The sequence below is a fragment of the Loxodonta africana genome, chromosome 7 (assembly GCF_030014295.1).
Source record: "Loxodonta africana isolate mLoxAfr1 chromosome 7, mLoxAfr1.hap2, whole genome shotgun sequence".
NCBI classification, from domain to species: domain Eukaryota; kingdom Metazoa; phylum Chordata; class Mammalia; order Proboscidea; family Elephantidae; genus Loxodonta; species Loxodonta africana.
The window spans coordinates 109074874-109219052 of NC_087348.1; the positions used below are offsets into that span (position 1 = coordinate 109074874).

General features: G+C 40.3%; 4 protein-coding genes and 2 pseudogenes across 4 annotated transcripts; 3 read left to right on the forward strand and 3 right to left on the reverse strand.

The window, feature by feature from the left end:
- Positions 1-13245: 13245 nt before the first annotated feature.
- On the reverse strand, positions 13246-21876 carry LOC135231751 (tripartite motif-containing protein 43-like). The gene is made up of 6 exons (XM_064288820.1): positions 21204-21876; positions 19932-20027; positions 19223-19453; positions 18345-18367; positions 15277-15374; positions 13246-13966 (listed from the first exon to the last, which is right to left on the reverse strand). The coding sequence occupies exons 1-6, from the start codon at positions 21600-21602 to the stop codon at positions 13473-13475; spliced, it is 1341 nt and encodes a 446-aa protein (XP_064144890.1). The 5' UTR covers positions 21603-21876; the 3' UTR covers positions 13246-13472.
- Positions 21877-33119: 11243 nt separating this feature from the next.
- LOC135232202 (upstream-binding factor 1-like protein 1) lies at positions 33120-34352 on the forward strand (the record flags this gene model as incomplete). Its single annotated transcript, XM_064289540.1, has 1 exon — positions 33120-34352. A coding segment is annotated over one exon (1233 nt), but the record flags the coding sequence as incomplete, so codon positions are not given.
- Positions 34353-40835: 6483 nt separating this feature from the next.
- On the reverse strand, positions 40836-74634 carry LOC135231753 (G-patch domain and KOW motifs-containing protein-like; annotated as a pseudogene).
- Positions 44631-54479, forward strand: LOC135231752 (tripartite motif-containing protein 43-like; annotated as a pseudogene).
- A 10136-nt stretch (positions 74635-84770) lies between the features above and the next one.
- Positions 84771-94170, forward strand: LOC135232203 (tripartite motif-containing protein 43-like). Its single transcript, XM_064289541.1, has 7 exons — positions 84771-84847; positions 86605-87010; positions 90213-90443; positions 90921-90943; positions 91526-91623; positions 92067-92483; positions 93881-94170. The coding sequence occupies exons 1-7, from the start codon at positions 84771-84773 to the stop codon at positions 94168-94170; spliced, it is 1542 nt and encodes a 513-aa protein (XP_064145611.1).
- Positions 94171-106696: 12526 nt separating this feature from the next.
- Positions 106697-115775, reverse strand: LOC135231754 (tripartite motif-containing protein 43-like). Its single transcript, XM_064288821.1, has 6 exons — positions 115154-115775; positions 111390-111485; positions 110478-110708; positions 109526-109548; positions 108893-108990; positions 106697-107549 (listed from the first exon to the last, which is right to left on the reverse strand). The coding sequence occupies exons 1-6, from the start codon at positions 115550-115552 to the stop codon at positions 107056-107058; spliced, it is 1341 nt and encodes a 446-aa protein (XP_064144891.1). The 5' UTR covers positions 115553-115775; the 3' UTR covers positions 106697-107055.
- Between the last annotated feature and the right edge of the window lie 28404 nt (positions 115776-144179).

Sequence of the window (144179 nt, forward strand, 5' to 3'; positions counted from 1 at the left end):
CTTTGTTAATGTGAATAATGGTATCCTCATTTGTAGTTTGCTTTCATGTTCCTTCTCTTCCCCTCTCAGGCCTTTCCTTTGCTGTGGACCCCAAGGATCAGGGACAGTTCAGAAACTTGTCCATGTCTGAGAATGCTAATACCTGAGACCCTTTCCTAGTGCCAACTTGCTTATCTTTAACCTCATTTACATTTATTATTAGACTACTGGTTGTATTATTCTTAAAAGTGTGATAATGTTAAGTGCAGGAATTTGATTTGATTTTCTTTAAATAAAAACAACTCTCCTGGAATACTGTGCAATCTTTATGCTGTGTCTATCATTGGATTTCTAAGCCAGCTGAACGTAAAAGAATACCTGGCTCCTTGATCCATTTTTTTAATGGGTTAATGCAAGAGCACAGAGCTTTCTTACTACTGACATTGTCACAGTTATCTTAAACCATATAATTACTAGAATAAACAGTAAAATTCACTCTTTGCTTTGAAAAATACAGAATATTCAACAGCCAAGGTCCTTTTTAATTAGGTGCAAAAATCCCAACCCAATTGCAGTTTTGACTCTTTCTCATCCGGTAAAAAAGTGACTACCTGACACCCTCTCTCCCCCCACTTCTCTCAATGAGAAAGCTTCATTTCCTACAGGTAGGAATCCCTCTCTTCATTCTAGGGCCTCTCATAGCTGCCTCCAAGTCAGTGCTAACTCACTGAACTGAAATGTTTTGGTCTCTTGGCCTTCAGTAAACTGTAAGCTCCTCCAGGCCAGATATAATATTCTCTACTATTTATCTTTGAATCTCCAGCCTCCTTTGCCCTGCTGCCCATGAGACAATAGTTTATAAAATGGTGTATTGGTTCATTAAATATAAAATATTTGTCACCTGAAGTATACTGTGAACACTGGTATGTAATGAATCTGGCAATATGGAACTGTACTATTGTAAAGCAGACCGATTGATTAACAACATCGTAAAGCCAGTGTCTATCCCCAGCACTGAGACACACCAGGAGAAATTCTGAGTGCCACAATTTCCACCCAAAGGGATTCTCATTCCCACCTTTCCTGGCCCAGCTGCTCTTTCATCTAAGCGCTGAGGGCAGCCCAGGCTTGGGTCCCTGGGAATGCTAGCACTGGGGCTGAAGGGTGCAGACTCAAGAGTCTCAGGCTGAAGTGGAGCAGTTTGGGGGCCACGCCACCGCCCTTTGCCTTCAGCACTCATCAAGCAACACCCACCGTGTGGGCCTGGTCTCCCTCCGCGCGTTCCCCGCGGGAGGCGCTGGGTGAAGCAGCCCGCCTGGGCCTCAGGGTCCTAGGAGCGAGCTCTGGAGGTGGGCACGGGGGACTGTTAAGGTTTAGGCTCCAGGGCAGCCACGGGCCTGAGCAGGGAACGCCTGGATCTCGGCCACAAAACTCCGCCGGGTCCCCATCTGACCCAGGGTCTCCGCAGGTTTCTCGCATCTGAGTCCCGACACAGACGCCGCCGGCAGGTCACGTACCTGTGCGAACACCCGAACTACCACCTTCCAGCACCACCATTTCCTTCAAGAACCTCCAGGACCCCTTGGCACCGCCAGTCGCTCCGGACAGGACTGTAAATTCCTAGAGAACCGCTCATTTCACGCCCTAAAGTCTTCCCGGGAAACCTTCCTGGCCGAGGGACGCGAAGGCCTTTCCTTGGACCCTCCTGAGATTAAGTCCTTGAGAGTGAGAAGCCCGCAGCGAACCCCACGTTCCTGAGAGCCTGAGTCTGAAGCATTGCCGTCCTGGAGAACCCCTTCATTGTCCCCGGGCTGGGACCACAAATAATGCCTTCCCGCTGCTGCCCCGCCGCCTGGATGAAAACGCGCGATTTCTCCAGGGGCGGAGCTTGCTCCAAGCTGGGGAGAAGGTCTTCTGTACCTACCGAGCCTGGGAGCTGGGTTTGTTGGTGCAGGAGCCATCTAGGGTAGCTGGATGCTGGGGCCAGGGGCTGAACCTAACCTCCTTGAACTTGGCTGCCCTCTGCCCTGGACAAGGAAGGCGGGATCTCTGAGTCAGAGTCCAGCGGTGCGTGTTCACTGCCTGATCTGAGGACCAGCTTTACCCTTTCATACTCTCTTTTTCCATAGCTCAACTTATACTTTTACTAATTTGTTTAATTTTTGGTAAAATAACCTCATAAAGCTAAACGATAATCAATATGATTTACATTTTCAAAAGATAACAAAAATAGTTTAAAAGTGCAATTTATCTATATTTAAAAAAATCAAAGCATATAAATTGCAAACAATAAATAAATTTTTGACATTGATTACAGGACTAAAAATTCCTGAAAGAGGAGACTAGAATTGTTTTCAGACAGAAGAACTTGATTTCTGTTCTTTTCCTTCTCTTTTTGAGAAAACATGATATGCAGAAATAAGCTTGTGTACGTCCAACGTCAGTGCTCTCAGTGGTAAAGTCGAATTCCTTTTTCTGGTCAAGGTTTTGATGCCTAAGAAAAACTACCTAAAGTATTTTCAGGTTCATTGCTTTTATTATTGTGTGCCCTTGAGTCCATTATGACCCTGATTAAATATCCACAAAAAAAGAGGTAACTTCGTGCACAAGACCTAAATACTATTGCTAAAAACTGAATCGAGGCAAATCCATGTCATTTTTAACTGAGAGATGATTTATATACTATCTGCAAACAGTACACATAGCCTTCAAAACTCTCACCATCAATGGACACCTAAAACTTACAGCCTTTCCGTAACCTCAAGTGTTCTATCTTAGGCGAGAGTGGCAAAACCAAAAAACCAAACCCACTGCTGTCAAGTCAATTCCGACTCATAGTGACCCTATAGGACAGAGTAGAACTGCCGGCTAGAGCTTCCAAGGAGCGCCTGGCAGATTCCAGCTGCCGACCTCTTGGTTGGCAGCCATAACGCTTAACCACTAGCCACCAGGGTTTCCAGGAGAGAGTGGCAGGAGCCCTGAATACTGCACTGTAGCAGGTGACCCTATTGATACTGGGCCATAGACCCCTGTCAGTCCTCTGGGGATTTGATGTGGCTGCTTTGGGGCTGGAGCCCTGGTGGAGAAGTGGTTAAGAGCTAAAGCTACTAACCAAAAGGTGGGCAGTTGGAATCTACCAGCCTTTCCTTGGGAACTCTATGCGGCAGTTCTACTCTGCCCTATAGGATTGCTATGAGTAGGAATCCACTCGACAGCAATGGGGTTTGTTTTTTGTCCTTGTTTTTTTTTTTTTTTTTTTGCTTTGGGCCAAAATAAAAGTTCTAATTTTTTTTTCTGGTAACACAATCTGTGGGCGGCGAGCTAAGGTGCCAGGTCTCTCACTCTTGGCTCTTGCCTTCTGCAGCAATCAGGAAAGGAACATGAACTGCCAGCTACAGAGAGCTGCCCTGTGTATGTGTGCAGAGGGGCACACTGGGAAACACTTGGATGGGGGTTGCTTCCTGCTGCCAACACACGCACATGCAGGGATCTGGTTTCTTTTCTAAGGGCTTCTCCACTCTTCCCTATTCAGTCCTGCTTCCTGTCTCCTCAGGCATTGCTGAATGAGGCCATGCTGTATCCTCCTGCTGGACGCTAGTGGATATAGCAACATTCTCCAGGTCCCCATTTTGTAAGGACATTGTTCTCATAATTTTCCAGGAACATAAGAGATGCAGATACCCTGTAGGTGGTGCCACACTGGTTCCCGGTGGTGGGGGCTGCAGGAGTCCTGGAACCCTGCATTGCCCCTGAGTCTGAGTCGTATTCATCCCACTAGGCTCCTCATCCAGGGGATGATTTAGGACCCAGGGTTAGGTGAGTCATCAACCACTCCAGCTAGCGCAAGACTACACTGTATCACCACAGTCCAGAGGAACCCATCAAAATTTTATACCCACATACCCTTTAATGCAGCGTATCATCTAGTCCAGTGTCCATTAAAGATGAGACTTGTAGGTTATAGAAGGATGGATGATTAAAAAAGAAAAATAAAATCTTTTTAGAAAGCACAAGGATGGAAGCCCAGGCTGTGGACTTGTCACTGTAGCTTCTTGTAGTCTGTGGTGGGCAGAAGGGAGTGGCGGGAATTGCAGCCCCTTTTGCCCATCCAGGCAGGGGCCTATTTATAGAAAATAGCACCCATGGCAGTTTTAAATTGCTGAGTGATCTTTCACAGCTGGGGCTGGAAACAGCAATGGCCGATAGGAGCTGCTCATTAGTGCCCCTCCTCAAGCAGCACCCAGGTCATGTGCTCTTCCTGTCATACCTTAGTTACCCCTCAGCATCCAGGTGTAGTGCTCGGTTGCAGGATGAGGTGGTGGCTATTGTGTACCCAACCTCACACCCCCATGGTTTTCAGGACCCAAGCACTAAAGGAATGTTTGGGGGCCCAGGGAGCCTCACCTTGTGCCATCCCCTTCACCACCCCTGAGTAGATCAGGGAATGAGTCTTCATGATAGGCATTCTCAAAGTGAGGTCCTAAGACCCCTGGAAGTACATACAATCAGAATTATTTTTATCCTAACACTTGGGCATTATTTGCCTTTTTGACTTTTATTCCCTCGTGAAAGTAGGGTAAACATATACAGGGTTACATGACATAAGATGTCATAAAAGACTGGATAGACAAACAGATATGAGAATCTGGAGGTATTGTATTAAGCCTGACATTAAAGAGATTTGTTAAAAAGTTAAAAAATAAAAAAAGCTGCTCATCTGATTAATATATTTATTGTTATGGTTTTAAAATATATGCTTTTTTTTTTAAATATTATGTTACATATTGTAGTTTTACAAACATTATTCTCAATGATTTAATAAAAAGTGTTTCATTTTTTCAGTTTTTGTTTCTAATACGGCAAACATTGACATTAAAAACCCTTTGGCTTAAAAGTTCCTTGGGTTCTCAATAATTTTTTATCAGCTTAATTGAGGTAAAATGTACATACCATGAAATTCACCAACTCAGTTTCTACAGTTTGATTATTTTTAATAAGTTCCTATTAAATGTATTTGTGCAGCCATCACAACATCTATTTTTATAACACTTCCTTCCCTCCCTTCCTGCCCTTCTGCAGTCTATCCCTACTCTTACCCCCAGGAAACCACTGATCTTTTTCAGTAGTTTTGTCCTTTTTTAGAAACATCATAAACGTGTAATTATAGAATATATAACCCTTTTGTGTCTGGTTACTTTCATTTACCATAATATTTTTGAGGCTCATCCATTTTTTTCGTGCATATCAGTAGTTTGCTCCTTTGTATTGTTAACTGGTATTTCACAGTATGAATGTATCCCATTTTGTTATCCATTCACTAACTGATTGATACTGGATTGTTTCCAGTTTGGGGCCTTTATGAATAATGATATTATGAACATTTACATGCAAGTTTTTGTGCGGACATATGTTTTCATTTCTCTTGGGTGGATACTTAAGGGTAAAAGTTCTGGGTTATTTGGTATATACATTTTTAATTTCTTAGGAACCTACCAAACTGCTTTTTTCTAAGTGGCTATACCACTTTGTTTTGTTACTAGGAATCTATGAGTGTTCCAGTTCCTCCACATTCTCGTGAAAGCTTGGTATGGTCGGCCATTTTTATGTAAGCCGTCCCATTCTTTAACGTGTAGTGGTATCTCACTGTGGTTTTAATTTGTATATATGTTACTAATGAAGAATGATGTTGAGCATCTTTTACTCCTTGGTTCTTCTCCCTCTAACTACATTTACTTTCAATATTCTAGGGAAGAGGATAAGGGATGTCCTTTGATTTAATTTAATATTCAGTATGTGTCCTGATTTTTGATCTTGGATCTTAGTACTCTGAAAAAAAAAAAATTGAAATCTAGATCATCAAAAATGATAAAAGGGAATGAATTTAATAAAATACCCAGAAGTTTTGTGAAAATGTGATATTCCTGGCATAGGAAAGCCAGAGAGTTTGCCTAAACTCCAGTCATACTGACAGTACAGCATAACTTAGTTGGTTTATTTCTGGATTATGATGAGGTTTTGATATTAGGTAATTCACTAAAACAATTCCCAACGTTAATATGTTGTTGTTGTTATAGGGTACCACTGAACCGGTTCTGACTCACAGCAATCCTATGTACAACAGAATGAAACACTGCCCGCACCCGTGCCATCCTCACCATCGTTGTTATGCCTGAGGTCATGGTTGCAGCCACTGTGTCAATTCATTCGTTGAGGGTCTTCCTCTTTTTCACTGACCCTCTACTTTACCAAGCATGATGTCCTTCTTCAGGGACTGGTCTCTCCTGATAACATGTCCACAGTATGCCTGGCTGTACTTCTTCCAAGACAAATTTCTTCATTCTTCTAGTAGTACATGGCATATTCAATATTCTTCACCAGCACCATAATTCAAAGGTGTCAATTCTTCTTTGGTCTTCCTTATTCATTTTCCACATTTCACATGCATATGAGGTGATTCAAAATACCATGGCTTAAGTCAGCTGTACCTTAGTCCTCAAAATGATATCTTTGCTTTTTAAACTTCAAAGAGGCCTTTTGCAGCAGATTTGGCCAATGCAATAAATATTTGATTCCTTGATTGCTGCTTCCGTGGGTGTTGATTGTAGATCCAAGTAGATTGAAGTCCTTGACAGCTTCAATATTTTCTCCATTTATCATGATGTTGCTTATTAGTCCAGTTGTCAGGATTTTTGTTTTCTTTATGTTGAGATCCAATTCTTACTGAAGACAGAAAGAAGTCTTTGATCTGCATCAGCAAATGCTTCAAGTCCAATTCACCCTCAGAAAGCAAGGTGGTGTCATCTGCATATTGTAGATTGTTAATGAGTCTTCCTCCAATTCTGATCCTGCATTCTTCTTCATATAGTCCAATTTCTCAGATTATATTCTCAGAATACAGACTGAATAAGTATGGTGAAAGGATACAACCCTGACACACAACTTTCCTAACTTTAAACCACGCAGTATCCCCTTGTTCTGTGAGAAAGACTATCTCTTGATCTATGTACAGGTTCCGTATGAGCACAATTAAGTGTTCTGGAATTCCTGTTCTTCACAATGTTATCCATAATTTGTTATGATCCACAGAGTCAAATGCCTTTGTATGGTCAATAAAACACAGTTAAACATCTTTCTGGTGTTCTACCTCTGGTTTATTTAATATTCTCATTTCTCATCTGCATTTCTATAATGGGAGGCTAAATGGCCTTTCTTACCTTCAGAACAGACTCTTTCCAATATGATTTCTAGTTGAATATGTTTGAAATACAAAGCTGAACATTATTACCCAGTTACTGTGACTTTTCTCCATCACCGTAGAAATAAAACTCAAATTATTCAATGTGACGTAGAAGTCCCTTTAAGGAGGCATTGATTCTCATTCTAAATGGTGTTCAGTACACTCATTCCCTGTGATCCACTATTACCCAATTGCTTGTAGTTTACCACTTCATGTTTTCTCCGGCCTCATTATTGTACTTGTGAGCCTCTGGTAAGTCTACCCCTTCTGGGATAAATGTAGGTGTGCTTTAAAGCTCAGGAACAGCACTATCTCCACTGGGGCCCAAGGACGTGTCAACAGCCCTTTCTATCTTGGTTTCCTAGTCCCTGTGAGTTAGCTTTGGATGACATTATTACAGTGTGAACTAGATGCTCCCTTAAATGGCTGTTATTGATACTACAGCAGTCATTTCAAAGAACCTATCTTGGTTATCTGTTGTCACTAGGTGTGCCTATCCAGGCTGGGAAATGACAAGCGCAGAGCTCTAGATGACAGTGATACCCAAACTTGTCTACACTTTGCAATCATATGGAGAATTTCAAAATGTGCAGATGTCTATGCCCCATCCCTAGGGATCATACATTAATTGATTTAAGGCGTGGCACTGGCTCTGTAGTGTTTAAAACATTTCAGGGTAATTGCAACACGCAGACGTGGTTCCTGGAATCCTGGGCATTTGCTAGGGAGCCATGATTTTTAAGCTAGTTCTGAAAAAGTTCATTTGACACATAGTCATGATACTAAACTGTGGCCCTCTTTTTAGTTGATGAGTGAAAAATAAGGGTCTGAGAGTTGCAGATAAGAAGTAGGGAATTTGTGAAAGAACATTCAGCAGCATGGAAAAACAGGCAGCTGAACATCCATAACCCAGGAGCATCCCTGAGTTGTTTAACTCTATCTGCATATGATAGAATGATTGTCATCCTTCATGTAACAGAGCAGAGAGGCTTCCCCAGGATCACCTGTCTTACCATTTCTCCTTGTCTGGACTTACTAACAAACTACAACAACCCAATGCCAACAGTCTCACATATGCTCTTCCCATGATGTCTGCTACTGCAGTTAAGACCTGAGCTCCCCAGCAATATAATCACAGAATCCCGGGGAACTGATATGACACATGGTTTTATGCCTCTTATAAACCTCGTATTTCTCAAAACCTCAGGTAATATTATGTAAATAAAGCCTCACTATTCACAGATTTGGTGTTGTGAATTTGCTTACTTGCTAAAATTTTCTTTTAACCCCCAAACTCACTGCTCCTTCTAGGTCATTCCCGGACAAGCTGTAAGAGCAAATACAAATTAGAAGTAGGAAAGAGAGAGAGGCTTAACTCACCCTGTTGAGAAAGGGAAAAGACTCCCCCCTCCCTTTTCTTAGAGCATTTACTTTAGAGAGCTTGTAATCAATCAGGATTTTTTTATTTGGAAACTCTGTGGGGCAGTTCTACTCTGTCCTATTGGGTTGCTACGAGTCAGAATCGACTAGACTACACTGGGTTTGGTTTTGGTTTATTTGAAAAATAGGTAAAATCTTTTAAAGTCTAAGTAAGCCTCTTTCCAGTTTTACAATCCATGAAGTTCCTAGAGGACCTGGTAGCCATCTCTTGACTCTAGATGTAAAAGAACTTTTCCATATATTTCCAAAATCCATAGGAAAAAAAGTGTTAGCTCAGTCCAGACTGGAAATCTTGGTTCTGTAGGACCCCAAGCGTTGCCATCACTTTAAAAACAAATGAAATCTGTAGCTTTCAAAACTCTGAGGCAGTAGCAGCCACTTTACACTTCAGCTGCCACCATTAGATGTTCCTTTCCTGTCTGTGATGGACAGTGAGTCTCAGGGGCCGTGGTCCTGTGTGTGTCTCGGAGGAGATGCTGTATTTGGAGCCTCTAAACCAGGACAGGAAGAGCTTTTTTTTTTTTAATAGGAAATGAGAAGGTGAAAAGTGGGAAGCTAAATCCTCCAGTCTCCCCACCACAGGTTCAGAGGTGGTGGTTAAGGGGCAGTAGAGCTGCCAGGAGCCAGAGCCCAAGTGCTGCTGGGCTACAGCACCCTTATATTGACTCAGCTCAAACTCCCAGCCTCCACTTCTGCTCAGCCAAGGAGGGAGACCGCTCTCCTCATGTCAATAGAGCCCAGGAGCAGAGAGGGAATATCAGAGTGCCTGGGCCTCTGCTACGGGTCTGCTTGGTTTATTATGGTTATATTCATTTACAATGTTGCTGAACATTATTAAATCATTAATATATAAAAAAATCTATGGGATGTGTAAATATGTAAACAATGACAACTGTTCTGAAGTTTTTGTATCACACTATTGCTTACCTTTTAAATTTACCACCTATGTTTATAACCCTCAATAATACACAGTTTTGTAGATTTTGAACTTTTTAGAAATAACTCTTGTGTGTATTCTGCAATTTTCTTTTTTACCTTAACATTGTGTTCCTGAGATGTATCCAGATTGTTCCATGTAGCTGTAGTTTATACATTTTCAGTACACTTGATACTCTTTCAGAGACCTTGGGTGCTGAGGAGGGTTAAGTACTCAAATACTAGCCGAAAGGTTGTCACTTCAAACCCACACGGAGGTGCCTTGGAAGACAAACTTGGGGATCTGCTTCTAAAATGTCACAGCCTTGAAAACCCTACGGAGTAGTTACACTCTGCACACATGTGGCCACCATGCGTCGAAATCAACTTCATAGCAGCTAACAATGACACGTACTCTTTCATAGCTATATACTTGAATATATTTATCTGTTCCACTACTTATGGAGTTGAGATTGATTTCAGGTGTTTCTTTATCATAATTATTTTCGTGATTGTAAACAGGGGGGTTAAAGCCACTTTCGAACCTGACACACACAAGACTTGCTTTAATCTAGACTATTTACCCAGGAATTGCACACAACTTCAGCTTCACTACAGATTGGTTTCCAAGAGTTGTACCACTTTATACTCCCGTAGCACGAGATAATACTTCAGGTTGCTCTATATCATCACCGAAACTTCATATTTTTTAAAAGTATCCATCTGATGGTAGTGATTATAACTTTCATTTTTATTTCTCTAATTACTAAATATTTTTTACATGTGTTTCTGTTCTTCTCTCCTATGAAGCAATTGTCCTGACTTTTCGTTCTTTGGATGGGTGGGAGGTTCAACAAATTTTTCTTGTATATTTGAAAACATTTGTTATATATTCTGGATGCTTATTCTTTGGTGGTTACATGTGTTACAGTATTTTACTCCCAGCTTTTCACTTCCATTATTTTGTCTTTTGATGACTGAAATCCTTAATTTTTGTAGTTAAATTGATCATTATTTCACGTATTTTTGCTTTTTTGTTTCCTCTTTAAGAAATCACACCCTAACATGTGTCTAAAAGTATTCATATATTCAACTTCTTTTAAACGATGAATTTGCCTGTCACATGGAATTTAAACCTTAATGTACTTGAAATTGATTTTTTTTAATATGAGGGAAATATCCCAGCATATGCATAGGGAAGTATATCTCTTTTACATCCATTTGAAATGCCTTTCTGCTCAGTCATAAAGCAGGTATCCACACAGCAAGTGAGTCTTAGAATTTCTCTTTGAATTTTGTGGTTTTATTCTCCATCCCTGCACCACTGGCTCATAGCTTAATGGCTACACTGTCTCTAGACCATTGGCTCTTCCACTAATTTCTGGAATATATATTTGATATTTTGACCCACAAAGGAAGCTCTATGGGGCAGTTCTACTCTGTCCTATAGGGTCGCTATGAGTCGGAATCGACTCGATGGCAGTGGGTTTGGTTTTGGTATTTGGGTGCTCTAATATTGCTTACATTACATTCCTATCGAGTAGAAAAATTTATATGTATAAAGCCACACCGTGGGATCTTCTCCTCATACAATGGTATTTCCAGAGTTTTAAATACATCCAACAATAATATACCTGCAAAACTGATAGCAGTGTCCTTTCCTACTAATTCTCAAGAAAGCATGCTCATTAATTGTTTGAGCTATGTACCTGTCGAAAGTTGTCTTGACTATTGTCTGTTCCCTGTATTTTGCAAGCTAAAGAAAAGATTTTTCTCTCTTGATGTAATTGAATGGTTCCAGAGTTATGAGTTGATGTAGCTTTCATAACAATAACCTATAATACAAAATTTTTTATTTGTTTTCTGAGTCCCTAATAGTCTGCTTAAGATCTTACTTTCCCTGTTATTCTTTGTTCACTAAAAGCAACATACTTAAACAACCATATTGAACAAATTGCTTCTAGCTCTTGTTTGGTTCCGAGATGTAGGAAATTTACTGAGCCTTTGTATCTATAAATCAGATTAATTCCATGTTTCTTATTTACAGCTTCCATCAGAATTGTTAATGCACAGATTACAGGCCCTTCCCCAGTGCATAATTTTCTTTATAAGTAGGAATGGATTCGATGGCAATAAGTTTGGTAAGTTTTGGTTCTGACCCAAGAACTTGCCTTGCTAACAATGTTCAGCGATATTAATGTTGCTGGAAACTGCACCAGACAGAATCACTGGTCTGTGTCACTGTTTTATGCCATGTTGATCTCGGCGCTCCCTATCCCATTGGTTTAACCTATATTTTATGTTTTTTTTTAATGGTCTATGGCATTTACTTTCATGAATACTCTTAATTATTAATCAGAAAACTTTGAAACCGTGTGTCGTAGAATAACCTTTCTATCAGAAATGAAATTCGGTGAAAATACTGCATAGTGTGAATCACGAGAGCAAAGATATGGAGCAGCACCCACTGTCAACCCTATTGCAGACAAGGCAAGTATCTCATTCACTTATTGTTCATTCAGATATTTGTTAAGAGCTTGTTATGTCTTAGGCATTGTGTTACCTGTAGGAAATAGCAGTGAATACAAGAGACCCTTCCTTTATCTCATAATGCATACGGTTAAAAGGGAAAGGACAAAATAAAGGACTTATATAAAGACAGGCCTGTCCTGGTCCTGAGGATCCAGGAATATTTCCCTGTAAAGAGTTTTTCCCTAAGGATGAATTGAGAAGGATTTTAAGAGATCAAGATGAGGGAGAAGAATATTTCAGACTGACACATATATTGTAGATAACCGGGTTTCTTTCTGATGCAAACACTCTGTGTTCCTCCATTACACCATTAAGATGGAATCACACTCATACAGTAAAATCTGTGAAAGCTGGAACCCATATAAGTGTAAAACCTGTCAGGAGGAAAAATCAAATATTTTTGCTGTGTGATTAATTATTTTTGTGTATGGCCTTTCTAGCCATGATCTGGGAACTCACACTCAGTTGATTGTGTGATAGGCTAATTGTGGCCTACCAAGGGGATTGGTCAGTTATGCCTTAAGAGGGAGCCAGAGCAGAGAGGAACCCACCACCACCAAGGAAGGAGAGACAAACAGGGGAGACCCAGCAGCAGAGACCTAGCAGCAGGAGAGGGTACAGTAGCTTCCCAATCCACAGAAGACAAAGTTGAGTGCCTTTGGGCAGAGACTGAGGGCCAAGGAGAATCAAACTTGTGAGCACGGCTGGGAAGAGGCTATCCTGATGGAAGACTCTTATCTTGAATGTTCCAGGGCCTGAATTGTAATTGTTACTTCCCTTATAAGAAACCCTATAATCCTGAGTATAGCCTGAGTTCTGTGTGGCCATTGCAAAGAATTATTGCATTCAGCAGAGAAGTAGAGAGTGCTGTGTGAGGGGTGGTTTGTTTCAGAATTAGTAAAGATGGTAGAGAGAGGAGACTTGTCTGGCCTCTGCCTCCTGGGAGTCAACTTTGCGCTGTTGATCTTGGTTCCCCTATCCTCTTGTGGGGCTGGAGGAGGTCAGACACCACCCCCAAGAAGTTTTTAACAATTTTCCATCCACTTAACAAAGATCGAAATACAAGGCAGTCCCCTCAAGTTCCAGCTTTCAAAGTTTTTGTTATATATGCTTCTAACTCCAGCAAGCTCATAAAACAAGTGAATAATCACAGTATATATGCAATGTAATGTTCCAAAAGAGATGATTTTAATTAAAAAAAAATTGAACTAGCGAAAGTTTTCATTTCCAACTTTTTTTCATAGTTAATAACAACAAAATGTTACTTTAAAGAAGAACAAAATAAAAGACAATAAAATATTATTGATCAGCTTCAACTGAGAAGGACTCCCTCAGATATGGAGTTTCCAGGTTCCTGAATTCACCACTATCATGTGTGGCCAGTACAAAAGAAAGGCCTGAGAGGGTAATTAAAGGAGCAGGCTGGGTATCTCCATATGAGGGAACTTTTGGCAACATTAACAAAACTCATACTTCTACTGTCAAAATCTATATACACACCAACTCGCCCCAGAGGTTTCTCTATATACTGAGGAAACACTGGGGAAGTGGTCAAGAGATTGTAACGATTAACATCCTTCACACATAAAAGAAGAAATACGTTCTCAGATTCAACCAGTGAGCCATTCTTCCTTAACCAGGTATCCTTACAGACTCCTACAGCCCAGTCCCAAGAGTCGTCCACATCTATCTCCCAGTAGTGTTTTCCAGAGGTGAAGGCCTGGTCCCCCCATGCAGCAAAGTACTGAGATCTTCTAGAAGGAAAAGGCACCTCTTGAAGGTCACGTCTTAGCCTCAGACTTCTCACGTCATCAAACACCATGATATTCTGACTGCTTATTTCATAACGGAAGGAAATTTCCACTGTGGAAAAAGAGAATATTTCAGTTCAAATCAGTTTTTCAATTTCTATGGGATGAGGGGGTCACTGGGTCTAGAGTATCACTGGAAAGACAGGCCACCACTACAAGGGAAGTTATGGATAGAAAATATCAGATTGAGGGCTATCAGCAGATGTGCAGAAGAAACGGATACCTAAATACACTGGAAAAAAACTCCTCAAATCCCAGGGAATGTAGAGGAGGAAGGTCATGTAAACTTCTGGTTCATTGCTTTTCACAGCACATTAAAAATCAGAAACCTGCACTGATACCATGTCCACAGCAACATGACTTATCTCCATTGTCTCTTCTCAGGGCAAAAAATTCCAACCTGAATAAATGGTGATCGCATTGCCAAGTATAAGATAAGCAAGTAGGCTTAAATTCAAGAATAAATCCAGGTATGCCTTCTTAGAAGAGGACCTGGTGGGGCAGTGGTTAAAGCACTCAGCTGCTAACTTAAAGGTCAGTGGTGGGAAACCACCAGCTGCTCCTAGGGAGAAGGACGTGGCAGTCTGCTTCCCTAAAGATCGAAAGCCTTGGAAACCTTATGAGGCCGTTCTACTCTGTCCTATAGGATAGCTGTGAGTTGAAATCCACTTGGCGGTAATGTCTTCAGTTTTGGGGCTTGACTTACATCTTCTTAGAAGGGGTCTCCTACTCAGAATGTCCTGCCCTTTAACCTGGTTCCATCTCAGGCTTAGTCATTCTCTGCCTGCCAGGCTAACCCCGCTTGATTAGGTCGACCATGGAGCTCTGCGTACTGCCTCAACCACCCACTTGTTTTATTGTTGCTCATAAATTCTGCTTTTCTGTATATCACCTTTTTATGTTTATTTATGTATTTCTCAGAATGTATTAATTAAAATGCACATTATTACAAATTCAATTACTATGAGACTTTAAATGAAAAATATTTAAAAATAAAATACCAGGGACCCTGTCACCATAAGCAACTGCACTTAATTTGAAATTGAAATGTTCTGAAATAATATGTCCTTCTGTATGACTCACTGAATGACTGACATTGTATCTGGGAATGGCTCTAGGTCTCAAGGAGCCCTTTTTCAGATCATTTCCTTTTTCTCATTAACTATTTAATACTGGCCAGAATAACATATCTCTTTTCCCACCATTTATGTAGATATTTTTTATATTATCATAGGGCAAATATGATTATTCACAGGCTGCTCTCCTCCCAAAATCAAGAATCAATAAAGAGGGAATGATTGCCCATAGAAAACCATTATTGGAAGACATTGTATGCGTTCCCACCACTGGGCTGACACTCACCTCGGAACTGCCGGAACCTGTCTATCAGGCCAGTGATGGGCCTAGCACTGAGCGCTGGGTTCACAGGCTGGGGCATGTCCAGCTGCACGGACTCACTCCTGTAAGTCGGAGAATCAGTTAATCTTTCAGGTGCCAAAGGGGCCATCACAGTATGTAAAAAAGACGTCAGCCAACTCATCAGACATGGAAGGGACTGGACAATGGGTTGGAGAGAGATGTTGACGAAGAGTGAGCTACTTGTATCAGGGGGACACTTGAGACTGTGTTGGCATCTCTGGTCTGGAGGGGAGGTAGGAGGGTAGAGAGGGTTAGAAACTGGCAAAATTGTCCTGAAAGGAGAGACTAAAGGAGGGAGGGGGTGACTCATTAGGGGGAGAGTAAGTGGGAGTATGGAGTAAGATGTATACAAGCTTATATGTGACAGAGTAACTTGATGTGTAAACTTTCACTTAAAGCACAACAAAAATTATTTAAAAAAAAAAAAAAGACGTCAGCATTAACTGAAAATGTTTCATCAGAACCCGTTACCAATATTGTGGTATATCTCCAGTATCCTGGGATGGAATTATGCAACTCTTAGGGAATCATTCTTTCTTCTCTGCTTGCTTCCTTCTCCTGCCTCTCAGAGGTACATGCCTCTCTCACCTACCACCTGGCACAAACTAGGCCATTCACTTCACTAAGTTTACGTGTTTGAAACCTAAAATCAAAGATAGCTATCTTCTAGACACTTATGCCCTGAGCCCTGCAAAACATACCTTCCTGATTCACAAGAAAGAAACAACGCTAATTTGTGAGTTGTGGAATGACATCAAGGACATCATACGTGAAGAAAGCAAGAGGTCATTAAAAGACAGGAGAGAAAGTAAACACCTAAATGGGTGTCAGAAGAGACTCTGAAACTTGCTCTTGAATGTTGAGTAGCTAAAGCAAAAGGAAAAAATGATGAAGTAAAAAAGAAGAACAGAAGATTTCAAAGGGTAGAAGACAAAGTAAAGTATTATGATGACATGTGCAAAGGCCTGCAGATAGAAAACAAAAAGGGAAGAACACTCTCAGCATTTCATAAGCTGAAAGAACTGAAGAAAAAAATTCAAGCCTTGAGTTGCAATACTGAAGGATTCTATGGGGAAAATACTAAGCGACGCAGGAAGCATCAAAAGAAGATGGAAGGAATACACAGAGTCATTGTACCAAGAACTGGTTGATCTTCATCCATTTCAGGAGGTAGAATATGATTAGGAACCCATGGTATTGAAGGAAGAGTTCCAGGCTGCGCTGAAGGCATTAGTGAAAAACAAGGCCACAGGAATTGATGGAATATCAATTGAGATGTTTCAACAATCGGAAGCAGCACTAGAATTGCTCACTCTTATGCCAAGAAATCTGGAAGACAGCTTCCTGTCTACCTGACTGGAAGAGATCCATATTTATGCCTACTCCCAAGAAAGGTGATCCAAGTGAATGCAGAACTTAGCCAACAATATCCTTAATATCACGTGCAAGTAAAATTTTGCTGAAGATCATTCAAAAGCAGCCACAGCAGTACATTGACAGGGACCTGCCAGAAAGTCTGTCCAGGTTCAGAAGAAGATGTGGAACCAGGGATATTATAGCTGATGTCAAATGGATCCTGGCTGAAAGCAGAGAATACCAGAAAGTTGTTTACCTGTGTTTTCATTCACTATACTAAGGCATTCGACTATGTGGGTCACAACAAATTATGGACAGCACTGCAAAGAATGGGAATTCTGAAACACTTAATTGTGCTCATGAGGAACCTGTACATAGATCAAGAGACAGTCATTTGAACAGAACAAGGGGATACTGCATAGTTTAAAATCAGGAAAAGTGTGCATAAAGATTTTATCTTTTCACCATACCTATTGGATCTGTATGTTGAGCAAATAATCCGAGAAGCTGGACTATATGAACAAGAATGGGGCAACAGCATTGGAGGAAGACTCACTAACAATCTGTGTTATGCAGATGACACAACCTTGCTTGCTGAAAGTGAAGAGGACTTGAAGCACTTACTAATGAAGACCAAAGACCACAGCCTTCAGTATGGATTGCATCTTAACATAAAGAAAACAAAAATCCTCACAACTGGAAGACTCATTAACACCATGCATTATGCAGCTGACACAACCTTGCTTGCTGAAAGTGCAGAGAACTTGAAGCATTTACTGATGAAGATCAAAGCCCACAGCCTTCAGTATGGATTATAATATACCTCAGCATAAAAACCTCAGCATAAAGAAAGCAAAAATCCTCACAACTGGGCCAATAAGCAACATCACGACAAATGGAAAAAAGATTGAATTTTTCAAGGATTTCATTTGGCTTGCATCCACAATCAACACCCATGGAAGCAGCAGTCAAGAAATCAAAGGATGCACTGGGCTGGGCAAAAAAACAAAGCTGTCACCTTGAGGACTAAGGTGAGCCTGACCCAAGCCATGGTGTTTTTAATCACCTCATATGCATGTGAAAGCTGGAGGATGAGTAGGGAAGACCAAAGAAGAATTTACATCTTTTGAATTGTGGTGTTCACGAAGAATATCGAATGAACTGCCAAAAGAATGAGCAAATCTGTCTTGGAAGAAGTACAACCAGAATGCTCCTCAGAAGCAAAGATGGTGAGACTACGCCTCACATACTTTGGACATGTTATCTGGAGGAACCAGTCCCTGGACAAGGACAGCATACTTGGTAAAGTAGAGGTTCAGTGAAAAAGAGGAAGACCCTCAATGGGATGGAGTGACACAGTGGCTTTGACAATGAGCTCAAGCATAGCAACAATTGTGAGGATGGCACAGGACCGGGCAGTGTTTTGTTTGGATGTGCATAGGGTCGCTGTGAGTCAGAACTGACTTGACAGCACCTAACAACAACAAAATTTGTGATTGAGGGAACAGGAAAACATATTCAGCAAAACATACACAGCATGCATACACAGAAAATATCTAGTATCTCCATAAGTTACGTTCGCACTTTGTTAGAAACACTGTGGTCTCTTTCACAGGCCGCATGGTGCTCTACTTTGCAGGGAAGGCCAAACTTACCTGGTCAATATGTCTCCCAAATCCTGTGAAGAGAGGAAAAAGTTTAGAATTCCAACAAATTGGTGAGTCTGCCCATTCAATCTTTAGGTTTGGGCATATTTGGAAAAGTACCAACCAACCAGCACCACACTTTTCAGGTAAATTCATTTTTTTTTTTTAAGTAGGATCCCACTACAACATGTGAATAGAACCTGAATTCTCAGTGAATTCAGAAACCTGAGGGTGAATGAATGAATAAAGAGAAGGATGTGAGTATAGATGGTAGCCATGCAACCGTCAGCTGTCTGCAAAGTGGTCTTTCCCATGGCTTGTCTCCAAAGGGTAGCGTGCCCCAGAACAGAGGCAACTCAAATCGGGGACTTTAAAACAGAAGGAGGAAGTAAAAGTTATCTCTTCCCAAATTTCTCCATATTGCCTGCCTGGAGACAAAAGTGGAATGCTCATGGGTAAGATGTTTCTTTCTTGATTTTAGAGAAGCAAGGTAGAGAAGAAGACTTTTAGGAGGGAGTACTGTATTTTCCACAAATAATTTGTGCCTTCTATGTTGGTTTGTCATGTTGCTGTAAAAAAAATTAACTTTGCACACTTATGAAAATATCTGGGGTGGGGGGAGGGCAGGACATGGTTGGCAAACAAAAGTAGAAGGCATTCATTTGTCGAAAAATACAGTATTCCCTGGGAAATCTACTCTCATAATTACATAAAGCTTTGTTGTTCATGGCTAAGATAGGAGTCACAGTTTATGTCTATTATTCTCAGTTGGGAAATGACCACCAAAGGAAAAAAATTTGTACCTTTGGTACCAAATATCTAATGGAGGTCCAGGATGTGAACTTTAGCTAATACAAATGATTTCCAGGTGCGTCCTTGGTTCTTACCTGGAGCAACTCCACATCTGATTTATGGCACATATTCCTCAGCTCCTCATACATTTCTCTCAGGTGCCTCCCCTTTTGAACCATTGAGGCTTCACTTTTCTTCAGTTGCTGAAATATCTTCTTGCCTTCATTTTTCAGTCCCTCTAAATGTTGTTTTTCTTCCTCAAGGAGATTCGGATGCAATTTCTGATACTCAGATCTGATAATCTCTGACAGTAGAAACACATAATACTGCAAAGACATGGATTTCTTAGATCATATATGCAATGCAAGTTAACCCCCTTCCCCTTAAACCTCACCTGTTTCTCTCCGACTCACATCCTCTACCAATCAACTACACTCAACCTAAATCCATGTCTTCCTACTTGTCAGGAACCATAGAATGACCCTTCAGTTTCATTCCTTCATTTGTTTTCCATTCAAAAGTCAAAACCATGCTCCCTTCGAAATACCTTCATTCACTTCAAAAGCTCCTGAAATGTCTGGAGAAGTGCCACATGCTTATTTTCTGAGTTGCTGATATACCGGGGTTTACAAATCTGAACTAAATGTCATACAACCTTACACTGAAAAGGCAGGTTATCCTTCCTTTTGATAAACCACTCACAGAAGCTCACGGCCCACCATGATTTCAGCTCAAATTCTTCATGGACAAATCTCCAGCAAGTCTGTCACAAGCTGGTTCCAAAGAAAACAGCCTCATACTTACTACCCACAGCTTGATAATTAGGCTCTCCTCATTCAGATTTCTCCAATTGTTTTGAATATTTTCCCATAAAGATCTCATTTGCTTTAGGAGCTTCTCCTACAAAGGAATCATGAATATGAGTACCAGAGAAACAAATCCTAGGCATTTCATACCAGAATAAATGGATATAGTCAAGGGATACTAGATCGATGTACTTTAGGGCGAGTGGAAGGATGATAATATTCCCTTGTTTACCTTCCATAATTACCAATTCTGGGAAATTTCAGGCAGTAGAAACACAAAATTTAGTGGAATCTTTTGCCTAAAGAAACTGAGGAATGAGGATTTTATGTAACATTGCTACTTTTCAGATAAACAACTTGTTCCAGAATTCGGATGTACTGATGCTGTTGTTATTGAGTTGATTTCAACTCATAGGGGCCCTACAAGACAGGGTCGAACTGCCCCATAGGGTTTCCTAGGCTGTAATCTTAGCAGAGCAGATTGCCAGGTCTTGTCTCCTGTGGAGCCATTGGAGGGCTTGAACCACCTACCTTTTCGTTAGCAGTCTGGAGGTTAATCTTTAAGTTACCAGGGCTCCTCTACTGATGTTAGGCCCTGCTATTTTCCAGCATGCTTGAAACTCTGCTGGCATAGTGGTTAAGAGTTCGGCTGCTAAGCAAAAGGTTGGCAGTTCAAATCCACCAGGCCTCCTAGGATACCATATTAAAAAAAAAAACAAACAAAAAAAACACAAACCCATTACCATCTTGTCAATCCGAGTCATAGTGACCCTATAGGACAGAGTAAAGTTGCTCCATACCGTTTTCAAGGAGCATCTGGTGGATTTAAACTACCAACCTTTTGCTTAGCAGCTGAACTCTTAACCACTATGCTATGAGTCGGAATCTACTCAGCAGCAACGGGCTTGGTTTTTGGTTATTCGATCTGTATTACTAAACATGCTTCCAATAGGAGAACCTCTTCGCTCATATATTTTTGCTATCTGAAAATGAGGACTTCACAGCACCTTGAGCATTATATTGCATATTCAAAAGAATAATCCTTAACTTAATCATATCTCATCTCCTTGCTGGAATACAAACTCTGTGAAGGCAGATACGTTTATGTATTTTATTCACACTGTTCTCCCTGCTGCCTAGGACACAAGCTAGCACATACTAGACTCTCAGCGATGAGTGGATTACTCATCATCATGGTGCTCATCTTCCTTGTACTCTCTCAGCTCTACTAACCTGCAGTTTTCAAGGTGCTTTCAGATGTATCACTCACCCGGTATTCCTCAACAGCGCATTCTATGGAACAGTGTCTGTGAGCCTCGTGCTCCTGAGAGTTAGAGCAGAGAAAACAGAGCAGATTCTTGCCCTCTTCACAGAACATCTTCTTTGTCTCTTTGTGAGTCCCACACATCTGTTCCTCAGAGCTCAGGAATTGCCAGAGGCTGGCTTGTCTGGCAAGGGACACCAGATTCTTCACAAGAATATTGGTTTTGAATGCTGTCTGCTCTGATGTTTCCCTGCACAGTGGGCAACAGGCAGGCGTTTCAGCTTTTTCCCAGGAAAGGCAGAGACAGGGCCTACAGAAGTTGTGCCCACAGCCTATGGTGACAGGGTCTGTAAGGTAGTTCAAGCAGATGAAGCAGGTGAGTTCTTTCTGGAAGGCTGGATCCATTTTCCTGAAGGAAGAAAATCAGAAAAGTTTATTATTCTGCCCTGGAGAGACAAAGGCCTAAGTAAAATTTTACCCTGATTGTGACCTAAAAATACACTTGTGTGAAATTCAAATTCCTAAAAAACGCAAGACTTACTAGACCAATAGAGACTAGAGAAACCCCCAAACTACTGCCCTAAGATACCCTTGGAACTTGGAAATGAAGCCACTCTTGGAGGCCTTCTTTTAGCCCCATAATAGATTGACTTATAAAATAAACAATGTAACTCTTAATTAATGTACTCCCTTAAACAATCCACTATATGTGAGCAAAAGGTCAATATTTACCCAAAAGCAAAGATGAAAGGGTGGGCAGGAAATTTAGATCAATGTAAACAGAACAAACAGAATGGAAATAATGAGAATGCTGACACATTGTGAATATCGTAACCCATGTCTTGGAACAATTTGTATAAAAATTGTTAAATGGAAACTTAATGTGCTATGTAAGCTTTCACCTAAAACATAATAAAAAATTTAAAAAACAACATAGAGAAGAATATTAATAATATAGAAAGATGTTTAATGTTCATTGTTAATATGGAGAATGTGAGGAAAAAAAAAAAAAAAACCCGTTGCCATCAAGTTGATTTCAACTCATAGCGATCCTAAAGGACAGAGTAGAACTGCCCTATAGGGTTTCTAAGGAGTGCCTGGTGGATTTGAACCGCTGAAGTTTTGGCTAGCAGACGTAGCTCTTAACCACTATGCCTCATGTGAAGAAGTTATCAGATGGCATGTACTTCGACCCCACTTTTTACCAAAAACAAAGACAGTATTTTACTAAAAAAAAAAATGAGGTGTTTGAAACCTTAGTGAGCAACTGATCAGTTTTGTCTTCCTAACCAAAAAAACCAAACCTGTTGCCATAGAGTTGATTATGACTCATAGGAACTCTATAGGACAAAGTAGAACTGCTCGATAGAGTTTCCAAGGAGTGCCTGGGAGATTCCAACTGCCAAACTTTTGGTTAGCAGACGTAACTCTTAACCTCTATACCACCAGGATTTCCCTTGTATTCCTACTGGGCTTAAAATGAGCCATTCCAGAGGCACCAAGAAAAAAGAGCTGGGAGGTGGAGCACATCCCGTGGATCCAGGGTCCTTGTGCTGTGAACCTCCTAGACCAGGAGACAGACAGAGAGAGATAGAGCTGTAACAGAGAAAAAATCATCAGAACCAGGAGACCGATACAAGATGGTGCAGTGGGATTCACAGCCTGTGAAGCAACACAGCTACAGTTGGTTTGGTACAGTGGGTGTGCCACCCACAGTGCAAGAGAAATGAGAGCCTTGAGGCAGGAGGCTTCTCAAGGGACTGGGTTGCCACCAGGCCCTCGTCAAAGAAGCTAAGCTTGTGAACCGATGGAGCAAGAGAGCTGAGTACCCTCAGGCCGAGGCTTCTGGTGGAGTGGGGTGCCTTTGGGCACTTACTTGAGGAGCTAAAGAACTTTGTGACACTTGCCTGAGCAGGGCAGAGGCTGGGTGGAGGGGCCAAGAGAGAGAGGCCTGCCTGCAGGACAGCCAAGAAGCTTTTGTGACTTAAGAACTATATCCTGAGTCGTTCCTGATCCTGAATTATAACCTATTACATCCCTAATAAACTCCATAACTGTAAGTAAGGTCTATGAGTTCTGTGTGGCGATTGCAATGAATTACTGAACACAGCAGAAAAGTAGAGAGTCCCATGGGAGGGATGGCTGGTGTCAGAATTGGCAAAACGATTTAAAAGAGGAGGTATTTCTGACTACTACCTCACAGGGATCAGCTTTGGGCTGATGGTGATTCTCCCCTCTGGTGTAGTTAGATGAGAAGGTCAGACCATGGAATGCTGCCATCTCACAAAAGGTTAATATAACAATATCTTTATAAGGGAGGTAATAAAGATTAAGAAAAATAAGTCATTGATTTAAGATGCAGAAATGTACAGAATGCCATCAGTCTGTACTTGTCTTCTATCCCTCACCCATGATCCAGAAAATGCCTCTCTGAACAGCCATGGATAAAAAAGTATGAGAAACACTTATGTACAAGATATACCCACACAACCAAATTTTCTATTTTATCTATTTTCTTTTATCTTAAACAAAATACACTACTCTAAAGAGCTTCTAGGAGCCCTGATGGCACAGGGTTTTAAGTGCTTGGTTGCTAATCAAAAGATTGGTGGTTTGAAACTACCACAGGATCAAGATGTGACAGTCTTGGAAGCCCTATGGGGCAACTCTGCTCTGTCCTTGTCCTATAGGGTTGCTATGAGTAGGAATCGACTCGATGGCAATGTGTTCAGTTTTTGGTTAAAACAACTTCTAGATACATAAGGATTAACAAGGATTAATTTAATAATAAAATTGCATCAGACTTCATCCAGAATCTTCTTATGTGAATATACTTGCTGCTGAATTTGCCCTATCTTTATAATTTATACCACGGTGTTCAAACAAGTTTAAAAGCAAAGATGTCACTTTGAGTACTAAAGTGAGCCTGGTCCAAGCCATGCTTTTTTCAGTTGCGTCATATGCATGCGAAGGCTAGACAATGAGTAAGGAAGAACAAAGAATTGATGCCTTTGAATGATGGTTTTGACAATGAATATTCAATATACCAGGGATTGCCCAAAGAACAAATATGTCTTGGAAGAAGTACAGCCAGAATGCTCCTTAGATGCAAGGATGACGAGACTTTGTACATGTTATCAGGAGGGACTAGTCCCTAGAGAAGGACATCATGCTTAGTCAATTAGAGGGTCAGCTAAAAAGAGGAAGATCCTCACGAGATGAATTGACACAGTGGCTGCAACAAGGGGCTCAAAATGCAATTGTGAGGATGGTGCATAACCAAGCAATGTTTCATTCTGTTGTACGTAGGGTCACTATGACTCAGAACCCACTCCAAGGCATCTAACCACAACATTCAAACAAACAAGAAATAAAGAGAGGAGAATAGCAATATTTTCCAAATTCATTCACACTATTATAAAGTACCTCTTTACATTGTGAAAAAATATAATTCTCATGCAAGAATGATCAGCACCGGAAAACAAATAATGCTTATAAAAATTGACTTTGCTAGCTCACAAGGTAATTATGAGCCCAAGAGACAGAAAGGGCTACATGAACTACAGGTTACATCATCCTGAGACCAGAAGAACTAGATGGTGCTGGGCCACAACCAATGACTGCCCTGACAGGGAACACAACAGAGAACCCCTGAGGGAGCAGGAGAACCATGGGATGCAGACCCCAAATTCTCATAAAAAGACCAGACTTAACGGTCTGACTGAGACTAGAAGGACCCCAGTGGTCTGGGTCCCCAAACCTTCTGTTGGCCCAGGACAGGAACCATTCCCAAAACCAACTCATCAGACATGGATTGGACTGGACAATGGGTTGGAGAGAGATGCTGATGAGGAATGAGCTACTTGGTTCAGGTGGACACTTGAGACACGGTCTGGAGGGGAGATGGGAGAGTAGAGGGGGTTAGAAACTGGCAAAATGGTCATGAAAGTTGAGACTGGAAGGAGGGAGCGGGCTGACTCATTAGAGGAAGAGTAAATAGGAATATGTAGTAAGGTATATATAAGTTTACATGTGACAGGCTGACTTGATTTGTAAACGTTCACTTAAAGCACAATAAAAACTATTTTAAAAAATTGACTTTGCTAAATAGTTCTCACTTCTGTACTCTCTGAGTGCAGATGACACTCTCATTTCTGTTATTTCGGCATGGTCATCAGTGTTACTTTTCTAAAGGCTCGATCATTTCCTGGCTTCTTTAAAATTTAAGTCAAAGTATTGTTATTTCTGAACAGACAACATTCACCACAGTCAAAAACAATATTTTCCCTAAATCATACAATGTATTACTTATATTTTATAGAACATTCTGTCTCTTATGTATACATTTATATACCACTTGTAGAGTAATACACTTAGGTATGACATAAAAAAAATAACCAAACCCATTTTTAGCATCTACACCTGGGTTGGACACCAAGTACAAAATTACAAGATATCTGGCAGCTACATTCTAATTCCTTATAACACATAAGAACCAAGAATCACTTAAATTAATAAAAATAACATTAATCATCAAATTAACCCCCAAAATATAAAGAAAAGATGACGTCAGTTTCCTAAGTAGGCAAACAATATAATTTCCAAGAAACCACCTCAGTTTGCCAATGAATCAAATAAAATTATGATTTTTTGTTTGTTTATGGTTTGGGGAAAGTAGCAGGAATTCCTCTTCTGTAAATTGTGTACTCACCTAAGAAATATGTGAAGGGTGTTTCCCCAATGCTTGCTGTACAAGTAGTGTTATGGAAATTAGTTCAGGGATCAAGTCCCCACGGTGTGGTTACAGTAGCTTTCAGAAGACTCCGCAGGCAGGAGAGTTGCAAAGGCAGTCTCTCCAGAAGCCTCTTCTGGAGAAGAGGGAGTGAGCCTGGTTCGCTGGGTCCCTTTTATTGGACCACACCCATTTCTTCCCAGTGATTGCATTTCACAGGTCTTCAAATAGGAATGATTAGCCTATGTCAATGAGAAGATGGGGTTAAGTAACACCTTTGCTAATCTTCATAAACTAATCTCTGCAAACATCAACTCATCAAAATGGTTCTTGTGAAAACGAACCTACAAGGCTGACTTTCGCTGTAAATTAGTATTGAAGCGAGACTTTTATTTTCTAACTTATAAAAACTTAGAAAAGACAGGGAGCACTATAGGGAACCCCTGAGGGACCGGGAGATCAGTGGGATGCAGACCCCAAATTCTCATAAAAATACCATACTTAATGGTCTGACTGTGACTAGAGGAATCCCAGCGGGCATGGTCCCCAAACCTTCTGTTGGCACAGGACAGGAACCATTCCCGAAGACAACTCATCAGACATGAAAGGGACTGCACAGTGGGTAGGAGAGAGATGCTGAAGAAGAGTGAGCTAATTATATCAGGTGGACACTTGAGACTGTGTTGGTATCTCCTGTCTGGAGGGGGCATGGGAGGATAGAGAGAGTTGGAAGTGGGCAAAATTGTCATGAAAGGAGAGACGGGAAGGGCTGACTCATTAGGGGGAGAGCAAGTGGGAGTAAGGAGTAAGATGTATATAAACTTATATGTGACAGACTGACTTGATTTGTAAACGTTCACTTGAAGCTCAATAAAAGTTAATTAAAAAAAAAAAACTTAGAAAAGAAAATGTCATTAGTTAATGATTTTAATGTAGCTCTGGTGAGATTGGGTAGAAGGCCCGCTGGGACAAGAGGATAAGTGCGGATGTAGCATCTGAAAACTAAATGTAAATTTCAGTTAAGAGGTTGGGCAAGTTTTTATTTATACTGCTAAGGTTAAACTAAATCACACAATGAATATATCTCAAGTAAGATGTTTTTCTCATTCATTCCAGGAAGAGAGTAATTTTTCTTTTCTTTCTCTTCAGAATCATAGTATCACACACACTGTAGGACCTCAAGAAATAATTCACTCCCTGAATCGAGAGTGAAGAAGTTTGAGCTCCTGTTGAGGTTTCTGGACGGCTAGGGCCATAAATGTAGCCCAAAGACCTAAAAATGTCATTGCCTAAGGCCAAGACCACTGTGTAACCAGACTTCCAGGTTTGCTCAGCCAGGCTAGGAAGGCACACAGAGCAGATAAAAGCAAAAGAAGCAGCTTTATTTAGTTGGCCAAGTAAAGGAGCACATCAGGACCCCGGTTGCCAAGGTATCTCCCAGAACAATAGCCCAAGGAGTTTTTATGGGTAAAGTAAGTAGGGTCTGGGGTCCCCAGGAACACCCCAGGGTGGGGCAAGCTTACTGATTGATTTGACTGAGAGGGAGATCTTGGGGCGGTCCGGTCTTCAGCGCCCGTTTGTCTAGAGTTAGGATTATTTCTTGATGAGATTATGTTTGTTGAGTCAGTTTGTGGAGATTACCAAGGTGTTAAATCAATCATTTCTTTTGAAGAAACCTAATCATTCTATTAACTCTAATTGGAAGCCACATGAAATATAATCAAAGGGAAAAATCAGGTGTGGTCTTCAGGGTTCAATAAAAGGCATCCAAGGAAACAAGCTCACTCTTCTCCAGAAGGGACAAGAGTGCCTGTGGAACTCTCCTGCCTGCGGAGTCTTCTGAAAACACCGGGAGGATCTGGATCCCCGAACTGACTCCGGTAACACTACTTCGACGGCAAGCATTGGCGAAACGCTTGGCACATTCCTTAGGTGAGTTACGTGAGTACACAACTTACAGAAGAAGACTTCCTGCTACTTTCTGAAACCAAAACAAACTAAAAATAATTTTAGTTTATCAATCAGGAATTGCGGTATTTTTCTATGAAATGATATCATTTGTTTATAAAAATTAGTCCTTTCCTTAACCTGTGTAGGAATTTGAAACCCTGGTGGCGTAGTGGTTAAGAGCTGCGGCTGCTAACGAAAAGGTCGGCAGCTCCAAACCACCAGGCCCTCCTTGGAAACTCTTTGGGGCAGTTCTACTCTGTCCTATATGAATTAATCTATTATGTCAATATTGCTATATATTGGAATTAATAGGGTGGTTAAATTTTGTCTTATTTTTATGTATGCCTTGGATTTTTTTTTTTTTGGATTGGTATATGGATTATACGGACTCAGAAAGTAGTTGCCAGATATCTTGTAATTTTGTACTTGGTATGGTTCCTAAAAAAATGAACAGAATTTTATGGTTCCTAAAAAATGAACAGAATTATCTTACTTTATACGAAGTTCATAAATGTACGACTCTAAAAGTAGTGCATGCTTGTATATGTAAGAGGAATATTCTACTATAAATATGTAATACAATGGTTTTGGAGAAGAAAAAAGGTTTTAATCCTGGTAAATGTCTCTTTAAAAAATTCTGTTTACTGACTTTAAGAAGCCAGGAAATTCTCGGGCACAGAATTTTACTGCTGACCATGCAGGGATATTAGAAATGAGAAGGCTGTCTGTATTCATTTAATGTAAAAGTGAGGACCCAATTTTTTATCAAAATTCATTTTAAAAAGCACAGTTTGTTGTTTGGTGCTGATTTTCACTGTTACATGATACTTTCATCTTTCACAGTGAGAAAGGGTGCTTGCTAATAGAAAGGGCGTGGAGAGTTTAGTCTCTAATTTTTGGTATGTTTTAATGCCCAGTGTCGATAATAACATATTTTAAAAGCTTGTTGTGGGAGCTGTTGAATTGATTCTGATTCATAGTAACTCAGCATAACAGTGTAGAAGTGTCCCATTGGGTTTACTTGGCAAATTTCGTGGTCTTCCTCCTGAGGAGGGTCTGGGTGGATTGGAACCACCAACCTTTCTGTTACAGCTGGGTGCTTAACCCTTTGCACCACCGGGGCTCCTTCATATATGTTCATATATAAAAGTTCTGATTGAAATCTGATTCAGTTTTACAAAGCTTAGTTTAATTCTTATTAACACTTTTCTATTCAGAAATTGAATTTTTTGTTGCATTCTGTCTGAATTAACAAAATTTCAAAAGGGAAAGTTTGGTATTGCGAACATGTTTTGCATGTGCATATTTCTAATGCATTTTTTATGATAAGTTTCAAGAAGGACATTTTCTATATTATAGGAGAGTGACAGAAGACAAATGTGCACAATTATTATTATACCAATTATTTTCCCTACGTAAATTGAAAATTATAGATGAGACGGGGGCTATACTGTGATTATATTTCTTTTTCTTAGAATATCTTTGTTTTCCCTGCAGTTTATAAGTTTCAGTTCTCTGACTTTTTTTCGTCAGTTTGGCCAATGATTTATTGATTTCGTTGATCTTTTCTAGGAACCAGCTTTTGGTCTTCTTAACTCTTTCAGTTGTTTTTCTACTCTCTTTCATTTATTTCTGCTCGAATTTTTATTATTTCCTTTCTTCTGGTGCCCTTGGGCTTCTTTTGCTACCTGCTTTCTATTTGTTCGAATTGTAGGGTTATTGTTTTGATTTTGGCCCTTTCTTCTTTTTGGATGTGTGCGTTTATTATTATAAACTGACCTTTGAACACTGTTTTTGCTGTGTCCCAAAAGTTCTGGTAGGATATGCTCCCAGTCTCTCTTTTTTTTTTTAATTTTTTATTGTGCTTTAAGTGAAAGTTTACAAATCAAGTCAGGTTCTCATACAAAAATTTAAATACACCTTGCTATATACTTCTAGTTACTCTCCCCCTCGTTAGACAACACACTTCACTCTCTATTTTCCCTTCAATTGGGCCAGCTTCTGACCCCCTCTGCCCTCTCATCTCCCCTCCAGACAGGAGCTACCCATATAGCCTTATGTGTTACTTGATCAAAGCAGCTCAGTCTTCACCAGTATCATTTTCTATCCCATAGTCCAGTCCAATCCCTGTCTGAAGAGTTGGCTTTGGGAATGGTTACTGTCTTGGGCTAATCCATTCTCTTTTGATTCTGTGAATTTTTTATTCCATCCTTAATTTCTTCTACAACAGAGTAGTTTTTGAGCATGGTGTTGTTCAGTTTCCATGTATTTGATTTTTTCCCCTTGCTTTTTCTATTATTGATTTCTACTTCTATGGCTTTATGGTCAGAAAAGAGGTGTTGTAATAGTTCAATGTTTTGGATTCTTTTAAGGTTTGCTTTGTGGCCTAATATTTGGTCTATTCCGAAGAATGTTCCATGTGTGTTGGAAAAGAAAATATACTTGGCTGCTGTTGGGTGGAGTGTTCTGTGTACGTCTATGAGATCAAGTTAGTTGATTGTAGCATTTAGATCTGTTCCTTTATTGAGCTTTCTGGATGTTCTGTCATTCAGAGAAAGTGGTGTGTTGAAGTTTCCTACTACTATTGTGGAGCTGTCTATTTCTCTTTTCAATCCTGTTCGAGTTTGTTTTACATATTTTGGAGTCCTGTCATTGGGTGCACAAATATTTATTATGGTTATGTCCTCCTGGTGTACTGATACTTTTATCATTATATAGTGTCCTCCCTTTTCCTTTGTGGTAGATTTTGCTTTAAAGTCTATTTTGTCAGAGATTAATGTTGCCACTCCTACTCTTTTTTGATTGTTGTTTGCTTGATATATTTTTTCCATCCTTTGAGTTTTAGTTTGTGTCTTTGAGTCTAACATGTGACTCTTGTAGGCAGCCTATAGACAGCTCTTGTTTTTTAATCCCTTCTGCCACCCTGTATCTCTTTATTGCTGCATTTAGTTCATTAACATTCAGCGTAATTATGGATAGGTATGAGTTTAGTGCTGTCATTTTGATGGATTTTTTTTTTGTATGTGTTGTTGACAGTTTCTTTGTCCCACTTAATTTTCTGTGCTGAGTCATATTTCTTTATGTATTTTCTTTCATCTTTTTTCGTTGTTGATGATTTTGTATTTGCTAAGTCCTTATGTTTTTCTTGTTTTTTATCTTGATGTGTAGGACAGTTAGTTTGCTTTGTGGTTACCTTAATATTTGCCACTATTTTTCTAAGTTTAAACCAATCTTTTATTTCTTGATACCACCTCGACTTCTTCTCCATATGAAAGTTCTATGAGTCCATTATTTAGTCCCTCTTTTTTGTTTTAACGTTGTCAGCATTTATATTTTAACTTCTCTGTTTCTCTATTTTCAGTGTTTAGCTTTGATTTCTTTTTGTGACTTCCCTATCTGGGTTGATATCTGGTTGTTCTGACCTGTGTTCCAGTCTTGAGTTGTTATCTGATGTTATTGATTTTCTAACACTAGGACCCCCTTTAGTATTTCTTATAATTTTGATTTGGTTTTACAAATTGCCTAAACTTCTATTTATCTGGAAATGCACTAATTTTGCCCTCATATTTTATACGAGAGACAATTTTGCTGAAAATATAATTTTCAGCAGGCAATTTTTTTCCTTCAAGGCTTTATATATGACATCCCATTTCCTTATTGCCTGCATAGTTTCTGCTGAGTAGTCAGAGTTTAGTCTTATTGACTTTCCTTCATAGATCACTTTTCACTTTTCCCTAGCTGCTCTTAAAATTCTCTTTATTTTTGGTTTTGGCAACTTTGATTATAGTCTGGCTTGGAGACTTTCTTTTGGCATCTACCCTGTGTGCGGTTTCATGACCTTCTTGGATCTTATCATCTTTTACAATATCAGGGAAGTTTTCTGCCAACAAATCTTCAACAATTCTCTCTGTATTTTGTTATCCTCCCTGTTCTGGCACTCCAGTCACTCGTAGGCTCCTCCTCTTGATAGAGTCCCACATAATTCTTTGGGTTCTTTCATTTTTTTTTTTAATTCTTTTATCTGATTTTTCCTCAAATAAGTTCGTGTCAAGTGCTTTCTCTTCAATCTCAGTGATTCTGAGTAGTTCTCTGCCTTTCACTAAACCCTCACAAACTCATTCTCAAGCTCTGACCTGAAAGCCTTTTCTCAGGATTTAAAAGCACACTGGCTAATCCCTCAATTTCACCTAGAGTTGTTTTGCCACCTTCAGGTTTAAGGGTGGCATAGCTTCCTACTATTGCTAGATTTTGGGGGCTTCATCCCCTTATTGGTTCCCTTCACCTTTCATGCAACATTGTGAGGAGCCCCTTCATGAAATCCCCTGAAACCCTCTGTATTAGAGTGTGTTTCCTACTTTCCTGACTGATAACATCTACCTTTACAACCTTTTAATTGTTTTTCTACTATGTCAATTTTATTGTGGTAATTGGTTGGATGGATTGAAATGAGGAAAAATCAGATCTGATGTTTGTTTACTTTCCAGTAAGTGTCAGGTATTTTGAAGGGATTTTCTAAAGGTTGTAAAACTTTGAGGCTTAAAGATGAGTAACAACCAAATATTTTTAATGTTATATAATTCTCATTAAATCCTTTCCGTTTGAAAGAAAAATCAGTATGGTTCATCCGAAAGCATTCATTCTCAAGCAAGAGTGCAAAAGAACCCACAGATTAGTCATTTAATTCATGTTCAAGTTTTGATATGGAACTCTTGTAAAAAATTCCACAAGTACGCATTTTTTGTGAGAAGTCAGAGGGCTACCTGACTCCGTGGAGAAAGTGGCCACTCTCAGGCACTATGGAGTGAAAGTCATTTCTGTTTTAGTCATTTCTCTTTTTATTTTAACCCTTTTCCCTGGAACTTTCCCTCATCCCAAGCCTCTTGAGTTAGTGGCCGATCATTCTCCTTGACTTCTATTTAATCTAGGTCTGGTGAGAATGGGCAGAAGACAAGCTGGGGCAAGAGAATATGTGCAAATGTATCATCTGAAAACGTAAGTGTAATTTAAACTCAGAATTTGATGGAGTTTTTGTTTATATTATTAAATCACGGAAGGAATATATCTCAAGTATTGTATGTTTTTCTGATTCATTCCAGGAAGAGAGTAATTTTTCTTCTCCTTCTCTTTAGATCCGTCGTGTCACAAACACTACAGGATCTCAAGAAAGACCTTATTTGCTGAATCTTGAGAGTGAAAAACTTTGAGCTCCTGTTGAAGTTTCTGGACAGCTAGGGCCATAAAAGTGGCTCAAAGACCTAAAAATGTCATTGCCTAAAGCTCAAGACCACTGGTCTGAAGAGGACATACTGATGTTACTGGAAAGCATGGAGAATAACCTCTCACCTAATGACAAGCGAAAGTTCAAAACAACCCAGTCACGTATGAACTGGGAAAAGGTAGCTTTTAGAGGTTTTACTGGAGAAATGTGCAAAAACAAATGGTTAGAGATTTCCTATACTTTGAGGAAATCTCGCACTTTGAAAGAATTAGTCCTGGAAGCTCAGGAACGTGTTAAAAAACTCTCCAAAAACAAAAAATTCAAGACACATCCAGACTTCCCCAAGAAGCCCTTGACTACTTATTTCCACTTCTTCAAGGAGAAGTGTTCCCAGTACTCCCAAATGCACCCTGAGCTGAGCAACCAGGAGCTGACCAGGGTTCTATCCAAGAAATATAAAGAGCTCCCAGAGAAGATGAAACTAAAATATATTCATGATTTCCAGAAGGAGAGACAGGAATTTGAAGAAAAACTAGCTCAATTCAAGAAAGACCACCCTGATCTCATCCAGAGCAGCAAGAGATCTGTTGTCCCCAAGAGGCACCGAACTGAAACCCAAAAGAGTTCTCTGGGAAATAGGAACAAAATGGGGTCTTCTCTGGGGAATGGTGACTTTTCCAAGCAGATGAAATTCCATGGAGAGCCCGAGAAGCCCCCCATGAATGGATACCACAAGTTCCACCAGGATATGTGGTTAATTAGGGAGCTGCAATATGTGCCCATGAGAGAGCGCAGGGTGGAGATTAGCAGATGCTGGCAGCACATCCCACAGAGCCTGAAGGACCATTATAAGAACCTGGCTGAGGAGCTGCAGAAACAGTACAAGGTGGACCTGGATCACTGGCTCAGGAGCCTGTCTCCTGAAGAATATGCAGCATACAGAAATGCAACCTATTCTATGGGCAAGAATATGAGCAAACTCAGAGAGATGTCTCTGCAGTGCCCATCAGTGAAGTGTTTGCAAGAAGGGCCTGGAGAGGAATGGGAGCTACAGGTTCCAGGCACAGATTCACCAGAAACTATTCAAGTCAGTCATCATCCTCCATGGGGGTCAGCACAAAATAAGAAGGAAGATGGGCAAGTGGTGGAAGGCAGTGACTCCTCAGACTCTAGCAGTGAGGATGAGGATAGAGATGAGGGGTCTGAAGACAGCGACTCCAGCTCATCTTCCTCAGAAGATTCAGACTTCAACTGAGCCAGATCCTAATGAAAATGAATCTCTCATATTTCCCTCCTATTTTTCTTCTTTCCTTTCCCTTCCTCCACCTCAGTACAAAGTAGGAAAAGTTGGCAGAAAGGGAACTTGAAGTTGGGGGTCGGGGGTATCCTTTTGGGAAAATGACTATAAGACTTAGCCAGTATTAGGCTCCATACATCTCGATATCATCCCTCTCCCAAGAAATTCCATGTCATTGGGGCTCTTGGAATACACAATGAGATGGCTAGGCAGTGGGAACTCTCTAGATTAGACAGTATTTCTGAAATGTGAAGCTTTGTTCTCATCTTCTGCCTGCTAGAGTTGGTAAGAGGACACTCATAAATCTGTGCCCTCTACCTTCCCTGTTGATCTCTGAATTCCTGCACTGGAATTGGGTTGAGAAATATTTGATGGGAGGTAGGATAGGTGCCTTTAAGAAAATTGTCGAACTCCTGGGATCTCTCTCATCCACTGCCTGCGGGAAGGAGTTGGGCATTTCCAATACTACAGTTGGCAGAGTAATGTGGGCAGTAGTGATTATGTCTATTTATTTAACTGGTAGCTGTCAATGTATTTTTATTTCTGAATTAAAAAAATAACATTAAAAATAAGAACTTAACTGTTTCATTTGAATGAGCGTCTCCATACAATCAGTGCCCTTTAATTTTCGGCACTAGTTTCCAGGAAATGTCTGTGTTTACCCTGGGCAGAAATCACATGTTTTCTGCTGCTACAGGTAGAAATGAATCTCAACGTTAGCATTACATATATATATATATATGAATTTCCCCTGCTAGTCTCCTGTCAGGCTCCTGGTTCTGCTGCCTCTACTGCTAACGTTTCCCTGCTGCTGCTTGCCATCTTGCCGCCTTCAGAGTTAGAGCTCTCTCTCTGTCTCCTGAGTCTGGGAGGTTCTCAGCACAGGGATCCCAGTTCCAAAGGACTTGCTCAATCCTGGCTATTCTTTCGTGGTTGTTTTGAGATCTATCTTCCACTTCTGGGATGACTCACTTTAAGCCTAGCCGGATATCAAAATTGACCAATCCCCTTGGTGGACGCAGTTACCTTATTTACACAGTCCAACCCAATTACCTAGGTGGCAGTTACAGGACCATGGCAAGAAAGGCCATACAAAAGCAATCCACTGCACAGCAAACAACAACAAATAAATTGAGATTGACTAATTCTTGACAGTGAGTCTCAGAGAGGTATGGTAGGGTAGGATCAAGCCTCCTTGGCCCCCCCAGTCTGAGGCTTAAGTTGCTCCAATGGGTCTTTTGAAGAAAGGACTCCTAATCTGGTGAAAACCCTTTAATATAAATATAAAAGAAAATAAGGTAAATAATGTGGACATTGATAATGTTTAAAATAAGAAAAATACTGTCTTAAAAAAGTTGTCAGAAATTGGGTGGATCCCCATCATAAAAGAACCATAAACAAGTTTTCTGTATTTTATAAGAATTTGAAAAAGTCTAAAGATAAGCACCCTCAATGAGACACTTGGCACAGCGGCTACAACAGTGGGTGCAAACATATCAATGATTGTGAGGATGGTGCAGGAACACACACTGTTTCATTCAGTTGTATATCCTGTCGCTATGAGTTGGAACCAACTCTATGGCACCTAACAGCAACAACGAAAGATGCGGATCACAATGAGACATACCTGGTCACCCAAGAGCTCTGATAGAGATGTACAGGAAGATTAATATTGTTTTCATGCCTGCTAATACAACATCCATTCTTCAGTCCATGGATCAAGGTATAATTTCAATTTTCAAGTCTTATTAAGAAACACATTTTGTAAGGTTGTAGCTGCCATAGACGGTGATTCTTCTGATGAATCTGGGCAAAGTAATTTGAAAACATTCTGAAAATGATTCACCATTCTAGATGCCATTATGAACATTTGTGATTTCTGGGAGGAGGTCAAAATATCAACATTAACAGGAATTTGGAAGAAGTTGATTCCAGCTCTTATGCATGACTTTGAGGGGTCCAGAGTTTTAGTGGAGAAAGCAACTGCAGTTGCGGAAATAGCACGACAACTAGAATCAGAAGCGGGGCCTGAAGATGTGACTGGATTGCTGCAATCTCATGACAAAGTTTGAACGGACAAGGAGTTGCTTCTTACGGATGAGCAAAGAATGTGGCTTTTTGAGATGGAGTCTGCTCCTGGTGAAGATGCTGTGAACACTGTTGAAAGAGCAACAAAGGATTTAGAATATTACATAAACTTATTTGATAAAGCAGCTACAGGTTCGAGAGGATTGGATACAATTTTGAAAGAAGTTCTCCTGTGGGTAAAATGCTATTAAACAGCATCACATGCTACAGAGAAATCTTTCGTGAGGGGAAGAGTCAACCGCTGCAGCAAACTTCCTTGTTATTTTACCTTAAGAAATTGCCACAGGCACCCAAACCTTCAGCAGCCGCCGCTTGGATCAATCAGCAGCCATCAACATAGAGGCAAGACCCTCCACCAGCAAGAAGATTAAGACTCGCTGAAGGCTCAGATGATGGTTAACATTTGTTAGCAATAAACTATTTTTTAGTTAAGGTATGTACTTTTTTTTTTAGACATAATTTTATTGCATACTTAATAGACTATAGTATAGGGTAGGCACAACTTTTATATGCACTGGGAAACAAAAATTCATGTGCCTCTATTGTGATATTCACTTCATGGCAATGGTCTGGAACTGAAACCTCAGTATCTCTGAGGTATGCCTGTGTATTCCTGGTGGAAATGCCTACACATACTCAGTCAAAGTTATGCAAAATGTTATCTTTTCATCACTCCTCAGAATAGCCCCAAATTGGAAACCAGTATCAATCAACAGTAGTATGCTTGAGCCCTGCAACAATGGGCTCAAACAGCAGCAATTGGGAGGATGGCACAGGACGGAGCAGTGTTTCATTCTGTTGTGAATGGAGTCACTATGAGTCACAACAATTCAAAAGCACCTAACATCAACAATACTTAAAAGCAGTTTCTTTTGGGAGACCAGAAAAAGTATGGAAGGAAGACTTAAGTGGGGAGCAGTCATTGAGGAAAACCTGGCTGGAGAACCATCCAACCCTAGGAGAATATAAAACATTTGGTGCACCTGAAGTGACTATCCCAAACCTATTGCCTACAGACTCCGACTCATAGTGACCCTATAGGACATAATAGAACTGGCCCATAGGGTTTCCAAGGCTGTAAATCGTTATGGAAGCAGACTGCCACATCTTTCTCGAGGCTTTGAACTGTCCAACTTTTGGTCATCAGCTGAGTGCTTTAACCACTGCACCAACAGGGATCCTTGAAAGTAACTATAGGATCAACAAATCCATAAACAAACTCATTGCTGGCTAGATTAAGTCATACCCCTCCCATTCCACATACACAAGGCCTACTTAAGTGAAAACAAGCCTGCTTTCGGGCATAAAACACCATCTCAATCTCTCATGTTTTACCCAAGATTACTGGCCTTCTGAATCAGTTACAAGATGTTCAAGAAACAAAAATAAGAAAGAAAGAGAGAAAGGAGAGAAAGGAAAGAAAGGAGAGAAAGAAAGAGAGAGAGAAAGAAAGAGAGAGAGAAAGAAAGAGAGAGAGAAAGAGAGAGAGAGAGAAAGAGAGAGAGAGAGAAAGAGAGAGAGAGAGAAAGAGAGAAAGAGAGAAAGAGAGAAAGAAAGAAAGAAAGAAAGAAAGAAAGAAAGAAAGAAAGAAAGAAAGAAAGAAAGAAAGAAAGAAAGAAAGAAAGAAAGAAAGAAAGAAAGAAAGAAAGAAAGAAAGAAAGAAAGAAAGAAAGAAAGAAAGAAAGAAAGAAAGAAAGAAAGAAAGAAAGAAAGAAAGAGGAAGGAAGAAAGAAAAAGGAAGGAAGGGAGGAAGGGAGGAGAAAGAAAGACAGACAGAAAGAAAGAATGAATGAATGAATGAATCTGTTAACAGACAAAGCATTCAACAGATTTCTGTGACCCTTTGTCTTCATACATCCCTCTCTCCACAACTCAGCTCTACCAGTTCTGGTCACCTAGGCTTTTCTGAGCTCTGAGCTGTGTATCCTTACCTCAGCAAGGTGGCCAGAATGAGGATCAGCCATTGCCTTTTCCTTCAAACAAAGGGTACACCCAATACATTTACATTTTATATTCTGCATGCATAAGTATCACATGCTACTCACCAACATTTTATAAAATACAGAAAAAAATGAAATCAATTTAATCTTATCATTCCTAGAGAATATCAATATTTTGGAATAAAATATATTTTATTAATAATTTTATAATTAGTATATATACAGAAATGATTCTATAATAACAATAAATATTAATGTATACAATTATACATTAATATTTATTGTTATGTAATGGTGAGTAGCATGTATATAATTATACATTAATTTTTATTGTTATTATAGAATCATTTCTGTAGGTTTGTCCAGTTATTGAAAATGTCTAACTCTTGTTAACAAACTGTCAATAAATATCTCATCCTTCCATTGTGAGAAATATTATATACTTTCATAATGACATGGAAGGCTGAGTTGGAATTTAGACCTTGGTCTGGAGTGCTGTTGGCATGGTCTGACCTGGGGAAAACAGATCTGAGAGAAAAGCCAGTATAGCCCTTGATTTAGGCAGGAAATTCTGGGGTATGGATACCAGGAAGGATTATAAAACCAAAAACCCCGTTGCCATTGAGTCAGTTTAGTAGAACTGCTCCACAGAGTTTCCAAGGAGCAGCTGGTGGATTCAAACTGCCAGCCGTTTAGTTAGCAACCATAGCTCAATGTAACTCTTAACCACTGTGTCACCAGGACTCCAATAAAGCAGGAAATCCAGCAGACCTCTCTCTGCCTGTGGTGTTGGGCTGGGAGCCACCAGAGGAGGACAGAGAGATGAGTTCTACTGCCTTGGCCTCAGAGCAAGGCCAACCTCCCCTCCTGCTGGAGCCATTGCTTGTTCCTGGAACAAAGAGGCAAGTTTCTTCCAACCAGCAGTCTTGAGAAAATAGCCTCCCCCCTCCCCTTGTAATTTTTACTCTGTCATTTCCCTCCATCCAGACTTCCCTCAGATCAACCCTCCCCCATCTGGCTTGGCTCCATCCACTGGTGCTGGAGAATCAGGAGGTCACTGGGGTTGCTAGTTGTTATGGATTGAATTGTGTCCCCCCCAAAATGTGTGCAATATGCCTAAGCCATGGTTCCCAGTATTGTGTGATGGTCCATCCTTTTGTCATCTGATGAGATTTTCCTATGTGTTGTACATCCTACGTCCATGATATTAATCAGGCAGGATTACAGGCAGTTATGTTAATGAGGAATGACTCACTCTACAAGATTAGGTTTTGTCTTAAGTCAATCACTTTTGAGACACAAAGGAAATAAGCCAGCAGAGAGACAGGGGGACCACATGCCACCAAAAAGTTGTGACCCAGGTTCCTGTGAGAGAAGCTTCTAGAACAGGGGAATATTGATGACAAGGACCTTCCTCCACAGCAGACAGAGGGAGAAGGTCTGCCCCTTGAGCCGGCACCCTGAAATTGGACTTCTAGCCTCCCAGACTGTGAGAGAATAAACTTGTTTGTTAGAGCCATCCACTATTATTTCTGGTGTAGTAGCTCTAGACAACTAAGACACAGGACCCAACATGTCACTTCCCTCTCTACTCCCTCTACCCCCTATGCAGCCAGACATGTGCTTAGCTGGTCCCATTAATGCAGATACACTGTCGCTGCTGAACCTCTGGTCTCTTCTCCCAGACCTGGACCTCACCTCTTGCCCTATCCCTGGAAGGCTCAATTCGGGGAAACCCAAGATTTCAGAAGGCTCAAGCAAAACTTTGGTGGCCTTTTGGGTGCTCACTGAGCTTCCTGCACACACAATGGGGGCATCCTGGAAACTGGGGCTCCCACGTCCCCTCTCTCTTCCTGACAGTGACCCCTGCTCCTCAGAGCCTTTCTCCATGTCTCAGCTGGCTCACGCTGTTGTGGGCCCCAGGATCTCTGTGCCCACAAGGAGGTGCTTTAAACACTCTTGTGCAGAGATCTGAGCTGCTTCTCCAGATCCACAGCTTGGCTTTCGCAGACCCCAGGAAGGATATCTGGTGACAATTATAATAGAAGGAGGGTTTCTCAAGGGTCCAAGGTAGCATCTCAATTTATCCCATCAGTAGTGGGCTAAATGAATTGGGGACATAAACCTGTCATTATTACTTTCCCAAGTAGAAATAAAATCCAGTTTACCTGAACCCGATTCCTCTTTCTCATCCCTGTTCATGGGTCCCTGAGCTGGGGCTTCCTAGCCGTTCTTTCCTGTTTTCCCTGAGTTGGGATGGGAAGTGCCAGACAGAGAATCCTGGTCCTCCTGCTGTTCTTGAGCCTTTAGAGGCTTGATCTGGAGTGTGCAGGGTGGGGGAAACCTCCATTCTGGAGTGGAGGCCAAAGCTGGCCTTACATTAAATTCTTGCATTAAAATACAAAAATAAATCAGTAAATAAAATACGAACTGTTCCTACCTGAAGGGTATAATTAAAGCAACCTCAGGCAAACCATTTCCAAATTTTCCAAAACATTTGCTAAAATCATAAACTGATGACATCCTCTTTCCTACTTTTTTATACAATACAAAATAAAAGTTAAGAAAAATTATATATAAATTTAGGATGTGGGGTTTCACAGCTGAAAAAATATTTCATTTTTATTTGAAATGATTTTTTTTATACACTAAATTCTGGTGAATATTGGGTTTGTCTCTAGCATCGCTTCCGGTCGATTCATCTTTGTCCTTGTTCCTGTACCAGTACTGCACTTGTAAGTGTGGATGCAAAAAATTATATTCCAATCTTACTAAAAGCAAGATTTTTATACTGTACAGAACTGGGAAGAGTCTAGGGGACTGGAGTGGGTCACATGGGTCAGTCTCCATCTGAATCACTGGGGCCCATGTACCAGCAGACAGCATCAGAGAGAAGCTCGACCAACTGATTTCTCTGTCCACGGCTGTTACTAAAGCCCGGCTCTGCTGTGTGTCCTGGCCGAGCAGACGTCCCACCCTTCCAGCCTATGGTCCCAGCACCACCATCACACAGTTTCCCTTGACCTTGGAAATCAGGGTCTGACACAAACAAGTATCTGGGCTCAGGACGTCTTCAGTTGTCATCTTGATGTTGTAACATTTGCTGCCCTTGTGCAGCTTGTCCACAACCCACACACCCAGGTCTCTGCAAAAACAGTATGGCTCCCGGGGGCTGCTTTCTCCTTCTTGTCAGTCCAGAGGGTGTTTCTGCTTTCTTTCGGAGTCCTCCTGCTGAACATGTAGGTCTTTATCCCTGAAGGCCTTCCATAACAAGGCAGTTCCTTTCAGTTGTTCTGAGGAAGCTTTGCTCACTTGGCTGAGATCCAAGAAGTTCTTGTCAAACCTATGCAAGGAGACAGGCCACAGGCAGTACTAACAAACAGTCACCACTTGGCTCTCCACTGCCAGAACCATGGCCCAAACATTGTCAGGATTGAGGCATTTCACCTTCCAATGGAAGCCTCAGTGGAGGCCAAACAGGACCAGTACAGTTCCTCAAGGTGCCGGTTCATGAGGTTGTTCTTCCTTCTTCTCTTGCACCTCATCTGCCTTTGGCAGTCGGCGGGGGGGGGGGGGGGGGGCTGGTGGGGGCCTTGGCATGGGTCAGGCTAGCACCTATCCCTGACCCCTTGGGCCTCTGTGAATTGACATGGGGCTTCACCGCTTGATTGAAAGTACGGCTGATGTTCTTGCCAGGTTTCCAGCCCATGACCTGCAGTATGGACAGCTCATAGGCCTCCACAGGGATGGCCTCATAATCTGCCTCTCCTGGCACTTAGCCTGGAGTTCGGTGTCTGCCCCTTCACCTTTGGGGATGCATTCTTTCTGGATCATGGGGATAGCGATCCTGGAATCGACACCCTCATTGTCTCTGTGTTCCAGAGACTACTTGAATTCCTCAATGAGCTCCTTCACAGCCTAGTATATCAGCACCCCATCCACCAAGGCCTCAGCATCTCTGGATGTTCAGGGGCCTGGGTCAGTAGCTGCCTGCAGTATTCATTCCAGATCAAAGGGATGACAAACTCCTTGGGAGTTTCTGAGGGCTTCACACCCTGCAGGTCTCTCCCTTCCACAGTTTTTAAGAAATCCTTCTCCTTCAGGGCAGCCCTCACACTGTCTCACAGGTCCACCACCTGCCTCTGGGTGGACATGCAAATGAAGGGGAAAAAAACTGGGGTGGTAGGCACTGCTGCACGCCGGGAATTTTTTCAGCATCCGCCATCTTGTCCCTCTTTGCAGGCGTGTGCTGTGTTTGCCAAAAGTTAATACATATTTCTTGATGAGATGATGTTTGTGGAGGTTTGTTTACTTATGGAGGGTATTAAGGTGTTAAATCAATCATTTCTTTTGTTTTGAAGAAACCTAATCATTCTCAGTAACAACTATTAGAAGACCCACTGAACACAATCACTGGGAAGAGCTGGGCGTGGTCTTCTGGGCTCAATAAAAAGCACCCAAGAAACCACGCTCACTCTTCTCCAGAAGAGACAGAGTGCCTTTGGATCTCTCCTGCCTGCGGAGTCTTCTGAAAGCTCCTGTGACCACATCGGAAGGAGTTGAACCCAGAACTGACTTCCATAACACTACTGCTACAACAAGCGTTGGTGAAATCCTTCACATATTCCTTAGGCGACTTAGGTGAGTGTACAATATACAGAAGTGGAGTTCCCGCTACTTTCCCAAACCAAAAAAAAAAAAACCAAAAATAATTTTAGTTTATCAATCAGGAAATTGAGGTGTTTTTCTATGAAATGATTTCATTTGTCTACAAAAATTAGTCCTTTCCTTAACCTACATATGAATAAATGCATTTTTTCAATATTATTATTAGATTTAATAGGGTGATAGCATTTTGTCTTATTTTTATGTATGCCTTGAATGTTCATATGGATTATAAGCACTAAGAAAGTAGTTGCCAGATATCTTGTAATTTTGTACTTTGTGTGGCTCCTGAAAAAGGAATAAAAAACGAAACCCACTGCTGATGAGTCAATTCTGATTCATAGCAACCCTATAGGACAGACTAGAACTGCCCCATAGGGTTTCCAAGGAGTGCCTGGTGGATTTGGACTGCTTACCTTTTGATTACCAGCCACACTCTACCACTACACCACCAGAGTTTCAGAAAAAGGAATAGAAGTACTTTATTCTATAAGAAGTTGATAAATGTAGTAGTCTAAAAGTAGTGCATAAGTCAGTGCGTAAGAAGACTATTCTACTATATGATGCAATGAATGGTTTGGACAAAAAAAAAAAAAAAACTTTTTGATACTGGTGTCTGTTTAGAAAATTCTGTTTACTGATGTAAATTTTTAAGAAGCCAGGAAATGTTTGGGCACAAAATTGTCACTGGTTACCATGCAGGAATATCAGAAATGTGACGCCCGTCTATATTCATTGAGTGTAAAGATGAGAACCCAATGTTTTAGCTAAATCAATTTCAAAAAGCACAGTTTGTTATTTTGTGCTGATTTTCACTATTACATGATACTTTCATCTTTTCACAGTGTGAAGGGGCGCTTGCTAATAGTTTGAAAGGGTGCGGAAGATAATGCTTCTCTCTTTAATTTTTGATTTCTTTAGATGCCCAGTGTAGATAAAAAGATGTTTTTAAAAGCTTGTTGTTGGGAGCTGATGAGTAGATTCTCTCTTGTAGTAACTCCACGTGACTCAGTAGAACTGCGCCATAGGATTTTCCTGGCAGATCACTGGGTCTTTCTCCTAAGGAGCCACTGGATGCGTTGGAACCACCAACATTGCTTAACTGTTTGCACCACCAGGGCTTCTTCATATATATTCATATATAAAGATTCTGACTGAAATCTGATCCAATTTTACGACCAAAGAAAACAAAACAAAAGGCCTCTTGCCGTTGAGTTGATTTCGACTCATAGGGAACCTACAGGACAGGGGAGAACTGCCCAACAGAGTTTCCAAGGAGTGTCTGGTGGACTTGAACTGCGGACCTTTTGGTTAGCAGTGAAAGCTATTAACCACTATACCAGCAGACTTTCCCAATTTTACAAAGCTTTGTTAAATTCTTATTAACACTTTTGTATTCCGAAATTGAATTTTTGTTACATTCTGTTTGAATTAACAGAGTTTCAAAGAAGAAATTTTTATTTTGTGAATGTGTTTTTCATGTACATATTTCTAATGCATTTTTTACAGTGAGTTTCAAGAAAGACACTTTCTGTATTATAGGTGAGGGGCAGGAGACAAATGTGCATTCTGCCCATTACTGTGTTTTATTATTTTCAACTTTTATTCTCTCTTTAAGGATTTTGTATTAGAATTATAACCCTACTTCACAGACAGTCTTGGCGAGGAAAAATACCAGAACTGTTCGCTTAAATTAAAATAGTTGATAAGAAACTGGATGATTGATTCTGTCTGTATGGTATCTTGGAGAGTAACGGTTAGCAGATTTTAATTTTAGTCAAAGGTATGAGTTTTGGCTCCAACATTAACTGTCGGTATGATTTTGGATTAGTCATCCTTATAGGATGGTTTTGTCAATTAAATGAAATAGTAAAGGTAAAAAGTTTAGTCGCATGAGCTTTGCTAAGCCAATCAGTCTCTAGGAACATTATGATTGGCTTTTCCACCAATCAGAATACTATAGATTGAGTCAAACTATTGAAGCACAAGCCCAAGAAGGAAAGGACAGGAACAGGTTCTTTATGGAGGAGAGATGGAGTTGATGGTGTAGATCATGTTAATCAGGAAGCCAACCAAGTTTTCAACAGAGCTCCAGAGCTGCCTTTGTGTCAGTTTCCAGTTTTTCTCATTTGTAAAAGAAACTATATCAGGCCTAGACATAAGTATATTATTGAATCACAATTGGAGTAAAAGTTTGCTTAGTCTTTTGTCTCTCTGGGGCAAATGACAAACTCTCCTGATTTTCTTCCCTCAGGAAAATGGACTCCAACATCTCCCAAGCCTTCCGAAAGGAACTCACTTGCTGCATCTGCTTGAACTACCTTACAGACCCTGTCACCATAGGCTGTGGGCACAGCTTCTGTAGGCCCTGTCTATACGTTTCCTGGGAAGAAGCCAAAACTACCCGTTGTCCTCTATGTGGGGAAACATCAAAGAAGACAGACATTAAATCCAATATTCTTGTGAAGAATCTGGTGTCCCTTGCTAGACAAGCCAGTCTCTGCCAGTTCCTGAGCTCTGAGGATCAGAAGTGTGGGACACACAAGGAGACAAAGAAGATGTTCTGTGAAGAGAGCAAGAACCTGTTTGCTCTCTTCTTCCTCTCAGGAGCACGAGGCTCACAGACACTGTTCCATTGAATACGCTGTTGAGAAGTACCGAGTAAGTGATGCTTCTGAAAGCCTTTGAAAGCTGGAGAATAATAGAGCTAAGAGAGTATAAGGAAGATGAGTGCCATGATTATGATTAATTCTCTCATCACTGGGAGTCTTATATGTGCTGGCTACTGTTCTAGGTGGGAAGGGTAAAGCTGTGAATAAAATAGGTAAGGAAATCTGCTTTCACAGAGGCTGTATTCAAGTGGCAGGGCAATTCGCTTAATGATTATTAATTTGATTATGCAAAGTGAAGCACAGGACACCATAACACTCACATTTTTAGAAATAGCTCCTGGCCACAAAAATTACATGTTTAACAAGTGGTTTTTTTTTTTACTGGAAGCATATTTAGTAATACTGGACAAACATGTAGGATAATAGTATAGAGAATTAGCAAGATATTCATAGGAAATTTAATTACATTACATAAAGCCTTTATTTGTCAGTTTTCTCAGGAAAATTGTTTCATTACTTTATGTGGCTCTATAGCCTGAAACTCCCAGAATTGATGACTGTCGGGTAGCCAGTGAAACATGACCCTTCCACTTTCCTGAAAGTATGTTCATCTAACATCCCTGGTCTTTAGCTGTCAGTAAGGGTCTGAAATCTATAATATTTGTTCTGTTGGTGCTTAATTCAGTATTTTTGTTTTTACAGGAGAAGCTTTTAAAACAAATGAGGTCTTTATGGGAAAAGATCCAAGAAAATCAGAGAAATCTAAACGAGGAGTGCAGAATAATCAACCTGTGGATGGTAAGCATGAGACCACGTTTTCCTCATAACCAGCTTGGTAAAGACATGCTGGGACCTTACCTATTGAGAACTTGAGCTTTAATCAAGGGAGAAAAAGGCCATCAGAACAAAGTGCAAAAAGTGCTGAAATGGAGGCACATGCAGGGATTTGGAGAAGTTCAAAAACCGTTGGTCAGGAGTTGAGAAAAAGTTTTGGAGAGAGGTTCACAATCGATTTGAGTTTTAAAAGACAAGTGTAAAAAATCCATGGACATTTCAAGCAGAGATTTCTGACAGAGGTGAAATCTAGAAATGAAACAGTACATAATGGGGAACTACAGGTATGTCATACGGATTAGTATAAAGACGGCCATGGGGAGAAAAAGGTTTAAATAGCAATTTAGGAAGTGTACCTGTGATAGTGAAAAGTGATAATGTAGTAGCTAGAGAATGATATAGGATCAATTGGGAGAAATTTCAACATGTTGAAAAACTGGGGGAAAAGAGAAAGAAAAGGACTTGGTGAAGAGAGAATGAATACATGGGTATTGGCAGGGGTCATAGAATGGGGGAAGGGTTAATGTTCCTATAATGTTAGGTCAAAATGAGACCCTGAAGTCTTAAGTACTCATTACTAGGAAGGAATCCCATCCATGGCAACAAGGGATAGTGATGGGAGAAATCAGATTGAGGGTATGGCATTAGGAATTTTAGGGAGGTTTTGTCTGATGATTTCTAATCCTCAGACTAGTAGGCAACATTTCTGCTAAGAGTGAATGATCAGGCTAGGATTCAGGAAATTTATGATCAGAGGCTAAATTAGTAACAGATGAGAATATTAAATAATCAAGCATAAATTTATCTTTTTACATGTAATCTTTCATATTTTAGAGAACATATATTGGTAAAGCAGAGGGTCAGGAAAAAGAAGAAGACCCTCAATGAGATGGACTTACACAGTGACTGCAACAATAAGTTTAAACATAAAAAAGATCATTAGGGTAGGATGGCTCGGGACCAGGCGGTTTTTCATTCTGTTGTACATAGTGTCCTTGTGAGTTGGAACCGACTCAGTAGCACCTAGCAACAACAAGGTTTTTTAAAAATTAACTCTGAAAAAAATTTCTACAGGAATTTCGGGAACTTAAGAAGTGAATTATAGTGTTTTGAGGAAAGGATGGGTTTCTGTAGTTAACAAAGAATGAAAAATAAAGTAAGGAAAGAGGGATGAGCATGGTTTCTGGTGAGTGGAAAGACATGAATTTAACATGTTTGTAGGTTGTTGGATTACATGATCATGAATCAAAGAAAAATGAGTGAGGTTTAAGTGGTGAAGGATAAAGGCAGCCTGGGTGTGTGATCTAGGAAATCCGTGTCCCTGCAGGATTATATATGCCTACGGAGAGACATGATCAGAGATCAGTATCGGAAGTTGCATCCAGTTCTCCACAGGGAAGAAAAACAACATTTAGAGGGACTGAAAAGTGAACGCAAAAGGATTTTACAGCAACTCAAGAAAAGTCAAACCACAATGGTTCAAAAACAAAAACACCTAAGAGAAATGTTTGAGGAGCTGCTGAATTTGTGCCATAAACCAGACGTGGACCTGCTCCAGGTAAGAAATGAGGATATTAGTTCAAGTTCACATCTTTGACTTCCATTACATATTTCAAACCAAAATCTTATTTCTGCATCTTCTGCTCCTGTCAAGACTATTATTGTCCAAGTGAATATGATATAAACTTCAACTCTTATCCTAACCAGGAACAACAAAACTTTGGGGAATTGTGAGAGTAGTTTCCCTTCTCAATTCTCTTTATTTAATTCACTTTTCTATCCAACAGAAAGGAACAACTTCTTTGTAGACCTTTTTGTCTCCAGGTGGGCAATATGAGGAAGAGGAAAACCTAACATTCATGTCCTCCTTCTGTTTGGAAGTCCTAGGCTTGAGTTGTGCTCGTTTTGAGGCACATTACCCTTTGGAAACAAGCCCTGTGAAAAGACCACCTTGTAGACAACTGATGGTTTTAGCAATGCAGTCCCTACTCATGTCCTGCTCTGTCTTTGTTTACCCTCAGAGCCCTTAGCCATCGAGAATTTATTTTCTGTCAATGTGTGGTACTGTGATTTTCCTTTAAAGAGGAAAAGTAAAAGACATTTATAAAATCCTGGGCGGGGGGCGGGGGGGAGGAAAGGAAGGTTTGATATTTTTTTGAAATTTCCCAAATCCAAAGATTAGGCATAAAAAAAAAAAGAATTTCTGAAGAATTCTGAGTTTTTTTTTTTTTTTTCTCTCCTTACAGAATTTGGAAGACACATTGACAAGGTAAGTTTGGCCTTCAATGCAAACTAGAGCACCATGAGAGCTAGTAAAGAGATCAAAGTGTTTCTACCAAAATGAAGTTATTGAGATAGTAAATTTCGTGTGCATGTGTGTTTATGTGAGCGCATGTATTTGTGTGTGTTTTACTGAATATAATTTTCTATCCCACTCTATCAGGATTTAGTTTTGTTTTGTCTTTCTGTGCTCATGGAGATATACATTGTAGGGTTCAACACAGAAATCACTAGAAAACAGCTATGCATGATTTTAGTTTTCAAAATCATAAACATATTAAAGTGCATGGACTAGCTTTCCCAGGCATTAGAGGAGAGGCGGGCATCTATGATAAGAAGGGGGTGGAGGCAGGGACAGAAGAAAAGAAAGAATCCCTAAGAATTGCACAGTCTTCTCCCAGGATCATGGAGGTACACTACAATATCAGAAAGGAGTTCCAATGAAACATATTATTCTGTTGAATGCTGACATCTTTTGTACATACTGTGATGAACCCTTTGGCACCTGAAAGATTACCTGAATCTTTCGCCTTGGAGGAGTGAGTCCGTGCAACTGCACATGCCCCAGCCTGTGAACCCAGCACTCAGTGCCAGGCCCATCACTGGACTGATAGACAGGTTCAACCAATTCCAAGGTGAGTGGCAACCCAATGATGGGACCCCATACATTGTCCTTCAATAATGGTTTTCTTTGGATAATATGGAGCCCTGGTGCCAGAGCAATTAAGAGCTTGGCTGCTAACAAAAAGGTCTGCAGTTGGAATCCACCAGCTGCTCCTTGGAAACCCTATGGGACAGTTCTATTCTGTCCTGTAGGGTCACTATGAGTTGGAATCCACTTGACAGTAATGGGTTTGGTTTTTTATGCCCAATGTTTCCCTTTTTATTAACCCTTGATTTAGGAGAGAACAGCCTCCTAAGAGACATTTATAGTCATAGTTGCCCTGGGATAACATGAAAAAATCTAAATGAAAGCTGGTGAAAGGATAAATGTGTTTCATGCCTGTAATAAATTAGACAATGAGAAACAGGAAACAATCAAAAAGGGCTCCTAGTGCTGTGGGGACCATGGTCTCAGGAAAAATCTAGCTCAATTGGCATAACACAGTTCGTAGAGAATATGCTCTGCTTTCTACTTTAATGAGTAGCATCTGGGGTCTTAACAGCCTGTGAGTGGCCATCTAAGATACTCCACTGGTCCCTCCCCTTCGGGAGCAAGGCAGAATGAAGAAAACTAAAGACACAAGGGAAAGATTAGTCCAAAGGACTAATAGACCACAACTAACATGGCCTCCACCAGACTGAGTCCAGTACAACTGGATGGTACCTGACTACCACCACTGACTGCTCTGACAGGGATCACAATAGAGAGTCTTCGACAGAGCTGGAGAAAAATGCAGAACAAAGTTCTAACTCACAATAAAAGACCAAACTTACTGGTCTGAGAGAGACTGGAGAAAAACCCTGAGAGTATGGCCCCTGGATACACTTTTAGCTCTGTAATGAAGTCATTCCTGAAGTTTCACCTTTCATCCAAAGGTTAGACAGGCTCATAAAACAAAATGACACTAAAGGGGCATAGCAGCCCAGGGACAAGGACTAGAAGGCAGGAGGGGACAGGAAGGCTGGTAATGGGGAACCCAAGGTCAAGAAGGGAGAATGTTGACATCTCGTGGGGTTGTTAACCAATTTCATAGAACAATATGTGTACTAACTGTGTAATGAGAAGCTAGCTTGTTCTGTAAACCTTCAGGCAAAGTACAATAAAAAAGTGTTCAGTAGAAAAAAAATTAAATATGTATTTAAGCTCTGAAAAAAAAGGGGGGCTCCTAGAACCATTCTGAGATAAAATACCAGTTATTCATTCATTTAGTCATATAGAACTGCATATTTAGTTAGGGCATTCAAGTTTTAACTAAAGTACAGTTAGTTATGGTGATAGGATTGATGTTTTAGTTACCTAGTGCTGCTATGACAGAAATACCACAAATGAGGGGCTTCAACAAACACAAATTTATTTTGTCACAGTTTAGAAGTTGGAATTCAGGGTGCCAGATCTAAGGGAAGGCTTACCCTCTGTTTGCCCTGGGGAAGTTCTTATTCCTTTGCTCCTTGGTGATCTTCATTTGGCATGGTGTCTTTCCTCTCCCACCTCTGCTTGCTGGCTTGCTTTTTAATCTCTTTTATATCTCAAAAAGATTGACTCAAGACATCCTACAGTAATTCTGCCTCATTAGCACAACAAAGATAATCCGTTCCCAAGTGGGATTATAAACACGGACATAGAAGTTAGGATTTGTGACACATATTTTGGTGAGGCACAATTCAACCCATAACAGTTGGCAAATTGTAATTTTTTAAATATTTTTGCTGTAAAACTTCTTAGTAATTGAATTTGTAATAATGCACATTGTAGTTGATATAGCTAGAAAATTTTGTCCATAAACATAAAATAATGAAAGGCATAAAATAAGAATTTGTGAAGAACAACAGTAAAACAAGTTGGTGGTTGATGAGACAGTATACAGAATTCCATAGTAGATCTAAACCAGGGAGGTTAGACTGGCATGCAGATGAAGACCAAGCCTGAGGTGAAACCAGGAATAAAATCCAGAAAATTCTTAGTAGAAAACTTCTTCTAAGAAGATGTATTTAGATCTTTTTATTCTTAATTGGAATTTGTTTCCTTAACTGGAATATCATAGTATGCCTGGCAAAGTGATCACCAATTATTTATCTCTAAGGATCTTCTTTCCCCTGAAGAGGGGCACTGAAGTTAATTTCATAGCAATGACTAGGCCTTATGGGAAGGTCTTCTGTTTCTAATGGAAAGTGAAATGTAAAAAATCTTTGTGATTTTTTTCCATTGAGATTAGGTGTTTGTTAATTCTGCAGATATACTGGTAGCCCCTGAATCTAATGACATTTTCCAACCAAGCTGCCCTTAAAGTCTTGGTCGGTTTTCCAATGACACTCTAGATCTCCTAAGACTTTAAAAACTGATTTTGACTGGAATATTCTCTTCTTTCCGCAGTGAACATTTCCTTGAATTATGAAGCAAGCAGTCACGATATCATGCTGTCTGATGACGTGAGAAGTTTGATATTTAGACATGACCTTCAAGAGGTGCCTTTTCCATCTGGAAGATCCAACTACTTTGCTACATGGGGAGCCCAGGCCTTCACCTCTGGAAAACACTACTGGGAGATGCATGTGGACAGCTTTTGGGACTGGGCTATAGGGGTCTGTAAGGATACTTGGCTAAGGAAGAACTGCTCAGTGATTGAATCTGGGGACACATTTCTTCTTTTATGTGTGAAGGGGGATAATGGTTACCATCTTTTCACCACCTCCCCAGTGCTTCTCAGTACATAGAGAAACCTCTGGGGAAGGTTGGTGTGTTTGTTGATTTTAATAGTGGAAGTGTGAGTTTTGTTAATGTTGCCAAAAATTCCCTCATATGGGAATACCCCGCTTACTCCTTCAATTACTCACTCCGGCCTTTTTTTTGCACTGGCCACACATGATCATGGAGAAGTGATGAACTTGGTAACTCCATATCTGAAGGAGCCCACACATGATCATGGAGAAGTGAGGAACTTGGGCACTCCATATCTGAAGGAGCCTGTCTCAGCTGAAGCTGATCAGTCATATTTTACTCTCCCTTAGGTTGTTCCGTTTTTATATAACTTTGTTTTATCATTGGTAAATATAAAGCTGGTGTGGCAATGCAAAATTTGTTGGCTTAATTTCCTTTCAATTAAAATCAAGTCCTGTGGTCCTTTTCCTGAAACACATACTGTTTTTATTCACCTCATTTGTAAGTTGGCTAGAGTTACAAGAGTATATGACTGGGATTCCATCTTAACAGTTTAATGCAGGAACACAGAGTGTTTGCATCATAAGGAAACTTGGTTATCTACAGTGCAAATGTCAGTCTGAAATATTCTACTCCCTCATCATGATCTAGTAAAATCATACTCAACAATTCACCCTTGTTGGTGTTAGGTGCCAGGAAGTCGACTCTGACTCATAGCAACCCTGTGTACAACAGAAGGAAGCACTGCCCAGTCATGTGCCACCTCACAATCTTTGCTGTGCTTGAGCCCATTGTTGCAGCCACAGTGTCAATCCATCTCCTTGAGGGTCATACTTTTTTTCATTGACCTTTCACTTTACCAAGCACGATGTCCCTCTCTAGAGGCTGATCCCTCCTGATAACTTGTCCAAACTGCTTGAGACAAAGCCTCACCATCCTTGCTTCTAGGGAGCATTCTTGTAGTTCTTTCAAGACAGATTTGTTCTTTCTTCTGGCAGTCAATGATATGTTCAGTATTTTTCTCCAACGACATAATTCAAAGTCGCCAATTCTTATTTGGTATTCCTTACTCATTGTCCAGGTTTCACATGCATATGAGGTGACTGAAAATACTGTGGCTTGTGTCAGGAGCACCTTAATCCTCAAGGTGACATCCTAGATTTTCATCACTTTCAAGAGGCCTTTTGCCACAGATTTGCCCAACACAATATGTCATCTGAGTTCTTGACTGCTGATTCCTCGGGTATTGATTGTGAACCCAAGTAAATTGAAATCCTTGACAACTTCAATCCTTTCTCCATTTATCTATCATGTTGTTGCTTAATGGTTCAGTTGTGAGGATTTTTGTTTTCTTAATCTGAGATGCAGTCCATACAGAAGGCTATAGTATTTGATCAGTAAGTGCTTCAAGCAGTCTGCACTTTCAGCAGTCAAGGTTGTGTCATCTACACATGGCAGGTTGTTAATGAGCCTTCCTCCAATCCTGATGCCAGGTTCTGGGATTATTTCCTCAGCACACAAATTGAATAAATATGCTGCAGGGATACGACCCTGACCCACACCTTTCCTGACTCTAAACCACACAGTAATCCCTCTTTCTGTTCTGTCCAAACAAATGTCTGTTAGTTTATGTACAGATTCCTCATAAGCATGGTTAAGTGTTCTGGAATTCCACTTCTTTACAGTGTTATCCATAATTTTTTATGATCCACACAGTCAAATGCCTTTGCATAGTCAATAAAACAAAAGTAAACATCTTTCTTGTATTCTCTACTTTCAGCCAAGGTTCATGTGACATCAGAAATGACACCCCTCTTTCCATGTCCTTTTCTGAATCCAGCTTGAATTTCTGGTAGTTCCCGGTGGATGTATTGCTGGAACGGCTTTTGAAGGATCTTCAGCAAAATTTTACTTGTGTGTTGGATCCCCTTTCTTTGGAATTGGCACAAATATGGATCTCTTTCATTCGGTTGGCCAGGAAACTGTTCCAAATTTCACAACATAGAGGAGTGAACACTTCCAGCACTGCATCCATTTGTTGAAACATCTCAATTGGTATTTTTTCAGTTCGTAGAGCCTTTTTTTTTTTTGCCATTTCCTTCAGTGCAGCTTGGACTTCTTCCTTCAGTACTATCATCTCTTGATCATAGGCTACCTCCTGAAATAGTTGACTGTAGACCAATTCTTTCAGATAGAGTGACTCTATGTATTCCTCCCATTTTCTTCGAATGCTACCTGAGTGGTTCAATATTTCTCCCATAGAATCCTTCAGTATCACACCTAGAGATGTGAATTCTATCTTCAGTTCTTTCAGCTTGAGAAATGCTGAACATGTTCATCCTTTTTGATTTTCTAACTTCAGGTCTTTGCATATTTCAATATAATTCTTTACTTTGTCTTCTCAAGACATCCTTTGAAATCTTCTTTTTGTATTTTATTTCTGTCTGTCTTTTTAATGCCCTTTTGCTTTCCTCATGTATAATGTAACTGATGTCATCCCATAACTTCTCTGGTTTTAGTCATTAGTGTTCAATGCACCAAATGTATTCTTGAGATGGTCTCTAAATTCAGGTGGGATTCTGACCATCTTACTTTGCCTCTCATGGACTTGTTCAATTTCTTTCAACTTCACCTTGAGCTTGCACATGTACAATTCATGGCCTGTTCAGTGGTCTGCCACTGGCCTTGTTCTAAGTGATGATATTGAGCTTCTCCATAGTCTCTCCACAAATGTAGTAGATTTAATTCCTATGTATGCCATCCAGCAAGGTCCATGCATATAGTGATGGTTTATGTTGTAAAAAGTTATTTGTAATAAAAAAGTGATGGATGAATTAAAAAAAAAAAAACAGGATCCATCAGTATGCTCTCTATAAGAGACACACCTTAGAAACAAAGATGTAAATCTATTAAAAATCAAAGGATAGAAAAAAATATATCAAGCAAATAACTACCAAAAAAGAGCAGGAGTGGCAATACTAATTTCAGATAAGATAAACTTGAAAGCAAAATCCACCATAAAAGACAAAGAATATAATTACTAAAGGGATGATCCATCATGAAGACTTAACCATAATAAACATCTACATACCCAATGATAGGGGTCCAAAATCCATAAAACAAACTCTAACAGCACTAAAAACAGAAATTTACAGTGCCACAATAATAGTAGGAGACTTCAACACACCACTGTCAGTAAAGGGCAGAACATCTAGTAAGAAAATCAACAAAAATTCAGAAGAGCTGAAGAGCACAATCAGCCAACTTGATCTCAGAGACATATATAGAACACTCCACCCAACAGCTGCAAAGTACACATTCTTTTCCAACACACATGGAACATTCTCCAGAACAGGCCACATCTTAGGCCACAGAGCAACCTTCAACAAAATCCAAAACATTGAGATAATACAAAGTATCTTCTCTGACCACAATGCCATCAAAATATAAATTAACAACAGGAGAAGTAAGGGGAAAAAATCAATTATATGTAAACTGGATAACACCCAGCTGAAAAACCACTGCGTAATAGAAGAAATCAAAGATGGAATCAAGAAGTTCCTGGAATCAAAAGAGAATGAAAACACATCATACCAAAACTTTTGGGACACAGTAAAGGCAGTCCTTAGGTGTCAATTTATAGCACTAGATGCACACATCAAAAACAAGAAAAGGACAAAATCAAAACATTAGTTACACAACTTGAACAAACAGAAAAAGAACAGCAAAAGCAATGCACAGCCACCAGAAGAAAGGAAATAATAAAGATCAGAGCAGAAATAAATGAAACAGAGAATAGAAAAATACTAGAATCAACAAAACAAAAGTTGGTTCCTTGAAAGAATCAACAAAGTTGGCAGACCACTGGCCAAACTAAAAAAAAAAAAAGCAGGAGAGAATGCAAATAACCCAATTAAGAAAGGAAATGGAGGCATTACAACAGGCACAACTGAAATAAAACGGATTATAACACAGTATTATGAAAAACTATACTCTGACAAATTTGAAAACCTAGAGGAAATGTACAAATTTCTAGAGACATACTACCTACCCAAACTGAAACAAAATGTTGAAAATCTGAACATACCTATAACTAGAGAAGAGATTGGAAAAGTAATTTAAAAAAACTCCTAACCAAAAAAATTCCTGGCCCAGATGGCTTCACTGGAGAATTCTACCAAACATCCAGAGAAGAGCTTACACCAGTTTTACTCAAACTATTACAGATCATAGAGAAGGAAGTGATACTTCCAAATTCATTCTATGAAGCCAGCATAACTCTGATACTAAAACCAGGCAAAGACACCACAAAAAAAGAAAATCACACACCAATATCTCTCATGAATATAGATGCAAAAAATTCCCCCCAAAATTCTAGCGAATAGAATTCAGCATCATATCAAAAAAAAAAAAAAGTGACTAAGTAGGATTCATACCAGTTATGCAAGAATGGTTCAACATTAGAAAGTCAATCAATGTAATCCACTACATAAATAAAAGGAAAGAAAAGGATCACATGATCATCTCAATCGACACACAAAAGGCATTTGACAAAGTCCAACACCCATTGCTGATAAAAAAAAACTCTCAATAAAATAGGCATAGAAGGGAAGTTTCTCAACATAATAAAGGGCATCTATGCAAAACCAACAGCCAACATCATTCTCAATGGACAGAACTTGAAAACATTCTCTTTGAGAATGGGAACAAGACAAGGATGCCCTTTATCACCACTCCTATTTAACATTGTGTTGGGAGTTCTAACTAGAGCAATAAGGCAGGAAACAGAAATAAAGGGCATCCAGATTGGTAATGAGGAAGTTAAACTGTCCCTATTCGCAGATGATACGACACTATACTTAGGAAATCCAAAAGACTCCATGAGAAAACCACTGGAACTAATAGAAAGATTCAGCAGAGTAGCAGGATATAAGATCAACACACAAAAATCAGTTGGATTCCTATACAGCAATAAAAAGAATGATGAAAAGGAAATCAGGAAAGCAATAGCAATTATCATAAAAAAAAAAAAAATCATAGCCCCTAAAAAATAAAATACTTGGGAATAAATCTAACCAGGGACGTAAGAGACCTATACAAAGAAAACTACAAAACAATACCACAAGAAACCAAAAGAGATCTACATAAATGGAAAAACATGCTCAGGGGTAGGTAGACTCAACACTGTGAAACTGACAATTCTACCCAAAGTGGTTTTCAAATACAATGCAATATTGACCCAAATACCAACAACATTCTTTAAAGAGATGGAAACATTTATCATTAACTTTATGTGGAAAGGGAAGAGGCCGCAAATAAGTAAAGCACTATTGAAGAAGAAGAATAAAGTAGGAGGGCTCACACTACCAGACCTCAGAACCTGCTCAAAAGAGCCTTGTACTGGTACAATGACAGATACATTGACCAATGGAACAAAATTAAGAACCCGGATGTAAATCCATCCACCTATGGTCACCTGATCTTTGACAAGGGCCCAAAGTCCACCAAATAGGGAAAAGACAAATGGTGCTGGCAAAACTGGATGTCCCGTCTGAAAAAAAGTGAGACGGACTCATACCCCACAACATATACGAAAATTAACTCAAGATGGATCAAAGACCCAAATATAAAGCCAAAAACTGTGAAGTTCATAGAAGAAAAAACAGGATCAAGACTAGAGGCCCTAATTAACAGGATACAAATCACAATCAACAACACACAAGCTACAGAGGATAAGTCAATAACTGTGATCTTCTAAAAATTAAAGAGTCATGCTCATCAAAAGACTTCACCAAAAGAGTCAAAAGAGAACCTACAGACTGGGAAAACAAATCTGGCTATTACAAACCAGACAAAGATCTAGTCTCTAAGATCCACAAGAAAATCCAATGTCTCTATGACCAAAAGACAAAAAACCCAATCAAAAAATGGGCAAAGGAAATGAACAGACACTTCAGCAAAGACATTTAAGCATTTCCTCAACAGACACATGAGGAAATGCTCAAGATCTCTAGCCATCAGAGAAATGCAAGTCAAAACCACAATGAGATACCATCTCACCCCAGCATTACTGGCGCAAATGAATAAGACAGAAAATAACAAATGTTGGAGAGGCTGCGGGGATATTGGAACTCTCATGCACTGCTGGTGGGAATGCAAAATGATACAACCATTTTGGAAAATGATATGGCACTTCCTTAGAAAGCTAGAAATAAAAATACTATATGATCCAGCAATCCTACTCCTAGGAATACATCCTAGAGAAATTAAGATTTGTCACGTGAATAGACATATGAACACCCATGTTCATTGCAGCATTGTTCACAATAGCAAAAAGATGGAAACAACCTGGATGCTCATTGACAGATGAATGGATAAACAAACTGAGGTACATACACACGGTGGAGTATTATGCAACACTAAAGAACAACGATGAATCCGTGAAGCATCTCATAACATGGATGCACCTGGAGGACACTATGCTGAGTGAAATAAGTCAATCACGAAAGGACAAATATTGTATGAGACCCCTACTGTAAAAACTCATGAAACGGTTTATACATAAAAAGAATAATTTTTGATGGAGACAAGGGATGGGAGAGGTAGGGATGGAAAAATGCTTAATAGACGATAGACAAGCAGCAACTTTGGTGAACTTGTGAACAAGACAGTACACAATACTGGGGAAGCCAACACAACCTGTACAAGGCAAGCCCATGGTAGCTCCATAGACACATCCAAACTCCCTGAGTGACCAAATTGCTGTGCTGAGGGCTGTGGGGACCATAGACTCAGGGAACATCTAGCTCAATTAGCATAACGGAGTTTATGAAGAAAATGTTCTACATTCTACTTTGGTGAGTAGCATCTGGGGTCTTAATAGCCTGTGAGGGGCCATCTAGGATACTCCACTGGTCTCACCCCTTGGGGAGCAAGGAAGAATGAAGAAAACTAAAGATACAAGGGAAAAATTACTTCAAAGGACTAATGGACTACATCTACCACGGCATCCACCAGACTGAGTCTAGTACAACTAGATGGTGCCTACTGGCTGCTCTGATTGGGATCACAATAGAGGGTTCCGGACAGAGCTGGAGAAAAATGTAGAACAAAATTCCAACTGAAAAAGAAAGACCAGACTTGCTGGCCTGACAGAGACTGGAGAAACCCTGAGAGTACGGCCCCCAGACACCTCTTCAGCTCAGTATTGAGGCCACTCCTGAGGTTCACCCTTTAGCCAAAGGTTGAACAAGTCCATGGAACAAAACAAGGCTAAAGGGGTGCACCAACCCTGAGGCAGACACTGGGAGGTAGGAGGGAACAGGAAAGCTGGTAATAGGGAATCCAGGGTTGAGAAGGGAGAGTGTTGACATGTCATGGGGTTGTTAACCAATGTCATACAACAATGTATGTACTGTTTGATGAGAAACTAGGTTGTTCTGTAAACCTTCATCTAAAGTTCGATTAAAAAAAAAAAGAATACCAACAACAAAAAAACTGGTGGTCTTTCAAAATTCTATCATGTCATCTCTGGCATCGTTTCTATTACCAAGGCCATATTTTCCAACTACTGATCCTTCTTTGCTTCCAACTTTCCATTTTCAATCAGCAGTAATTATCAATGCATCTTGATAATTTTGATCAATTTCAGACCACAGAAGTTGGTAAAAATATTCAATTTCCTCATCTTTGCCATTAGTCGTTAGTGCATTTCAGGAGAGCTTTTAGACTGAGACAGACTAAGAACCTGGGGGTCTACCTCTGAAAAAACTGGCCAGTGAAAACCTTATGAAGAACAGGAGAACATTGTCTGATATAGTCCCGGAAAATGAGCACCACAGTTTGGAATGCACTCAAAATACAACTGGGGAAGAACTGCGTCCTCAAAGTAGAGTCTGCCTTAATGACACGGATGGAGTCAAGCTTCAGGGCCTTTATTTACTGATGTGGCAGGACTCAAAATGGGAAGAAACAAGTGCAAACATCCAATAATAATCAGAACATGGAATGTGCAAAATATGAATCTAGGAAAATTGGAAATCATCAAAACTAAAATGGCACTCATAAAGCTGGATATCCTCGGCATTAGTGAGCTGAAATGGACTGGTATTGGACATTTTGAATCAGGCAATCATATGGTTTACTATGCCAGAAATGACAAACTGAAGAGGAATGGCGTCACATATGTTGTCAAAAAGAATATTTCAAGATCTATCCTGAAGTACAACTCTGTCAGTGATAATATCCATAAGCATACAAGGAAGTCTAGTTAATAGGACTATTTACACACCAACCACTAAGGCCAAAGATAAATTGAATTTTTTTTACCAACTTCTGCAGTCTGAAATTGATTAAACATGCAATCAAGATGCATTGATAATTACTGGTGATTGAAATGCAAAAGTTGGAAGCAAAGAAGGATTGGTATTTGGAAAATATGGCCTTGGTGATAGGAATGATGCTGGAGATCACATGATCAAATTTTGGTAGCCCAATGACTTCTTTATTGTAAATACCTTTTTCAACAACAGAAATGGTGAGTAAACATGTGGACCTCACAGGAATCAAATCAACTACATTTGTGGAAAGAGACAATGGAAAAGTTCAATATTATCAGTCCCAACAAGACAGAGGTCCACTGAGGAATGGAACATCAATTGCTCATATTCAAGTTCAAGCTGGATAACAGTGCCAAGAATGGGAATCCCTGAAGACTTAAAATTATGCCCTTGGGGAAACTGTACTTAGACCAAGAGGCAGGTGTTCCAACAGAACAAGGGGATACTGCACGGTTTAGAGTTAGTGAAGGTGTGCATCAGGGCTGTATCATTTGACCATACTTATTCAGTGTGTATGCTGAGCAATTAATCTGAAAAACTGGGTTATGAAGAAGAACAGGGCATCAGGATTGGTGGAAGCCTCATTAACAACCTGACCTATGTAGATGACACAACCTTGCTTGTTGAAAATGAAGAGGATTTGAAGCACTTATTGAAGAAGATAAAAGACCACACCCTTCAGTATGGATTACGCCTCAACATAAAGCAAAAATCCTCACAACTGGATCAATAAGCAACATCAAGACAAATGGAGAAAAGATTGAACTTCTCAAGAATTTATTTGGCTTGGATCTATAATCCACAGCCACAAAAGCAGCAGTCAAGAAATCAGACGACACATTGCATTGGACAAATCTGCTGTAGGAGATCTCTTTAAAGTTTTAAAAAGCAAAGAATTCACTTTAAGGAATAAGTGAGCCTGACCCAAGCCATGGTGTTTTCAGTTGCCTCATATGCATGTGAAAGCTGGACAGTGAATAAACAGGACCAAAGAAGAATAGATGCTTTTGAATTATGGTGTTCAGAAACAATATCCGATATACCATAGACTGCCAGAAGAACGAACAAATCTGTCTTGGAAGAAGTAGAGCCAGAATGCTCATCAGAAGCAAAGATGACTAGGCTTCCTGTCACATAGTTAGGACTTGTTATCAGGAAGGAACAGTCCTAGGAGAAGGACATCATGCTTGGTAAAGTGGAAGGTCAGCAAAAAAGAGGAAGAGCCTCCTTGAAGGGGATTAATACAGTGGCTACAACAATGGGCTCAAACATCGCAATGATTGTGAGTATGGCTCAGGAACTGGGAGTGTTTCCTTCTGTTGTATATAGGGTCGCTATGAGTCAGAATAGACTAAATGGCACCACCACCACCAACAAAGATAGGAGCAATGTAAATACACAAAACCCAATTAGTTTTCCATAAAAAGGATACCACTACTTATGTATTACTAATATTCATAAGAATAAAAAATAGGCAGACAGGAAGTTTCCAAAATTAAAAAAAAAAAAAAACGAGAGGGCACTAGATTTGGACAGATTTTCAAACATACCAGTAAACTAAAATAATTAGAGCAGTATGGTACTGGTACATGAATTCACAAACACACAAACAGCTTCAGATTCAGATATACCCATCCATTGCCGTCAAGCCGATTCTGACTCATAATGACCCTGTAGATGTAGATATATACAAATTTACTGTATTCTAAGATGAGATCCACTTGCACCTGGAACAGTAGGAAAGAGCTGAGACTTGTGCCCAGAATAAGTGAAGACATTGCTTAGAAAGCCAGTGCCTAAAGTCAGCGGAGACTGACTGTAAGGAACAGTTCATTCAAATAATACATGTGAATTAAAAAAAATAATAATAATTTCTAGGTTTTAGACTCAGTAAGAAAAATCTCACTGGCAGCTCAGAGTTTAAATATAGAAATGGAAACACAGGTGAAGCATGAATCTGCCAAATTTCAGGTTTGGGAATGGCCAACTCCTTCCTTCAGGGAGTAGAAAAGAGTCATCAGAAGTGTAGCTCCCCCCCCCGCCCCCAAGGTGCCTACCTTCCCTCCCACCCCAGTTCAGCACAGGGGTAGAGAGGACAGTTCCCTCTAGAAGGAAGGGGCCATAGTTTCACACATGTCTTCCTGCCAACTCTGGCAGGAAGATGGAACAAAACTGCTCACATCAGAAATATTCAGTGGGAAGTGGTGTATACCCCCTTGCTCAATCATCTCATTATTCCAAGAGCCTTACTTGCACGGAGTTCCTCAAGGGGGTGGTATCGTGCTGTGGGAAATCCCCTACCGGCTCTTTCTAGAATTCTACCCCCAGCATAGTCCCCCAGGGACTGAAATTAAAATATTCACTGGGAGAGTCAAGAACTTGATAACAATTATTTTAATGCTAGATTTAAAAAAAAGAATGTGCCAGAAAATAAAAGATGACTTTGTATTGCAGCCTTAAGATGGAATTGCACTCATATATTCTTGTAATTCCAGCAAGCTCATAATACAGGTGAATAACCATATTTATTCCAGGTAATGGGCCACTAGAGACGTTTTCATTTAAAAATATTAAATCATCGCAGGTTTGCATTTCAGGCTACATTCCTAATTAATAACAACCAAATGTTACATTAAGTAGAACAACCTAAGAGACAATGAAGTGTTGATTAGCTTTGATGGAGAAAGGCTCCTTCAGATATGGCATTCCCAGGTTCCTGACTTCTCCCTGATCATATGAGGTCAGTGTAAAAGAAAGGCCTGAGCGGGTAGTTGAAGGGGATAATACAACTCTCTATGAGGAAACTTTTGGCAACATTAACAAAACTCATACTTCCATTGTCAAAATCAACAAGCACACCAATCTGCCCCATGGTTTCTCTACATACTGGGAGAGCATTAGGGACGTGGTGAAGAGATGATAACGATTATCCTCCTTCACGCATAAAAGAACGATGTCCTCAGACTCGATCACTGAGCAGTTCTTCCTTATCCAAGAATCCTTATTACAAACTCCAACAGCCCAGTCCTAAGAGTCATCCACATCTGTCTCCCAGTAGAGTTTTCCAGAGGTGAAAGCCTGGGATCCCCATGCAGCGGAGCAGTTAGATCTTCCAGAAGGAAAAGGTACCTCTTGAAGCTCATGACTAAGCCACTAACTTCTCACTTCATCAAACAGCATGATATTCTGACTGCTTATTTCATAATTGAAAGAGATTTCCACTGTGGAAAGAAGAGCATCTCCCAGTCAAGATCAGTTTTTAAATTCCTATGGAATGAGAAGGTCACTGTATCTAGAGTGTCAATGGAAAAATAGGCCAGGACTATAAGGGAAGTTCTAGCCTGAAAATATCAGACTGAGGAGTATCAGTGGATGTGCAGAAGACAAAAACACCTAACAATGTCAATAGACAAAAAAAAAAAAAGTCCTAAAATATCAGAGCATGTACAAGGGAGGGAGGTCATGCCATCTTCTGGATGGTTGCTTTTCATGACACATTAAAATCCAGAACTGTCCATTGATGGCACTCCATAGACTATAATTTACCTCCACCATCCCTTTTCTCAGACATAAATAAATGGTGATTGCTTTCCAGGCATGTTATAATGTTTGTTTAGCAAACAAATTTAAACTTGAGAATAGTATTTGAGTATGCTTTTTAGAATGGGTCTCCTACTAAGCATTTTCTGGCTTTTAACTCTGGTTGCATCTCAGGCCTAGTCTTTCTCTGCCTGCTAGGCTAAAGCCCTGGTTTGGGTCTACCATGGAGCTCTGCATGCTGCCTCATCAAGCACCAACTTTATTGTTGTTCATAGATTCTGGTTTTCTGCCTACTGCTTTTTTATGTTTATTCGTGTATTTTCATGATCATATTAATTAAAATACATTATTACAAATTCAATTACTAAGAAACATTAATGGAAAAATTTTTTCAAAAAACTGCATTTAACCTGAAATTTGTTTTTAAAGTAATATTCAGGTCTGTATGACACACCAAGTAATTTACGTTGTATCTGAGAATGGTTCTAGCTCTCAAGGAGCGCTTTTTCAGATCGTTTCCTCTCACTTTTAAGTAATTTCTTACAGATCTGACTCACATTTAGTCTTTCCCTAACTTTCATTTAGATATTTTCCATATTATCATGTGGCAAATACAACTATAAATGTCTTTTCACAGGCTGTTCTCTCCTAAATCAAGAATCAATAAAGAGGGAAAGAATGCCCATAGAAAACCAAAACAGAAGGACACGGTATGAGATCCCACTACTGGGCTGACACTCGCCTCGGAACTGGATGAACCTGTCTATCAGGCCAGTGATGGGTCTGGCACTGAGCGCTGGGTTCTCAGGCTGGGGCATGTGCAGCTGCATGGACTCACCACCCCTGCAAGGGGGAGAATCGGTTAATCTTTCAGGTGCCAAATGCGTCATCACAGTATGTAAAAGAAGATGCCAGCATTAACTGAAAATGTTTCATCAGAACCCATTGCTTATATTGTGCTGTGTCTCCACAATCCTGTGATGGGCTTGTACCATTCTTAGAGAATCCTTCTTTCTTCTCTGCCTGCTTCCTTCTCCTGCCCCTCAGAGGTACTTGCCTCTCTCACCCACAACCTGGCATAAACTAGTCCATTCACTTCAATAACTTTATGTGTTTGAAACCTAAAACCATAGGTAGTTGTCTTCTAGCCACTTATGAACTGAGCCTTGCAACACATACTTCCCTGAGTCGCAGGGAAGAAACAATGCTAATTTGTGACAGATGGAGCAGTAAAACATACACAACATGCCTGCACAGAAAATATCTAATCCTTCTACAAATTATGTTCTCACATTGTTAGAAACACCATGGTCTCTTTCACAGCCCTCATGGAGCTCTAATTTGTAGTGAAGGCCACATTTACCCTGTCAATATATCTCCCAAATCCTGTGAAGAGAATAAAAAGAAAAGTTTAGAATTATTTGCAAATTGGTGGTTCTGCCAACCTAGTCTTCAGGTTTGAGCAAGTTCAGAACGTACCACCCAGCACCATGGTTTTTTGGTAAATTGAGTTTTCCTTTCCTCTCTAAGGATAATCGCAGCACAACATGTGGATAGAATCTGAATTCATCAACAATTCTCAATGAATTCAGAAACCTGAGGGTGAATGAATAAAGAGAAGGACGTGAGTACAGACTGCAGTGATACAACGGTCAGCTGTCTGCAAAGTGGTCTTTCCCAGGACTTATCTCCAAAGGGTAATGTGCCCCAGAACAAGGGCAATTCAAATCTAGGATTTTGAAATGGAAGGAAGAAGTAAAAGTTAGCTCTTCCTAAATTTCTCCATATTACCCAGCTGGAGACGGAATGCTTGTGAGGAAGTTGTTCCTTTCTTTACACAAATGTTACATACTTCAGAATTAGAAGCTACGAGATGAAATCTTCCTACAATTCCTAACCAGGCTTTCAAACTGGTATCTATCCTCTAACCCTTGTTTCTGCCTTTCTTGTCTCTCAATTTGGTTTTCTCCTCCTATCTAATGCCACAGGCTTCCATTCTGCCCTCCCATTTTAAGGATATTAATTCTCATTCTTTTGCGTATCTTTTCCCATATATATCTATTCATTCTCTCTTCCACCCACTTTCTTTGTTCTTTTCTTTAGCTTTTCATCATGTTCGATTTTGTTTTGTTTTGTTTTTGAGAAGTGGCTGATATATTAGGGTTTATTTTTCTTAGCTAAGATTCATGCTACCTCACATTAGAAAGGCAGATTACCGTACTCTTCCATACTGATAAACCACTCACAGTATCTCAAGGAACACCACAATTTCAACTCAAGTTCTTAAGGGACAAAAATCCAGCAAGTGTGTCACAGCTGGTTCTGCAGAAAACAGTCTCATACTTGCATTCCACTCCCTGACTATTTGTCTCTCCTTATTTAGATTTCTCTGATTTTCTTGGCTCTTTTGCCATAAAGACCTGGTTTGCTTTAACAGTTTCTCCTGCAAAAGAATCATGAATAGGAGTATCAGAGAAGTCAATTTTATACATTTCATACCTTAACAAATGAATAGAGGCAAAGGTTGATGTACTTTAGGGAGAGTGGAAGGACTGTAATGTTTCCCTGTTTACCCTCCATAATTATCAAATCTGGGAAATTGCAAGCTGTAGAATCACAGAATTTGGTATCATTATTTGCCTAAGGAAACTGACAAATGAGAATTTTACGTAACATGGCTAATTTTGAGATAAACATCTTTCCACAGAATTTGGGTCTTCTGATGCTGTTTTTGTTGTGTGCCATCAAGTGGATTCTGACTCATACCCATGCTATAGGACAGAGTAGAACTGTCTCTTAAGGTTTCCTAGGCTGTAATCATTAGGGGAACAGATTGCCAGGTCTTTTCTCCCTCGGAGCTGCTGGCGGGCCGAACTGTCAACATTTTGCCCAGCAGCCAAGAGCTTAACCACTGTGGCACCAGGGTTCCTCTACTGATACTAGATCCCTGCGATAGGTTCTGGAGAAGCAGCTCAGACTCCCTCCCAAGAGTTTCTAGATCAAGGCCTTGTGTGCAGAGACACTAGGGCCTGGCATCAGTTTAAGTCAGGTAAAAGATGGAGGGAGGTTCTGAGAAGTAGGAGGAACTGCCAGGACGAGGCAGCATGTGAGTAGCTGGGTAGGCACCTACGAGGCCACCATCCTTTTGCCTGACTCCTCTGATATCTTGCAGTTTCTCTGGTTTCAGTATTCCAAGGATAGGACAATAGGTGAGGTCTTGCTCTGGAGTCAGATAGTAGGGATTTAGCAAGGAGAGTGTCCCTATGGGAAAGGCACACAGCTGAGCCTATGCCTGGGTGCATGGGGAACAAACAGGTAAGGAGGGTAGAGTTGGGAGTCGCCTTTGGGACCTGCAAGCCTCAAGGATGTCCAGAGTAAGACATTCCTGCAAAGTGGAAGACTAGATGTTGCAAGGGGTGGGGGGGTATAGCTGTTGCAAAGGGGCGGAGGTGGCTTTTCTGTTGTGATCGCTGGACAGAACATGCTCCCCTGTTAGCTTCAGAAACAAGCAATGGCTGCCCAGGGAAGAGTTCCTGTGCTCTGGAAGAAAGGAAGTAGAACTCTTCTCTCTGCCCCTCTGTGGAGCTAAGCCCAACCACACAGACAGAGAGGTCTACAGGGCTTCTTGCATCCTAGAGGGCCTCCTGGTGGCCCAGACCCCAAAATTCCCTCCCTAAATCAGTGGCCACCCAGGATTTGCTCCCTCGTGTGTTTTTTCACAGGGCCAATCATGCCAGCTCTATGCCAATGATATTGCCATTCCCAGGCCAGCATCTTTAAAGATCACTTTTCTCTCTTTTTATGGCTTAGTTTATAACTTTCATCATAACAAAACCAAAATGATGGAAAAAATGACAAAGAAAGAATATTTGAAGAATAAATAACTCATATTCCAATTTTGCTAAAATTTGATGATTAAACCATATGCTTTCCTCTCCTAATGTACGTCTCACCAAAGGTTTTAGTGCTCAGGATGCAGAGATTTTAGAAGGACAAGGAACCACCTGGCCTCTAAACCTTGCATAGGAGCCCTGGTGGGTCAGTGGCTAAGTACTAGGCTCCTAACCAAAAGGTCTTCGGTGTGGACCCACCAGCCATTTGGCCACACCACAGGAGAAGGATGTGCTGATCATTTCCCATAAAGAATACAGCTTAGGAAACAATATGGGACAATTCTCCTCTGTCCTATAGGGCCACAATGAGTCAGAATCAACTTGATGGCAAACAGGGTTTGATTTTTTGAAAACATCCGTGATACATGTACAGATATTTCGAGTATGATGCTAGTAAGGCTTTGTTGTTATTGTTAGGCTTAAGAAGACAAAGTAAAGAAATATGATGACATGTGCAAAGACCTGGAGATAGAAAACCAAAAGGGAAGAACACACTCAGCATTTCTCAAGCTGAAAAAAATGAAGAAACAATTCAAGCCTCGAGCTGCAATCCTGAAGGATTCTACGGGGAAAATATTAAACAACACAGCAAGTAAGGCTTTACGCTTCTGCTTTTAAAAGTGATCTTAGATTCCAAAGCACAACTACTCACTCATCGGGGGCCCACAGTTTTTAGAAACACCCAAAAGGATTTCTTTTTATTTCTTAACCAACTTTCCTAGTACCATCCTTTCTGTTCTGAAGTAAGCGATATGTATTTAATAATAAAATAACATATCATTCCAAAATATTCATACAGGTTCTTTAGGAAATATGGGATTAAAGTGAGTTCATGTTATTCTTTTGCTTTTCTGTGTGTTACAAAATGTTGGTGATTTACATGTAATGCTTGTGTAAACCAAAAATAAAATTGAAATGTGCTCCTGTTGCAAGACTTCGAGGGCTTTATCCCATCATTGGTTCCCTTCACCTTTCACACAACCTTGTGTGGACCTCCTTCACTAAAATCTCTTAAACTTTCTTTTTATAGGGTATTTCCCACTTTTCTGACAGATAACATCTATTTTTACAACCTCTTAATTGTTATTCTACTCTCTCAATTTTATTTTGGTAACTGGTTGGATACACTGAGATGAGGAAAAATAGGAGGAATCAGATCTGACATTTGTTTACTCTCCAGTAACTGTCAGGTATTTTGATGGGATTTTGTAAAGGATGTAAAACTTTGGCTGAGGCTTAAAGATGAGTAACAGTTAACCAGAGAAAGATTTTAAATGTTACATAATTCTCATTGAATCCTTTGCATTTGAAGCAAGAATCAGTTTGGTTCCTCAGAAAGCATTTATTCCCAAGCGCAGGGTCCAAAAGAATCCATAAATCAGTCATTTAATTCAGGTTCAGGTTTTGATATGCAACTCATAAAAAAATTTTACAACAGCATGCATTTTCTGGGAGGAGAGGGAGGGCTACCTGGCTCCAAATAGAAGCTGGCCACCCTCAGGGCACTATGGACTGAAAGTCACTTCCCTTTTAGCTATTTCTCTTATTTGAATGTTTTTATTCCTTCCCCTGAAAATTCCCCTTATCCCAAGCCTCTTGAATAAGTGGCCAATCTTTTTTTCTTGCTTCTAATTAAGGTAGTTCTGGTGAGACTGGATAGAAGGTCGGCTGGGATAAGAGGATAAGTGCAGATGTAGCATCTGAAAACTAAGTGTAAATTTAAACTCAGAGATTGGGCAGATTGTTATTTACATTGCTAAGGCTAAATTATCGACTCGACGGCACTCAGTTTTCTCGGTAAGGTTAAATTAAATCACACAAGGAATATATCTCAAGTAGGGTGAGTTTTTCTCATTCATTCCAGGAAGAGAATATTTTTTTTTTTCTCTTTCTCTTCCTAATGATAGTATCACAAACACTGTAGGACTTCAAGAAATAATTCACTTGCTGAATCTTGAAAGTGAAGAAGGTTGAGCTCCTATTGAGGTTTCTGGATATCTAGGATCATGAAAGTGGCCCAAAGACTTAAAAATGTCATTGCCTAAAGGCCAAGATCGCCGGTCTGAAGAAGATGCCCTAATGTTACCGGAAAGTGTGGAGAATAACCTCCCTCCTAAAGATAAGCAAAAGTTCAAAACAACTCAGTCACATATGAACTGGGAAAATGGTAGCTTTCAGAGTTTTTTTCTGGAGAAATGTACAAAAACACAGGGTTGGAGATTTCTTATAATTTAAGGAAGTCTAGTACTTTGAAAGAATTAGTCCTGGAAGCTGAGGAACATGTTAAAAATCTCTCCAAAATGAAAAAATATAAGAAACATCCGGACTTCCCCCAAGGAAAAGTGTTCCCAGTACTCCCAATTGCACCCTGAGCTGAGCAACCAGGAGCTGGCCAAGATTCCATCCCAGGAATTTAAAAAGCTCCCAGAGAAGATGAAACTAAAATATACTCAAGATTTCCAGAAGGAGAGAAAGGAAATTGAAGAAAAACTGGTTCAATATCAGAAAGACTGCCCTGATCTCATCCAGAACTGCAAGAAATCCGATGTCCCCAAGAACTGCCAGACTCAAACCCAAAAATGTTCGCAGAGAAATGTGAACAAAATGAGGTCTTCTCTGGAGACTGGTCACTTCAGAAGGAGTTGAAATTCCACAGAGAGCACAAAAAGCACCCCCCATGGATGGATACCACAAGTTCTACCCAGATTTGTGGTTGAGTAGGGAGCTGCAGCATGTGCCCACGAGAGAGCGCAGGGTGGAGATTGGTAGATGCTGGCAGCACATCCCACAGACCCTGAAGGACCAGTATAAGAACCTGGTTGAGGAGGTGCTGAAATAGTCCAAGGTGGACCTTTACCTTCTCTGTTGAGCTCTGTGAATTCCTGCACTGGAATTGGGTTGAGAAATATTTGATAGGTGCCATGAAGGAGACTATCCAACTCCTAGGATCTCTCTTACCCACTTCTTGAGGGAAGGAGTTGGTCATTTCCAATCCTAGTAGTTGTCAGAGTCATGTGGGCTGCAGTATTTATGTCTGTATATTTAACTCAAAGCTTTCAAAGACATTTTTATTTCTGAATTCAAAAATTAAAAATTAGTACTTACTTATTTCTTTTGCATAAGCTTCTCCATACAATCAGTGCCCTCTAATTTGGGGCACTAGTTTTCCAGGCAATGTCTGCATTTATTCTGGGCAGAAATCCCATGTACTTTCTGCTGCTCCAGATGAAGCTGAATCTCACCTTCAGCATACTTATAGTGTATATACTCTACATATAGTATATATAGATATATATACACACATAGGTACATACATATGTGTATATATATACTACATGTAGAGTATATTTTTTATACATATACTAGCATTTCCCAGTATATATCATACGTGTATGTATATCATATTATATGTATATGAATTTCTCCTGCAGATCTCCTGCCAGTCTCTTGGTTCTGCTGCCTGTACTGCTGGTATTTTTCTGCTGCTGCTTCTCACTGTCTTGCCGTTTCACTGCAAAAGCATTCTCTATGTCTCATGGATCTGGGAGGGTCTCAGCACAGGGATTCCTGGTCCAAAGGACTTGCCCCACCCCTGGCTGTCTTTTCACGGTAGTTCTGAGATCCTCATTTGCACAGTCCCCCCGAATCACTTAGACAGGTGTTAGAAAGCCAGGACAAGAAAAGGCATACAAAATCAATCCGTGGCACAGCAAACAACAACAAACAAATCAAGACTCACTGATTCTTCTTGACTATGAGCTTCAGAGAGGGATGACTGGGCAGGATCAAGCTTCCTTGGTCTCCAGCCTCTGAGGCTTATGGTGCTTCCCTCCCAACCTGGCAAAATCCCTTCAGTACAAAAGAAAGCGCGATAAATAATGTGAACGTTGATAAGGTTTAAAATAAGAAAATGATGTCTTAATAAAGTTATCAGAAATCAGATGAATCCCCGTCGTTAAAGAACCATAAACAAGTTTTCTCTATTGCACAGGAATTTGAGAAAGCCTGAAGATGCGGGCCATCAACAAAATGGGCTGACACAGCAGCTGCAACAATGCGCTCACACATAGCAAAAATGATGAGGACAGTACATTATTGGGCAGGGTTTTGTTCTGTTGTGCATAGGGTCCCTGTGAGTAGGAGCTTACTCAAGGGCACCTAAAAACAGCAACAGGAAGGTATTTCAAAGGAGAGTACAGGGAGCTGGTGCCTCAGAGCAAGGGGAACCTCATCTTACTGGTGGAGCCATTGCTTGTTTCTGGAGCAAAGAGAGTTTCTTCTGTCTAGCGGTCTCGAGAAGTAGCCCCCTTTTCTCTATGATTTTCAGTCACGCATTTCCCTCCTCCCAGACTTCCCTCAGATCACCCCTCCCCCATTTGACTGGTTCCATCCACTGGTGCTGGAGGATCAGGAGATCCCTGGGGCTTGCAGGTCCCAAAACATCACCTCCCACCCTCCTACCCCCACCCCCTATGCAGCCAGACATGTGACTAGCTGGTCCCCTTAATGCAGATACACTCTCCCTGCTGAGTTTCTGCCCTCTGTCCCCAGAGCTGGACCTCGCTTTTCGTCCTATTCCCGGAAGGCTCAGTTCAGGGAAAATCCAAGATTTCAGAGGACTAAAGCAAAGGGTTGGTGGCCTTCTGGGTGCTCACAGAGCTTCCTGAACATATGAAAGGGGCATCGGGGAAACTGGGGCTCCGTCCTTCCCTCTCTCTTCCTGACAGTAAATTCTGCTCCTCAGAGCCTCTCTCCATCTCTCATCTGGCTCAGGCTGTTGTGGGCCCAGAATCTCTGTGTCCACGAGGAGATGCTTTAAGCACTCTTGTGCAGAGCTCTGAGCTGCTTCTCCATATCCACAGCTTGGCTTTCCCGAACCCCACAAAGGGTATCCAGGTTCAATAGTAAAAGAAGGAGGGTTTCTCAAGGGTCCAAGGTTGTATCTCAATTCACCCCATCGATAGTGGACTAAATGGATTGGAGACATAAACCTGTCATTATCACCTTCTCAAGTAGAAATAAAATCCAATTTACCTAAACACAACTCTTTCTCTTCCCTGTTCAGGAGGTCCCTGAGTTGGGGCTTCTCAGCCTTTCGTTCCTCTTTCTCCTGAGTTGGGATGGGGAGTGCCAGACAGAGAATCCGGGCCCTGCTCTAGTTCTTGTGCCCTTGGAGGCTTGATCTGGAGTCTGCAGGGCAAAAGAAATCTCCATTCTGTAGTGGTGGTCAAAGCTGGCCTTACATAAAATTCTTGCATTGAAATGAAAAAATAAAATCAATAACTAAAATACAACTGTTCCTAAAGCCAACCTCAGCCAAACCATTTCCAAATTTTCCAAGACATTTGCTAGAATCATAAACTACTGACTCATCTTTTCTACCTTTTTAAACTGTTAAAAATAAAAGTCCTTAGTTAAAAAAACAAAAAAAATTTATAAAGCTGGTATGTGGGAGTTCATTTGCTGAAAAGTTAATTTTTTTTTTAATTTGAAATGATTTTCGTGAATTTGGGTTTGTTTCTAGCATAGTTTCTGGCCCATTTATCTTTGTCCTTGTTCCTATATCAGTACTGCACTTGCAAGAGGTAGATTCAAAAATAATATTCCAATCTTACTGAAAACAAGTTTTTTATACTGTACAAAACTGGGAACAGACTGGGAGATTGGAATGGGCCACAGAGGTCAGTCTCCATCTGAGTCATCCAGCCTAGGGCCTTGGGCCTCTCTGAGTTGACACAAGGCTTCACCACTTGCTTGAAAGTATGGCCGATGGCCTCACTAGGTTTCCGGTCCATGCCCCGCAGCATGGCTAGCCCATAGGCCTCCACAGGCACTGTCTCATAATCTGCCTCCTCACTGTCTGCCCCTTCTCTTTGAGGATGCATCCTTTCTGGATCATGGAGACAGTGAGCCTGGAGTTGACACCCTCATTCTCTGTCTCCTCCAGAGTTTTTTCAGATTCCTCAATGAGCTTCTTCATGGCCTGGGACATTACCACCCCAACCACCAAGGCCTCAGCATCTCTGGATGCTCCAGGTGGATGGGTCAGTTGCTGCCTGCAATGTCCATTCTGGATCAAGATGATGACAAATTCCCTGGGGGCTTCTGAGGGTTTCGCACTCTTCAGCTTCCTCCCTTTCACAGTCTTGAAGAAAAATTTCTCCTCCAGGGTGGCCCTCACACTGTCTCTAAGGTCCACCACCCACCTCTGGGTGGAGATGTGACTGAAGGGGAAAGAAATTGGGGCAGTAGAGACTGCCACTGGCTTCAAAACCTTCTCTTCAGCAACATTGTCCAACATCTTGCTCCGATTCCCCTGCAGGTGCCCTGTTTGCGTGGTTCCTTGGCCTCTCCCACCTCGGGCCTCACTCTCACATCTGCCCTACTGGGGCAAGTGTACAAAAACACTGTAGCTCCACTGATAAGTGCCTGGAGGCACCCCACTCTGCCAGTAAACTTCAGCCAGAAGGCACTCAACTCTCATGCTCTGTGGGTTGGCAAGCCTAGCTCCACCAGTCAGTGCCCAGAGGCACCCCCCTTTGCCAGGAAGCCTGCTCTACAAAGGCTCTCAGCTCTCTCATTCTGTGGGTTGCCTCCCGAACTGTCTGGCATTGGTCTCCTGGTTCTGCTGCTGGCCAGTTCTTTGTTGCCGCTCCTCACCATCTGCCCTGTCTCCAGTGTAAACAGTTTTCCTCACTTTCTTCTGAGCCCTCTAACCATTCAGTTTCAAAACCACTTCCACATTTTAGGTATCTGTTAGATCAGCACCCTACTCCCGGTACCACAACAATATACCTATGATGATGGGAAGATAATGCATTGTTCACCCTCATGCAAGCATTCAACTGCCAATTTGTATAAATTTTCTGAAGAAATATCAAGAAAAGAATGGATGTAGATTCAGAGAGTTCAAGTCCATGTTTTGGGGTTCATTTATTTAAAAAATAACAAACTCATGACTTTCATAGGTTGACTCAAGGCATGACTTCCTACTAGACATTGAGTGTGGCAGTTTGTTTAAGCAGATTGAAAAGCAGTTAATTCAATCATTGGCATCAGAGTGTTTCTCTATTACGCAAAACAAAATCTAATCATCTACACCGATCCCTTTCTGAAAGCTTGATAAACACAATCAGTTTGAGAAAATGGGTATGGCCTTCAGAGGGTCTATAAAACATCACCCAAGGAGACAAGCTCATTCTTCTTCAGATCCACTGTGTTTTGAGTTGCCTCGGCCGTGGAGACTTCTGAAATTGACTGCTACCATAGATGACCACCTAATCCCTGAAGTGAATTTAGCTGGACTTTTGAACTTGACGGCACCTAACAGCAACAATTCATTGAACAATAATGGGAAAACCCATTACCAGTGCACACAGGTGACTAAACAGTTTCCACAAATTCAACTTCTCCTATTTTCTCTTCAAAAATAGGAATTTTAATTCATCTGCCTGTCTGCCAATCTAAGAATTTAGTAGCTAGAAATGATTTCATTACTTTAAACTTACCAACTGCCATCAAGTCAATTCCTACTCATGGTGATCTCATGTGTGTCAGAGTAGAATTGTGCCCCATAGGGTTTTCAATGGCTGAAACTTTTGGGAAGCAGATTTCCAAGCCTTTCTTCTGAGGGATGCTTGGATGAACTTGAACTTCCAACCTTTCAGTTAGCGGTTTAACAGTCGAGCAAGTTAACCATTTGTACTACCCAAAGACATGCAGTCTCTTCTTCCTATATATTTTATGAAATAATAAGATAAATTATTTTTGCTCTATTAGTTTATATATTACTTGATTGTCTGTGTATATTGTGAGTGTTACTAGATAATTATCTCCAGGTAGCTTGCAATGTTTTAGCTGGTGAAATCCTTGTGTTGTTGATGTTGTTTGGTGCTGTGGAGTCAATTTTGACTCATATCAACCCTAGAGGAAGAGTAGAACTGCCCTGTAGGATTTTCCTCTCTGTAATTGTTATGGGAGCAGATCACCAGGCTTTTCTCCCAAGGTGTCACTGGGAGGGATCAAATGTCCAATCTTTCAGTTCTCAGCTGAGCACCAACAGGGCCCTTTGTGTATTTGTTTGTATAACAGGACTATATATATTGTTGGTCTATGTGATGTGTTGAATTAAAAAATACTCATTGTAAGATTGTTGTTGTTGTGAGGTGCCTTTGAGTTGGGGCCGCCTCATAGTAACCCTGCGTATAGCAGAATGAAACAGTGCACAGTCTTGTACCATTCTCACAATCCTTGCTATGTGTGAGCCTATGGCTGCAGCCACTGTGTCAGTCCACCTCACTGAGGCTCTTCTACTTTTTTTTTAATTAACTTTTATTGAGCTTCAAGTGAACGTTTACAAATCAAGTCAGACTGTCACATATAAGTTTATATACATCTTACTCCCTACTTCCACTTGCTCTCCCCCTAATGAGTCAGCCCTTGCAGTCTCTCCTTTCGTGACAATTTTGCCAGCTTCCAACTCTCTCTATCCTCCCATCCCCCCTCCAGACAGGAGATGCCAATACAGTCTCAAGTGTCCACCTGATACAATTAGCTCACTCTTCATCAGCATCTCTCTCCTACCCACTGTCCAGTCCCTTTCATGTCTGATGAGTTGTCTTCGGGGATGGTTCCTGTCCTGTGCCAACAGAAGGTTTGGGGACCATGACCGCCGGGATTCCTCTTGTCTCAGTCAGACCATTAAGTATGATCTTTTTATGAGAATTTGGGGTCTGCACCCCACTGATCTCCTGCTCCCTCAGGGGTTCTCTGTTGCGCTCTCTGTCAGGGCAGTCATCGATTGTGGCCGGGCACCAACTAGTTCTTCTGGTCTCAGGATGATGTAGGTCTCTGGTTCATGTGGCCCTTTCTGTCTCTTGGGCTCTTAGTTGTCGTGTGACCTTGGTGTCCTTCATTCTCCTTTGATCCAGGTGGGTTGAGACCAATTGATGCATCTTAGATGGCCGCTTGTTAGCATTTAAGACCCCAGACGCCACATTTCAAAGTGGGATGCAGAATGTTTTCATAATAGAATGACTTTGCCAATTGCCTTAGAAGTCCCCTTAAACCATGGTCCCCAAACCCCCGCCATTGCTCCTCTGACCTTTGAAGCATTCAGTTTATCCTGGAAACTTCTTTGCTTTTGGTCCAGTCCATTTGAGCTGACCTTCCATGTATTGAGTATTGTCCTTCCCTTCACCTAAACCAGTTCTTATCTACTAATTAATCAGTAAAAAACCCCTCCCACCCTCCCTCCCTCCCCCTCTCGTAACCACAAAAGTATGTGTTCTTCTCAGTTTGTACTATTTCTCAAGATCTTATAATAGTGGTCTTATACAATATTTGTCCTTTTGCCTCTGACTAATTTCGCTCAGGATAATGCCTTCCAGGTTCCTCCATGTTAGAAAATGTTTCACAGATTCATGACTGTTCTTTATCGTGCGTAGTATTCCATTGTGTGAATATACCACAATTTATTTACCCATTCATCCGTTGATGGACACCTTGGTTGCTTCCAGCTTTTTGCTATTGTAAACAGAGCTGCAATAAACATGGGTGTGCATATATCTGTTTGTGTGAAGGTTTTTATTTCTCTAGGGTATATTCCGAGGAGTGGGATTTCTGGGTTGTATGGTAGTTCTATTTCTAACTGTTTAAGATAACACCAGATAGATTTCCAAAGTGGTTGTACCATTTGACATTCCCACCAGCAGTGTATAAGAGTTCCAATCTCTCCACAGCCTCTCCAACATTTATTATTTTGTGATTTTTGGATTAATGCCAGCCTTGTTGGAGTGAGATGGAATCTCATGGTGGTTTTAATTTGCATTTCTCTAATGGCTAATGATCGAGAGCATTTTCTCATGTATCTGTTAGCTGCCTGAATATCTTCTTTAGTGAAGTGTGTGTTCATATCCTTTGCCCACTTCTTGATTGGGTTGTTTGTCTTTTTGTGGTTGAGTTTTGACAGAATCATATAGATTTTGGAGATCAGGCGCTGGTCGAAGAAGTCATAGCTGAAAATTCTTTCCCAGTCTGTAGGTGATCTTTTTACTCTTTTGGTGAAGTCTTTAGATGACCATAGATATTTGATTTTTAGGAGTTCCCGGTTATGGGGTTTCTCTTCGTCATTTTTGGTAATGTTTTGTATTCTATTTATGCCTTGTATTAGGGCTCCTAAGGTTGTCCCTATTTTTTCTTCCATGATCTTTACCGTTTTAGTCTTTATGTTTAGGTCTTTGAGCCACTTGGAGTTAGTTTTTGTGCTTGGTGTGAGGTATGGGTCCTATTTCATTTTTTTGCAAATGGATATCCAGTTATGCCAGCACCATTTGTTAAAAAGACTATCTTTTCCCCAATTAACTGACACTGGGCCTTTGTCAAATATCAGCTGCTCATATGTGATGGATTTATATCTGGGTTCTCAATTCTGTTCCACTGGTCTATGTGCCTGTTGTTATACCAATACCAGGCTGTTTTGACTACTGTGGCTGTATAATAGGTTCTGAAATCAGAGTGAGGCCTCCCACTTTCTTGTTCTTTTTCAGTAATGCTTTGCTTATCCGAGGCTTCTTTCCCCTCCATATGAAGTTGGTGATTTGTTTCTCTATCACCTTAAAAAATGACCTTGGAATTTGGATCGGTAGTGCATTGTATGTATAGATGGCTTTTGGCAGAATAGACATTTTTACTATGTTAAGTCTTCCTATCCATAAGCAAGGTATGTTTTTCCACTTAAGTATGTCCTTTTGAATTTCTCGTAGTAGAGCTTTGTAGTTTTCTTTGTATAGGTCTTATACATCCTTGCTAAGATTTATTTCTAAGTATTTTATCTTCTTGGGGGCTACTGTGAATGGTATTGATTTGGTTATTTCCTCTTCGATGTTCTTTTTGTTGATGTAGAGGAATTCAAGTGATTTTTGTATGTTTATCTTGTAACCTGAGACTCTGCCAAACTCTTCTATTAGTTTCAGTAGTTTTCTGGAGGATTCCTTAGGGTTTTCTGTGTATAAGATCATGTCATCTGCAAATAGAGATAATTTTACTTCCTCCTTGCCAATCCGGATGCCCTTTATTTCTTTGTCTAGCCTAATTGCTCTGGCTAGGACTTCTAGCACAATGTTGAATAAGAGCGGTGATAAAGGGCATCCTTGTCTGGTTCCCGTTCTCAAGGGAAATGCTTTCAGGTTCTCTCCATTTAGAGTGATGTTGGCTGTTGGCTTTGCATAGATGCCCTTTATTATGTTGAGGAATTTTCCTTCAATTCCTATTTCGGTGAGAGTTTTTATTATAAATGGGTGTTGGACTTTGTCAAATGCCTTTTCTGCATCAATTGATAAGATCATGTGGTTTTTGTCTTTTGTTTTATTTATGTGGTGGATTACATTAATGGTTTTTCTAATATTTAACCAGCCTTGCATACCTGGTATAAATCCCACTTGGTCGTGGTGAATTATTTTCTTGATATGTTGTTGAATTCTATTGGCTAGAATGTTGTTGAGGATTTTTGCATCTATGTTCATGAGGGATATAGGTCTGTAATTTTCTTTTTTTGTAATGTCTTTTCCTGGTTTTGGTATCAGGGAGATGGTGGCTTCATAGAATGAGTTGGGTAGTATTCCGTCATTTTCTATGCTTTGAAATACTTTTAGTAGTAGTGGTGTTAACTCTTCTCTGAAAGTTTGGTAGAACTCTGCAGTGAAGCCGTCCGGTCCAGGGCTTTTTTTTGTTGGAAGTTTTTTGATTACCGTTTCAATCTCTCTTTTTGTTATGGGTCTATTTAGTTGTTCTACTTCTGAATGTGTTAGTTTAGGTAGGTAGTGTTTTTCCAGGAATTCATCCATTTCTTCTAGGTTTGCAAATTTGTTAGAGTACAATTTTTCGTAATAATCTGATATGATTCTTTTAATTTCAGCTGGGTCTGTTGTGATGTGGTCCTTCTCGTTTCTTATTCGGGTTATTTGTTTCCTTTCCTGTTTTTCTTTAGTCAGTCTAGCCAATGGTTTATCAATTTTGTTAATTTTTTCAAAGAACCAGCTTTTGGCTTTGTTAATTCTTTCAATTGTTTTTCTGTTCTCTAATTCATTTAGTTCAGCTCTAATTTTTATTATTTGTTTTCTTCTGGTGCCTGATGGGTTCTTTTCTTGCTCACTTTCTATTTGTTCAAGTTGTAGGGACAGTTCTCTGATTTTGTCTCTTTCTTCTTTTTGTATGTGTGCATTTATTGATATAAATTGGCCTCTGAGCACTGCTTTTGCTGTGTCCCAGAGGTTTTGATAGGAAGTATTTTCATTCTCGTTGCATTCTATGAATTTCCTTATTCCCTCCTTGATGTCTTCTATAACCCAGTCTTTTTTCAGCAGGGTATTGTTCAGTTTCCAAGTATTTGATTTCTTTTCCCTTATTTTTCTGTTATTGATTTCTACTTTTATTGCCTTGTGGTCTGAGAAGATGCTTTGTAATATTTCGATGTTTTGGATTCTGCAAAGGTTTGTTTTATGACCTAATGTGTGGTCTATTCTAGAGAATGTTCCATGTGAGCTAGAAAAAAAAAAGTATACTTTGCAGCAGTTGGGTGGAGAGTTCTGTATAAGTCAATGAGGTCAAGTTGGTTGATTGTTGTAATTATGTCTTCCGTGTCTCTATTGAGCTTCTTACTGGATGTCCTGTCCTTCTCCGAAAGTGGTGTGTTGAAGTCTCCTACTATAATTGTGGAGGTGTCTGTCTCACTTTTCAGTTCTGTTAAAATTTGATTTATGTATCTTGCAGCCCTGTCATTGGGTGCATAAATATTTAATATGGTTATGTCTTCCTGATCAATTGTCCCTTTTATCATTATGTAGTGTCCTTCTTTATCCTTTGTGGTGGATTTAAGTCTAAAGTCTATTTTGTCAGAAATTAATATTGCTACTCCTCTTCTTTTTTGCTTATTGTTTGCTTGATATATTTTTTTCCATCCTTTGAGCTTTAGTTTGTTTGTGTCTCTAAGTCTAAGGTGTGTCTCTTGCAGGCAGCATATAGACGGGTCGTGTTTCTTTATCCAATCTGAGACTCTCTGTCTCTTTATTGGTGCATTTAGTCCATTTACATTCAGCGTAATTATAGATAAATAAGTGTTTAGTGTTGTCATTTTGATGCCTTTTCATGTGTGTTGTTGACAATTTCATTTTTACACTTACTTTTTTGTGCTGAGACGTTTTTCTTAGTAAATTGTGAGATCCTCATTTTCGTAGTGTTTGACTTCATGTTTGCTGAGTCGTTACGTTTTTCTTGGCTTTTATCTTCAGTTATGGAGTTGTTATACCTCTTTGTGGTTACCTTAATATTTACCCCTATTTTTCTAAGTAAAAAGCTAACTTGTATTGTCCTATATTGCCTTGTATCCCTCTCCATATGGCAGTTCTATGCCACCTGTATTTAGTCCCTCTTTTTGATTATTGTGATCTTTTACATATTGACTTCAATGATTCCCTGTTATGAGCATTTTTTTTTTAATTAATCTTAATTTGTTTTTGTGATTTCCCTATTTGAGTTGATATCAGGATGTTCTGTTTTGTGACCTTGTGTTGTGCTGGTATCTGATGTTATTGGTTTTCTGACCAAACAATTTCCTTTAGTATTTCTTGTAGCTTTGGTTTGGTTTTTGCAAATTCTCTAAGCTTGTTTTTATCTATATATATCTTAATTTTGCCTTCATATTTCAGAGAGTTTTGCTGGATATATGATCCTCGGCTGGCAGTTTTTCTCCTTCAGTGCTCTTTATATATCATCCCATCGCCTTCTTGCCTGCATGGTTTCTACTGAGTAGTCTGAACTTATTCTTATTGATTCTCCCTTGAAGGAGACCTTTCTTTTATCCCTGGCTGTTTTTAAAATTTTCTCTTTATCTTTGGTTTTGGCAAGTTTGATGATAATATGTCTTGGTGTTTTTCTTTTTGGATCAATCTTAAATGGGGTTCGATGAGCATCTTGGATAGGTATCCTTTCGTCTTCATGATGTCAGGGAAGTTTTTTTTCAGCAGATCTTCAACTATTTTCTCTGTGTTTTCTGTCCTCCTTCCCGTTCTGGGACTCCAATCACACACAAGTTATCCTTCTTGATAGAGTCCCACATGATTCTTAGGGTTTCTTCATTTTTTTTAATTCTTTTATCTGATTTTTTTTTCAGCTATGTTGGTGTTAATTCCCTGGTCCTCCAGATTTCCCAGTCTGCATTCTAATTGCTTGAGTCTGCTCCTCTGACTTCCTATTGCGTTGTCTAATTCTGTAATTTTATTGTTACTCTTTTGGATTTCTACATGCTGTCTCTCTATGGATTCTTGCAACTTATTAATTTTTCCACTATGTTCTTGAATAATCTTTTTGAGTTCTTCAACTGTTTTATCAGTGTGTTCCTTGGCTTTTCCTGCAGTTTCCCTTATTTCATTTCTGAGGTCATCCCTGATGTCTTGAAGCATTCTGTAAATTAGTTTTTTATATTCTGTATCTGATAATTCCAGGATTGTATCTTCATTTGGAAAAAAATTTTGATTCTTCTCTTTCGGGGGTTGTAGAAGCTGTCATGGTCTGCTTCTTTATGTGGTTTGATATGAATTGCTGACTCCGAGCCATCACTAAGATATAAAAAATATATATATATATTTATTTATTTTTTTAGAAGTGGTTTATTCTATAATTGCTCACTGAGTCTTATCTTGTTTTGTTTTCTTTCAGTATACATGGATGGGCTACTAGATTGTGCTGTGTTGTTTGCTGTACCCCTTGACTTACTTATGACTTATTACCAGCTGGTTTGGGCTGTTTCCAGATACATATGCCTGAGTCTACTCACTATTCTTGAGTAGAATCTGATTTTGGGTCATCAAGTGTGTGCTGCACCCTAACACCTATCCACCTCGAGAAGTAGGGGTGATAGTTGTGTGCACCAGATTCTATTATCAGCTGGGGTTCACCCTCCAGGGGGGCAGGATGCTGACAGGCTTCCCCCAAGTGTCAGTGAGGTAGGTGTGTCTCTATTCCTATAGCACCATGGTGGGAGGGCACTACAGCTGTACCTTAGGGCCCCAATGCAAGTACCTCTACTAATTGGTAGGTGTCACCCTCCTTAGACCTCTAAGGAAAGGGGCTAGGTGGTCTGGGGGGAGCTTCAGCCCTCAGTTCCCTGTTGTGGGTCAGTTAGGGCTCTGTTGAATAAGCAGAGATATCAGAACTGGGAAAATCCACTAAAAATAGAATGCAGTCAGATCCCTATCAGAACTGCCTTTGGATTTTAACCGCCACCTTGTTCCCTGTAAGGATGAAAGTCCGAGATTTGGATCATATATGCTTGGCTGGAGCTGGTTCTGTGTTTTTAGTCCAGTTAGGGATGGATGTCTGGTCCATGGGTGTTTTGTGGTTCCTTCTCTCAGGCCGGAAGAATGGGTTAAGAAAAGACCAAAAAAAAAAAAAAAAAGGGAAAAGCAAAGCCGCTGCGGATCCGGAGCCATTCTCCCTCTGGCTCAGGAAATTCCAATGTTAATGAAGCCATCTGGGAAGGTGGGGGAGGGTTCAGAGAAATAGGAGAGTAGCACCTCGGAATATAGCCAAAGTTGCTTTTCTTGCTTGGAATGACTATTTTATCTGAGATTCCCGAGGGGCGTGTCGCCTATGTGTGCTGGCTGTGTGGAGATTGCCCCCGAGGGTCTGTCCCGCTGAAGCGGTGGTCAGATCCTCCGTAGCCAGTCCACAGCCCAGCGTTAAGGTTCCCCTGCTGGGACACTGCACTCCCGGCTCCAAAATCAGTTGCTCCCTCCTGGGGACTTCTCCTCCCGCCAGCCGTGTCGCCACGCCGCCACTGTGGACTGGCTGGGCCCCCTCCCGGGGTTAGTTCAAGGGAATAGGGCTGTGCCCCGTACTTGCGCCGTGACAGCACCCAGTCAAAAGCCCGGCACCAAGGTTCCTCAGCTGGGACGCTGCACTCCCGGCTCCAAAACCAGTCACTGCCTCCCAGGGACTTCTCCCACCAGCCGCGTCGCCACGCCGCCCGTGCGGACCGGCTGGGCCCCCTCCCAGGGTCAGTGTGGGGGGTAGGGCTGCGCCCCTTGTTTGCGCCGTCACAAGATTTTAAGTTCATCTCCCCTGGGCCCAGACCTAAGCCCGGCGCCAAGGTTACCTGACTGGGACGCTGGCTCCAGGCTCTGAAAACCGTCGCTGCTTCCCCATATTTGTTCATTCTCCGTCTCTAAATCTGTGTTTGTTGTTCAGCATTTGTAGATTGTTATGTATGTGATCGATTCACTTGTTTTTCCGAGTCTTTGTTGCAAGAGGGATCCGAGGTAGCGTCTACCTAGTCTGCCATCTTGACCCCGCCTCCTCGTCTACTTTTTTGATGACCCTCTACTTTACAAGCATGACATCCTTCTCCTTAACAATTCCCTACTGATAACATGTCCAAAGTACGTCAGACAAAGTCTCTACATCCTTCCTTCCAAGAAGAATTGTGACTGTACTTCTCCCAAAACAGATTTGTTTGTTCTTCTGGCAGTCCGTGGTATATTCAACATTCTTTGCCAACACCACAATTCAAATGCATCGATTCTTTGGTCTGTCTTATTCAATGTTCAGTTTTAGCATGTATATGAGGTCAGTGAAAATACCGTAGCTTGGGTGAGGCGCACCTTAGTCCTCAAGATGACATCTTCTTTGCTCTTTATACTTGAAAGAGGTCTTTGCAGCAGATTTGCCCAATGCAATACATCGTTTGATTTCTTGACCACTGCTTCGATGGGTGTTGTTTGTGGATCCAAGGAAAATGAAATCCTTGAAAACTTCAAGAATGTTTAAAATGATGTCTCTTCAGTTTTCAGATATGAATTTTAGTTTTCAGACATGGATTATAAAGTGTTTGGAAACTATCGAGGACTGCAGAAAACTAACAATGTTGAATGTAAACAAGTGATGGATATGTGAGGGCTCTCTGAATTCACCCAACAATTCCTTTTTCTTTTTTTTACTTATTCTTTATCACCCACAAAACTGTGAGCCACTGAGTACCAGAATATTGTCTTATTTACCATTGTATCTGCACAAGAGATTAAAAAAAAAAAATACTGTCTATAAAATGTAGATATCAATAAATGTTGATTGATTTAATGTTAATATTGGACATTAAAATTAGAATTTTTTTTTTGCTTTCAATAAGACCTACATTTGAATACTGAATCAGTAATTTAATTTGATGTATGATGTTAGACAAGTAATTCATTCACACTGTGTCAAGATTTCTCATTATAAAGTGTTGGTAAGGATAGAAAATGAATGAATAGTATCATTGGGAGGATTAGAATAGGTAACCCAGATTAAAGGGATCAGAGAAATGCCTGTAATTAGTAAACAATAAATATCGGCTTCTACTATCCGTTTAAAGTTATCATCATTAATGTTGTCAATATAGATAATACCACATTAATAATGACTTCTTGGCCAGTGCCTTATCTATTCCACAGAGAGCTAGTTTAAACTTTTCCCATGTCCCTCAAACCGTCTTTCACATTTCAGGCATCCTAGCTTTATGTAAATGGCTTTATATCTGATGTCACTTAAGATTTTATTGTTCTCAATGCACAAGTTCATAAATTATCTCACAAATGTTAATTTCTAAATATACCTACAGTTATGGTTACCACATTGCTACCCATTTTTTAAAGTGGTATATTAAATCTGGGTTTATGATTATTCAGTAAAGCAATTGTTTACTTCAAGGACCAAACAATAAGAGTTCAGTCCTGGAAATATGCTGCTCTTCCCATTCAATTTCTCAGATGACGATAGCCCAGCAATTAAAGCAAAACTTTTAATCATAAATTATTTTAACAGAGAGCACATATTTCTTTATTTAAAAAAATGAATTCAATATATTACTTGATGGTGCTTCAAAGTGAGGTACTTATTAACAAGGAGTTGTTGGAGGTAATACTTTTTCACCCAATGATTTTCACAGCAACCGATGATTCTTGCCCCAATAAATGATTATGGTGGTTGTACAATAATTTTCTATTTCCATAAGTCACCTTACATTCACTGTCATCTCCTAAGATGGTTTATTTAGTGCCTCCAGGACATTGTCAAAGACCCAGGTTCTTTCAATTCTCTGTTATCTTCAGGGTGTTTGCTTTTGACTCTAGGCTGGTGAACATTGTGTCACAAAATGTCAGTTCCAGGCATCATATACAAACACCGTCCAGAGGCAGTTGTCTCTGGACAGAGTTTCTTTTTAGAAGCAAGGAAACCTCTTGTAGAATTCTCCTAATAGTCATCCTTCCATATCGTACTGCGGAAAACAGACTCAAATGACCCTTATAACCAATCACTGACAGAAGGACCGTTACGATTATGTTACATAAAATAGGACCCACTCTCTGTTGGTGGGAATTGGAAGTGAATTACCGATTCCCATGTCCATTTAGAGTAGACGACATAAATAAACAAAAATGGAATTTTACTAGGGATCTGGAACCATGGTGGTAAAGACCATGGTTGAAAAATTAGCTTTAGCTGAAGATCATGAAGAATCTCTGTTCCCCAGCATCTGTTTTCTGCCTTATATAACATATTAATACTAATCTCATGCTCAGGAGTACTGTTGAGAATTTTGACAAAGCACTTCTTTAAAAAAACATTAGAAAATAATTTTCTGTCTTTTTTTTTTCTTTTCTCTTCTCAGAAACAAGTATTCCAACTTCCTCCAGAATGAATTCTTCTGCTCCATCTGCATGAGGTATTTCATAGATCCAGTCACCATAGGCTGTGGGCACAGCTTTTGCAGGCCCTGTCTCTGTATCCGCTGGGAGGAAGCCCCAAATCCTCCTTGCTGCCCCGTGTGCATGGAATCATCATATGAAATGAACTTTAAAACCAACATAGTTTTGAAGACACAAGTGTTCCTCGCCAGAAGAGCAAGACTCTCCTATTTACCAAGTTCTGCACAACAGATGTGTGGGATACACATGAAAACAAAGAACTTCTTCTGTGAAGTTGTCAAAGACATACTCTGCTTGCTCTGCTGCAAGTCTAAGGAGCACAAGGCTCACAGACACTGTTCCATTGATTGGACTGCTGAGGAATACCGGGTAAGCAACGGATGTCAAAGGAGGTTGAACCTGGGGCATCCCATACCTGAGAGACTAGGAAGAAGAAAGTGAACAGAATTATTATTCATTCATGTAACATACATATTTACTGAGTTTTATATGCTAGTCACCAACCTTGGTGACATGGTGGTTAAGAGCTATGGCTGCTAACCAAAAGGTGGGCAGTTGGAATTCACCAAGCACTCCTTAGAAACACTATGGGGCAATTCCACTCTGTCTTATAGGGTCACTATGAGTTGGAATCGACTCAGTGGCAATGGGTTTGGTTTGGGTTTATATGCTAGTCACTAGGGATAAATGAGGAAAGAAAAATTGTCACCAATCTTATATAGCTTATATTCTTACCATTTAACATCTTACAACTAGTGTTAATGATGATGATGATGTTGGTGGTGGTTGGAATTACGATAATCCATTGTAAGACTGAGGTGAACAAATCCTTAAATTCCATTTATCGTTATTAGTAACTATAACCATGATTGCCAACAGCCTAATCTAATGAAATCCATTTAGAAACACTGGTTTATAGCTAAAAACTACAAGAGAAGGAAGCAAGAACTAGCATCAGACAACTAAATCTGAAAGAAGATTCAGTTAGGAAAATTGGTCAGGGGACATAAAATTTGAGGGCCAGATATCTCAGTTGTAGAAGACCCTTAACACGATAAGATATTTATTCTACTGTTAGAAAAAAGTTTCCAAGATTTGACAATTAAGCAGTGAAAATGCAGCAGCTCCTCTGAGCTCTTCAGTGCTCATTTACTTCACATTTCTGCCCCTCTCCATCAGTGGATCCAATATCTTCAATATTAGCTTCTTTAATGCCCACCTTCATGGGTTTTTTTGCAGCAAAAGCTCCTCAAACAAATGAGGGCTGTATGGGAAAAGACACAAGAAAATCAGAGAAATCTTAACAGAGAAACCAACAAAATCAGAACTTGGGAGGTAAGTAAGGGACTCTTTCCCTCAGAAACATCTTAGGACACATTGTATTTACACAGTAAAAAATTGAGCTAAAATCATAATATCTGTTGGCTTCTAAGAGGTTAGAAACAGAGGCAGGTACCTATCTGGTAGAGAGAATGAAATTGAACATGTCTCAAACTAAAGGTATTTTCCTGCCCCAAACTTGCCTTTCCTTCTCTATTGTAAAGGCCCTGAGTTCTGATGTGAAATTTGAGTGTGACTTTTTTATGAGAAATATAGTAACATAAGCATGCCAGGTGAATGGAATTGCACGTGGAATGAACCAGACTCAAGGAGACAGAAAAAAAGGAGACAGACTGCTTGCTTATTGGGGAGCCTTAAGTTTAATATGACAGGAGTGTATAAAGAGAGAGGATCAATCGAGTCACAGATTAAGAGACAAAGATAAGTTCATGCCATATACTGCAAGTTCACCTAGCATATACTAATAAGTTCATGTATATTCCGAGTACAAATAAAAGCCTCTGAAGGATTTTAAATAAACAAATATGATCATGATTATTTTTTGTAAAGTTCATTCAGTCTGCAGTTTAGAGAGACAGGGTTGGAAAATTTCAAAATGTAAGCCAAGAAAGCAAGTAGAAGTAGTTGCAAGAATCCTTATAGAAAAGATCAGAAATAAATTGATCACCAACAATGGGAAGTGAAAGGATTCAAGAGAGATTCTTGATAGAGAATACCAGAAAATAGTGATTTGTTTGAGGTACAATGTTAAAAGGGTAAAATCAAGAATGAGAGACATATTTGGCTTTGAAACTGAGGCAACCTGAGGTTAGTAATAGAGGAGGTGAAGCTGGCTTGGATTTGGTGGGATAATAAATTTAGGTTGAGACGTGTTAGCTTTTAAGATTTTGTGAGCTATCCAAGTTGAAATATGTAGTAAGCAATTGGATGAGAATGATTGAGTCTGGACCGGGATATTTCACTATCATCAGCATATTCTAGGTTTTGGAGTAGATGATAGCACACGATGAGAATTTTTAGAGAGAAAAAAGTTTTCAGGTGGAAGAAAAAAAATAACTTGAGGACTCCCTGTGCTGATGTGTCCGGCTAGGAAAGGGGAACTGGTAAAAGTGGACTGATAGAGGAAAACCACCAAAGGATTTGTTCGAAGACTAGTTACATGGGTTTTATACAAGGAAGGGTTGGTAAACTGTAAGGAAAGCCTTAGTAATATGGAAATAAATGTTTGGATTCAACAAAGGAGGATCTTGATGAGATGAAAAGTCTGGTTTCAGTAAAGTGTTGGGAATGGAAGAGAGATTTCATTGAACTGATGAAAGATCGAGAGTTTCACAAATAAGCACAGTAAATATACACATGTGGTCAATATTAGATGTTTTGATTTGTTTCAAGACAATCGGCGTAAATAAAGCATATTTGAAAAGTTGAGAGGAAAGTAAGGAAACAAACTGAACATAAGACGGAGGGAATGAATACTGAAAGGGGGTTGTCTGTTGAACAATGCCTCTAAGGACCCTATGGAAGTTGGCTAAGTGGCATGTGTGACCTTGGATAAAAAGAGCAAATTGAACACATAGAGATAGACAAGGTTCTGGGTAGTATGCAATTTGTGGACCTGGTGGTAAAATTTTTAGAAAGGTTACATCTTATCCTATGATATAATATTGGCTATTCTTGAAAGTGAAGAGTTACTCTACAGAGTATGTGAGGATAAAGGAGACTAGAAACTCTTAGTAGTAAGTAGGTTTTAGTATGTTACATGTATAGGAGCCCTGGAGGCACAATGGTTAAACTCTGACCTGCTAACCAACAGGATGAAGATTTGCACTCACCAGCTGCTCCACTGGAAAAAGATGTGGCAATTTGCTTCTGTAAAGATTACAGCCTTAAAAGTACTATCGGCAGTTCTACTCTGCCTCATAGGGTCTCAATGAGTCAGGATAGACTCAATGGCACACGGTAACAGCAGTATATTATATAAGACAATTAAGTATAAAACCAAAACTTCCTTTTTTAAAAGAAAATGTGGACATTTGAGGGAAGTGGTTGGAGATATTACTATTGTTGAAATTAAAGAAATAATGAAGTGGAAGAAAAGAAAAAAAGCAAAAGAAACCCCCAAATTTTTGGTTTAATAAACATAGCAAATTGGCAGAAGACAAAACAGTAGCTTAGAAGACATGGACGAAGACAATCTAGTAAATATTCCACGTATTCACTACCAATTCAGGGTTATGTGAATCTACGCAGGAAGATGATCCATGCTGAATATCGAAAGGTGCATCTATTGCTCTATGAAGAAGAGCAAAAATATTTAGAGAGGCTAGAAAAGGAAAGCAAAGAGATTTTTCAACAACTCCAGGAAAGTGAAAACACTATGGCCCTGAAGGGGAAACTCCTACGGGGAATGTATGAGGAGCTGAAGGAAATGTGCCATAAACCAGACATGGAACTGCTCCAGGTAAGGACAAAGGAAGGGGAGTCAAGGTGTTGCTTTGGAATGATGTCCACATTCTCTTTGTCTTCCATCATTGGCTTGGAATCTGCTCTCTGATGACACGATAAGGATACTGTCTATCCAGGTAATACTGCAGATCAAGGGTCAATCTTGCCTCATTCAGGACCAGTGAAGCTTTGTAAAAAAAGTAGGCATTACCACCCCAGAGAAAGTGCTCTTCTAAAAATTCTCCTAATATGCATTCAATGACTGAAAAACTACAACGGAGAGCCTTATTTTAATACATTTACATTTGTATCTTGATTTGACAGTATTAACAAATTTGGGAATCTATGCAATATATTTTCTTATTCTGTTTCCATGTCTTTGATAAACACTGCCATCATGTTTGGGTTACCCTATCCGTTGGATTAGGGTTTTATGTGAGAACACTATGAATCTTGTTAAATAAATACTAAAACTTTCTTTATTCTTTTGCAGCATTTCACAGACCTGATGAAAAGGTAAGCTTGCACCTATATTTTAGTTGTAAGAATTGTGACAGTGATTATACTGAGCGGGAGCATAATTTATTTATTATAATAATATAATCTCAGAGTCTACTTATCTTTCTCAAAAGGTAGAGAAGGCTTGGTTGTCTAGCCTAAGAAGAAGCGGGGTGGTGGTGTTAATTGCAGGTGTCTACATAGAAGTTGTATGCTGACAATTCCATTGCTGCTTATGATTTTCACAAGTATGAACATGTGTCAGCGGTGACTAGTGTGGATTAAAAACGACAGCGGTCTTGTGCAGTATGTCCTCCTGGTCATCAGGTCATTTTTCACACCCAACCCCTGTAGTTGGGAGGAAGTAACCAGAAACAGTCATGACTGAGATGGAATTGTATACCAGGACTGAATGGCAGATTCGATTTTAGTGGGATTAGATCTTATTTTCAGAAAATAAATTGCCATTTGCAGCACCTCCCCCATTCAGGGAACATAATTTTGAGGATCCTGAGGGAGCATCTTTAGTGGAACACTGACATAATCACTGGGATGAAAACTCTGGGCCCAGTAACAGGAACTGAGTCTTCTTCTTTGCAGGAGTGAGTTGGTGCAGCTGCACGTGCCCCAGCCACTGAACCCAGAGATCAGTTCGTGGCCCATCACTGGATTGATAAACAGGCTCACTCGTTTCCAAGGTAACAGACAGCCCTTTGGTGCAATAGCACCTCCGGGTCCTTTTTCTCCATTACTGCATCTATGGTTTCATTTCAGGAAACTTTTAGAATCAAAATTTCCATTTTAGAAAAAGCTAAATAAAATCTGAGGAAAAGCCAAATATGATACGTTCTAATAAGCTGGAAACCCTGGTGGTGTGGTGGTTAAGTGCTACAGCTGCTAATCAAAGGGTCAGCAGTTCAAATCTGCCAGGCGCTCCTTGGAAACTCTGTGGGGGAGTTCTATTCTGTCCTATAGGGTCGCTATGAGTCGGAATCGATTCCACAGCACTGTGTTACTGGGGTATCTACACAGTAATCAATCATAATCATCCAAATGCAATATGCCACCAAAAGTAAGACACTGTGTAAATCCCCTTTCCTTCAGGACTTGGTAACTGTTTTTTTTGTTTTTCTTTCTGCAGTGTATATTTCGTTGGACCATGAAATAGTCACTTGCCATGTTCCCGTGTTTGAAGATCTGAGACGTGTGCTCTTTAGCGGTGATCATCTCGATGTGGACCACAATTCAACAAGATCTAAGAGTTTTCTTGCCTGGGGAGCCCAGACCTTTATATCTGGCAAATATTACTGGGAGGTGGATGTGGGGCACTGTTGGAACTGGGTTATTGGACTTTGTAATGATTCTTGGACAATGAGCAACGACATGCTGGTTAGCTCCGAGGGAATTTTTCTACTTTTTTGTGTCAAAGAGAACAATCAGTACAGTCTCTTTACCTCATCCCCACTCTTACCTCAGTATGTAGAAAGACCTCTAGGACACGTAGGGGTGTTTCTGGATTATGAACTCGGTGTAGTGAGCTTTGTTAATGTGAATAACGGTACCCTCATTTGTAGTTTGCTTTCATGTTCCTTCTCTTCCCCTCTCAGGCCTTTCCTTTGCTGTGGACCCCAAGGATTAGGGACAGTTTAGAAACTTGTCCATGTCTGAGAATGCTAATACCTGAGACCCTTTCCTAGTGCCAACTTGCTTATCTTTAACCTCATTTACATTTATTATTAGACTACTGGTTGTATTATTCTTAAAAGTGTGATAATGTTAAGTGCAGGAATTTGATTTGATTTTCTTTAAATAAAAACAACTCTCCTGGAATACTGTGCAATCTTTATGCTGTGTCTATCATTGGATTTCTAAGCTAGCTGAACGTAAAAGAATACCTGGCTGTTTGATCCATTTTTTTAATGGGTTAATGCAAGAGCACAGAGCTTTCTTAGTACTGACATTGTCACAGTTATCTTAAACCACATAATTACTAGAATAAACAGTAAAACTCACTCTTTGCTTTGAAAAATACAGAATATTCAACAGCCAAGGTCCATTTTAATTAGGTACAAAAATCCCAACCCAATTGCAGTTTTGACTCTTTCTCTTCCGATAAAAAAGTGACTACCTGACACCCTCTCTCCTCCCACTTCTCTCAATGAGAAAGCTTCATTTCCTACAGGTAGGAATCCCTCTTTTCATTCTAGGGCCTCTCATAGCTGCCTCCAAGTCAGTGCTAACTCACTAAACTGAAATGTTTTGGTCTCTTTGGCCTTCAGTAAACTGTAAGCCCCTCCAGGCCAGATAGAATATTCTCTACTATCTTTGAATCTCCAGCCTCCTTTGCCCTGCTGCCCATGAGACAATAGTTTATAAAATGGTGTATTGGTTGATTAAGTATAAAATATTTGTCACCTGAAGTATACTGTGAACACTGGTAAGTAATGAATTTGGCAATATGGAAATATTTTTTTATCCCCAGCACTGAGAAACACCAGGAGAAACTCGAGTGCCACAATTTCAACCCAAAGGGATTCTCATTCCCACCTTTCCTGGCCCAGCTGCTCTTTCATCTAAGCGCTGAGGGCAGCCCAGGCTTGGGTCCCTGGGAATGCTAGCACTGGAGCTGAAGGGTGCAGACTCAGAGTCTCAGGGTGAAGGGGAGCAGTTTGGGGGCCACGCTGCCGCCCCTTTGCCTTCAGCACTCATGAAGCAATACCCACCGTGTGGGCCTGGTCTCCCTCCGCGCCTTCCCCGCGGGAGGCGCTGGGTGAAGCAGCCCGCCTGGGCCTCAGGGTCGTAGGAGCGAGCTCTGGAGGTGGGCACGGGGGACTGTTAAGGTTTAGGCTCCAGGGCAGCCACGGGCCTGAGCAGGGAGCGCCTGGATCACGGCCACAAAACTCCGCCGGGTCACCGTCTGACCCAGGGTCACCGTCTGACCCAGGGTCTCCGCAGGTTTCCCGCATCTGAGTCCCGACACAGACGCCGCCGGCAGGTCACGTACCTGTGCGAACACCCGGACCACCACCTTCCAGCACCACCATTTCCTTCAAGAGCCTCCAGGACCCCTTGGCACCGCCAGTCGCTCCAGACAGGACTGTAAATTCCTAGAGAACCGCTCATTTCACGCCCTAAAGTCTCCCTGGGAAACCTTCCTGGGTGAGGGACGCGAAGGCCTTTCCTTGGACCCTCCTGAGATCAAGTCCTTGAGAGTGAGGAGCCCGCAGCGAACCCCACGTTCCTGAGAGCCTGAGTCTGAAGCATTGCCGTCCTGGAGAACCCCTTCATTGTCCCCAGGCTGGGACCACAGATAATGCCTTCCCACTGCTGCCCTGCCGCCTGGATGAAAATGAGCGATTTCTCCAGAGGCGGAGCTTGCTCCAAGCTGGCGAGAAGGTCTTCTGTACCTACCTAGCCTGAGAGCTGGTTTTGTTGGTGCCAGAGCCATCTAGGGTAGCTGGATGCTGGGGCATATCCACACATCCAAAAAATCCATAATTCAGTCATATTTATGTACTCTTTTGTAAAGCTAACACTTTATTTAAGAGTTTTATTAATTTAGGCTTTTCCTAATAATATACTATTTTTAGATACATTCAGATAACTACAAGTTGGAAACTCATTTTGAAATAAAATTTTTAGATGGAAGGGGAAATCAACTCTGAAAGGTAAGCATGAAGCCTGATATTGTCGGATATTATTTGTCCAAATAAGTCATCAATTCAATCAAGGTATGCTTAGGACCAATTTGAATTTGGTCAAATTGTTTTTAACCATATCTCCTGGGTATTTTTCGTTTTCTATCCCATCTCTCTGAACCCCAGACTTAAATCATCTAGGATGCCAGACATGTATGCCTCTACTTCTCCTTTTCCCAAACCATTCACAATAATCATTCACGTTTTATTCCCAAATGACACATTCAGCTCTAAAAATTATCAGGACTGAGGGATTTAAACAGCCATCTGGACGTGAAATTATATCAGATCCTAGACCATAGCAAAGAAAAGGCTAAAAAAAAACTATTAGAAACACTAAACAAAGAACAAACACATCCAAATTAGCAGGTAGAAATTTTAGGTTTGAAATATATAATATTTAAAATAAGGAAAACAATATGTGGAAAGAATGTAAAACAGATGCAGGGACAGAATGAATTAGCGCATTGAAAAACCTGAATGAAAATTTTCCTTAGGCAATCAGGAAAGAACATAGATGTTTTTTAACTTACACAAGAAAAAGTTTAAAAGATGTGGAAGATAGTGTGAAGAGTGCCAACATCTAAAAAGTAGTACTAGGACCAAAAAAGAGTAGGTAGGTGAGAGGAAATACGGGCAGATATGTGTAGAAGTATGGGCAAAAAAAATCCCAGAGTGAAAGATGAAAGACTTCAGACGAAATGGCCTATACGGTACAAAATGGAAGAAAAAAGGAAAAACTTACATCTAAACTCCATATCTAAACATCTTGTGGTGAACTTTAACAATATTAAAGACAACAAGCATGTATACAAACTCTCAGAGAAAAAGAGAAGATTGCCTCAAAGGAACAACAATTAGACTAGCCTAAGACCTTGACCTTGTTAAAGTAATGCTGGATACAAGAGAAAACTCGGATAATGTTTAAATTACTAAAAGAAAATAAATTTAAGCATGAAATTCTGTACACAAATTATCATTTAAATATGAGGGCATAATAAAGCTTTTATCAATTACGCCCCCCCCCCAAAAAAAACCCCACTACAGTTGAGTTGATTCCCACTCATAGCAACCCTCGAGGACAGAGTAGAACAGCCCCATAGGGTTTCCAAAGGCTGCAATCTATGAACGTAGACGACCACATCTTTCTCCTTTAGAGTGGCTGGTGGGTTAAATTCGCCAGCCTTTCAGTTAGCAGCTAAGCACTTAACCACTGTGCGCTACCAGGGCTTCTGTTTATCAAGCATACTAGATAAAAAAGTTTTGCCAGGCAAAGATATATTTCAATAACAATTTTAAGGTTCTCAAATATCAGTTCTGAAATAACACAAAATCCATAGGATTCTACAAAAATATGAGAAACAGGGATGACCAATGCCTTCACAAAGTTCATTGTCGTCTAAAAAAAAAAAAAAAGCTAAGATCAAAGCAAAGAAAAAGAATATATGTATGTGTATATATTTTTTATATATATATATATGGTGGAAACCCTGGTGGCATAGTGGTTAAGTGCTACGGCTGCTAACCAAGAGGTCAGCAGTTCGAATCCGCCAGGTCCTCCTCGGGAACTCTATGGGGCAGTTCGGCTCTGTTCTATAGGGTCGCTATGAGTCAGAATCGACTCAACAGCAGTGGGTTTGGCTTGGTTTGGGTTTTTTATATACATATATATACATATACATACATTTGTATACACATATGCGTGTATATACAAATGTATGTATATACTCAAAATTTACATTTTTGACAATATTAACACAACAAAGTTGTAGAAAGGGGAAACACAATTGAAAGCTTGCTTGTCTTGCTTGGGGGATGATATCACCATCACTTTAAAAAAATGGATGTAAAGATTAACTTTCAAAATTAAGATAGTAAAATGAGACCATACACGTATGTCAACAATTGGAATTAATATAAACTCATTCAATTTACCAGGTTTTTTTTTCATATTTGACTGAAGAAGAATAAACAGCAATCTATTTTTATAAGAGACACTAGTTTGTTATGTGTGGATCATAACAAATTATGGATAACATTGCGAAGAATGGTAATTCCAGATCACTTAATTGTGCTCATGAGGAATCTGTACGTAGATCAAGAGGCAGTTGTTGGAACAGAACATGGGGATGCCACGAGATTTAAAGTCAGGAAGGATGTGCATCAGGGTTGTATCCTTTCACCATACTTATTCAATTTGTATGCTGGGCAAATAATCCAAGAAGCTGGACTCTATGAAGAAGAATGGGAAATTAGGATTGGAGGAACACTCCTTAACAACCTGCATTAAAAAGATGACACAACCTTGCTTGCTGAAAGTGAAAAGGACTTGAAGCACGTACTAATGAGGCTCAAAGACCACAGTTTTCAGTATGGATTACACCTCAACATAAAAACAAAAATCCTCACAACTGGGCCAATAAATGGAGAAAAAGATTAAAGTTATCAAGGATTTCATTTTACTTGGATGTACAATCAACACCCATGAAAGCAGCAATCAAGAAAAGAAACTACACATTGCACTTGGCAAATCTGCTGCAAAAGACCTCTTTAAAGTGCTAAAAACCAAAGACATCACTTTAAAGGCTAAGGTGTGCCTGACCCCAGCCCTGGTGTTTTCAATTGACTCATTTGCACTCAAAAGCTGGGCAATGAATAAGGAAGACCAAAGAAGAATCGACACTTTGAATTAGGGTGTTGGTGAAGAATATTGAATATACCATGGACTGTGAAAGGAATGAACAAATCTTTCTTGGAAGAAGTACAGCCAGAATGCTCCTTAGAAGCAAGGATAGTGAGACTTCATCTCACATACTTCGGATATGTTTTCAGGAGGGACTAGCCCCCGTAGAAGGACATCATTCTTGGTAAAATAAAGGGTCAGTGAAAAAGAGGAAGACCCTCAATGAGATGGATTGACACAGTGCCTGAAACAATGGGCTCAAGCATAACAAAAATCAGGAGGGTGGCACAGGACTGGGTTATGTTTCATTCAGTTGTCGCTATGAGTCAAAACCGACCTGACGGCACCTAACAACAACCAGGTTTTTTTTGTTTTTTGTTTTTATCTGGATGAACATATAAGGCAGTAAAAGATAAGATCATCAGTAGAAGACTTGCTTATAAGAACATAAGTATTCCAGCAAATAAGTGATACTATAAAAGAAAAATGTATCAAATTGGTTTGTTATATAGTCAAGTCACCTTTTTCTTCAGAAAGGATACCATTTTTAATATCTGCAGAACTACAGATAAGTGGTGCAGTGGTTAAGTGCTGGTCAGCTAACTGAAAGGTCAAATGTTAGAGCCCAGCAGCCACTCCTCCAGAGAAAGATGTGGCAGTCTGCTCCCATAAAGATATACAGCCTTGGAAACCCTATGGGGCAGTTCTACTCTGTCCTACAGGGTCATTATGAGTTGGAATCAAGGGCAATAGGTTTTGTTTTGTTTTCTGATTTAAGGATAGGATGCTGTAGGAAAAAATAGCCTCCACACTCTGTTCTTATCTGGTGTTTGAAGAATGTTACCACAAATTTATTGAGAAGTGACATCAAATTAGTGGCGTTTTTGCTGAGGTCCTGCTTCACTTGATACGGGAAACTTCCCTACAGCTATGTAGAAATTGTGTTGATCTTCCAGGGGCAAGGCTAGTAAAATCACACAAATTTCTTATAAGCATCCTTTTTGTTTTTGACTCTTGCAGGCTGCTCCCTTTCAATTAATGTGATTTATCTTCCAAACAGCATTATGGTAATACAGTGTTGGTTGTGGCTGTTCCCTAAACTCTTCGGAGATGGACTACTTACAAACGAGGGGGAATCGTCCAAACTGACTCAAAGGCAAACTGACTGGGCTCTTTTGGGGAGTGGGGAGGACGGGATAAAGAAACACATGAGTGTATGGATGATCTTTGCCCCGATTAGGTTGTAGGAAACAATTGCTACTCATCTTTCCAATAGCAATTACATTTCCCTTCTTTTCCAGTTTTCTGTATATTTCTGCCCTTCTTTTCACGAAGTTCTCTCCTTTCTGATTTTCTCAGGTGAGTGAACTAGGAATTTAAGATCCCATTTTCCAACATCCTGACACGCTTTTCTTCTTGGGTGAGTCTCATGGAATAGGTTGGAACCCTGGACGAGTTCGGGGTTCTGGGCTACCGACGGCCCACTTACTCCTGGGCTCTCCCTTGAGCCGCCCTCCTGGGGCCCGTGTGTCGGCTTCCGCACTGCCAGGTGTCGGACCGCGATGCCTCCTCCTGCCTCCAGTGCCCAAGGGCGGCGGGGCGCGGGCGTCATGGTACCTCTAACCCGCGTGCCCCCTGCTGCAGGCACCCAGGGTGGCCGCGACTTTAAAGTGAGCTTGCCCCGTTCCTTCTCGAGGCTCCGTGCCCCTCGTCAGGCGTCCTCCCCGCAGGGTTTTTAGAAAAGCCTGGTGGAGTAGTGGTTAAGGGCTACCCGCCTATCCAAAAGGTCGGCGGTTCGAATCCACCAGGCGCTGCTTGGAAACTCGATGGAAGAGTTCTACCCTGTCCTATAGGGTCGCTATGAGTCAGAATCTGCTCCACCGCAATGGGTTTTTGTTTTTGTTTTGTTTCCTTCCAACATGGGCAATTCGGTAGATTTCAGAGCCCTCTTAACTTTGAAATGTTCAGGAGTCTCAAAGACGATTATGCACTAGGCGACTACAGTCTTCGTTAAGGAAGCCTCACATGAATATCAAAGACAGGAAATTAATTCTCATCAAATTATAGAACTGAGAGGCACAAGATGTTAAAGAATCGGCAGTGGGTGGGTTTATATCCAAACATAAAATAAGCAATCAAAGAGATACGAGGAAATTTGCCCAATCGCACACATCAGGGGTTGAGTTGGAGACAGAAATACTATTTTCTGACTTGAAAGCAGTGCAGTGTCCATTATCTAATAACAGCATATTATTTCATGTAATCCTGAATCCGTGGCCACTAGGAATGACTCTCAGTCTAGGCCTCACCTTGGCTGTAGTTACATTTTTTTAAGCAAATAATGCAACTTCTTCATTTGTTTGCCACTGGCTCTCCCCCTTCCCGCCCCCAAGGTATTATCATTAGTGGAGCTATGCCAGAAAAAAAATTTTTACATGAAGACAAAGGATATAATGCTGGTAAAAGTGAGGACACTTGGCATCATTCCTTTTTTTATTTTGCCACACATACTATTCTTTCTACTTCATTTTTTGACTCATTTGAGTTCCCTTTGTGATCTCATTTTCCTTAATTTGTCTTTTAATGTATGGCTTTTCCAGAATTCTATCGTTGACCGCATGCTCTTCTTTCTCACTTATGCATTCTTCCTTTTACGCTTTCATCAATGAAGTTTTAACTACACAGATACTGATGAGTTATCATTTGATTTCTCTTTCTTCCTTTTGACTGTTAGCAACCTCAGCTTGGATGATACATAGGCCAAAATCAAACCAAACCGATTGCCATTGAGTTGATTCGGACTGGTAGAGACCCTATAGGACAGAGTAGAACTGCCCCATAGGGTTTCCAAGGAGCACCTGAAGTGCCGACCTTTTGATTAGCAGCCAAATGCTTAACCACTGTGCCACATAGTCACTTCAAATTTTGAATGACCCATGTGATGTCATTGTTCACTCCACACATCAAAACTTCAGGACGTCATCATCTCCCCATAATTGAAGTCGTAGTATAAAGAGTCACTTTGATACCTGGTGGCACAGTGGTTAGGAGCTTGGCTGCTAGCCAAAGTTTGAATCCACCAGCAGCTCTTTGGAAACCCTATGGGGCAGTTCTACTCTGTCCTACAGGGTCACCAGGAATCCGAATTGACTCAACTGCAACTTTTTTTTTTTAAGCAATTTATTTTTCTGTGAGTCTGTATGGAAATAGCTCCTAAATTAATGTTACTCCTGCTTCACATATGTTTCAGAAATGTGTTTTTTGTATCTTGGTTTATTTTCATTTTCTCATTTCTCACCTATATTTCTACAACAGGAGGCTAAACGCCCTTTTTTACTTCAGAATAGACTCTTCCCAATATGCCTTTTAGATGAATATGTTTGAAACACAAAGCTGAACATTATCATTTGGTTACTGTGACTTTTCTCAATCATTTTAGGAATAAAATCAAACTTATTTGATGTGACATAGGAGGCCCTTTAGGAAGGCATTAATTGATTCTCATTCCAAACTGTCTTCAGTCTCATCTCGTTGCTCACTCAATCTCTGTGATCCAATATTACCTAATTGCTTATAATTTCTCCCCAGACTTCACCATTCTATCCTACCTCATTCATTGCACTTGTGAGCCTCTGTCTGGAAAGCCTACCCCTCCTGGGATAAATGTAGGTGTGCTTTAAAGCTCACAGACAGCACTATCTCCACTGGGGCCAACACTGTGTCATCAGCCCATCTTCTGGGTTTCCCTAGTCCCTGTGATCCTTTGGATTACATCATTGCAGTGTGAACTAGATGCTCCCTCAAGTGGCTATTATTGACACTACAGCAGTCATTTCAAAGAAAGTATCTTTGTTATTGGAAACTCTAGTGGCGTAAAGGTTAAGAGCTATAGCTGTAACCAAAAGGTTGGCAGTTCAGATCCACCAGGTGCTCCTTGGAAACTCTATGGGGCAGTTCTAATCTGTCCTATAGAGTCTCTACGAGTAGGAAGTGACTTGATGGTAGTGGGTTTGGTTTAGGTTTTGGTTGGATCTTTGTTATCTGTTGTCACTAGGTATGCCTACCCAGGCGGGGAAATGACAAGTGCAGAACTCCAGAGGACAGTGATAACCAAACTTGTCAGCACATTGTAATCATTTGTAGAATTTCAAAATGTACAGATGCCTATGCTCCATTCCTGGGGATTGTGCATTAATTGGTTTGGAGTGTGGTCGTGGTTTGGGGTGTTTAAAAGATCTCTAGGTGATTGCAATGTGCAGATGAGTTGCCTGGAAATCCTGGGCATTTGCTAGGGAACCATGATTTTTAGGCTAGTTCTGAAAAAGTTCATTTGACACATAGTCATGATACTAAAATGTGGCCCTCTTTTTAGCTTATGAGTGAAAAATAAGGGTCTGAGAGTTGCAGATAAGAAGTAGGGAATTTGTGAGAGAACATTCAACAGCATGGAAAAACAGGCAGCTGAACATCCATAACCCAGAAGCATCCCTAAGTTGTTTAGCTCTATTTGCGTATGATAGAATGATTGTCATCCTTCATGTAACAGAGCAGAGAGGCTTCCCCAGGATCACCTGTCTTATCATTTCTCCTTGTCTGGACTTACTAACAAACTGCAACAACCCAATGGCAACAGTCTCACGTATGCTCTTCCCATAATGTCTGCTGTTGCAGGTAAGACCTGAGCTCCCCAGCAATGTAATCGCTGAATCCCTGGGAATTGATACGACACAGGGTTTTATGGCTCTTATACACCTCATATTTCTCAAGATCTCATTATTCACAGATCCTGTGTTGTGAATTTGCCTACTCACTAAAATTTTCATGTAACCCCAAAACTCACTGCTCATTTGAGGTCATTTTGCAGACTTTCTATAAGGGCAAATAGAAGTTAGAAGTTAGAAAGAGATGCTTAATTCTCCTTGTTGAAAAGGGAAGAGACTCCCCCTCCCATTTCTTAGAGCATTTACTTTAGACAGCTTGTAATTTTAAGGGTTTTTTGTTTTTGTTTTTTTGCCTATATGAAATGTGTGTGAACTTTTTTAAATGCCGAATAAGCCTCTGAGCATTTTGACAACCCAAGACTGTTCCTCAAGGACCTGGCAGCCATCTCTTGACTCTAGGTACAAAAATACCTTTTCCATATATTTCTGAAATCTATGGGAAAAAGAAAGTGTCTGTACAGGCTAAGGGTCTAGGTTCTGTAGGACCCCAAATGACCAAGGGCAGGTGCCCTGTGTTGCCATCACTTTTGAAAGAAAAGAAATCTGTAGCTTCCAAAACTCGGATACAGTAGCAGTTTTGTCCTGTGTGTGTCAGGGAGGAAATGCTGTATTTGGAGCCCTAAACCAGAACAGGAAGAGGATTTTTTTTTTTTTTTAATAGGAAATGAGAAGGTGGGAGGTGGGAAGCTAATTCCTCCAGTCTCCCCACCACAGGTTCAGAGTTGGTGGCAAGGGGCAGTAGAGCTGCCAAGAGCCAGAGCCCAAGTCCTGCTGGACTACAGCGCCCTTGTATTGTGTGGTCGTATGGTTCTCAGTGGCTAATGCAGAGGGATGAGGAACATCACTGGATCTCCAGGCTCCTGTACAACTGGGGCTCTGTCATCCTCTCTCTCAGACCTGGCACTCACACTCTGCCTTGGGAAGAACTTGAGGAAAGCATCTGTCCAGTACAAGTAAGCCCTATTGACCCAACTCTAACCCCCAGGCCCCATTTCTGCACAACTGAGCAGGAGGATCGCCTTCCTCATGTCAGCAGAGCCCAGGAGCGGTGAAGGACCACCAGAGGGCCTGGGTCTCTGCTATGATCTGTTTGGTTTACTATGGTTATATTGATTTACAGTGTTGCTGAGTATTATTAAATCATTAATATTTACAGAAATTGTGGTGTTGGAGAAGAATTTTGAATATACCATGGACTGCCAAAAAAAATGAACAAATCTGTCTTGGAAGAAATACAACCAGAATGCTCCTTAGCAGCAAGGATGGCAAGGCTACGTCTCATGTACTTTGGACATGTCAGGAGGAATCAGTCCCTAGAGAAGGACATCATCCTTGGTAAAGTAGAGGCTCATCGAAAAAGAGGAAGACCCTCAAGGAGATGAATTGACACAGTGGCTGCAACTATGGGCTTAAGCATGACAACGACTGTTGTGATGGGGCACATCCAACAATTGTGAGGATGGTGCGGGACCAGGCAGTGTCTCATTCTGTTGCACATAGGGTTGCTATGAGTCGGAACCGCCTCAATGGCACCGAACAACATACAAAAATAGCTATGGAATGTGTAAATATATAAACAATGACAACTGTTCTGAAGTTTTTGTATTGCACTATTACCTTTTTAGTTTACCATCTATGTTTATAACCCTCAATGATATACAGTTTTGTAGATTTTGAACTGTATGCAAATATTATGTGTACTCTTCTGTAGTTTTCTTTTTACCTTAACATTGTTTCTTAGATGTATCTAAATTGTTCCATGCAGCTGCAGTTTATACATTTTCACTACACTTTATACTTCAGAGACCCTGGATGGTACAAAATGTTAAGCACTCAAATACTAGCTGAAAGATTGTCAGTTCAAAGCCACCCAGAGGTACTTTGGAAGACAAGCCTGGGGATCTGCTTATAAAAGGTCACAGCCTTGAAAACCTATGGAGCAGTTATACTCTGTATACATGGGGTCATTGTGAGTCAAAATCACCTCCACGGCAACTGAAAACAACATACACTCTTCCATAGGAATATGTTTGAATGTATTTATCCGTTCAGCTACAGACGGAGTTGGGATTGATTTCAGGTGTTCCTTTATCATAATTATTTCTGTAATTTTAAATACCAAAAAACAAAGCCCATTGGCCCTGAGTTGAACTGCCCCATGGGGTTTCCCAGGAAAGGCCGGTGAAATCAAATTGCCCACTTTGGTTAGCAGCTGTAGCTTACCGTAGCTCTTAACCACTGCGCCACCACACACAAGATTGGCTTTAGATTATCCTTCTAAGAATTGCGCACGACTTCAGTTTTACCAGAGACTGGTTTCTAAAAGAGTTGTGCCGCTTTACACTCCCACAGCGTGGGATAATACTTCAAGTTGTTCCACATCATCACAAAACTTAATAGCTTTTCTAATATCCATCTGATGACAGTGATTATAACTTTCATTTTTATTTCTCTGATTACTAAATACTGTTTACATGCATTTCTACCTGTCTCTTCTATGAAGCAAGTGTTCTGAGCTTTTGTTCTTTGAGGGGCTGGGAGGTTGAATATATTTTTCTTATACATTTGAAGGCATTCTTTATGTATTCTGGACACTTATTCTTTGGTGATTACATGTGTTACGGCATTTAACTCCCAACTTTTCGCTTCCATTATTGATGATGGAAATCCATAATTTTTGTAGTTAAATTGATCGTTATTTCTCTTATTTGTGCTTTTTGTTTCTTTATCAAGAAATCACTTTCTAACATAGGATCTAAAGGTATTCACATGGTCACTTTTTCTAATGATGAATTTGCTTGTCACGTTGAATTTGAACTCTTAATGTACCTGAAATTGATTTTTCTGAATATGAGGGAGATATTCCAGCATATCCACAGGGAAGTCTATCTCTTTTACATCCATTTGAAATGCCTTTCTACTCAGTCATCAATCAGGTATCCATACAGCAAGTGAGTCTTAGACTTTCTTTTTGAATTCTATGTTCTTATTCTCTACCCCTGCACCAATGGCTTATGGTTTCGTAATTAGGGTCTTTGACCATTGTCTCTGACACCAATATCTGGGAAGAAATATTTGATATTTCACCCATGAAAGCACACTGCTATAATATTGCTGACATTCTTATCTAGTACAAAAATTACATGTATAGTTAAATACTGTGGGATCTTTTCATCATAGAATGGTATTCCCAGAGTTTTAGATACATCCATTGATAACATACCTGCAAAGGTGATGGCAATGTCCTTTCTGACTAATTCTCAATAAAGTAAAGTAAGCTCATTAATTGAGCTATGTACCTGTGGCATACTTTCTTGACTGCTGTTTGTTCCCTGTATTTTGCAAGCTAAAGAAAAAGTTTTTCTCTGTGGATGTAATTAAATGGCTCAAGATTAAAGAGTTGATGTATCTTTCATGACAATAATCTCTAGTACAATTTTTAAACTTATTTTCTGAATCCCCCATATTCTGTTTAATATCTTACCCATTATACTATTTTTATTAAAAACAATATACTTAAACAACCACATTGGATCAAATAGTTCCCAGCTCTTGTTTGGTTCTGAGATGTAGGAAATACACTGAGCCTTGGATCCATAAATCAGATTAATTCCATGTTTCTTTGTTTACAGCTTTCATCAGGGTGGCTAATCTGCAGATTGCAGGCCCTCCCCCACTGCAGAATGTTCACTATGAGTAGGAACCTATGTGATGGCAATGAGTTTGTTAAGTTTTGGTTCTGACCCAAGAACTTGCATTTCTAACAATGTTCATTGATTCTAATGTGCTGGAACCAGGACCGGACTTCAGAATCACTGGTCTATGTCACTGTTTTACTCCACGTTGTCCTCAGTACTCCCTATCCCGTTGGTTTAACCTATATTTTCTAAGTCTTTTTAATAGTCTGTGGCATTTCCGAACACCAACAAAATACAACCGCGATGCTATTCCATTATTCCCGGCAGCTCGGGCCTGCTTTGAACACTCTAATTTTTTCAAAGTAAAAAGTGGTTTAGTGGTTAAGTGATACGGCTTCTAACCAAAAGGTTGGCAGTTCAAATCCACCAGGCACTCCTTCGAAGCTCTCTGGGGCAGTTCCGCTCTGTCCTATAGGGTTGCTATGAGTCGGAATCGACTCAACGGCAATTTTTTTTTTTTTTTTTTATGGCATTTACTTTTATGAATGTTCTCAATGATTAACCAGAAAACTTTTTTTTTTTTTTTTTGGAACCATGTGTTGCAGAACTACCTTTCTTTCTATCAGTAATGAAATTTAGTGAAAATACTGCATATTGGAAATCACCAGAGCAAAGATATGGAGCAGAACCCACTGTCAGCCCTGTTGCAAAAAAGATAAATATCTCATTCACTTATTATTCACTCAGATATTTGTTAAGTGCCTGCTATGTCTTAGACATCGTATTACCTGTTGGGAAATGGCAGTGAATATAAGAGACGCTTCCTCTGTCTCATAATTCATTCAGTAAAAGAGGAAAAGGACCACATAAAGTGTTCATCCAACCACAGACCTGTCCAGGTCCTGAGGATTCAGGGATATTTCTCTGTAAAGAGATTTTCCCTAAGGATGAACTGAGGAGTTTACGAGATGAAGATGATGGAGAAGAATATTCCAGACTGACATAATGCTATGGCTGTTAACCAAAGGGTCGGCAGTTCGAATCTGCCAGGCGCTCCTTGGAAACTCTATGGGGCAGTTCTACTCTGCACTATAGGGTCACTATGAGTCAGAATCGACTCAACGACAGTGGGTTTTTTGGGTACTATATATGCTTCTAATGCCACAAAGCTCGTAAAACACATGAATAACCACAGCATATATTTCATATAATGTGCTGCGAGAGATTATTTTAATGTAAAGAAAATTGAACTAACAAAAGTTTTCAATTCAGTCTACCAACATAATCATTAGCAAAATGTTCCATTAAAGGAGAACAACGTAAAAGACAGTAAAATATTATTTATCAGCTTCAGTTGGGAAGGGGTCCCTCAGATATGACTTGACCATGATCATGTGTGGCCAGTGTAAAAGAAAGGCCTGAGGGGATAATTGAAGGAGCAAGCTGGGTATGCCCATATGAGGGAACTTTTGGCAACATTAACAAAACTCACACTTCTACTGTCAAAATCTACATACACACCTACCTGCCCCAGAGGTTTCTCTATATACTGAGAAAGCACTGGGGAGGTGGTCAAGAGATTGTAACGATTATCCTCCTTCACACATAAAAAAAGAAAAGTGTCCTCAGACGGGACCCTTGAGCTGTCCTTCCTTAACCAAGTATCCTTACAGACTCCTACAGCCCAGTCCCAAGAGCTGTCCACTTCTGTCTCCCAGTAGTATTTTCCAGAGGTGAAGGCCTGGTCTCCCCATGCAGCAAAGTAGTGAGATCTTCCAGAAGGAAAAGGTGCCTCTTGAAGGTCACGTCTAAGCCTCAGACTTCTCACGTCATCAAACAGCATGATATTTTGACTGCTTATTTCATAACTGAAGGAAATTTCCACTGTGGAAAAAAGAGAATATTTCAGGCAAAATCTGTTTTTATACTCCTATGGGATGAGAGAGTCACTGGATCTAGAGTGTCACTGGAAAAACAGGCCACACCACAAGGGAAGTTTACTAGCCAGAAAATATCAGATTGAAGGGTATCGGTGGATGTGCAGAAGAAACAAATACCTAGTGACACAATGGAAAAAAATTCCTAAAATCTCAGAGAATGTACAGAGGAGGGAGGTCATGCAAACTTCTGGCTCATTGCTTTTCACAGCACATTAAAAATCAGAAACCTGTGCACTGACACCAAGTCCACAGCGATACGACTTATTTCTACTGCACTGGGTTTGGTTTTTTTTTTTTCCCTCAGGGCAAAAAACAAAAAATCTTAGACCTAAATAAATGGTGAACACTTTGCCAGGTATATTATGTTAGTTAAGCAAGCAGATTTAAATTTAATATTAAAATCAAACCATGCCTTCTTAGAAGGAGCCTTCGTGGCACAGCAGTTAAAGCACTTGGCTGCTCACCAAAAGGTCAGTGGTACAAACCCCCCAGTTGCTCCAAGGGAGAAAGATGCAGCTGTTTGCTTTCATAAAGATTTATAGCCTTGGAAACTATATGAGGTTGTTCTCTGTCCTACAGAGTCAGTAGGAGCTGAAAATAACTGGGCAACACTGGGTTTGTTTTTGGGATTTGGCTTATGCCTTCTTAGAAGGAGTCTCCTACTCAGCATGATCTGGGTTTTAAACCTGGTTCCATTTCAGGCCTACTCGTTCTCTGCCTGCTGGGCTAACCTCACTCGATTAGTGAGCTCTGCGTACTGCCTCAACCACCTACTTCTTTTACTGTTGCTCATAAATTCTGGTTTTCTGTATATCACTTTTTCATGTTTATTCACGTGTTTCTCAGATCATATTTATTAAAATTGACATTATTCCAAATTCAGTTACTAAGAAACTTTAATATTTTAAAATATTTAAAAGTAAAGCACCAAGGAACTTATCAGCATAATCAACTGCACTTAATTTGAAATCGAAATGTTCTGAGATAATGTCTTTCTGTATGACTCTTTGAATGACTGACATTGCATCTATGAATGGTTTTAGGTCTCAAGGAGCCGTTTTTTGGATCATTTCCTTTTTCTCATTAACTATTTAATACAGGCCAAAATAACATTTCTCTTTTCCTACCATTTATGTAGATATTTTTCATATTATCATAGGGGAAATATGACTATTCACAGGCTGCTCTCCTCCCAAAATCAAGAATTAATAAAGAGGGAATGATTGCCCATAGAAAACCATTATTGGAGGACATTGTATCGGGTCCCACCACTGGGCTGACACTCACCTCGGAACTGGCGGAACCTGTCTATCAGGCCAGTGATGGGCCTGGCACTGAGCGCTGGGTTCACAGGCTGGGGCATGTTCAGCTGCATGGACTCGCTCCTGCAAGGGGGAAGATTCAGTTAACCTTTCAGGTGCCTAAGGGGCCATCACAGTATGTAAAAAGGACATCAGCATTAACTGAAAATGTTTTTCTGCAGAACCCATTGCTGATATTTCTGTGTACCTTTACAATCCTGGAATGAGGTTGTACCGTTCTTTGAGAATCTTTCTTTATTCTCTGCCTGCTTCCTTCTCCTTCCCCTCAGAGGAACTTGCCTCTCCCACCTACCTCCTGACACAAACTAGTCCATTCACATCAATAAGTTTATGCGTTTGAAACCTAAAATCATAGGTAGCATCTTCTAGCCACTTATGCACTGAGCCCTGCAACCTATACCATCCTGAGTCACAGGAAAGAAACAAGGCTGATTTGTGATACAGGGAACGGGAAAACATATTCAGTATGACATACACAACATGCATACACAGAAAATATCTAATATCTCTCTAAATTGTGTTCTCGCTGTGTTGGAAACACCATGATCTCTTTCACAGCCCTCATGGAGCTCTAGTCTGCAGTGAAGGCCAAACTTACCTTGTCAAAATGTCTCCCAAATCCTGTGAAGAGAATACAAAGAAAAGTTTAGAATTCTTCACAAATTGGCAATTCTGTTCTTTCAGTCTTTAAGTTTGGGCAAGTTCTCAAAGGTACCAACCACCCACTAGCACATTTTTTTAGTAAATCCATTTTTCCTTTCCTCTCTAATCCCAGTACACCACTTGGATAGAATCTGATTTCTCAATGAATTCAGAAACCTGAAGGTGAATGAATAAAGAGAATATGAGTACGGATTGTACTGGTGCGACTGCCAGCTGTCCACAAAGTGGTCTTTCCAAGCGCTTGTCTCCAAAGGATAATGTGTTCCAGAGCAAGGGCAATTCAAATCTGGGACTTGAAAAAAAGGAGGAAGTAAATGTTAGTGCTTCACATATGTCTCCATATTGCCAAACTGGAGACAAAAAGGGAATGCCCACGAGGAAGTTGTTCCTTTCGGGGTTTTTAAAGAAGCAAGGTAGAGAAGAAGACTTTTAGAAGGGAGTACAGTATTTTTAGGCAAATAATTGGTGCCTTCTACATTTGTTTGCCGACCAGGCTCCTCTCCCTCTCCCCCACCCTCCTGAGAGGTATTTTCATAAGGGCTGCTATGCAACATTTTTTACTCCTTGCTGGAAAAAAAAAATTGGTTTTGCTCACTTACGAAAATACCGGGGGTGGGGGGAGGGCAAAGTTGGCAACCAAAGTAGAAGGCACTCATTATTGGTGAAAAAATACAGTATTCCCTGGGGAATCTACTCTCATATTTCCATGAAACTTTGTTGTTCATGGCTAGGATAGGAGTTACAGTTTATGTCTGTTATAGTCAGGTGGAAAACGACTTCCATCACAGGAAAAAAAATTATGTCTTTGGTACCAAATATCTCATGGAGGTCGAGGATGTGAACTTCAGCTACTATAGATGATTTCCAGGTACGTCCTCGGTTCTTACCTGGAGCAACTCCACATCTGATTTATGGCACATCTTCATCAGCTCCTCATACATTTCTCTCAGGTGCCTCCCCTTTTGAACCATTGTGGCTTCACTTTTCTTCAGTTGCTGTAATATCTTCTTGCCTTCATTTTTCAGTCCCTCTAAATGTTGTTTTTCTTCCTCAAGGAGAATCGGATGCAATTTCTGATACTCAGAGCTGATAATCTCTGACAGTAGACACACATAATACTGCAAAGACATGGATTTCTTAAATCATATATGCAATGCAAGTTAACCCCCTTCCCCTTAAACCTCACCTGTTTCTCTCTGACTCACATCCTCTACCAATCAACTACACTCGACCGAAATCCATGTCCTCCTATTTATCAGAAACCATAAAATCATCTCTCAGTTTCATTCCTTCATTTGTTTTCCATTCAAGAGCCAAACCCACCCTCCCGTCGAAAACCAAAAACCAAACCTGCTGCCATGGAGTAGGTTCTGACTCATAGCGACCCTATAGGACAGAGTAGAACTGGCCCATAGGGTTTCCAAGGAGCAGCTAGCTGGTAGATTAGAACTGCAGACCTTTTGTTTAGCAGCTGAGCTCTTAAGCATTGTGCCACTAGGGCTCCATCCTCCCTTCAAAACTTCTCCATTCACTTCAAAACTTCCTGAAACATCTGAAGAAATGCCTCATAGTCGATTTCTTTAATTTTGTAAAACATCCTCTTTTCTGAGTTGCTGATACATTAGAGTTTACAAATCTGAACTGTCATGCTGCCTTACATTGAAGAGGTGGATTACTTTTCCTGTTGGTAGATCACTCACAGAATCTGTCACACCATGATTTCAGCTCAAGTTCATCATGAACAAATCTCCAGGAAGTATGTCACAAGCTCATTCTGGGGAAAACAGTCTCATACTTACTCTCCACAGGTTGGTTATTTTGCTCTCCTCATTCAGATTTCTCTGATTTTTTTGAATATTTTTCCATAAAGATCTCATTTCCTTTATGAGCTTCTCCTGCAAAAGAACCATGAATGAGTGCCAGAAAAGCAAATGTTAGGGATTTCATACCATAATGAACAGAAAGAGACAGGGGATGTTCAATCGATGTACTTAAGGGAGAATGGAAGGATCATGTTTCCCTGTTTACCCTTCATAATTACCAATTCTGGGAAATTTCACGCTGTAGAAAGACAAAATATAGTGTCTTTGTCTTCCAAAGGAAACTGACAAATAAGAATTTTATGAAACATGGCTAATTTTCAGATAGACAACTTGCTATAGAATTTGGATCTACTGATTCTGTTGTTGTAGTGACCCTAGAGTACAAAATAGAACTGACCCATAGGATTTCTTAGGACCTTCTTTGGCTGATGTGGCACGACTCAAAATGAGAAGAAACAGCTGCAAACATCCATTCATAATTGGAATCTGGAATGTACAAAGCATGAATCTGGAATGTACGAAGCATGAACCTGGGAAAACTGGGAATCAAGAGTGAAATGGAATGCATAAACATTGATATCCTAGCATTAGTAAGCTGAAATGGACTGGTATTGGCCATTTTGAATTGGACAACCATACGGTCCACTATGCCAGGAATGACAATTTACAGAGGAATAGTGTTGCATTCATCATCAGAAAGAAAATTTCAAGATCTGTCCTGAAGTACAACACTGTCAGTGATGATAATATACAGAACCCTACAAGGAAGACCAGTTAATACAACTATTATTCAAATTTACGCACCAACCACTAAGGCCAAAGATAAAAAAAATTGAAGATTTTCACCAACTTCTGCAGTCTGAAATTGATCAAACATGCAATCAGAATGCATTGATAATTACTGGTGATTGAATGTGAAAGCTGAAACAAAGAAGGATCCATAGTTGCAAAATATGGCCTTGGTGATAGAAACAATGCCAGAGAACACATGATAGAATTTTGCAAGACCAATGACTTCTTCATTGCAAATACCTTTTTTCACTATCATAAATGGCGACTATGCATGTGGACTTCGCCAGATGGAATACATAGAATCAAATCAATTACATCTCTGGAAAGAGACGATGGAGAAGCTCAATATCATCACTCAGGACAAGGCTAGGGGTCAGAACAGACCATCAATTACTTATATGCAAGTTCAAGTTGAAACTGAAGAGAATTAGAACCAGTCAGCAAGACCCAAAATACAACCCTTGGTTATATTGCACCTGAATTTAGAGACCATCTCGAGAATAGATTTGATGTGTTGAACACTAATGTTCGAAGACTGGACAAGTTGTGGAATGACATCAAAGATATACATGAAGAAAGCAAAAGGTCATTAAAAAGATAGGAAAGAAAAGACCAAAATGGATGTCAGAAAAGACTCTGAAACTTGTTCTTGAATATCAAGTAACTAAAGCAAAAGGAAGAAATGATTGAATTGAACAGAAAATTTCAAAGGGCAGCTCATGAAGACACAGTATTCTAATGACAAGTGCAAAGAACTGGAGATAGAAAACCAAAAGGGAAGAGCACACTCACCATTTCTCAAGCTGAAAGAACTGAATTAAAAATTCAGGCCTCGAGTTGCAATAGTGAAGAATTCTGCAGGGAAAGTATAAACGAAGCAGGAACCATCAAAGGAAGATAGAAGGAATACACAGTCACGCAAAAAGAACTGGTCAATGTTCAACCATTTCAGGAGGTAGCATATGATCAGGAACTGATGGTACTGAAGGAAGAAGTCCAAGCTTCACTGAAGGCACTGGCTAAAAACAAAGACTCCAGGAATTGATGGAGTATCAGTTGAGATGTTTCAACAAACGGATGCAGTTCTGTAAGTGCTCATTCATCCATGGCAAGAAATTTGGATACCTGGCCAAGTGACTGGAAGAGATCCATATTTATGCCTATTCCCAAAAAAGGTGATCCGACCGAATGCGTGAATTCTCAAACAATATCATTACTACCACATGCAAGTAAAATTTTGCTGAAGATCATTCTAAAGCAGCTGCAGCAGGACATTGACAGGGAACTGCCAGAAATTCCAACAGGATTCAGAAGAGGTGGTGGAACCAGGGATATCATTGCTGCTGTCAGATGGATCCTGGCTGAAAGCAGAGAATACCAGAAGGATTTTACCTGTGTTTTATTGACTACCCAAAGGCATTCCACTCTGTGTATCATAACAAACTATGGATAACATTGTGAAGAATGGGAATTCCAGAACACTTAATAGTGCTCATGAGGAACCTGTATATAGCTCAAGAGGCAATGGTTCAAACAAAACAAGGTGACACTTCACGGTTTAAAGTCAGGAAAGGTGTGCATAAGGGCTGTATCCTTTCACCATACCTCCTCCATCTATATGCTGAGCAATTAATCCTAGAAGCTGGACTCTGTGAAGAGGAATGGAGCATCAAGATTGGAGGGAAATGGATTAACCTGGGATATGCAGATGACACAACCTTGCTTGGTGAAAGTGAAGAGGACTTGAAACACTTACTAATAAGGTCAAAGAACACAGCTTTCAGTATGGATTCCATCTCAACAAAGAAAACAAAAATCCTCACAACTGGACCAACAAGCAATATCATGATAAATGGAGAAAAGATTGAAGTTGTCAAGGCTTTCATTTTACTCAGATCCGCAATCAACATCCATAGAAGCAGGGTCAAGAAATCTAAAGACTCATTGCATTGGCCAAATCTGCTGCAAAAAAAGTAAAGATGTCACCTTGAAGACTAAGGTGAGCCTGACTCAAGCCATGGTGTTTTCAATCCCCTCATATGCATGCAAAAGCTGAACAATGAATAAGGAAGACCAAAGAAGAATTGACACCTTCGAATTGTGGTGTTGGAGAAGAAAATTCAGTATACCACGGACTTCTAAAAGAACAAACAAATGTGTCTTGGAAGAAGTACAAACAGAATACTCCATAGAAGCAAGGATGGCAAGACTACATCTCACATACTTTGGACATGTTACCAGGAGGGATCAGTCCCTGGAGAAGGACATCATGCTTGGTAAGGTAGAGGGTCAGAGAAAAAGAGGAAGATCCTCAAAGAGATGGATTGACACAGTGGTTGCAACAATGGGCTCAAGCATAAGAACAATTGTGAGTATGGTGCAGGACAGGGCAGTGTTTCGTTCTGCTGTACCTAGGGTTGGAACCAACTCAATGACACCGAAGAACAACAACAAACAATCTTTAGGGGATCAGAATGCCAGGTCTTTTTTCCTGTGGAGCTGCAGGTAGGTTGGAAATGCCTACCTTTTGGTTACCAGTCAAGAACTTAATGATTACCCCACGGGGGCTCCTCAAGTGATGCTAGGTCTTTAATATTTTCCAGCATACTATTTGATCTGTATTACTAAATATACTTTCAATATAAAAACCTTTTTGATCCTATATTCTGCTATCTTAAAATGAGAACTTCATACTGCCCTGAGCGTTATACTACATATTCAAAATAATAATCATTATCTTAATCACAGCCCCTTCCTGGAAAACAAACTCTATGAAAGCAAGCATGCTTATGCAATTATTTGCAGCTTTATCTGTGGTGTCTAGAACAGTGCCTGACATGATTCTCAGTAATGAGTGGACTAATCATCATTATGGTTTCCATCTTCCTTATACTCTTTTAGCTCTACTATCCTGCAGCTTTCAAAGTGCTTTCAGAGACATTGCTTACCCGGTATTCCTCAACAGCGCATTCTATGGAACAGTGACTGTGAGCTTCGTGCTCTTGAGAGTTAGAGCAGAGCAAACAGAGCAGGTTCTTGCTCTCTTCGCAGAACATCTTCTTTGTCTCCTTGTGTGTCCCACACATCTGTTCCTCAGAGCTCAGGAACTGGCAGAGACTGGCTTGTCTGGCAAGGGACACCAGATTCTTCAGTAGAGTATTGGTTCTGAACTCTGTTTGCTCTGATGTGTTCCTGCATATGGGGCAACGGGCAGGAATTTTGGCTTCTTCCCAGGAAAGGCAGACACAGGCCTGGCAGAAGCTGTGTCCACAGCCTATGGTGACAGGGTCTGTAAGGTACTTCAAGCAGATGAAGCAGGTGAGTTCCTTCTGGAAGGCTGAATCCATTTTCCTAGGGAAGAAAATCAGAAGAATTTATTATTATTCTGCCCTGGAGAGACAAAAGCCTAAGCAAAATTTTACTCTGATTATAACCCAAAAAGACACTTGTGTGAAATCCAAATTCCTAAAAAACCCCAGACTTCCTGGACTGATAGAGACAAGGGGAACCCCAGAAACTATCACCCTGATACCCTTTGAACTTGGAAATGAAGCCAGTCCTGGAGGTCGCCTTTCAGCCAAATAGTGGATTGCCTTATAAAGTAAACAATATCACCTGTGAATAATATAATTCCTTACACAATCAAGCATATGTGACCAAATAATCAACATTTACCCAAATGCAAAGGTGAGAAGGCAAGGAATCTAGATCAATGGAAACAGAACAAAGAGAATGGAAATAATAAGACTGCTGAGACCTTGTGAAAATTGTAAGCAATGTCACGGAACAATTTGCATGCAAATTGTTAAATGGGAACTTAATTTGCTATATAAACTTTCATCTAAAACACAATAAAATATTAAAAAAATAACAGAAAAATGTTTAATGTTCATTGTTAATGTGGGGAATGTGAAGATGTTATCAAATGGTACTTATTGTATGGTCCCACTTTTTACAAAAAAAAAATTTTTTTTTTTTACTAAAAAAATATCCAATGGGAAAAAAAATACGCTTGAGTGTAGAGCAGGATAGAGTGTTTTTGTTTTGTTTCTTGCATATGACAGAAATGGAAAACTGAGGCACAAAGGCAACTCTCAACTTCTATAGCAAACTTGTTGGTCGCCAAACAACATGCATCTACTGCCATCAATCCTTTCGTTCCTACATAAAAGAACTTCACTTTTGTTGATGTGTCACTTCCCTACATGGGCTTGTGAATCACCATGACTCATTCTATAGCTCCAGGGGAGTGGATCCTGATGGGTCTGAAAACCAATCATAACACAACTTTCTGGTGACTGGCTTAGCAAAGGTGTTGACTAAGCTCTTTTACATTCATTATTTAATTCAATTGTCACAACTATCCTATCATGACTAAAATCACACTGCTTGAAAGTGGAGTTAGAACTCATACCTTTTACCAAAATTAAAACCTACTCTTTAAGAGGCAAGTAGCAAGCTGCCCCTCTTGGTATCTAAGCAAAGAGCCAAGAGTAGAGCACATCCTTTCAAGACTCAGGAGACAGAGAGAAAGAGCTGTAAGAGTGGAGCAGCAGAGAAACCTCAGCAGCAGAACCAGAAGACTGGCATGAGACCGCACAGTCAGCTTCCCAGCCAATGGAACAAGGCAACAACAGTGGGTGTCCCAACCCATGGAGCAAGAGGACTGAAAGTCTTCTGGCACAAAGCTTCCTGGCAGAGTGGGTTGCTTCCAGGCATTTGACGGAGCTAGGCTTGTTGACTCACGGAGTGTGAGAGCTGAGTGCCTTCAGGCAGAGGCTTCTGGTAGAGCAGGGTGTCTCTCGGCATTTACAGAGACAACTAAACAGCTTTGAAACACAGGCCCGAGCTGGGCAGAGGCTGGGCCTAGGAGCAGAGAGAGAAAGTCCTGCCTGCAGGCACAGCTGAAAAGCTCTCCTGATCAAAGAACTACATTCTAAGTTGCTTCTGATCCTGAATTATAACGTCTTAACTTCCCTAACATACCGCATAACTGTGAGTATGGTCTGTGAGTTCTGTGTGGCCATTGCAATGAATATCAAATCCAGCAGAGAAGCACAGAGTGCCATAGGATGGGTAGTTGGTGTCAGAATTGGTAAAATGGTTGGAGAGAGGAAGTATGTCTGACCACCATCTCATAGGGACCAGCTTGGAGCTGATGGTGATTTTTTCCCCCTCGTGAAGTTAGACAAGGAGGTCCAATGAGGCTGGGCTGCCATTTTTACAAAAGATTAATATAATAACATCTTTAAAAGGTAGATAATCAAGGTTAAGGAAAATAGATCAATTGATAAGATGGAGGAATGTATAAAATGCCATCAATCTGTACTTGTCTTCTATCCCTTACCCAGGATCCAGAAAATGCCACTCTTGTAACCCACAGATAAAAATGCATGAGAAACTCTTATATGCAAGATATAACCACAAAATCAAATTTTCTATTCTCATGTCTTTTATCTTAAAATACACTGCCCTAAAACAACACAGGGTGCAGTGGTTTAAATGTTCAGTTGTTAACCAAAAGGTTGGCAGTTTGAACCTATCAGCTGCTCATCAGGATGAAACCACTATGTGTCAGAATTGGCTCGAAGGCAATGGCTTTGGTTTTTGGTTAAAACAACTTCTGAATACATAATAGTTAGTAATGAATAAACTGAAAAATAAAACTGGATCAGACTTCATTCAGAATCTTCTTATATGAATATACTTGCTGCTGAATTTGCCCTATTTTTGTAATTTATACCACTGTATTCAAACAACCAAAAAATAAAGGGAATAGCAATATCTCACAAATGCTTTCATACTATTATAGATTACCCCTTCACATTGTGAAAAGATTTAACTACCATGCAACAATGATCAGCATCAAAAAATAAATTGTGCTTACAAAAATTGATTTTACTAAATAGTTCTAACTTCAACACCAGATGAATACAGATGACACTCTCATTTCTGATATTTCATCATGTCACTCTTCTAGAAAACCCCATTGCTGTCAATTCCGACTCATAGTGACCCTATAGGACAGAGCCGAACTCCCCCTATAGGATTTCCAAGGAGCAGCTGGTAGATTCAAACTGCCAATTTTTGCTTAGCACCGAAGCTCCCAACCATTTCCTGGCTTCCTTAAAATTTAAGTCAAAATACTGTCATTTCTGAACTGACAACAGTTACCACACTCAAAAACAATATTCTCACCAAATTATCCAATGCAGTTGCTAACTACATTTTACAGACTATTCTGTCTCTTACGTATAGTAATGTACCACTTGTAGAGTAGAATGTAACACATTCAGACACTACATGTAGAATAAAACATGCAAACCCATTTTAGCATCTATACCAAGCACAAAATTATAAGATATATGCCAACTACATTCTGAGTCCTTATAACACATATGAAGAACCATGAAGCACTTAAAATAGTAGAAGTAATGTTAATCATCAAATTAACTCTAAAAATGAGTGGCATCTCGGGTCTTAAATGCTAGCAAGTGGCCATCTAAGATGCATCAATTGGTCTCAACCCACTTGGAGCAAAGGAGAATGAAGAACACCAAGGACACAAGGTAATTATGAGCCCAAGAGACAGAAAGGACCACATAAACCAGAGACTACCTCAGCCTGAGACCAGAAGAACTAGATGGTGCCTGGCTAAAACCTATGACTGCCCTGACAGGGAACACATCAAAGAACCCTGAGGTAGAAGGAGAGCAGTAGGATACAGACCCCAAATTCTTCTAAAAAGGCCAGACTTAATGGTCTGATTGAGACCAGAAGGACCCCCGTGGTCATGGCCCCCAGACCTTCTGTTAGCCCAAGACAGGAACCATTCCCAAAGCTAACTCTTCAGACAGGGATTGGACTGGACTATAAGATAGAAAAGGATACTGGTGAAGAATCAACTTCTTGGATCAAGGAGACACTTGAGACAAGGTTGGCATCTCCTATCTGTAGGGGAGATGAGAGGGCAGAGGGGGTCAGAAGCTGGGGGAATGGACACGAAAAGAGAGAGTGGAGGGAAGGAACGGGCTGTCTCATTAGGACAAGAGCAATTAAGAGTATATAGCAAGGTGTATAAAAACTTTTGTATGAGAGACTGACCTGATTTGTAAACTTTCACTTAAAGCACAATAAAAATTTTTTAAAAATTAACTCCAAAAATATAAAGAAAAGATGGTAGAATGGTTTAATTCAGAAATAAGTTAAAGGAATGGAAGTTTCTTTACTAAGTAGGCAAAAAATATCATTTCAAAGAAACAACCTCAGTTTGCTGATGGATCAAATAAAATTATGACCTATTTTTGTGGCTTTGGATTGGGAAAGAAGCAGGAACTCCTTTTCTGTAAATTGCGTACTCACCTAAGTCACCTAAAGAATATACCGAAGGTTTCCCCAATGCTTGCAGTAGCAGTAGTGTGATGGAAGTCAGTTCAGAGATCACGTCCTCCCTGTGTGGTAGCAGCTGCTTGCAGAAGACTCTGTAGGTAGGAGAATTCCAAAGGCACTCTCTCTTCTGGAGAAGAGAGTGCTTCCTTGGATGCCTTTTATTCAACCCTGAAGACCACGCCCAGTTTTCCCCAGTGATTGCATTTCATGTGTCTTCCAATAGGAGTTAATAGAATGATTAGGTTTCTTCCAAACAAAGGAAATGATTGATTTAACACCTTGATGGTCTTCATAAGCCCACCTCTACAAACATCATCTCAGAAGTAATACTATCTTTTCAGCAAATGAACCATCGTATGCCAACTTCATATATAAATTTTTTTTCAACTAAGGACGTTTATTTTTAACTGTTTAAAAAGGTAGAAAGGAGGATGCCATCAGTTTATGATTTTAGCAAATGTCTTGGAAAAGTTGGAAATGGTTTGCCTGAGGTTGACTGTAACGATGCTTATCATGTAGGAACAGTGGTATTATGTTTGATTTATTTTTGTATTTTGAAGGAAGAACTTAACGTAAGGACCACTTTGGCCCCCACTCCATGGGAATGATTAGATTTTACCAAGGAGAAGAGGGGATTATGTAACACCTTTGCTAATTTCCATAAACTAATCCCCGCAAACGTCATCTCATCAAAAGAAACTGATGCTGACTTTCTATGAAAATTAGTTTTGGAACAAGACTTTTTACTTACATTTTGTAAAAAGGTAGAAAACAGGATGTCATTAGTTAATGATCTTAGCAAATGTCTTGGAATATTTGGGAATGTTTTACCCAAGGTTGTTGTTGTTAGGTGCTGTCGAGTCGGAATCATAGCGACCCTATGCACAACAGAACGAAACACTGCCTGGTCCTGTGCCATGCTTACAATCGTTGTTATGCTTGAGCTCATTGCTGCAGCCACTGTGTCAATCCACCTTGTTGAGGGTCTTCCTCTTTTCCGCTGACCCTGTACTCTGCCAAGCATGATGTCCTTCTCCAGGGACTCATCCCTCCTGACAACATATCCAAAGTATGTAAGACGCAGCCTTGCCATCCTTGCCTCTAAGGAGCATTCTGGCTGCACTTCTTCCAAGACAGCTGTGTTTGTTCTTCTGGCAGTCCGTGGTATATTCAATATTCTTCGCCAACACCGCAATTCAAAGGCGACAACTCTTCTTCGGTCTTCCTTATTCATTGTCCAGCTTTCACATGCTGATGTGATTGAAGATACCATGGTTTGGGTCAGGCGCACCTTAGTCTTCAGGGTGACATCTTTGCTCTTCAACACTTTGAAGAGGTCCTTTGCAGCAGATTTGCCCAATGCAATGCATCTTTTGATTTCTTGACTGCTGCTTCCATGGCTATTGATTGTGGATCCAAGTAAAATGAACTCCTTAGCAACTACAATTTTTTCTCTGTTTCTCATGATGTTCCTCATTGGTCCAGTTGTGAGGATTTTTGTTTTCTTTATGTTGAGGTGTAATCCATACTGAAGGCTGTGGGCTTTGATCTTCATTAGTAAGTGCTTCAAGTCCTCTTCACTTTCAGCAGGCATGGTTGTGTCATCTGCATAACGCAGGTTGTTAATGAGTCTTCCTCCAATCCTGATGCCCCGTTCTTCTTCATATAGTCCAGCTTCTTGGATTATTTGTTCAGCATACAGATTAAATAGATATGGTGAAAGAATACAACCTTGACGCACACCTTTCCTGACATTAAACCAATCAGTATCCCATTGTTCTATATGAACAACCACCTCTTGATCTATGTAAAGGTTCCTCATGAGCACAATTAAGTGTTCTGGAATTCCCATTATTCACAGTGTTATCCATAGTTTCTTATGATCCACACAGTCAAATGCCTTTGCAGAGTCAATAAAACACAGGTAAACATCCTTCTGGTATTCTCTGCTTTCAGCCAGGATCCATCTGACATCAGCAATGATATCCCTGGGTCCACATCCTCTTCTGAAACCGGCCTGAATTTCTGGCAGTTCCTTGTTGATATACTGCTGCAGCCGTTTTGGAATGATCTTCATCAAAATTTTGCTTGTATGTGATATTAATGATATTGTTCTATAATTTCCACATTCAGTTGGATCACCTTTCTTGGGAATAGGCATAAATATGGATCTCTTCCAATCAGTTGGCCAGGGAGCTGTCTTCCATAATTCTTGGCATAGATGAGTGAGCACTTCCAGCGCTGCATCTGTTTGTTGAAACATCTCAACTGATATTCCATCAATTCCTGGAGCCTTGTTTTTTGCCAATGCCTTCAGAGCAGCTTGGACTTCTTCCTTCAGTACCATCGGTTCCTGATCATACGCCACCTCTTGAAATGGTTGAAAATTGACTATTTCTTTTTGATATAATGACTCTGTGTATTCCTTCCATCTTCTTTTGATGCTTCCTTCATCGTTTACTATTTTCCCCATGGAATCCTTCACTATTGCAACTGGAGGCTTGAATTTTTTCTTCAGTTCTTTCAGCTTGAGAAACACCGAGCGTGTTCTTCCCTTTTGGTTTTCCATCTCCAGCTCTTTGCACATGTCATTATAATACTTTACTTTGTCTTCTCAAGATGCCCTTTGAAATCTTCTGTTCAGTTCTTTTCCTTCATCAATTCTTTCTTTTGCTTTAGCTGCTCGATGCTCAAGAGCAAGTTTCAGAGTCTCCTCTGACATCCACCTTGGTCTTTTCTTTCTTTCCTGTCTTTTCAGTGACCTCTTGCTTTCTTCATGGATAATGACCTTGATGTCATTCCACAACTCGTCTGGTCTTCAGTCACTAGTGTTCAATGTGTCAAATCTATTCTTGAGATGGTCTCTAAATTCAGGTGGGATATACTCAAGGTCCTTTTTGGCTCTCATGGACTTGCTCTGATTTTCTTCAGTTTCAGCTTGAACTTGCATAGGAGCAATTGATGGTCTGTTCCACGGTCGGCCCCTGACCTTGTTCTGACTGATGATATTGAGCTTTTCCATTGTCTGTTTCCACAGATGTAGTCAATTTGATTTTCTGTGTGTTCCATCTGGTGAGGTCCATGTGAATGGTCGCCATTTATGTTGATGAAAGAAGGTATTTGCAATGAAGAAGTTGTTGGTCTTGCAAATTCTATCATTTGATCTCTGGCATTGTTTCTATCACCAAGGCCATATTTTCCAACTACTGATCCTTCTTCTTTGTTTCCAACTTTCACATTCCAATCGCCAATAATTATCAATGCATCTTGATTGCATGTTCGATCAATTTCAGACTGCAGCAACTGAAAAAAAATCTTCTGTTTCTTCATCTTTGGCCCTAGTGGTTGGTGTGTAAATTTGAATAATAGTCGTATTAACTGGCCTTCCTTGTAGGAGTATGGATATTATCCTCTCACTGACAGCGTTGTACTTCAGGATAGATCTTGAAACGTTCTTTTTGACGATGAATGTGACACCATTCCTCTTCGAGTTTTCATTCCCAGCATAGTACACTACATCATTGTCTGATTCAAAATGGCCAATACCAGTCCATTTCAGCTCACTAATGCCTAGGATATCGATGTTTATGCGTTCCATTTCATTTTGATGATTTCCAATTTTCCTAGATTCATACTTCATACATTCCAGGTTCCAATTATTGACAGATGTTTGCAGCTGTTTCTTCTCATTTTGAGTCACGCCACATCAGCAAATGAAGGTACCAAAAGCTTTACTCCATCCATGCCATTAAGGTTGACTCGACTTTGAGGAGGCATCTCTTCCCCAGTCATCTTTTGAGTGCCTTCCAGCCTGGGGGGCTCATCTTCCAGCACTATATCAGATAATGTTCTGCTGCTATTCATAAACTGACAGACACGTGGGGGTTACCCAAGGTAAACCAAAAACCAAAGGCTTCCATTATATTCTGTCATGTATAAAGTGTTGCATTTTATTGATTGATTTTTGAATTTTACTGTAAGAACACCTCTGGTAACCACAACAGAAAGGAGACTTCTCCTGCCCTTCACACTCCGAATTAAGCCTAGCACAGCCTCCCAGCAACAGCAGGATATAGGATTCTCTGTTTGCCACTCTTCAACCCACCTAGGAGGGTACAGGGGAAAAGGGTGGAAAGTCCCAATTCGGGAAAATCTGAGTGAAGTTTGGGTTATATCCCAACACACTTAGTCCTCTACTTATGAAATGAGGTTGGATGTTACCTTGGACCCTTAAGAAACATCTTCTAGTTTTGATTGGTCCCAGATATCCTTCATGCAGCCTGGGAAGCCAAGCTATAGATTCTGGAGAAGCAGCTCAGAGCCCCTCACTAGTGTCATCATCACCTTGTGTGCAGAGATCCTAGGGCCCAGTATCAGTCTGAGCAGGGTAAGAGATAGAGGGAGGCTCTGAGGAGCAGGAAGAACCGCCATGAACAAGGAGTTCCAGTTTCCAGAATGCCTCCTTTGTGCCTGAAAATAGTTGGGTGGGCACCCAGTAGGCCACCATCTCTTTGCCTGACTCCTCTGATATCTTGCCGTTTCTCTGGTTTGAGCCTTCCAGGGATAGGACAGGAGGTGAGGTCTGGCTCTGGAGTCAGATGGCAGAGACTTAGCAAGGAGAGTCCTTATGGGAAGGGGATCCACCTGAACCTGTGCTGGGGTGCATGGGGAACAGATAGATGAAGAAGGTAGAGTTGGGAGTAGTCTTTTGGGAACTGCAAGCTTCAGGGATCTCCAGAACCTCCACCATCATTGCAAAGTGAGAGAGAAGTTGCAGGCCGGTGGGAGGCTTTTCCTGTTGTGACCATTGAACACAATATCCTCCCCTGTTAGCTTCAGAAACAAGCAATGGTTGCACAGGAAAGGGTTCCCATGCTCTGGAAGAAAGGTGGTAGAGCTGTTCTCTCTGTTCCTCTGTGGCGGAACCCAGCCCAACCACACAGGCAGAGAAGACTGCAGGGCTTGCTGCCTCCTAGATACCTCCTGGTATCCCAGACTCCAGAATTCCCTCCCTAAATCAGCTGCCACCAGAATTTTCTCCCTGGTTTATTTTTCCAAGGGCTGATCATGCCAGCGCCATGCAACACCAAGATCCCACAATTCTAAATTCCAACCTACCTAAAACATCCTTTATGAAGGTATACAATATTTGTCAAAGTGGAGTATAACAAATGATTATTAAAATTTTGTTAGATAGGATTATACATTTTAAAGACTTGGACATATGATATGGGGGCCCCAATTTGCACTTATGCACTCTCCTCACCAATATACCTGGCTCCTGTAAAAATTCTCACTGAAAGGTCGAGTCTAAATAATCAGAACGTAGGACCCTGTGGCTGTCAGTAAGTGAAGCCTTCCCTTGATAACCAGCTCTTGCCAGCCCAGTGCCTGTTCCCAGGCCAGCATTTTTCAAAATGGCTTTTGTCCCTTTTTAAGATTTAGTCTACAATTTCATTGCAACAAAACAGAAACAGTGGAAAAATGACAAAGAGAATATTTTTAAAATCAATAACTCACATCCCAACTCTGCTAAAACTTCATATTTAAATCTAGATGCCTTTCTCTTGTGATGTATGTCCATCTAAGCAATTCAGCTCTGAGGAAATGGAGATTTTATATGGAGTGGAACTTACTTGTCCTCTGAACCTTCCATGATATATTTACATATATTTCAAGTAAATGATGCTAGCAAGGCTTTACACTTGTGTTTTTAAAAGGGATCTTAGATTCCAAAACACAACTAATTACTCTCTCATAGGGGGCCCATAATTTCTAAAAACACCCAGAAGGATTTTTTTTTTTAATTTCTTAATCCATTTTCCTAGTACCATCCTTTCTGCTCTGAAGTACAGAAATAGATATTTACTAATAACATACTGTATATCTTTCCAAAATATTTGTAGATTCTTCAGGAATTATGAGATTGAAATGAGTTCATTTTATTCTTTTGCTTTTCTGTATTTTACAAACTGCTGGTGAGGAGCATGTCATACTCCAAAACCAGTTGCCATCGAGTCGGTTCTGACTCATAGCAGCCCTATAGGTAGAACTGTGCCATAGTGTTTCCAAGGAGCGCTTGGTGGATCTGAGCCGCTGACCTTTCGGTTAGCGGCCGTAGCTCTTAACCACTACACCAGGTTTCCATGTAATACTCATGTAAGCTAAAACTAAAATTTTAATGTGTTCCTGTGTACTATTTGTTTGGATAAATAAGGTAAGGTTGATCCTCATATAGTTCAAAGCCGTTTGGGCAAACTTCTAGAGCTATATAGACAAAAACCGTCACCTTTACTGAGAAAAATCCACAGAAGAACCTTGAACGGTGGCTCTGGAGGAAAAAAAAAGATGTGAGAAAGGTTCACTTTCGAATTTCACCTTCCTTTTAACATTTTGCTGGAAAATACTGCCACCAGGGAGCTGAAAATAAGGCGGGGAGCGGTGGTCAACAATATTTCTGTCAGACCATTATCTGGAATCATTTCCCCTAAATCTGGGAACTTGAGACCCTGAAGCCAAGCTCTGGTAAAAGTTCTGGGAAAACTAAGTGGCAGAACGTAGGAGTTGGGAAAGAAAGTTAAAAAAAAAAAAAAAAAAAATGAGTACAGCATCCTAATAATGTGGTTTCTACATTTCAGTTTTTCCTCACCGCAAGGTTGTGCTTTTCTGCAAGAAACTCAGGGTCCTAATTTCTCAGCCACTTTTTCAGAAATATCTTATCTTCAGGACCAGTCACACAGGACCTGGCTAAGCAGATGCCTCGCTCACCACCACGTGAGACAAGCAGAGAAAAAGGGGCTGTCTCTGCAGCCTCCATAAGGCTCCTTTCTGAGTTGTTCGGCCTATCTGAGAACGTCCTTTTTCACAGATTAATATCCCAGGTGACTTTGTCCAGTAGTTACACAAGATGATTTTAGGATATATAAAGGCCTTTAAAATTTTTTAAATACCTAATTGGAGTGTAAGATATGGAAGCACTAAACCTTCCATTTTCTCAAGTCCCCTGTGCTGGAGGAAGGAAGCGCTGGGAAGAGCAGCTCCCTATATCCTCCCTGGCACGCAAGCCCTCAGGAGGACTGGGAGGCACAGAGGCTTCCCCAGGAGGGCAAAGTAAGGGCAGCAACACAAGGGCAAACCTGGGAAAATAATTCTTAAATCAGAGGGCTAGGGGCTTCAATCCTGTCGAGCTGGACTGGCAACAAGAGTGTCCCTCTGTGGGTACAGCACAGCCACAGGGATTTCTGGGCAGGAACAAGAACTAGGATGACACAGGCAGCATGCAGACATTTCATGCAGGAGTTTTGAGACAGTGTTAGTGTGGCTAGGAGGGTAGCCGTGGATATGTGTTCCACCCAGTGACTATACAACCACCCCCACTTCCTGCCAGTGTGTAGGAAGTGGGAGAAAGGTATCAGGTCAAACTTCCCAGAGAGCAGACCCTGGACTCTAGGGCTCTGTGAAGTCAAGGACTGGTGTCCCCTAATGGCGAGGCTCTAGCTGGGGAGAGCAGGAAGACCTAGAGCATCCAGACCCCCCTACAGAGGGGCCTTGGTAAGTCCTCATACCTCCTGCCAACAGGACAAACCTCTGGGAAAGACTTCCGCCTTTCTCCTTAAACCACAGGATTTTGCCTTATTCGCACAGTAATTTGTTCACATATACTTACATTTTTAAATAAATACGTTTACTTTTAAAATAAAATTTTGTTTCACTACTATTTAGGTGTTAAAAAACTTTTGAGGCTTGACCAGAGTAAAACGGTTAAACTAAAGACAGGCCTCAACTCCTGTCTGACAATTTAACCTTCAACATGGAATCAAGATTATAGGATCAGAAATGTTTTTGTTTGCAGTCCGGCTAGGGAGGGAAAGGGGATGTTCCTGTGAAGGTCCTGATGCCAGCTGGCTTAAGAACAGAACAAAGGATTTCCCGGGCAACAGTCAAACCCTTGGACAGACTTAAGTACGTAACAAAAGAAATGTTTTTAACGTTCTTAAGGGATGATCTTGACACAAGATACTTATCTCAAGTCCCCTCAGCAGCCCTCAGGAAAGGTTTAAGATAATTACCTTGTAATAGCCTGTAGAACCTCTTTAGACACAAAGTCAAATTGACCAATCCAAATATCCCACATTGGTGTTTCCAGCCAATCTCAACAAAGTCACTGCCTCCAGTTGTTCAGCCTTGCAACTTCCAACCAGAATGTTGTAACCTAACTCCTGGTTTCCGCCCTGTATCTGTCCCTGGGAAGCAGCTGCTCTTCGGATTCGTCAGTTTTCACTCTGTGTAGGCTACTATTAGGTCAAATGGCTTTATTCTATATACTACAGTGTGTTCAATAAGGCTCATTTTATCCTTGACTAAGCAAAGCCTGTTGCCATGGAGTCGATTTCTAATCCTAGTGACCCTATAGGAGAGAGTAGAACTCCGCCTGTAGGATTTCCAATGAGCAGCTGGTGAATTCAAAGAGCCAACCTCTTGGTTAGCAACCCAGTTCTTAACCACTGCACCACCTGACCAAGCAAACCCATTAACCAAATCCATTGCCCTCCAGCTGAAATTTGTTTAATGTCATAAAATGGAATTGATGCGCTATTCCCACCTTGCGGAAATAACCTTATTACAGGCTGTTATAAAGACCAATGAGGTGTGAGCTGCTGGTGGTTTTGAACAGGGACCTTTTGGTTAGCAGGTCATCGTCTTAACCACTTGGCCACCAGGGCTTCTTGTTTAATCCTAGCAAGAGCTACTTTTGCTTTTAATGTTTCCTAAATATGATACAACTTCAAAGAAGCATTTTTCCTTTATTAAAAGATTATAGATACTTTTCTTAAGGTACTGCTTTGTGATAATATATTTTAACACAAGGTTTAATTTGATAAACGAATTTGTCTCAGATAAGAAATCTGAGTAAAATTGGAATTACAACCAAGAAAGGCTTTCTTTTTTTTTTTGTAGAAACAAAGTTGATTTTAAAATACACACAAAAATTTAAATTGTTAAAATGTTCAAGTTATTCTTCAAGACCAAACTAGAACAATTGTACTCAAGATATCAACTTGTTTTAAGAATTTGAGCCCTCAGTGCAGTTTCTGTGTTTTCTAGACCAGTGCTTCTCCAATTTAAACTACATTCAGATCACCTGGGTATCTTGTTGTCTTGGTCTGAATTGTATCCCTCCAAAATATGTGTCGACTTGGTTAGGCCACGATTCCCAGTATTGTGTGATTTTCCTCCATTTTGTGATCTGATGTAATTATCCTTCATTTTTTTTGTTGTAAATCCTGATCTCTATGTGTTAATGGGAGTCCTGGTGGCACAGTGGTTAAGAGCTTCCCTGCTAAGCAAAACTTCAGCTGTTCAAATCTACCAGCCGCTCCTTGAAAAAGCTTTGAAGCAGTTCTACTATGTCCTATAGGGTTGCCGTGAGTCGGAATCAACTCAATGGCAATTGGGTTTGGTTTTATTTTTTTGGTTTTATGTGTTAATGAGGCAGGATTAGGTTATGTTAATGAGGACTAGGTTGTTTGTCATGTTAATGAGGCAGGATTAGTATAGGATGCAACACTGTTACTCAGGTCACAGCCCTGATATAAGAGGAGTTTCCCTGAGTTGTGACCTGTACCACCTTTTATCTTGTTGTTGATGTTGTCAGATGTCATGGAGTCAGGTCCAACTCATAGCAGCACTGTGCACAACAGAACAAAACACTGCCTGGTCCTCTGCCATGCTCACAATTGTTGCTATGCTGGAGCCATCTGTGGCAGCCACTGTGTCAGTCTATCTCACTGAGGGCCTTTTGTTCACTAACCCTCTACTTTACCAAGCATGACGTCTTTCTCCAGGAACCAGTCCCTCCCGATAACATGTCTGAAGTATGTGAGATGAAGTCTCGCCGTTCTCCCTTCTAAGGAGCATTCTGGCTGTACTTCTACCAAGACAAATTTGCTCATTCCTTTGGCAGTCCATAGCATATTCACTACTCTTCTCCAACATCATAATTCAAATACATCAATTCTTCTTCAGTTTTCCTTATTCACTTCCAGCTGATGCATACATCTGAGGTGATTGAAAATACCATGGCGTGGGTCAGGCTTACCTTAGCCCTCAAAGTGATACCTTTCCTTTTTAATACTTTAAAGAGGTCTTTTGCAGCAGATTTGCCCAATGCAATATGTTCTTTGATTTCTTGACTGATGCTTCCATGGGTGTTGATTACGGACCCAAGTAAAATGAAACCTTTGACAACTTCAATATTTTCTCCATTTATCATGTGGTTGCTTATTGGTCCAATTGTGAGGATTTTTGTTTTCTTTATGTTTTTTTTTTTTTTTTATGTTGAGGTGTGATCCATACTGAAGGCTGCAGTCTTTGATCTTCATCAGTAAGTGCTTCAAGTGCTATTAAAGCAAGCAGAAAGAGAAGGACCTCCTACCACCAAGAAAGAAGAGCCAAGAGTGGAAGACATTCTTTGAATCAGGGGACCTCCTTTCACCAGGGGAAGATTGATGCCAAGACACGTGGAGATCTCCAAGTAATGTCAGACCCACAGATGCTGAAAAGAGACAAGAACCTTCCCCCTAAACTGTGATCCAACAGAGAGAGAAAGCCTTCCCCTGGAGCTGGCACCCTGAATTCACACTTCTAGCCTTCCAAACTGTGAGAGAATAAATTTCTGTTTGTTAAACCTGTCCACTTGTGGTATTACTGTAATAGTAGCACTAGCTAACGAAGACACTTATCAAAATACCAACTCTTTACTAGTAAGAGACTCCTCCCAGGTGATGCTGATGCTGCTTGTCTTAGGCCACATTATGGGTAACGAGGTCCTAGGCCAGTGGTTTGCAGTCCTAGCTATACATTCACCTGGGATGCTGTTCAAAATACCAGTAGCCAGGATCAGAGCAATGAAAGCTGAATCTCTGGAATTGGGTCCCAAGCGTTGGCATCTTTAAAGTTTACAGGTGATTCTAACATGGATCACTGTGTTCTAAACCTAAAAGCCAATTTGTAGGGGGCAGCAGACATCTGAAAGTTACTATCTACAAGAAAAACCTCATTCGTTCAATGGGAAATCTTGGATGGATGCAAAAGTGGGGACAGAGGTAGAAACCATACCAAAAGATGATGAAAATACCCTACACTAGAGAAGACTTGTAGACATTTGTACACAAACAGATCCATACATTTAGGTCAGTTTTCTCAGGCAATTATTAAGAATAAAGTCACCCTTCTTAGGAAAGCATTTAGGTTTCACAGCCAGTCTGGGATGGGCCAGCAAACACCATGCACAGAGACACTGTGATTGATAGAGTGGTTCTTGTGCATATGGCAGAAAGGAATTTTTCTGGAAACCTTATACTGAGTGGGAATCAAGGTCTCTGAGTAAAGAAGGGGGAAAAAAATCACTCTTTAGGAGAAAAAAAGTTTCCATATTTTTCCGCTTGGATTCAGTGAACTCAAAGCTATAATCTAGCCTTTACAATATAACAACCAAAAAAACCTATTGCTGTCGAGTCAATTCTGACTCATAGTGACCCTATAGATCTTCCCCATAGGGCTTCCAAGGAGTGGCTGATGGATTTGAACTGCCAACCTTTTGGTTAGCAGCTGTCCTCTTAAACACTGTGCCAGCAGGGTTCCACCTATAATGGTGAGTCATAATCTTGCCAACATATGAAAATAAGAAGATGATGCTTTGTCTATGAAACAAGTAGGGAAACCCAGCTTCATACATAAGCCTTGACTTCCAATTAACTCTTCAGAATGCTCACCCCAAAATCCATTCCTTTAAAAATGGTATGTATATACTAATTGAGATATAGCTACTAATGCCCAAAGAGGAAGAAGAAGGATCTTGATTGAGTCCATTGTTCCTGGTTCAAGTGACTGGGCCTGAAGGTTAGGAAAGCAACTACCTCCTTTCCTTTTTGTTTTTGTTGGTTTGTTTTAAACAGCTTTGTTTGGGTATAATTGACATAAAATGAACTGCATATTTAAACTGTACAATTTGAGAAGTTCTGACATATGCACACACCTGTGAAAACCACCACCGCCAAAAGTTTCCTCCTGACCATCCCTGCTACCCTTCTCCAAGCAATTGCTGATCTGCTTTCTGTGCCAATAGATTAGTCTGCATTTTCCAGAACTTTATATAAATGGAACCCTTTTTTTAAGGGGGGCTGGCTTCTTTCATTCAGCATAATTATTTTGAGATTCAGCCAAGTTTTTATGCACTTCAATAGTTCACTCCTTTCTATTGTAGAATAAAATTCCATTTTATGAATATATCACAGTTTGTTTAACCATTTGACATATGTAAAACCGGACTGTTTCCAGTTTTTTACTTTAACAAATAAAACTGCTCTGAACACTTGTGTCCAAGTCTTTATATGAACATCTATTTCTATTTTTATTGGATAAATAACTAGGGATGAAATGTCTAGACCAAATGCTCCTACTTCGGAAAGCATCCAATCTAGAGCAAATCCCACTTCCTTAGGCCTTCTCTCAAATCACCCAGTCAAAGTTCAAATCATTCTAATACCTTATTACTGAAACACCCCGTAGTTCCCCACGATATGTGTTCTCCCTCACTGAAAGGAGTAATAAATCCAACTTGTTTAAGTACAGCTGTATTCCTGCTGGTCTTTGGCTGATATTCCTTTCCAGGATTTTTTTCTATTTCATCTAAGTTGTCAAATTTATTAGCATAGAATTGTTCATCACATTTTCTTACTATCCTTTTTATACCTGTAGAATCTGTACTGATGTCGCCTGTCTCATTACCGATATTGGAAATTTGTGTCTTTTTTGCTGATTGGTCTGGCTAGAGGTTTATCAAGCTTATTGATTTTCTCAAAGAACCAGGTTTTGATTTTATTAATTTTCCATTTGTTTTGTTTGTTTCCTACAACATTGATCTTCATTGGTTAACGTTTCTGTTCTGCTTATTTTGCATTTATTTCATACTCTTTTTCTGGTATCTAGGGTAGAATCTGAAATCAGTGACTTGAGACTTTTCTTCTTTTCTAACATAGGCCTGTTGTTGTTATTAGGTGCTGTCGAGTCAGTTCCAACTCATAGCGACCCTATGCATAACAGAACTAAACACTGACTGACCTGTGCTGTGCCATCCTCACAATTGTTGCCATGCTTGAGCCCACTGTTGCAGCCACTGTGTCAATCCATCTCGTTGCGGGTCGTCCTCTTTTTCGCTGACCCTCTACTTTACCAAGCATGACGTCCTCCTCCAGGGGTTGATCCCTCCTGATAACATGTCCAAAGTATGTGAGATGAAGTATCGCCATCCTTCTTTCTAAGGAGCACTCTGGTTGTACTTCATAGTACATAGGGCTACAGTACTATAAAACTTCCCCTAGGTATTGCTTTATTGGCATTTCACAAATTTTCATATATTGTTTTCATTTTCATAAAGTTCAAAATAATTTCTAATTTCCTTTTTGAGTTCTTTCTTGACTTATAGTTTACTTAAAACAACAAGTTGCCAAGTGGATTCCAACTCATGGCCACCCAATGTGTTACAGGGCAGAGCTGTGCTCCATAGGGTTATCATGTTACCTTTTGAAAGCATATAGGCAGGCCTTTCTTCCAAGGTGCTTCTGAGTGGTATCAAACCATCACCCTTTTGATTGGTAGGCAAATGTTTAACTGTGCCAACTAAGGACCATTATAGGCTATTTGGAACTATGCTATCTAGTATCAAAATAATTGGGGATTTTCTAGATATTTTTCTATTATTGATTTCGAATTTAATTCTAGTGTGCTCATAAAACGTATTTCCTATGATTTGAGAAACTTTTAAGATGCTTAGACTTGTTTTATGGCTCAGAATATGAACTGTCTTGTTAAATATTCTGTCCCCACTTAAAAAGAAAGCATATTCTGCTGTCGTTGTACAGCGTGTTCTATGTCACTTAGATCAAGTTAGGTTACAGAGTTGTTCGACTCTTCCATATCCTTATTGGTTTTCTGTCTACTCTTTCTGTCAATTATTGACAAAAGGGTAAGAGAATTTATGGCTCTAATTGAGGATAAGTGGAGGGACTGGGCTGCCATGTCAGTGGGTGGAGAGAATGAAGCCTTGCAGGGTCCAAGGGCTGGGGTCACCACACAGGTGGACCAGATGATTGGGGCCACCCAAAACTGAGGAAGGAAGATTGCCATCCCAGTGGGCCTGGAAGGCAGGGTTAATGACTTGGGCTGAGGGGCCTTTGACCAGTGTCCAGAGGGTATGGCTATTGCTCATGTGGACCTGGAGAACAGAGGATTATTTTCAAGCCTCAGGAGCTAATGAGATTTGCCCTGCTTAGTTTTGGACTTCGGGTGCCTATAACCCTTTCTTTCCCTCCAATTTCTCCTGTTTGTAATAGGAATATCTACCTGTGCCTATTCCACTACTGTACTTTGAAAACAGATAACTTGTTCTAGTTTTCACAGATTCACAAATGAAGAGGAATTTTGCTTCAGGATGGAGTACTTACAGAGTTACACCCATACTAAATTTAGATCGTTCAGATTTTGGACTTAGAGTTGATGCTGGAATGCTATAAGGCTTTTTTTTTTTTTTTTTTTGATGAAGTTTTTACAAAACAAACTAGCTTCTTATTAAATAATTAGTACACATATTGTTTTGCGACATGGATTGACAAACACACAACATGTCAACATTCTCGCCTTCTTGACCTTCCATTCCCTATTACCAGCTTTTCTGTCCTTTCCTGCCTTCTAGTACTTGGCCCTGGGCTGATGTGCTCTTTTAGTCTCATTTTGTTTTATGGGCCTGTCTAATCTTTAGATGAAGGGTGACCCTCAGTAGCGACTTCGTTACTGATCTAAAAGGGTGTCTGGGGCTATACTCTCAGGTTTTCTCTAGTCTCTGTCAGACCAGTAAGTCTGGTCTTTTTTTGTGAGTTAGAATTTTGTGTACATTTTTCTTCAGCTCTCTCTGAGACCCTCTGTTGTGATCCCTGACAGAGCAGTCAGGGGTAGCACCTGGGCATCATCTTGTGCTAGGCTCATGTGGCATAGTCGGTGGTTTTTTTTGGGTGTGTGTGTGGTAGTTGTCACGCATTAGTCCTTTGGACTAATCTTTCCCTTGTCTTTGGTTTTCTTCATTCTCCCTTGCTCCTGACAAGGTAAGACCAATGTAGTATCTTAAATGTCTGCTCACAAGCTTTTAAGACCCCAGATACTACTCACCAAAGTAAAACGAAGAGCTTTTTTTTTTTTATAAACTATGTTAAAATTATGCCTATTGAGCTAGATGTTCCCCAAGACCATGGTCCCCACAGCCCTCAGCCCAGTAATTCTGTACCTCAGGGAGTTTGGATGTGTCTATGACGTTTCCATGGCCTTGCCTTTGACAAGTTGTACTGAATTCCCTAGTATAGTGTACTGTCTTATCCTTCACCGAAGTTACCCCTTAACCTATTGTCTATTTAGTGATTTTCCATTCCCACCACTCCCCTTCCTTGTAACCATCAAAGATTGTTTCTTTTTGTGTGTAAACATTTTCATGAGTTTTTATAGTTGTGGTTTTATACAGTATATGCTCTTTTTGTCCTCATTTTACTCAGCATAATGGCCTCCAGAGTCATCCATGTTGAGATAAGCCTTTTGTGATAAGGTGGCTGTGTTTTGCATGTGGGAAGGGTATGAATTTGGAGGGCTCAAAAGGTGGAATATTATGAATTGAATTAAGTTCCCCCCAAATATGTGTTGAAATCCTAACTCCTATACTTCTGGATATAATCTCACTTGGGAATAGGATTTTCTTTATTATGTTAATGAGGCCATAACAGTGTAGGGTGTGTCCTAACCCTAATCACTTCTGAGTTGGAAAGAATGGATTAGACACAGAAACAAGTACTGGGGAAGACAGATGAAGCCAAGGATCACCTGAGCTACAGACAAGGAAGGAATTGACACAGTCAAGACCCTGATCTGGACTTTTAACTTCCAGAACTGTAAGAAAATTAATTTTGTTCTTTAAAGCCACCTACTTGTGCTATTGTGTTAGAGCAGCACTAGCTAACAATTATTTGTTCTTGAATCTACTTTGTGTGATATTAATATAGCCACTCTTGTTTTTTCTTGATTAGTGTTAGCAAGTTATATCTTTTTCCATCTTTACTTTTAATCAATTTGTGTCTTTATAATTAAAGTGCACTTCATATAGGTGGCATATAGCTGTCTCTAGCTTTTTAAATCAATCTAGCAATCCCTGCATTTTTATTGGAATATTTGAATTGTGTATATTTAATGTGATTATTGATATGGCTAAGTTTAAGTCTCTTGTTGCTGGCAAGTTGATTCCAACTCATAGTGACCCCATAGGACAGAACCCCATAGGGTTTCCAAGAAGTGGCTGATGGATTTGAACTGCTAACCTTTTGATTATCAGCCAAGCTCTTAACCACTGCGACACCAGGGCTCCAGTTTAAGTCTATCACCTTCCTATTTGTTTTCCATTTATCCCAACTATTCTTTGTTCACTTTTTTCCTCTTGTTCTGACTTATTTTGGACTGACTTTTTTTTTCATTGTACTTTAGATGAACATTTACAGAGCAAACTAGTTACTCATTAAACAATTAATACACATATTGTTTTGTGACATTGGTTGCCAACCCCATGACATGTCAACACTCTCCCCTTTTCGAACTTGAGTTCCCCACTACCAGCTTTCCTGTCCCCTCCTGCCTTCTTGTCCTTGCCCCTGGGCTGGCATGACCATATAGTCTTGTTTTATTTTATGGCCTGTCTAATCTTTGGCTGAAGGGAGTGACTTCAATACTGAGTTAAAAGTGTGCCTGGGGACCATATTCTCAGAGCTTCTTGAGTCTCTGTCAGACCAAAGTCTGTTTTTTTTTTTTTTTCTTCCTGAGTTATAATTTTGTTCTACATTAGTCTCTAGCTCTGTCTGGGACCCTCTATTGTGATCCCTGAGGATTGAGTATTATTTTTTACAATTCCATTTTATCTCCTTTGTTGACTTATTAGCTGTAACACTTGCAATTTTTGTGACTGCTTGGAAACCCTGGTGGTGTAGTGGTTAAGTGTTACAGCTGCTAACCGAAAGGTCAGCAGTTGGAATCCACCAGGCCCTCCTTGAAAACCTTATAGGGCAGTTGTACTCTGCTATAGGGTCACTATGAGTCAGAATGACTAGACGACAACAGGTTTGGTTTTTTTGGTTTTAGGGTTTATACTGTATATCTTTAAATTATCCAAACGTACCTTCAAAGAATGTTATACCACTTCATGTATAGTATAAGAACCTTGTAATAGTACATTTCCATTTCTCACCTACCAGTCTCTGTGTTACAGTTTTTATACACTTACTTTTCCATATATTACAAATTTTACATTAATTATACTGTTTTAATCTTTGTTTAAACAATCAATTACTTTTAAAGAGATTTTAACAATAAAAGTATCTTATTTTTTACCCACGTAGTTACCATTTCTGATGTTCTTTACTCCTTTGGGGAAATCTAAGTTTCTCTGTGCTGTCATTTTCCTTCACTCTGAAGAACTGCCTTTAATACTCCTTGTAGAGAAAGTCTGCTGGTGATGAATTTTTTCAGTATTCGTATATTTTAAAAAATATTTTTTTTACCTTCAGTTTTGAAAGAAATAACAAATGTTCACTAGGAAATATAACTGATTTTATGTGCAAAGTCCTGCCTCATTTTAGAAATGGTGCTGGTGTTAGAATTATAATTCTCTCATAATTCTGGTCAATGATTCTCAATGCTCAATTAGGAATGGTTGAAGAATCCCAGGTGGTGCAGTGGTTAAAGCATTCTACCGCCATCTGAAAGGTAGGCAGTTCAAACCTACCAGCTGCTCCACAGGAGAAAGATATGGCAGTCAGCTTCTGTAAAGGTGACAGCCTTGGAAACCCTATGGGGCAGTCCTACTCTATCCTGTAGGGTCACTAAGAGTTAGAATTGACTCAGTTACAATGGGTTTGGGTTTGGGTTTTGGTAAAGGGACCAGTAGGATGCCATGGTGGCACAATGGTTAAGCGCTTCGGTGCTAACTGAAAAGTCTGCAGCTGGCACCCGCCAGCGGCTCTGTGGGAGAAAAAAACCTGGTAATCTGCTCCTATAAAGACTACAGCCTAGGAAACCCTATGGGGCAGTTCTGCTCTGTTATGTAGGGTTGCTATGAGTTGAGATAGACTCAATGCACACAAAAATAAGAAAGGGACCATTGATAGCACAAACCAGGTAAAGATGATGAGGTTGATAAAAATAATCAATATTAATTACATATCTAATAAAATCTCAGAAATTTATCATCATTATGACTTGAATGTAATAGATAAATGTTTCCAGTTTATTTCACATATTACCCCAGGGCCACCTCTATTGAATCATGGGTAATAGGCTTTGTTGTCTTAGGTTAATATGAAAGATTTGAAGATTTTAAGAATGATAGTTTTAGGGTGAACACTTCTAACAGCAAAGGGCATCTTAAAGAATGAGAAAGAAAAACTCAGTCTCTAAATCCTCAGCTCAATTTACATTCTGAAACTCAAAGACTGCCTCCCCCTCCTCTCGTACACCCAAATTCTTATTAGGTTGAAATTGCCATAAAGCAAATGTAAGTTTATTCTGTTGCTTGGAAATTACAAGGTCAGTTGAATTCACAGTCTTTCTGGATTTCTTAACTGAAAATTTGAGAACTGACAGCAAAATACTGAGATGTCCAAGATTGGAATGTGCACATACAGGTGAATTTAGAGGATTTGAAGTTCATCTGGGCAGCTTAAGAGACCCTTCCTTCTCCACCAGAAGGAGTTCTTCTGCTTTCCAAGAAATGGTCAATATTCTTTATAACTCACTGTGTCTGACTAATAACCAGAAAAGGATCTAAGCAAATTCCAGAATCTTTTTCCACAACATATTCTGATGACAATTGCTTATACACTGTAAGAATTGCAGGAATTTGGCAATTGAAGTTGACAATTGGATTCTGATGACACTTGGCAATGAAGAAAATAATTTTACCTTAAGTTGAATTTGCCAACATTATTGTACTTACCAGACAGCGTATATTCAAAATGCTAGCTCAGGCACCTGGAAGTGGTTTTAATTAATTGATCATCATTGATCTAGCCTTATAAAACAATGGAAAGGCTGTTTGAAAGGTCAGACATGGTATTGTCTGCTAGACAACATCTTGTGAGTTTGAATGTTGTCTTGCAGGTTGCAGCTTTTGTGCTGAGCCAGTGACGAACCTGTCATGCCATTTCTCCCACAGCTAAAATGTAGAACTCTAGACCTAGGGTAAAGAGAGGGCAGCTCTTCTTATAATGACATTTGATGACCCTCTCATAGTCCCTACAACTCTGGACTCTGATGATTTAGAGGTTCTAATACCTAAGGGGGGAAATGCTCCCCCCAGTAAAATAACAATGGTTCCATAGATAAGGAGTTTAAGCTGCCACTGGACTATGTTGTACTCTTTACCAGACTGGACAGAAAATTGAATTACAGCCAGAAAATGAAATTTTACTGTTAGACAGATGACAGATCCTGGTGATCAAAAAAACTGAGGTTATTGTAATATGGAGATGAGGAAGTATTACACTTAGATGAGCCCCTGAATTACCCCCTCAAATCTACATGCATCATTAAATGTTAATGGAAATTTCTGAATAGGAAGGGTTGGCAGGGGTTCAGATCCCCTCAGGAATGAAGGTAAATAATCCTAAATAGCTGAGATATTTGGTGAAAGCAAAGGAAACAAGCAAAGAAAGTGGAAGAAGAAAGTAATAAATGACACCGTAATTGCTGAAACAATGATTCCCTAATCTCATCTGTCTCTAGCTTACTGTAGCATGTGTGCTTTTGCATACATTAACTTCTATTTCTTCTCTCTTCCACAGTATTGCACATAAAATGTAAATAGGGTACAAGAGTGGTGGTTATTTTTTCAGTTTTGTCCATTACATGTAGACCACCGAGATGGAATCATAACAGAACTAGAGGAAGAATTGACATCAGCCAAAAATGCTAGGCTTGCAGCTGGATGCAGCAACTATGAGACTATTCTGGGTTGATTTCCCCCATCTTGTAAAAGGCACTCTGTTTCTCTTTGGCTATCAAGATCAATTACTCCAGATCAGTGATTCTCAAACTTTAGTGTGATCAATACTCACCTGGAGGGTTTGTTAAATGCAGGCTGATGAGTTTCTGATTCAACAGGACTTTGTACTTCTAAAAAGGTGCCAAATGGTATTGATGTTCCCCATCTGGGGACCTTGTTTTGAGAACTGCCCTAGACAATACTCTGACACATTTTTTCTGCCTGTTTAGAGAAGGGATAAGTATAGTTTTGTTAAGTGTGAAAATTACATAGCTATCAATGGGAAACCCTGGTGGCGTAGTGGTTAAGTGCTACAGCTACTAACCAAAGGGTTGGCAGTTTAAATCCACCAGGTGCTCCTTGGAAACTCTATGGGGCAGTTCTACTCTGTCATATAGGGTTGCTATGAGTCGGAATAGACTCGACAGCACTGGGTTTGGTTTTGGATATCACTGAGGATATGCTTTTTGGAAATATAGCTGTTGAAAGAATAACAAGTGTGGATATTGGGCAGGCAAAGGAATGAACTATGTGATTATGTGCTGGTATATTTTGGCTGTCAAGCATGTGAACCCCCTTGCTATGTTTGTGGAATATTCTACTTCCTGATTCTTCATGGTTTCAGAACTTTGTTCCCACTGGAAAAGCTACAAAGTCTAGACATTTCTTTTCGCTACCTCTGACAGCTAGGGAACAAGTACATGATCTAAGTGTTCCTCTGGCAAGGGTGGTGGATGATTACCTCTAGGGCAAGTGCTGCAGAGCAGCAGGGTTAGTGTTACCTAATGTTGCCACTGCACCAACCCCACCAAACTGTTACAGTGACTTGATTTTTGCTATGCTTACGGAAACCTTGGTGGTGTAGTGGTTAAGAGCTCAGGCTGCTAACCAAAAGGTTGGCAGTTCAAATCCACCAGGAAGTCCTTGGAAACTCTATGGGGCAGTTCTACTCTGTCCTGTAGGGTCGCTATGAGTCAGAATTGACTTGATGGCAATGGGTTTTTTGGTTTATGGTTGCCTGCCTCTCTTGATTCCTGCCCACTTTTTCTGTTTTATATGATTTTATAATCTTGCCAGAGATTCTATGAGGAATTATTTCTTTATGTGAGTGAGAGTCGTTGATTTTGCTTGCAAAAAAGAACTTGATGGATATCAGAAATACAGGCCAATAATATAGGTTACAGGTGATATGGTTCACTAAGGAGTTGTTTTGATTAATACACAAAGCACCCTTTTACTTGGGGAGATTTCATAGAAAGCAATTTTTAAAATGGAAGTTAAACAGGAATTTACCTTACAGTTTTTGAAAAAAAAAAAAACAACTTGCTTTCTATTTTTGGTCTGTAGGTGTTGGGAGGTGGAATTAACCTCACTCTAAATTCTTTCCACTCATAAATCAGTCTTACATTTGGTTTCATCAAAACTAATCAAAATTTATGAAGAAAATGTTCTACATTCTATTTTAGTGGGTACCGTCTAGGGTCTTAAAACTTGTGAGTGGCCATCTAAGATAATCCACTGGTCTCTCCCCCCTGGGAGCAAGGGAGAATGAAGAAAACCAAAGACATAAAGGAAATATTAATCCAAAGGACTAATGGGCCACAACTACCACACAGCCTCCACCAGACTGAGTCTAGCATAACTACATGGTCCCCAGGTACCATCACTGACCGCTCTGACAGGGATCACAAAAGTGGGTCCCAGACAGAGCTGGTGAAAAATGTAAAACAAAATTCTAACTCACAAAAAAAAGACCAGACTTACTGGTCTGACAGAGACTGGAGAAACCCCAAGAGTATGGCCCTAGATACCCTTTTAGTTCCGTAATGAAGTCACTCCTGTGTTTCTCCCTTCAATCAAAGATTAGACAGGCCTAAAGAACAAAAGGAGACTAAAGGGGCACAGCAGCCCAGGGGCAAGGACTAGAAGGCAGGAGGGAACAGGAAAGCTGATAATAGGGAACCCAAGGTCAAGAGAGGGAGAGTGTTGACATGTCATAGAGTTGGCAACCTATGTCACAAAACAATGTGTGTATAAATTGTTTAATGAGAAACTAATTTGCTCTGTAAACCTTCGTCTAAAGCACAATTAAAAAAAAAACACTAAAAAAAAAAAAAAAGGAAATGTGTAGAATTCAGGAAAGCTGAGTATCAGCTAGGGTGGACTCTCTCTTTGACCATATTTTATTGTAGGATGGGAGCCTCCTCAGGCCAATAATTTAGGGCTGAATCTTCTCCAAGCAACATAGAAAAGGCAACATGTTTCTATTAAGATGCCTCTTTTATAGGATGACTGCTTACCACATCAACATCCTTCACAAAGTTGACGATAGGAATGACCAGGATGAAGGCCCTGAGGTCTATCTATTCTTTCATATTAGTTGGAATTAGGTACTTTTAAAATATTTTTTAAGAAAAACTCGTGACAATATCTACAGATGGCCATATCATCCTCTGATGTTTGGACATTTAAAGCCCAACTTTACTAATTTAGTTCTAGGGGCTTGTATCCTATTCCTCAATATGGAAACTATACCTAGATATTTTGTTAGTCATTTTGTTCTAACTGAAAGGAACTGTATGAAATATTCTAAAAAATGTTTTTAACTAAAAGAGAGCTTATGGAGGGTAAAATTATGTCTGTATTGCTTAGAGATATAGTTTTGCTGTGGATGGATGACCTATGTGTGTTTTGGGACTTAGAATACACTTTATGACTTTTGTCTTTGGGAAGGCCAGAAAGCGTTCATTGAATCAGGTATTTTACATCCCTTTGGACCATACTATGATTCTTTCACTCTTCATCTCTTCTTCCCTTACTCTTTTCCATTCTCTTTCCATGCATAACCAGCATCTGCAATAACTTCTTCACTAGATCATCTGAAAATCCGCTTCACTTACTCATTAATAGCCTTGCTTGTCTAGATCTAAAAAAAAAAAAAAAAAAAAGATATTCTGTGTAAAATGTGGGATAACAGTGAGAATAGTTGACAAATGTCCGGCATCCTTTTTAAGGGTCATCTGAAATTTAGAGACCTGGGAATAAGCACTGGACCCCATATACTGGTACTGTAGTTTAGGGAAGTATGGGGTTGATCTTCATTATGATCAAGGATTCCAGAATACAGATTATATTGCTATTGTGTTGAATTCAACTTCATTTGATCAGTACTAAGAACAGTAACCAGTTAATTAAAGAGTCTCAGCTCACTGGAGTAAAAACATGAGATTATTTTAGTTTTTCCAATAACAGTCTCCAATTTTAAAATTGTTGAACATTCCTTTCTTGCTATTAAGGGCTCTTGGACAATATTATGGATGAAAGCCAGGAGCTTTCTTGGCCAATTGCCATGTAACAATGCCCTCTTCATCTGTAGACATATGGACTTACTATACTTACTAGGAAAGCATAGTACAACAAGGCCTCCCTTTGGCTTAGTCTGGTTCTATGTGATGCTGGTAACCTCTGTTGATGTGGTGGTCTCCTGGTCTTAATGAATTTGGTTTGGTTGTGTTTTCTTAGGATAATCTTAGCTTGAAGGGAAATGAGATCCAAAAGCTAGATCATGTGGGCTTTTGGTGAAGGTGGTGAGTAGCTGGATTCAAGACGTATTTTGACTGCAGAGTCAATAGAACTTGCTGATGGACTGGATATGAGGTGTGAAAGAAAGTGAAGAGTGAAGGGCCAGAGGGTGAAGTGTACTCAACATCTACAAGGCAGTCATTAGAATCGCTGGAGAAGGTGGGAAAACCTCCTGGTGCTCAACTGGAAATAATGATAGGAAAACAGGCAGCAAATTCAAAAGAAAATACACAAGAATAATGGTGACAGAGCAAAGGTCTGTCCTTCCGTTCTGATCTCATAAGTCAAGAGGAGAGGCAAGAAGAGGAAATGTTCATTTAACTGGTTTTCAGGGAAAGTAGTATCATCAAGGGAAAACAGGTGTCAGGTAAGATGGAGTGAAGAAAGGACAGTTAAGGGGAATATCAAGAATCTAGGGAGATTTATTCAGAATCAAATGATACTGAAGGAACACAGGGACTGAGGTTCTAAGAGTCAGAGGCTAACAGATGAGAGCGTGGGAAGAAAAAGCACTAGGGGCCCCTTGATTTCAGCACTATTAGGTAAAAGCTATTATGAACAATAAGCGTGTATTAAGGATGAGAGATGTTGAGTAGGAAAACTTGGGTTACAGGCTGAGTTATATAACTTACCAGTGCCAAGATTCCAACAGGAATGTTAGTAGGCACAACCTGTGTTGATGGGAGGGCATGGGCAGGGGTCTTCTCTCTGCTCTGCACTTTAACTTGGTGAATCTTGTCTAATTTCTACATTTATTGTTGAGTAGAGTAATTGTGACATCAGAAGGAAATCACCCAATCATGAGTTTTTGCTCTTCTTTTCAAATTTCTTCTCACTTACTTTCATTAGTGTTTTACTCAATCAAGGAGTCCTGGTGATAC

Excerpts from the sequence above, each read along its gene's own strand:
- LOC135231751 (XM_064288820.1), bottom strand. The coding sequence starts at position 21,602 with ATGGATCCAGCCTTCCAGAAAGAACTCACCTGCTTCATCTGCTTGAAC. Across the intron at positions 20,028-21,203 it reads GCGCTGTTGAGGAATACCGG|GAGAAGCTCCTAAAGCAAAT; the intron begins GTGAGTGATACA and ends ATTCCTTTGTAG. Across the intron at positions 15,375-18,344 it reads TTGGGAGACATATTGACCAG|GAGTGAGTCCGTGCAGCTGG; the intron begins GTAAGTTTGGCC and ends TCCGACTTACAG.
- LOC135232203 (XM_064289541.1), top strand. The coding sequence starts at position 84,771 with ATGGATTATAAAGTGTTTGGAAACTATCGAGGACTGCAGAAAACTAAC. Across the intron at positions 87,011-90,212 it reads GGACTGCTGAGGAATACCGG|GGTTATGTGAATCTACGCAG; the intron begins GTAAGCAACGGA and ends CTACCAATTCAG. Across the intron at positions 90,944-91,525 it reads TTCACAGACCTGATGAAAAG|GAGTGAGTTGGTGCAGCTGC; the intron begins GTAAGCTTGCAC and ends TCTTCTTTGCAG.
- LOC135231754 (XM_064288821.1), bottom strand. The coding sequence starts at position 115,552 with ATGGATTCAGCCTTCCAGAAGGAACTCACCTGCTTCATCTGCTTGAAG. Across the intron at positions 109,549-110,477 it reads CAGATGTGGAGTTGCTCCAG|GATTTGGGAGACATTTTGAC; the intron begins GTAAGAACCGAG and ends TTCTCTTCACAG. Across the intron at positions 107,550-108,892 it reads CAGGTTCCGCCAGTTCCGAG|TGGAAATTTCCTTCAGTTAT; the intron begins GTGAGTGTCAGC and ends TTTTTTCCACAG.